This window comes from Pan troglodytes, chromosome 1 (assembly GCF_028858775.2).
Source record: "Pan troglodytes isolate AG18354 chromosome 1, NHGRI_mPanTro3-v2.0_pri, whole genome shotgun sequence".
Lineage (NCBI taxonomy): Eukaryota > Metazoa > Chordata > Mammalia > Primates > Hominidae > Pan > Pan troglodytes.
Window position 1 is genome coordinate 214333826 of NC_072398.2, and position 140518 is coordinate 214474343.

At 44.9% G+C, this 140518-nt stretch overlaps 2 protein-coding genes, 8 non-coding genes and 5 pseudogenes across 11 annotated transcripts; 2 read left to right on the forward strand and 13 right to left on the reverse strand.

Moving 5' to 3' along the window:
- Positions 1-1261: 1261 nt before the first annotated feature.
- Positions 1262-6282, reverse strand: LOC129138139 (uncharacterized; annotated as a pseudogene).
- TRNAN-GUU (transfer RNA asparagine (anticodon GUU)) lies at positions 1742-1815 on the reverse strand. The gene has a single exon. It is a non-coding gene; the product is annotated as a tRNA-Asn (tRNA).
- Positions 6283-15582: 9300 nt separating the features above from the next.
- LOC134809350 (uncharacterized) lies at positions 15583-17235 on the reverse strand (annotated as a pseudogene). Its single transcript, XR_010154848.1, has one exon. The product of XR_010154848.1 is annotated as an uncharacterized LOC134809350 (transcript).
- On the reverse strand, positions 16418-16489 carry TRNAE-UUC (transfer RNA glutamic acid (anticodon UUC)). The gene has a single exon. It is a non-coding gene; the product is annotated as a tRNA-Glu (tRNA).
- Positions 17236-20106: 2871 nt separating the features above from the next.
- On the forward strand, positions 20107-20795 carry LOC129143388 (putative protein FAM231BP). Its single transcript, XM_063804766.1, has one exon. It carries the CDS (start codon positions 20205-20207, stop codon positions 20712-20714), a length of 510 nt encoding a protein of 169 aa, XP_063660836.1. The 5' UTR covers positions 20107-20204; the 3' UTR covers positions 20715-20795.
- Positions 20796-27088: 6293 nt separating this feature from the next.
- Positions 27089-27159, reverse strand: TRNAG-CCC (transfer RNA glycine (anticodon CCC)). Its single transcript has one exon. It is a non-coding gene; the product is annotated as a tRNA-Gly (tRNA).
- Positions 27160-43481: 16322 nt separating this feature from the next.
- LOC129136527 (neuroblastoma breakpoint family member 15-like) lies at positions 43482-93070 on the reverse strand. Its single transcript, XM_063804772.1, has 10 exons — positions 90852-93070; positions 80323-80403; positions 79953-80244; positions 78439-78544; positions 64493-64573; positions 64123-64414; positions 58869-62714; positions 46632-46804; positions 45853-45917; positions 43482-45236 (listed from the first exon to the last, which is right to left on the reverse strand). Exons 7-10 carry the CDS (start codon positions 58961-58963, stop codon positions 45201-45203), a joined length of 369 nt encoding a protein of 122 aa, XP_063660842.1. The 5' UTR covers positions 58964-62714; positions 64123-64414; positions 64493-64573; positions 78439-78544; positions 79953-80244; positions 80323-80403; positions 90852-93070; the 3' UTR covers positions 43482-45200.
- Positions 58587-58750, reverse strand: LOC129138449 (U1 spliceosomal RNA). Its single transcript, XR_008541700.1, has one exon. It is a non-coding gene; the product is annotated as a U1 spliceosomal RNA (small nuclear RNA).
- LOC112207878 (U1 spliceosomal RNA) lies at positions 74417-74580 on the reverse strand. Its single transcript, XR_002942303.1, has one exon. It is a non-coding gene; the product is annotated as a U1 spliceosomal RNA (small nuclear RNA).
- LOC129138458 (U1 spliceosomal RNA) lies at positions 90597-90733 on the reverse strand (annotated as a pseudogene).
- Positions 93071-96347: 3277 nt separating the features above from the next.
- LOC129138136 (uncharacterized) lies at positions 96348-101566 on the reverse strand (annotated as a pseudogene).
- Positions 97035-97108, reverse strand: TRNAN-GUU (transfer RNA asparagine (anticodon GUU)). Its single transcript has one exon. It is a non-coding gene; the product is annotated as a tRNA-Asn (tRNA).
- A 12552-nt stretch (positions 101567-114118) lies between the features above and the next one.
- Positions 114119-114190, reverse strand: TRNAE-UUC (transfer RNA glutamic acid (anticodon UUC)). The gene has a single exon. It is a non-coding gene; the product is annotated as a tRNA-Glu (tRNA).
- Positions 114191-117357: 3167 nt separating this feature from the next.
- LOC129388404 (putative protein FAM231BP) lies at positions 117358-118913 on the forward strand (annotated as a pseudogene).
- Positions 118914-124773: 5860 nt separating this feature from the next.
- TRNAG-CCC (transfer RNA glycine (anticodon CCC)) lies at positions 124774-124844 on the reverse strand. Its single transcript has one exon. It is a non-coding gene; the product is annotated as a tRNA-Gly (tRNA).
- Positions 124845-140518: the final 15674 nt, after the last annotated feature.

Below are 140518 nucleotides of genomic sequence, written 5' to 3' on the forward strand. Positions count from 1 at the left end.
GAGCGAGACTCTGTCTTAAAAAAAAAAAAAAAGAAAAGCAAGCCAGGACCCCATGGCTGGCCAGATCCAAACCAGTAAAGGGGCAGCTCCTCAGAGATAGGCATGTGCATTAGAGAAAAAAAGTAACCTTAACATGACTCCATATGATAATCAGCTCATTAAAACTCATGCATATGGACTGCATATCATGCATGTACTTAAAATTATGGGATGGAGGCAATGTGCAAGCACACAAGGGCCAAAATAACTAAGCAACCCACCTATCAATCAAAAGGCAAACACTGGCTAACGATTAGGCATCCTTGTGAAGAGAAGAAAAAGAAACACACATAAAAAGACCCAACGTACACCAAACTAATACTGATCTCACATCCCAGAGATCAGCCCACTCTCCCCACTCTGAGACTGTTACTGTGCTTAATAAATTTTGCTTTGCTTTGCTGCTTTGTGTGTGTCATGTACAGTTCTTTGTTTGGGACACCAAGAGCCTGGAAATGCACGGCACCATCTGGCAAGAATTAGGATTTTTTTCCCTAAGGGTTAACAATCCAAGCCTTTAGAGAGACTTGCTTCCCTGCTGTTATCAACCAACAGCCTGATGCTTTCCCTCCCTTTTGTGGTTTTGACAAAACAAGCAAGCAGCATTCCCTCCTGATAAGAGACCACCGACCTAGGAATGATTCTGGCCAGACTACAGAGGATGTACAGTGAGGGTTTTCATGTCCATTGCCTCAGATTTTGACGTCAGAGGGCCACAAACTCCACTCTCAGATGATTGCTAACGCCACCATTTTATGAACATGAGCCCCATGGAGAGGCACGCAGCTCAACTGCACATCTGCACATTTTTCCTCTTATAAACATTCATATTGGAATATTATTTCGTACTGCTCCCGTGAAAGATACGTTTGCAGAATGGACTCAGATTAGAAGCATTATACAAGCACTATAATGTAGCAATGGCACATCCAGCTCTCTACACCATAGAAATGTCTGCAGGGTAAACATTTCCACAATGACCAAAGATATCTGTACAGGACTGGTGACTGCAGCATTCTTTGTAATCCTAAAACTATGAAACTAACGTCATCTCAAAAACATTTTGTTTTTTTGAGATGGAGTCTCGCTCTGATACCCAGGCTGGAGTGCAGCGGTGTGATCTCAGCTCACTGCAGCCTCCACCTCCCAAGTTCAAATGATTTTCCTGCCTCAGCCTCCCGAGTAGCTGGGATTACAGGTGCATGCCACCATACCTGGCTAACAAAAACATTTTGAAAAGGGTTAAATAAATCATGCATAAACTGAGGAAAAATACTATTTTCAAAAATGATGGAGAGAATCACTTTCATGATGAATGATTCCACTGGTGACATTATTGATAGAGCAATCGGGAAACCCAGGCACATCCTGGAGGTAATACTGGACTCCTATTACTAACATATGAAAAAATGGAGACACGTAAATACTCGTTTAAGCGTATAACGGACTGAATTAGAATTTTATCACATCAGAAGTGGGTTCCTAGGTCTCTGTTTCAGGATTCCTTAGTGACACAGGTGTAAACCCGGCATTTCAGGAGATAGCCGGTTAAGAATCTGGTCGGGGAGGTGGGCGGCCCTTGACAGGGATCAGTCATAAATTAGTGGCTCATAAATTAGTGGCTTGAGACTTCGGGAAGATAAAATCTTCCCCATTTATCCAGTGGTTGACATTGCGTGAATGCTTCAAAACGTCCAATAAGCGTTCCTGGGTGGGCTCGAACCACCAACCTTTCGGTTAACAGCCGAACGCGCTAACCGATTGCGCCACAGAGACAAGCGCTTCTAACTCTACTGGGCATATAGGAAGGGCGCACTCACTGAACGTCCTCCGTTCCGTCTATTCTCAGGGCCCACCGGGCAGGACCACCGAGCAAGGCCTTGGAAAACTAGAGAGATTAGAGCGGTGAGTCGCGCCGGTCACGTTGGACGCCTGCGCTTTAGGAGATTCCGGAGCCAGAAGAACAGCAGAATTGCCTTCGCTCGCCCTGCCCCTCGCCTGCTTCAGAAGCTTCCAGAAACTCCCTGGTGGGCGACCCAGCCCGAGCTGCCTGGGGCCCCAAAGGAAGCTGAACGCCCTGTGGGCTCCCGGTTGGTTCTTCCCGTTCTTTGCGCCGCCTTCACCCATTGAAGGAGCCTGTGCCCACCCTGCCCAGTCGCTTTCGGGGCCGCTGAGGAGCTTCCGCTGCCATCTTCGGATCCTGTGTTCCGCACGGGGGCTCCACCAGGGCAGGGATGGTGGTGAGGGTCGCTCGTGGGTCCCCTCGGGGGGAGCAGGGTCTGGTACTCACCAGGGCGCATGACTAGGACTTGTGGAATGAATTCATTGTCGCCTTTAGCTTTTAGTCCTTTGAAGAGCCCTGAGAGTGGAAATCAAGAGATTTTTTCCACGGGGAAGTTCTTTTTACAAAGCGTTGATTTCTCGGCACCCGGCAGGGAGGGCAACTGGCAGGGCCTCTGGCGCACCTTCTGCGCGGTGGAGCCGCGGGGGCTCAGCTGGGCGGTGGTCCGGCCGTGGGGTGGTAGGTCAAGAGCTGGGAAAGGAAAAACCAAAAGCTGGGAAAGAAGCCGGGGAGCGGTGGACCAGACATCCAGACCTCCTGAAAGGCTCATGAAGGGGCACAGGCGGGATCTTCTGGAAGTGAGAATTGTTTTTGTTTGTTTGTTTGTTTGTTTATTGTAGTAGAATGGGGAAATGGAGAGAGAACCTGAAAGAGCCCCAAACTCGAGGACCTATTGCTCCCCAAGAATAACATCTTCCAGAAGAACTAGACAGAAAACTAGGCGTCTGGGAACTCTGAAATCCTTGGAGGAGTAGCATCATCATGACCCTCTGTGTTCCTTTTGGCAAAGGACTTGCTCCCATTGTTTGCTTGTTCAATTGTCTGTCTGTTAAATAAATAAAACCCTTTTCCTATATCTTTAAAATTACGTTGGTTTTATTATTTTATGATTACAAGTAATGCTGCAGTCATCATTCTTGTACACTCTCATTGGCCACTGGTGTATTTCTGTAGGGTGGAGGCCTGGAGAGTAGTTGTTCCAGCATAGTGTTTACATAGCTTTTATTTCATTCCGTTTTCTTTCCTTTGTTGCTTTATTAGCTATAACCGTTTTCTTATTTCAGAGGCTGCTTTAGGGTTTCCGGGATACATCTTTAATTTATCATAGTCTGCTTTCTAGTGTCATTATGCCTCCCTTTCTGGCCTTTATCCTAATGTTATGTATTTTTACTTTATGCACTATAACCTTTGTGATTCATTATTATTACTTTTATTTATTACGTCAAATATTTTTTGAAAGATTTAAAGTATAAGAAAACGTGTAGTACATGCTTTCGAAATGCCATTTCCAATATTCGTTTCTTTGTGTAGGTCCACATTTTTATCTGGTATCCTTTCGCTTCTGCCTGGAGGACTCAAGATTTCTTGTAGCGTGGGTTGGTGAATTCTTTTAGCTTCCGTATGTTTTTCAATGTCCTTATTTCACTCACAGTTTTGAAATTTTATTTTTGCATAGAATTCTAGGTTAACTTTTTTTCTCTAGGTACTTTAAAAATGTTGCCATTCATGAAGCATTGTCATTTAAAATATCATCCTTCTTTCCTATGTTTGTAAATATGGCATAAAGCCAGTTTCTTGTGCTGGTTATACAATTTTCAGAATGTGTATTTAAATTTAAAATATTAAATTGTACTTAAAAACTAAAAATATTAATCATGAATGTCCTAGATTCATCTTAAGTTCCAACAGTGCACTTAAAATGTGCCCAACCTGAGGGTCAAACCTACCTGCTGATGTGGAATTTGTGTTTGTGAGACATTCTCAACAGCATTTGCTTTCCCCAGCCTAGTGATTTTCCTCACATCTGAATGTCTTCATTGCAAAAGGAAACGTTTTTCTTTGCAAAAATACTTTAAAATATTCTTACTTCAAGTAAGTGTACTAAAAACAAATTTCTCAGTTGCACCCCTGAAATCCATCGAAAGCCCGGGAGAGACAATCAAGTGCTTCAGAACCAAGAGCGAAACAGGAGAGGACAAAGCAGGGCTTCTTCACTAGGAGTCAAGCCAAAGTCAACTGATTTGGTCTCCAATGGAGAACGGAACTCGGTTCACCAGCAACGTGAGGACGCGGCCCAGAGGAGACGGAGTTTCCCTTCATGGTGCCTTCAGATAGGAAATCTAGGATTTTCTTTCTTTCCGTTTGATCTACTTCCAACTCTCCCTTTCTGTTTCTTCAAGATCTTTTTCGGATCCCTGGGTGCGAAGGACATAAGGGGCCAGTGCCCTTCCCTACCGGTCCCTCCTTGACTGGGTGTCTTTGGAGCCCAAGCTCACCCGGAACATTACTGCCCGCTGCAGACACTGAGAGGACAAAGGAGGGCGGTGGGTGCAGTGGGAACCACAGAGTCACCGTGCACCTGCGCCCGTGGGCTCCTAGCAAATTGAATAAATGCCCCCTGAAGCTTCTCTGCAGGTCAGAGGGAAGGGGAGGGTGGCTGCCGACCCGGCGGGAGAAGCTTCAAGAAGCATCGGGAGGACTTGGCCTTGCCCCTGGGCCTTGAAGACAGGCCTGGCCAGGCTGATTTTGATGGGTAGGCCCAAAGAAAAGGTTCGAGGGCAGCCCGAACCCCGACCCCGAGATTAAGGCTCTTGAGTGTCTGACGGTTTTGAGAATCGTCAGTAGAATCGATCCTGCCTGTATCAGGAGACTTCTTTGCCAAAATTCAGAGACCAAGAAAGAGAAAGATTGGGCAGATCAAAATCTGTAATTAACCAAACAGGAAACATAAGTTTTCTGACAAATTGAATATGTGCTGTGAGAAAAAGACTAGCCTCAAGGAGAACCTGGTTTTTTGGCTTGAGTGTAGGGAAGAATGGAGTTGCCACCAACAATGGTGCATTGAAACGGCAGGTGCATCAGGCTGTAGATGTGAAGGAATTAAAAATATTTGACCCCAAAATACATTTCTTTGACATATTTTGAGATGTCTGTTCAGAAAGCCAGCTGCAGAAGTAGCCCTGCAAAGTTGTCTTTTGTTGGGGAGATTTGCATCTGTAGGGAATCTGCATTGATACAGCCAAGTCTTTCCTTGTCCAGATCTAGGAAAGATGAACTGAGAGTCTGACACCTGTAAAGGTCTGAAAGAAACTTTTAGGGTTTATTCTCTCTGAGAGCTGCTAACTGTAGGGTTTCATTTACATATTAAGACCACCTTTGCTAGCCGAGCCTCATTTTCTCTCCCTGCCATCACTTATCTTGTCCACAATAAATGGATATACCTCTGACTCTGATTGCACCTGGTTTTGGCCATGCTTTGAGCCCTCATTCATTCTGTTATGTCGAGATGGTATATAAGCTTCTGCATCCCATTGTGGGTAGGGGAGGGTAATCACTCTGTGACTCTCCCCATGCACATGTTAGTACATTTTATGCCTTTTCTCCAATTAATCTGCCTTTTGTGACTTGATTTTTGAGTGAACCTTCAGAGAGTTAAGAGGGAGGGTTTCCATTGGCCCCTACAGTTTTGGAGCTGTAAGCAGGATAGGAAAGCTCTGCTCTTCTGGAAGTTGCAGTGAAGAACCCAGGATCTGATCAGCTATCATAAGGGTAAGAATTTTTTTACCAGCCAGGCTCCTGGCCTCCTTCTCTGTGTGGAATCTCATCAAGTGGATGGTAAAAATCACTGTTTCTTTCTTTTCCCTCTCCAAAATCTTGATCAATTGGAGAAAAGGATTTGTGTGACTAGTCTTGGGTGTAGTGACTCTGGTGTGCTTTTTGGTACTTTGTGGTACCAATTCCTACTGTTTAATCCCTTTCTTCCCAGAAATTGTCTGTTCCTTTGTCTTTGTCTCTATGTGTTATTCTGTCATAAAAGGGGGTACTGGTTGAGGTTCCTTCTCATCTCATTTTATGTCCTTGAGAGCTTGACTTGTGACCAAGTGGGAGCGCTTTCTCTTGGTTTCCACTATCTGGAAAGAGGCGGTAACTTTCAGGTCATACTAGGTGGCCTGTCTGAAAATGGCTGGGAACCCCAGCACACTTTTTGTTCTGACCATGTCAAGCTCTTGGGGTTTGTCTTAAGAAGTCCCATCCATTTGAGGCTTTTGTCATCTCAATTCTTGTTGCCTGGTTAGTTCTAGGAAAGCTCAATCCCAAGAGGGCCTACCTGGTATCATGGATTCACAGGTCTGTGACTGGAAGTCCCCATAAATTTGTGGGTTGCTGGAGGCAAACATCATCCTTATCCATCTGTGGTCTACTCTACTGAAAATACAAAAATTAGCCAGGCGTGATGGCATGCACCTATAGGCCCAGCTACTCGGGAGGCTGAGGCAGGAGAGTCATTTGAACCCAGGAGGCGGAGGTTGCAGTGAGCGAAGATTGTGCCACTGCACACTAGCCTGGGTGACAGAGCAAGACTCCATCTCAAAAAAAAAAAAAAAAAAAGAAAGAAAGAAAGAAAGAAAGAAAAGATTTAAGAGAACAATTATTTTAATTGAATACATTTTGTCAAGATTAACTCAATTTTCCCCTAGAGTACTGAAAGAATAAGCAATCATAATTTAGATTCTAAGTTACTGGTCTTTGAGAAAGTGTGAAAACCAAAAAGGTGCCATAAGTCAAAAAGAGCAAAAGTCCTAATTTTCAAACTGATGAACATAAAGTACTAAAAAATTGAAATCATCATAGTTCATCTTGGTCCTTGGCAAAATACAAATGTATTGATTCAAATTATAATATCTTAGCTACCCTATTGTGCGTAGCTCTTACCACTGAGGAGAAAAACCAAACCCAAACAAAAGTGTGTTCAAGTTGGCAACAATGTTTACAAACCTGCAAAATCTCTTCAACCTATCCCTTAAACTCCAGACTTGGTATTTACTAAGCTCTGCGGTGTACAATACCCACCTTAATATCCATTCTTGCACAAGTTCTGTTAGGTATAAGCCAAGATGACATGAGATTTTTTTTTTTTTTTTTTTTTTTTACCCTCTCATGCCTGTGTTTGCTTTTGCTTCCACAGAGCCTTCTGAGTAAGGACTATCCTCAGACTACTGGAGACACTTAGTCACAAGCTTGCCTGAGGCTCAGAGCTGGCAATACCTGGGAGTTTATGTCAATCCCACAGCACCCTGCAACCCTGCCTGCAAAATATTGACCCATGATTGACAGGTGCAGGTGTATGAAAGCCCAGCTCCTTGACTTGAGGGGCACCTTTGTGGTGAATTAGGTTTGGCAAAAGGGAATCCAGAGGCCAACTTTGTAAAAATGCAGATAGATAAATAGAAAGAAATCTTTGCCTTGGAAGTCCAGTTGAGAAAGAGGGTGATTTACTTGAGACTCTGGAAACAGAGACTAAAATCTGTACTTTTTCATGGGAAAGAAGCCTATGGTGAAAGAGAAACAAAGAGAAAGGTAGGAAATAGGGTGGGTCTACTCAGTAGCTTTAAACCACTCTGTCATATTATAAAGCCTGGTGAGGTTTTAACTAACACAAGTGCCTGGACTCTACACATAGAGATTCTGATTTAAACGCTTCCAGGTGGGTGGAAGCCACTAGTAGTCTTAAAACGCTCCCAAGTAATTTTACCATGTGGCTAGAGATGAAAAGGACAGTCTATCTACTAGAATCTCAAGTAACCAGTATTGAAGTGCCCCAAATGTGCAGCTACCTCATAGAAAAGGCTTAACACCACCCCTTGATGGAATTTCCCTTCCTCTCTCCATGGTCTTGTCTGCATAGCATGGAAAATAGAGAAGAGATAAAGAGGTAGATGGAGAGATTGAACCTGTAATTTGCCTATGTAGAGCAGTTTCTCAAACTTTTCTGACCACAAGATGCAGTGAGAAATATACAATTCTTTGTGATCAGTTTTTTTTTTTTTTTTTTTTGAGACGGAGTCTTGCTCCGTTGCCCAGGCTGGAGTGCATTGGCATGATCTCAGCTCACTGCAAGCCCCACCCTCCTGGGTTCACACCATTCTCCTGCCTTAGCGTCCTGAGTAGCTGGGACTACAGGCACCCACCACCATGCCCAGCTAATTTTTTTTTTTTTTTTGTATTTTTAGTAGAGACGGGGTTTCACCGTGTTAGCCAGGATGGTCTCAATCTCCTGACCCTGTGATCCACCCGCCTTGGCCTCCCAAAGTGCTGGGATTACAGGAATGAGCCACTGCGCCTGTCCTGTGATCAGTTTTTAAAAAATCTTTTACTATGTGTAATCCACCCTACCTATAATTTAAATAAAGCCTGCAGTAGTAAGCAGTCGACTATATTGATTTCACAACCCCTAAGTGGTTCAGAATTGCAATTAGAAAATTTTTCCTTTTGGCCAGGTGTGGTGGCTGGAGCCTGTAATCCCAGCACTTTGGGAGGATCACTTGAGGTCGGGAGTTTGAGACCAGCCTGACCAAGATGGAGGAACCCCGTCTCTACTAAAAAAAAAAAAAAAAAATTATCTGGGCGTGGTGGTGCATGCCTGTAATCACACCTACTTGGGAGGCTGAGGCAGGAGAATTGCTTGAACCCCAGGGGGTGGAGGTTGTGGTGAGCTGAGATTGCACCATTGCACTCCAGCCTGGGAAACAAGAGTGAAACTGTCTAAAAAAAAAAAAAAAGAAAAGAAATAAATTTTTACTTTTGCTCTGCCTTTTTATCAAGCAAAATCCCAAAAGAACATTTACTATAAACATCTTTCTGTGAATCCTTATTTCTGTCCCAGCTACCATGACCCAATAATCTCTAGAGCCTGTTAGTGTTCTCCAGATTGAAGCCTTCGCTCTAACTGCTCCTAAACTCTGTGATGTAGTGGAAACGTTTTGAGGCCTCAATTCTCATCCCAGGTTTTTCACCTACAGATCATACGGCCTTAGCCTCTTGATACCATTGTCTCCTTATGGCCAAAGATGGAACTGTACTTGGGTGGTATCTGAGCACCCTGTTGGCTTTGAGATTCTAGGGCTCTTCCCTTGGCACCACTCTCTTATTTAAAAGGAATAGGATGTGGACTTAGGAGGGTTATTTCTCTGCAAACTATCCTCTCCTTCTTATGACAAGCTATTTCTGAATGTGCACATTTGAGGCTAAGCAAATCCCTTCCTGGGAGGTTGAAAGACCCTTATTTCTCTCCAGAGGAGTATTATGGAGAGTCAATTGATGCTGAGGAGGTGGTAGAGACCTAGCGAACTCATCTGCAGTGGCTTTGAGCAAGGTTTTTAGAATCATAAGGTGGGTGGGGTCCTGTGTCCTACACCACAGGCCAGCTAGTTCATTTCAGGAGACTTTTTTTTCAATCTATTATTACTATCTTCTTCTAGACTGTAGTTCACTACTGGAGATTATCCACTTAGTCGCACTCAGTTTGCACCTGGCCTGTATCACCACACAGCTCTCACTTCACCCTCAGGTATCAGCAAGACCTCACCAAAGATTATTGTTTAATTGTATGTGTGTGTGTTTTTGTTTGTTTCGGGTAACAACTAATGTTGGAACTATGAAAAGCTCTTCTCTACTTTTAACAAAGCTTAGTCACAAACAGTTCCCCAGTTGATGAGAAAAACTAAAACAACAGAACAATTGAAAGTCCAAATCTGCAAGCTCATCTCTGAGAACCGAATTCTACAGCCACTCCAGATTTGTACTCCAAATGGATAGTTTGATTGTAGAAATCACATCCCTTCAGCCTGCAAATGTGATAACGGCCCAAGAGACAGTGATGCCTAGATTCATAGATAATCCCCTTTCCCCCATCCTATATATAACTGGAGTCAACAGCAGCTGGAGGAAAATGGCAAGAACTTGGAATCAAGATTAGGTTAGAATAACAGTGCTGTAGACAGTTTATCAGCTCTTCAGCATACGTCCGTTTTCCTTGAAGGATGAGCCTGTAGAAACCTCTGACAATAAAGTTTATTTTACACCCATTCCCTTGCCTATGATTTTTTCATACAAATCACAATTATAAAACTTTCTTGCTCCAGCTAAAAGCAGGAAACTCAATCATGAACGTGTTCACTAAATATATACCACAGAATGATAACAACCAGTCTGAATGCATCACTTGATTCCAAAATTAAATGTTAGCCCTCAGGGGTGCAACTACATGTATCTCCAACTCTGGAAGCCACAGGCAACATATTCCTGTTTCCTTGCAGGGAAACAGATCTATAAGCAGGGCGGCAGTCTCACACATGTACATTCCTGGGAAACCCAAGGAAACAATGATAGTGACGCAGGGCAGGCAAGCCCCCAAACTGAAAGAGTTTTGCTAATGTCGCGATTGGCTTTCTATGTTATTTGAAGACTGAGATCTCCATGAGGAGTGAAGATAGGTAATGCCTAAGGCTGAGGCATGACCTCACTGGGTCACCTTAGCTGTAAAGTGAGGTCAGTTGTCACCTTGCAAACCTTTTGGTAATCCAAATCTTGGAATGATTTCTTTAAGAATTTAGACACTTCCAATACTTTTCCTGTCCTTGTGGGGAAAGCTTCTATCCACCTGGTGAAAGTGTCTATAAATACTAGCAAATCTTGTAGTCCCCTGTAAGGTGGCATCTGGGTTAAGTCTGTCTGCCAGTCTTCACCATGGTATGTTCCTTGGTGTTGTACAGTTTTAAGCAGGGATCGGGGTATGGGGTGGTTTCCTGAGTGGTAACCCTTTTTATAGTTTGGAACAGTCCCTTCCGCAAGAATATTTAGGAAACTAATTTAATGGAAAATCCTGTCCCAAATGTGAGGAATCATGAAAATGTTTAATTATTTCCCATCTGTCAGCCTCAGGAATAGAGTTTGTTCTTTTCTAGCAACCATCCAGAGGGGTCTCCCTGGAAGCCTTTTACTCAGTCCCTTTAATTTCCTTAGGGGTATAGTATGGTGTCACTGACATGGATGCAGTACCTGGTAGTAGCGCAGCAGCCTGAAATACCAGGGTTTCCTTAGCTGTGGCCTTAGCTGCTCTTTCCACCAGGGAATTTCCTCTAATAATAAAAGTGTCTCCCTTCTGGTGTCCCCTGCAGTGAGTAATTGTTATTTCTTTGGGAGTTGGACAGCATCTAAAAGTTCCACGATCTGAGTAAAGTTGTATGGGGGATCCCTTGGCTCTTGATAGTCCCCTTTCCTTCCCTATGGCTGCATGAGCATGGAGCACCAGGAACCCATATTTAGAGTCAGTCAACACATTGACTCTTGAGGTTTTGGTTTTTTTTTTTTTTTTTGAAATGGAGTCTTGCTGTGTCACCCAGGCTGGAGTGCAGTGGCATGATCTCAGCTCACTGCAATCTCAGCTCATTGCAAACTCAGGGATTCTCATGCCCCAGCCTCCGAAGTAGCTGGGATTACAGGCACCCCCCACCACACCTGGCTAATTTTTGTATTTTTAGTAGAGACGGGGTTTCGCCATGTTGGCTAGGCTGGTCTCGAACTCCCAACCTCAGGTGATCCAACCACCTTGGCCTCCCAAAGTGCTGGGATTACAGGCGTGAGCCACCGTGTCCAGCTTAAGTCTTTTCATGGTTGGAAGGCCCTAATTAGAGCAGCTAATTCTGCTTTTTGAACAGAAGTCTGAGAAGGTAAACCCTTGGCCTCAATGACTTCTTGTTGGCTAAGCTTCCTTTCTTACTCCCTCATGAATATAGCTATTTCCATCTCTAAACCACTCAACATTTGGGTTAGACAAGAGCTTGTCTTCAAGGTTGGGCCTTCTAGAGTAGAGCTCTTCCGTGGTTTCCACACAGGAGTCAATGAGTTGGGGATCTGTTTCTTGAGACGTGAGGTGCAGCAACAGAGTAGCAGGGTTTAAAAATCAGGATACTTTCAGGGTAACATGTGGGGTGTCAAGCAGAAGGGTCTGATATTTAAGTAACTGGCCCCCTGTTAGCCATTGGTGTACTTTTGCCTCTAGGACCCTCTGTACTGTACTTCATGGGCTGGCAGGGGGTGGGGGAGGGGGTGGGGTGGTATGGCATGTAATTGTTGTCCCAAGGTAAACTTACTGGTTTCTTCTAATGATAGAGTGATGGTAGCCACAGATCTCAAGCTTCCTGGTCACCTAGCTGCCACCTGGTCTAGCTGTTTAGAGAAATAAGCCACTGGTCCAAAGCAATTCCTCAGCCTTTGAGTTAGAACATTCAAAGCTGTCCCTTGTTATTCATCTACATAGAGGGTGAAAGGTTTTTCTAAGTTCGAGAGTCCTGAGGCAAGGGATGTCCCTGGCTTTTCTTTTAAGGCTAAGAATGCCTTTTGACAGGTTCCAAGCTCCGCCTCCTGGGTTCACACCATTCTTCCGCCTCAGCCTCCTGAGTAGCTGGGACTACAGGCGCCCGCCACCACAGCCAGCTAATTATTTTTTTGTATTTTTAGTAGAGACGGGGTTTCACCGTGTTAGCCAGGATGGTCTCGATCTCCTGACCTCCTGATCTACCCACCTCGGCCTCCCAAAGTGCTGGGATTACAGGCGTGAGCCACCGCACCCGGCCAACAAGTTTTTTTTTTTTAAATGAACAGAGCATCAGTGAATGATAGTGCAAGTTTAAGACACCTAATAGACAAGTTAAAGGAGTCCTCCAGGCAGAAGGAAACTGACACCAGATGAAAATCTGGATGAAAAAAAAAAAGACACTAGAAATGACATCTACATAGGCAAATATATAATTTTAACATCTGACTGTTTAGCCGGGCACGATGGCTCACGCCTGGAATCCCGGCACTTTGGGAGGCCGAGGAAGGCGGATCACTTGAGGTAAGGAGTTCAAGACCAGCCTGGCCAATATGGTGAACCTTCCTCTCTACTAAAAAATCAAAAATTAGTCAGATATGGTGGCCCAAGCCTGTAATCTCCGCTACTGAGGAGTCTGAGTCAGGAGAATCGCTCGAACCCGGAAAGCAGAGGTTGCAGTGAGCCAAGACTGTGCCACTGCACTCCAGCCTGTCCGATAGAGTAAGACTCGTCTTAAAAACACCACCACCAGCAACAAAAAAGCAAAAACAAACAAACAAACAAAAACACATCTGACTCTTGAAAGAAAAGTAACAGAGATGGATTGTAAGGTTTATAACAGGTGTAAAGTAAAATGCATGACAATAGCATAAAGGCAGGGGGAGGAGTCATGTGAAGAGGTATGATGCCACTTGAAGGCAGACTGTGATGGGTTAATTTTTGTGGAAAGCAAGGCAGAATTTTTGAAGTTTGTTTCTTCAAATACTTTCCGTTTCCCGTACATACAAGCTAGTTTGTTCTGCGGAGATCTCATTTTCTAGGAGGCTCGGAGGGGGACCTTCTGCTGTCTGTCCTCATGGGATGCACAAGACACAAGGGAATAGTCTTTCACTTTTAAATACATTGATGGGTCTGAGGAGATAGATACAACTGCATTTTTTTTTTTTTAAATGAGGTGGGATTCTCATTGGTCTTGAAATTCTGAGCTTCGTGGAGGCTTCCCCTACTTCAGCCTATCAAAGCGTTGGGATTAATAGGCGTGAGGCACTGCGCCTGGTCACAACCAACATTTAAAATCACGTCCCTGGGTGGTCTCGAACCACCAACCTTATGGTTAACAGCCGAACGCACTAACCGATTGCACCACAGAGACAACCTCAATCGCTTGCTTTCATCTCTATATAGATTAAGCAATCACTAAACCCTAGGAGTTGCCATTCGCTTTCTGCGGGACAACTGTGCAGACTACAAAGCTTCAGAAAACCGGAGAGGCTGAGTCGACTAATCGTGTTGTTGCACGTTAGAAACGCGTGCATTGCGTGACTCTGAAGCCAGAAGGGCGGCCGAATGGCCTTCACCCTGCGTTCACCCTCGCCTGCTTCAGAAGCCAGTGCCTCTGGAAATACCTGGATCTGCGACCCCAGCCTGAGCCAAGTAGGGCCCAAGGGAAGCTGAACTCCCCGACGGCTCTCATGGTAGCTCTTTCTGTTCTTTTGCGCCGCCTTCAGGCAATCATCTGTTCCGCTTGCTCTCCCTTCACTCAACTCGGCTTCAGTAGATGGGGTCGGTGGGGCGGGAGCGGGAAAGAGGCAGGGGAGTCAAAAGGGAAAACGTGAAAAGGAGGAGGGAGAAGCAGGGGAGACCAGGACTAGACAATGGGACAGCTCAGGATGCCCGTGCAGAGGGCACCGGCTGGATGCAGAGAAGATGGGAGATGTATCAGAATGGAGAGGGGGAAATGGGGAGAAGATGTGAGAGAAAATCACAAGAACCTGTAGCTGCCCAAGAATAAAGAAGTAAAAATCGCATAATGTTTTTACATTAATAAAAAAAATCGGGGGACCAGGGGCAGTGGCTCACGCCTGTAATCCCAGCACTTTGGGAGGCCGAGGTGGGTGGATCACTCACTTGAAGTCAGGAGTTCGAGACCAGCCGGGCCAACATGGTGAAAGCTCGTCTCTACCACAAATACAAAAATTAGCTGGGCGTGGTGGTGCACGTTTGTAGTCTCAGCTACTTAGGAGGCTGAGGCAGGAGAATCGCTTGAACCTAAGAGGCGGAGGTAGCAGTGAGCCGAGATCGTGCCACTGCCCTCCAGCCTGGGCGACAAAGTGAAATTCTGTCTCTCAAAAAAATATATAAATAAATAATAGAGGGGTGGGGAAGCAAAACGACGGGCAGTAGGTGTGGGGCGCCTTGGGATTCTCTAGTGGTTAGTAGTCTGCATTGTGCCTGCAGCAACCTCTGTTCTAATCCGAATCCTGGTACAGTCAGACTCTATCTTGGACCCACTGGGGCGAACCCACGTGTCTTTTGGTTTGCTTTTGATTCCTGCACCAGCTGAGGCCTTTATCTGCAGCCAGAAAGCCGGAAAGCAGGGTTTACCCCTGGCCCCACAGCGCCATACTGTCTGGGGGAAAAGAAGGAAACCCAAGAGTACACAAACAGTGGCCCAAAGAGAAACCTTCCAAGTGCTCTATGCCTCACCGTTTAGCAGAAAATATCAAGCAACTCTCAATCTAGCTGGTCTGTACCTTCCACGAATGAAATAATGTATTTATTGCAGTCTTTCTGGTTGAGATATTTCAAATATTTGGTGGAGCTTTTAATGAGAGAGACACTCTCGAGTGTGGAAGAAAAAAAAGAGGGGATGTGAAGATGAGGCGACTTTAGGACAGAAAAAAAAAAGAGACAAGGAAGCCATGTAAACGTTTTCGGGTGGGCGTGAGGCGTTGTCAGTCTTGAACCCCGTTATGTCAGGTAAAGAGCGCAGCCTCTTCTACCACAAACACCGTTTCCCACATGGAGGAAATCACAGGGATCAGCAACTCTAGAGTGAGATGAAGAAGCTTCACTCTGGGAGAACCCCCTTCGTGACCACGGTCTCTCCCCTACCAGGTAAGTGGAAATGAGCACATGGCCTGCAGGGACAGCACAGCCTCCTCGCCCTGGCCGGTCGCTCAGGGTCACCACCCTCCCCACTGCCGCCCCTCGCCAGTCTTCCAAACCACTCTCCACCAAAGATTCCACCGACAGTCACCCCACAAGACAACCCAGGCCGACTCTCAGCAGCGGCTCCCGCCCCGCAGCCACCGGGCCCTCTCACCCCCCCGCGGTTCTGCACACCGCCTCTGCCGAGTCTGCGCACTTCACCTCCCTGGCTCCCGCTCTCCCCTGAGCTTACAGTGGACTCGGGGTTCTTCCGAACCCCTCTTGGGAGGGGTACTGAATGGAAAAGGGGGAGCGTGCGCAAGTGCTTGGTAGAGTGTAGACATCGTGGGATTTGACTGTGGTACCATCGCTTCGACGTCCTAGTGCTGATTTTTCCACCTGCCTTCTGCTTAGGGCACCGGCAGCAGTTTTCCATCTGTGCCTACTCCACCTGCTGTCCTTGTTGGGTCAGCGAACATCGCCTCCGTCTACCGCTCAATCAGCAAACGGGACCGCCCTCGAGGACCTCACCCGCCGCTTACCCCCCTAACAAATTCGCGGGCATCGCCTCCGGTCGCCTCTTCCTAAGGCCTAATGAGCGCCTTCGCTGGCAACGGAGGTGAGGAGGCTCCGCTGACTGGCTGGTGCCCGTGTCCGGGGCTGCCACAAACGCCACGACTTGGCTTGGCCTCTCTCTTAGTTATTCGCAGCTCAGCCCGATGGGCGTCTCCGGCGTGGCGACGGGAAAGAAGGTGGGCTTATTGGGTGCAGCTTCACAGGGGCTGGCATCTCTGAGCTAGCTCAGTCGCTCTCTAAAGCTGCTTCCGCGGATGACGGACACGGAGATAAATAGGAACGGTGTGTCGTGAGAGGTGGTCCACCAGCACTTGCCCTCCTTCGCCCGGCTTTAACCCCGCTGCGGAGACTGTTCTGCCTCTGGCCCTTGGAGCAGGCCGGCTGATAGCGTAGTGAAGGAAGATTCCTGCGGGAGGGCGGCCAGTGTAAAACAATTCCCTGACCGGGAATCGAACCCGGGCCGCGGCGGTGAAAGCGCCGAATCCTAGCCACTAGACCACCAGGGACACACAGGAGGGAGCTTTCTCTCCCTTCTTCTGTCAGAAGCGACAGCTTCCCTGAGTTCTGGGAGGACTTGGGCCTTGTGAGGGTCGCTCTTTGCTCTTGGAGTCTCTCACAAGGCCATTCCCTCCCTGCTTTCTTCAAAAAAAGAGCCTGCAAGCGACACACCGAGGGCTCCGCGAGGGACACCGAGGCCACAAGTCCCGAGTCCTGGAGCGAGTTGCAGCGACCCGGCCGCAGCTCACCACTGGACTAGAGATGCGCCTTTGCGAGGCGGCAGCAAGTGACCAGCCGGTCGTGGGTCGCCAGGTCCGGAGCCGCGCACCAGGTTGCCTGCCAGGAGGAGGCGGGAGCGCGGAGGCGCCCGGGGTGAGACGGGGGCACCCTCTGTATCATAAAGGACCCAGACGCCAGCACCCTCAACGTCATAAGGAATCCGACGGATGCGGAAACCGAGACCGGCTGGATGGGAAACTCCAGGAAGGCTCCGGGGCCCTCAGCTGGTCTCCGACCTTCCCCAGCAACCTGTGACACCTGCCATTTTCCCATCTTAGGCGATGGCAATGCCACCCTTCCGTTTGCTCCGGGCAAAACTTCGAGAGTTCCCTCTGACTCTGGAGTTTTTTCCTCAGATCCAAGAGCCAACTGGTCATCAATTCGTAATTTCCCATCGGCTAAGTGCGTGGGCATTGAGCTACACGCGAGTCTCCCCACCTCTGCGGAATGGCTACTTCGGGGTAGGGGAGGGGCCCTCCAGTGGATTGTAAGGTGTTTAGCAGCAGCCGTCGCCTCCGCTGACTAGATACATGCCAGGGGGTTAACATTCTCCCTCCCCGCTTCCCCCATTCGTGACCTAGTGTCCCAGCGTGGAGGTGAGAGGCGTGTAAGGGCGAAGTTGCCCCCTCTTGAGAACCACTGATGCGCGTTGTCCTGCTGTCTGAGCTTGTGCAGAGGACTCTCCAGATGAAGGCTCAGAGGTCAATCCAGCTTGAGACGCCCTCGCTCCCCCGCACAGTCAGACCTTAGGATTGGAGGCTTTTAACATCTCTACATCATGAGATTCGAAACCTTTAGGTCTTTTCTTCCGTCCTGTCCTCCAAATCAGCCTCTTCCGAGCCTGTTGACCAGGGCCAGCCAGGCAGAGGGCTGGGTTCGCTCAACGAGGCTCCTCTCGGCCCTCCTGGAGCTTCAGGCCTCTTTCGGTTGCAGAGAAGCTTTATGGGCCACTTCCTTCGGCATCCCCGGGGGCAGGTGCGCAGTGCCCGGGGAAGAAGAGGGTTTGACCGCGGTTCTCGACCCCCGGCGACCAACCTCCACCCCGGTGGGCGCGCTCTTCCAGGCTCCTGCTGGTCCCACTCGCCGGGAGTTAGGTCTCGGGTCAGCCTGAGCTCCAGAGATGCCCAGGCCCGGAAGGACACGTAGGGGAAACCAGCTGCTCACTTTGGTCTTGTCCGCAACGGACCTCTTTCTGCCAGGAAAGAAAGGCGGCGAGTCCTGTCCTGTTGGGTAGGCGGAGGAGAGATCAAAGAGAAGACAAGAAAAATCCTGGGAGGTTTCAGGATCTAAAGTTACCATGAAGTCGACCTAACCTCCTCTGGAGGTCCTCCCAGTCCTCCCGTGGCTGGCGATGGTGAATCGAGTTTCCGTCTCCAGTTTGCCAAGGCGGACAAAGCCGACACAATGGGCCTGTCCACTATCTTCTTTCATATACACAAAATGTCAGCTTTTCCTGTTTCTAACTGGCAACATCCCGCCTGATGACCAGCTTAGCAAATTAGAGACTCTCCATGGGATTCCATCTGTGTCTTAGTTCGGGCTTCTCTAACACTGTACCATACATAAACTGGGTGGCTGATTCACAACAGAAATTGATTTCTCACAGTTCCGGAGGTTGGAAGTCCGAGATCAAGGTGCCGACATGGTAGGTTTATGGTGAGGGCCTTTTGTTCTGGATGTAGACTGCCAACTCCTCATTGTATCCTCAGGGGGCAGAAAGAGGGCGAGAGAGCTCCCCGAGGTCCCTTTTATAAGGGCATTAGTCCCATTCAGACTAATGGGACTAAATCCAGACTCTGTGCTGAGTGTTGTGGATTTTTTGCATGTTCATCCTCCCCGCAGGCAACTGGAGATGTATTGTCCCCAGAGGGTACAATAGAGAATCTTCCGTCACAAGTCAGCAACCAGCATATGTGAGTGACAGCATGTGTCCCACTCAGAAATGAGAGTGTATTAGTCCGTTTTCACGCTGCTGACAAATACATAACATAGTCCGGGACGAAAAAGAGGTTTAATTGGACTTACATTTCCATATGACTGGGGAGGCCTCAGAATCATGGCGGGAGGCAAAAGGCGCTTCTTACAAGGCAGCAGCAAGAGAAAATGAGGAAGAAGCCAAAGCAGAAACCCCTGATAAACCCAGCAGATAGTGAGACTTATTCACTATCAGGAGAATAGCACAGGAAAGACCCACCCCCATGATTCAATTACCTCCTCCTAGGTCCCTCCCACAACACATGGGAATTCTGGGAGATACAATTCAAGTTGAGATTTGGGTGACGGCATGGCCAAACCATGTCAGAAAGGGATGAAGTGACAGCATATCCTGATGTGTGTGATGGTTTTATGAGTTATTACCTATTTCAAAAATTATTGCAATGTGTAAAAAAGAACAAGGACTTGTACTATCTGACTTTAAGGCTTACTATAAGCTATTACAGACAAGGCATCAGGAGTGACAAATAGATAAACAGACTGAGTTAAGAGACTTGAAACTGATCCACAGCGATACGGTCAATAAATGGGTTTTCAATAAAAGCAGTTCAATAAAAGGAAATAAATCATTTCAATTAATGGACTTTTATATGGATGTGGGGAGACCAACAATGTTATTCTCCCTCACACTACACACAAAAGTAATTTCAGGTGCATTACACACCAAAACTTAAAAGTTAAAGATATAAAGCATTTCAAGGATAGTTTGTGACTTGTTGGTAGGCAAAGATCACCCTACCAACAAGCAGGACACAAAAAATACGTATATAAGAAAGACATGATCAATGAGACTTCATCAACATTAGCCACACCTTCTCATCAAAAGATACCACTAAGAAAGTGAAAAGGCAAGCAAGTCACAGACAGAGAGAAAATAGCCACAAAACGTATCTGACCTCGACACCCTGCAGTTATAATTATAGTGGTCTGGTACACTGCACCCAGTTTCTGCTGGATGGAGTATTTTCTGGGTGTCTCTAATGAGTAAGAGAGGGCCCCATGGGATATTCCTTCAGTTCCCAGGTGAACAGTGGGAAAGACTCCACGTTGACCAACCTCGGGGGCCTAAAAATCCAGGTCCTATAGGAGGGTAGAGTATACCTGGACCCTGACCCAGACCCCTGGATGGGCTGTGCCAAGAGACCCAGCAAGGGAAGGGATTTCCTCCTGCCTCAGGTTCTCTGTCCTTCTGTGGTTAGACGACCTGAATCCAACTCCCTCCCCAAGCACTGGAGATGGGGCTTTTCCAAGGGCTGGGGATCTTGCTGTCCTGAGAACAGCTGAGCAAGGGGGTCAAGGAGGAGCTTGGGTGGTGGAGGAGAGGAAACCGGGTAAGATGCGTGAAGCCGTTGGCTATACCAGGCACAGAGAGGACCCACTGGGGCCCAACGGCCTGCATGTGAAGCCAGGCCTTGGGCCACCTCGTTCCTCAAAGGGGTGCTGACTTCCATGGGGTGTTCAAAGGGACTGTGGAAAGAGAGGCCTTCAGCCCACACCTCTGAATGCTTTTCCACCACAGCATGCCCTGTGGCCTTTATCCTGCTGGTGTGGAACAGTCAGAGCCCTGCAGGGCTGCAGAGCTTCTGTACTGGGCGGCATCCCAGCCTGAGTGTCAGAGCTCAGAGAGCAGGCACCGGAGCAGGTAGAGAGGAGGGCACCTTTTGGACAGAATGTGTGGGACAAGAGCGACGGCTCATCCATTCAGGTTCCTCACAAAATGAGAGTCAGGAAGATGAGGGCGCAGACCTGATTCCCTACACAGGGCTGAAAGCAGACAACCGGAGGAAGAGCAGCATCTGGGCCAACGAGGTAGAAGACAGAAGACCACAGTGTACTCCTGCCCTCAATCTCACCCCCTCCCACCCACATCCTCCACGCCCCCTGATCACCTTCCTCAGAAGTGTAATAGGAATCCAGATTCCCCCTGGCCTGGTTGCTGCGGGAGGCACAGTGGCCTGATGGAGCCTGAGGCAGGTGTGGGAAGATGTGGATTGTCTAACTGGAGGTTGGGAGTTCAGGGTGAGGAAGGAGAAGCTTGGAGTGCAGGATTTGGTGGTATGTATGTGGCTGTAGGCAAAAGAAAGAGACAACTAAGCCACTTGAAATACCATGAGAATTCAAATTTAGAAAATTCCCAGGGAAGTATGCATGCAGGCACTCATGAGATCCAAAAAACAGCTGCTGCATAACTGAGTGTTGCAAGCAAGCCCTAAATTGCTGATTTTGAAACAGCCTGATGGGTTCACAAAGACAATTTCTGAATAGTCTTAAGAGCAGAGGTGCACTAAAGCCACTGTGCCCCGCAGCTCAGGATCCCAGAAAGTTCTTTAAGGAGTAAGTCTTACTTCCATTTATGGAAGATTTTTGGAGTTGTCCTTAGTCACCCCCAAAAATGTTTTGGTTAGGAGTAGAATTTTAGATGTCATCAATTTAAAAATTAAAACTGAAACTCGGGAACTCATAGAGAGATAAAATTAAGAGAATCCATTCACATCCTGAGTAGAAAGATTTTTATAGAACATGACGGGCTTTAAAAATAAAGAAAAAATATGGCAAAATTTCATCAAATTAAATGCTTTCAGAACTAAAATTAAAATCTGAAGCCACCCAACTAGCTGGACAGACGGCTTCTTGGCCAAGGAGACCCCAGAGAAGTCTTAAATACTGAGTTCCTGGCCAGTACTTGGAAGCTCAGACACCTCTCCTTATACTCTCTTCCTTTGTGGTTTAGACACAACTGACCAGCATTATTGTTAAAATAGAGATCCTAAGACTGACAGAACAGAGTCCTTACAGTAGTAAGATACCATATTATAAACAAGACCTAAGGCCATGCCAGGCAAGGTTAAGTCATGCGCCCCTCAACTTAAAGAATAAACTATGTTCTAATTGCCACAGGTTTTTTTCTTCTTCCTTTTTTTCTCTAGCTAAACAAGCACTGGCCTTGAGATAAGCAATGCTGTAGCACCCATTACCATAAACTGACTGAGCCCTCCCTACACAAGCCGTAACTACAGCTTTGATTGGACAAGAGACTGATTTCAGTAACTTTCCCTTGATAAGAGACCACTGGCTGTGGACTGGTTCTGGACAGTTTACAGAGGCTGTGCACTTGATTGCCTTTGTGTCCCTGCTTCCCCTTTTGAAGCATAGGACCTAATTATAATGTATTTAAATGTTGTCTCCACCCCAAAGTGAACATGGGTTGCATGTAACAGGCTTGTTTACTCAGCATGCATGCAGCAGGATCCCTTCATGAATATTCAGAGCTCCTCCTATTCCCTGTTGAATATGCATATGTGGCCCACCAGATCAACATAAATCCCTGTTCCCCCCTCCCCTCCCTGGAAACCTACTTTTCGGTTTCAGCAGGAGGGTATGCCTCCCTGTCTGTGGGAAAGGCCACCTTGCAGGCTGTAACCATTTATAAAAAATAAAATCTCCCTTCTAAATTTATAAATGGTGTGATTTTTCAGTTGACAGCTTTCAGTCAGACTTTTCACTGAGTGGGAAAAGTCATTTGCAATATATTTATTTTAAAAATGACTCCTCAGGATACAAAATTCTTGTGCAAAGATCACAAGCATTCTTATACACCAATAACAGACAAACAGAGAGCCAAATCATGAGTGAACTCCCATTCACAATTGCTTCAAAGAGAATAAAATACCTAGGAATCCAACTTACAAGGGATGTGAAGGACCTCTTCAAGGAGAACTACAAAACACTGCTCAACAAAATAAAAGAGGATACAAACAAATGGAAGAACATTCCACGCTCATGGGTAGGAAGAATCAATATCGTGAAAATGGTCATAATGCCCAAGGTAATTTATAGATTCCATGCCATCCCCATCAAGCTACCAATGACTTTCTTCACAGAATTGGAAAAAACTACTTTAAAGTTCATATGGAACCAAAAGAGAGCCCGCATCGCCAAGTCAATCCTAAGCCAAAAGAACAAAGCTGGAGGCATCATGCTACCTGACTTCAAATGATACTACAAGGCTACAGTAACCAAAACAGCATGGTACTGGTACCAAAACAGAGATATAGACCAATGGAGGAGGACAGAGCCCGCAGAAATAATGCCACACATCTACAACTATCTGATCTTTGACAAACCTGACAAAAACAAGAAATGGGGAAAGGATTCCCTATTTAATAAATGGTGCTGGGAAAACTAGCTAGCCATATGTTGAAAGCTGAAACTGGATCCCTTCATTACACCTTATACAAAAATTAATTCAAGATGGATTAAAGACTTAAATGTCAGACCTAAAACCATAAAAACCCTAGAAGAAAACCTAGGCAATACCATTCAGGACATAGGCATGGGCAAGGACTTCATGTCTAAAACACCAAAAGCAATGGCAACAAAAGCCAAAATTGACAAATGGGATCTAATTAAACTTAAGAGCTTCTGTGCAGCAAAAGAAACTATCATCAGAGTGAACAGGCAACCTACAGAATGGGAGAAAATTTTTTGCAATCTACTCATCTGTAAATTCATCAGAATCTACAAAGAACACAAACAAATTTGCAAGAAAACAGCAAAGAACCCCATCAACAAGTGGGTGAAGGATATGAACAGACACTTCTCAGAAGACATTTATGCAGCCAAAAGACACATGAAAAAATCCTCATCATCAGTGGCCATCAGGGAAATGCAAATCAAAACCACAATGAGATACCATCTCACACCAGTTAGAATGGCGATCATTAAAAAGTCAGGAAGCAACAGGTGCTGGAGAGGATGTGGAGAAATAGGAACACTTTTACATTGTTCGTGGGACTGTAAACTAGTTCAACCGTTGTGGAAGTCAGTGTGGTGATTCCTCAGGGATCTAGAACTAGAAATACCATTTGACCCAGCCATCCCATTACTGGGTATATAAATCATGCTGCTAAAAGCCAAATGATTATAAATAAATTATATATTTATTTGATTTATATGATTATAAATAAATGATTATTATAAATGATTATAAATGCCAAAGGATTATAAATCATGCTGCTATAAAGACACATGCACACGTATGTTTATTGCGGCACTATTCACAATAGCATCGACTTGGAACCAACCCAGATGTCCAACAATGATAGACTAGATGAAGAAAATGTGGCACATATACACCATGGAATACTATGCAGCCATAAAAATTGATGAGTTCATGTCCTTTGTAGGGACATGGATCAAGCTGGAAACCATCGTTCTCAGCAAACTATCGCAAGGACAAAAAACCAAGAACTGCATGTTCTCACTCATAGGTGGGAATTGAACAATGAGAACACTTGGACACAGGAAGGGGAACATCACACACCAGGGCCTGTTGTGGGTTGGGGGGAGCGGGGAGGGATAGCATTAGGAGATATACCTAATGTAAATGACGAGTTAATGGGTGCAGCACATCAACATGGCACATGTATACATATGTAACAAACCTGCACGTTGTGCACATGTACCCTAAAACTTAAAGTATAATTTAAAAAGTCAAAAAAAAAGACTCAATTCTTGAATATATAAGAGAACTTTTGTAAATCAGTAATATAGAGCTAATCCAAATAAAATAGGGCAAAATATTCGAATAGGCCTTTGCAAAGGAGAGTTTCTTATATGCTGGAAGCCATAAGAAATTATGCTTCATAGGATTGCTCATTAGGCAAATACAAATTAATTCCACACTGAGATAGCACTAACCACTCACCAGTGTATGGCTACTTTTTTTTTTTTTTTTTTTTTTTTTTTTTTTTTTCTGAGACAGGGTCTCATTCTGTCACCCAAGCTGGAGTGCAATGGTGCGATCTTGACTCACTGCAACATCCCCCTCCGGAGTCGCTGGGACTACAGCTAAGTGCCCGGCTAATTTTTGTATTTTGAGTAGAGACAGGGTTTTGCCATGTTGGCCAGATTGGTCTGAGAGCATAGCTACATTTAACAAAGTTAGTACACCAAATGCTGACAAGAATTTGGTGCCACTTCAACTGTCATCGCTGGTGAAAAAACATTCTAGAAGACTGGCAATTTATACTGATGTTAAACTTATACTCAGGTCATGACCCAGCAATTGAAGGACTTCCATGAATCTCAAGTGCACACAAAGACTGTTATAAGAATATTCAGCACAAGAATTCAATAACCCCAAAACTGAGAAGTGATCTATGAAACTACGTGGATATATCTCAGGAGTATAATGAATGTAACTGCAGAAAAAAGGCCAGACACAAAAGATATGTGCATTCACTCATGTGAACTTTAAAAACAGGCAATTGTAACCTGTGGGAATAGACATCAGAATAGTGATTAACTAAGAGGACAAAGGGTGGGAATCACCTGGACAGGGGCTCTAACAGGCCTTTCTCAGATGATGGCAATTTTCTATAACTTGAGCTGGGTGGTGATAACATTGATCAAAACTAAACAAATTGCACTAAAGATTTGTGCACTTTATGTGAACTGTAGTTTCTTTACTGTTCTCATTGCTTGAACCTGGGAGACAGAGGTTGCAGTGAGCCGAGATTGAGCCATGACACTCCAGCCTAGGTGACAGAACAAGACTACGTCTCAAAAATAATGATAATAGTAATAATTTACTGTTCTCATAAAAATTAGCAGATGGGGAATGGAGGCAAGCCTGTGCAGACCATGACAACTAGTTTAGATTTTATTGTCAACTCATTAAAAACTCGTTCTCGTTTTGTGTTTTTAAAAAATTCCACTGATACAGCCGTTTTCTCTACCAGAAAAGACTATAACCGCATTATTTCATCAGTGGAAGCTACAGACAAAGGGCCCTTGAGAGGCGGCATCTTCACCTACGGGAATTTTTCCTGCTCAATTGTGAGACAAAGAGCATGTCCAAGTTTTCCTATTGGCCAGGCCGCCCCCTAGTTTCTGCGCTGTGGGCTAAACTCCAGAAGCTGGCGCCCTTCAGGGCCAGAGGTTTACTCTGCTCTCTGGAGGCTGCTAGGATTAAAGGCAAAGCAAACGACAGGTCTATTAGCCACAATCGCAGGCTAGAAAACACTACCGTGACTCAGATTAGAACCGAGGTTGTGGCAACCACAACTACAAGTATTAACCACTACACGACCACAAAGCCTGCTGACAAGCATTGCACTTCTTCTATTTTTTGAATGTAAAAACACTCACACTATTTTATCTGCTTTATTGTTGGACGTCCGCAGATTCTCGTGCTTTTCTGTCTTTCATGCGCTTCTCCCTTTCTCTCCCCATTCTGCTACATAATTAAAAATAAATCTCATCTCTCAGGATCCGGCCACTGCCTCTACAACAAGCCTCCTGGGAGGTCTCTTTGTCCCATTGACATCTCTGCCTTCTTTCGCTCCTTTTTTTTTTTTTCTTTTTTTTTTTTTTGACGGAGTCTCGCTCTGTCGCCCAGGCTAGAGTGCAGTAGCGCGATCTTGGCTCACTGCAACCTCCGCCTCCTGAGTTCAAGCGATTCTCCTGCCTCAGCCTCCCAAGTAGTCGGAATAGCAGGTGCATGCCACCACATTTGGCTAATTTTTGTATTTTTAGTAGAGACGGGATTTCTCCATGTTAGCCAGGCTGGTCTTGAACTCTTGACCTCAAGCGATCCATCCGCCTCGGCCTCACACAGTGCTGGGATTACAGGCGTGAGCCAACGTGCCCGGCCAAATTTCAGGCCAACACCTGTTGACACACATTGCCAGGCACACGGAATCTCTCGGGGAACACCGATGGGCCCACAAAACACGCGGAGGCCGCGGTCGCTGACGATGTGAGCAAATTCGGTTCACGGTGTCTGGGGTACAGCCCTGAGGGTCTACTGGCCACCTCTGCGCAAGGACCAGTCTCCGCCGCTCCCCTCATCTCCACGCAGATTCTTGCCCACACACCACCCCTTTCTTTGGGCCGCTGACGCCTCTTGGACCTCTGAGGTGACTGTCCTGCCCGCAGCTTCTCTCCTTCCCAGAGCGTCATTTCTTGATCCTCTCCATAGTGGCTCAACGGTAAGCCCAAGGTCCAGCACGCGAATCAGGAACCTGATGGTTCTTCGGGTTTGCAGGGATCCTTCCAGTGAATAGATGAAAGTCACAGGTACCAGTATCAAAACTGCAGTGACTCACTGGAAACACTTCATGCTTGTCAGCTTGCTAAGCTGTTTGAGTCCAACAACTGCATGGGGTCCTGAGTTAGTCTCCTGAATGTCTCCTGCCGCTACTTTCGTGAGTGTTGTCGTCACTTTACCTTCTGGTGGCCAAGCCCCTAAATGCACTATTAGGTTGTGCAGTATGATTTTCAGCGTAAAAGACAGATAAAGAGCAACAGCGGAGTGAAAAAGACCCTGTTGCATTGGCCGGGAATTGAACCCGGGTCTCCCGCGTGGGAGGCGAGAATTCTACCACTGAACCACCAATGCCTCTGCGTAACAACCACCTGGAGGATAATAGAAAAGAGTATCCACAAAGACTTAGAAACTGTTCCAAGCGGTTTTTTCAAGTGTCGACTAAAAGCTAACAAAGACATCCAAACCAAATGTGTTTTTACAGGAAACTTTTACTAGACAACGTTATAAATATCAAAATAGCTCATTTGTCGGATCAAACTCTTAACTCTGAAAAAGGTCTTTCTTTCTACCTGCATTACAAACCCCTATAATAAAACATCAGAAATTCATTCACGATTCTTTTTTCTAATCCTAAATCTTCCATCGTCAACCTCAAACTGCTGCCTTAGAGGTTCTAAGAAGGTAACCTAACTGGTAGTTTAGGTAAGTAAAGTTCAAATCCAGGGAGGAAATCAGTAGCAGAAGCAGAATTAGAAGAAAGAGGAAATAAAAGGACAGAACCAAGGTAGAGATAATGAAGAAACAAAGGTTGGTCCACTAAGTTAGTCTTTTGTCGCTGGTTTTTTTGGCAAAAGAGTAATGATCAGTCTCGTAATCATTATAATACTATTATTTGTCTGCTTGAAGATGTATAAAGCATTTGAAGGAAATGTGATATGAAAAGATGAAGAACGCTTGCCGTCAATGTTTCATTGTTTGGGAGAATCCCATTTCCTAAGTTAATATGCTTTGATGTATTAGCTATGTAAGGAGTAGACTAGTTTAAGGAAATATTGACGGTCAAATATTAGCATATTAGTCTTTTGATGAAGTTCAAATAGTAGAGAGATTTCTTTCCTCAATTTTCTCTGGAAACATTCAACTGAAGAGACAAATCCAGAGTTTTCTCCATATGTTGGGTCTGGGAGTCATTATGACTTTTTCAAAGACAGGAGCTGTGATATGGAATCATGCTTCTTCTCTAGCTGAGAAGCCAAGCTAGGTCCAGGCTGCGTCATACACTTGAGCCCACCAACGAAATCACCCTTCACATTGACCTCGCAGAGCTTTGGCTGTTCTCTGTTCTTTGCCCAACACCCAAGACACACACCAGCTCTGGCCAACAAACCTTAACATATGATCTATATCAACCAGAGCTATATTTATTCCCAAATCTCCTTCTAAAATACAAACCTGTACTTTCTACTCTCAACTTCTAAATTTACAAAGGCCTCATATGCATCTCAGAGTCACAGATGCTAAAACTTAACCGGTTTTCTGAGGATTATTTGGGGAAGGGGTATGCATGCAAATGTATATACATAATTCATGTGATTTAGGAATATTGACTCTATGACTTCCAGATGCAGATTTAGAACCTTTTTAAAAAATATTTTGTTTTTGTTGTCTTGCAAATCAGCCAGATCTGCAACTTACCAGAGTAAAGCGAAGCCAAGCGGGACCCTTAGGAAATGCGCTAAGATATCATCCACTTTCAGTGTCAGCCTGTGAAAATACAGGCGATAGAAGAGAATGAAGAGAACCTGAAGGAATTTCCGGAACCAAAGCTAATATTAAGCAGGCCTCTTGCTGGCAGACCAGTGGAAACCGTAGCCTGGTCAACGATCTGTCTAGATTGAGGAGGTCTAAAGTGTAGCCACAGTTTCAACTACTTTTCTGTTTGTTTCCCAACCTCGATTAAACTCACTAAATTTAGGGACAAAAAAACAAAACAAAACACGATGTTTCCACGCAGTCTCGAACCAGAGACCTTTCATACGTGAAGCGAACATAATAACCACTACACCACAGAAACTGCATATGCACCAAAAAAGGCAAAATATCATCATGAAAATCTTAGATCAGCCATTTCTATTATCGTTTCCAAAGTAAGAAATTCAACTGCATTTCGAAATTCGACTGAAAAAAGCCCAATAAGCACCAGCCATCAAGAAGACTATGGCTCCCAATAGGCCCAGGCTTAGCGTTCCGCGCCCACCCCCAACACGAAAACCATGGGGACCCACACCCGGGCTTCGGGGACCCATACCCGGGCTTCGGGCTCCCGCATCCTCCCCTGGGTATGCAGTTCCAGAACTAAGCGCCGTGTGCGGGATCCTCCCGGCTGACACTCTTCGGCTCCCAGAAGCTGCAGGAGCCGGCGGCCTTTGAGCGTCCGAGCCCTGGGCGCCCCGTGCCTCTCAGGAGGGTGGACGCTGCCCTTCCAGGGATGCGGACCCCGCCTCGGGGCCTTTTCCCCGGCGCCGGCCGTCGGGGCTCTTGGCTCTTCTCGTCCTCCCAGGAACCGTAGAACCCTCCTTGCCCTCCCTTCCGTAGGCCGAGGGGCGTGAGCCGCGCCTGTTTCCTCACGGACCCTTTGGCCTCAGCGCCTCGACGTCTTGCAATTCTTAGTTCACGGCTCTTCCTCCTGTAACAAGGCCGTTCCATCTCATGTCCCCTACTCCCTCTTAGCACCAGAGAGATGTCTCCCCCGCCCCACAGGTCACATTCCATGAGTGGTGAAGTTTCTAGAGTTGTAACCATGGCAGCTCCAGCCCTGTGTGTTCCTCTCCATGCTCCCCACTGAGCAGTCTTGATCCTGTATTAGCCCCAGGAAATGAAATAGAAACAGGACCCTACGTTAAAAAGTTGCAGTGGAGATGTGGTGGCCACCAGGGGCTGGAACTGTGGGGTGACTGAGAGTATTCCAAAGCCCTGTGGCCAACTTACTGGTGCTGAGTGTGCTGCTGAGCCTCTCTGTCAGCTGGCTTCCCTGGGCCAGTTGCTCCCGGAAGCTCTGTCCCAGGTAGTAGTCAATGTTATTGCTCCTTAGGAGATCCTCAAAAGATTTTACTGTATCTTTTGCATGCTGGGTGAGAAGATAACAAACACCTCTCCCTTCTCGTATTTTTTGCCGTAGGTAAGACAGTTCCCGGGCCTGATCCTGAATCAGGAAATCATATTTCCTAATGCAGGACAGAAGAGGAAAGAGTGGATGATAAGTTATGGGGCTTCTGTAGAGATTTCCATGAGAACATCTCTAAGGAACTCCCCCAAACTGAATTCTGGCACGTAAGCCATAGGAGGTATTTAAGAGTAAATTCTACCCTGATAAAGTATTGCACTGAAAAATTTAGTATGGGCCGGGCGTGGTGACTCACGCCTGTAATCCCAGCACTTTGGGAGGCTGAGGCAGGCAGATCACAAGGTCAGGAGTTCGAGACCAGCCTGGCCAATATGGTGAAACCCCTCCTCTACTAAAAACACACAAAAAAACTAGCTGGGCATGGTGGTGCATGCCTGTAATCCCAGCTACTTGGGAGGCTGAGGCAGGAGAATTGCTTGAACCTGGGAGGGAGAGGTTGCAGTGAGCCGAGATGGCACCACTGCACTCCAGCCTGGGTGACAGAGTGAGACTCTGTATCCAAACAAAACAAAACAAAAAATTTACCATGCCACTGTTCTTCAACTGTTCTATATATGTTAATTATATGTCCCTAGATAAATCGTAAGGTCTGTGAGAATGAAGTTAGTTCTGCGTTTCACATCCCTTACAGCACCAGCATCACAGAGATTCACAGCAGATACTCAATGAATAATTAGAATCATCTCATCCTAAGTCTAGATAGGACCTTTCATGTCTTCTGTTTTAACCACCACCTGATGCCTGAATTTCTTCTGTGTTGTGGTACTGTGACTGACTGTATTTTGCAATCATGGCCATCACATAAACTCTCATGCCATCAACTGATGAGACCCAAAACAAGAGACCCTAAGTGAGAGCCACCCAGCTGAGCCCAGTCAAACCACAGAACCATGAAGCATAATAAAGTACTGTTTGAAGTCACTAAGTTTTAGAGTGGTTCTTACTTAGCAGTAGAAAACCAGGACACATACCAAGATGAATGTCTGTGTTTTCAACACAAAGTGTCAATAACACTGATAACTATGGCAAATAGCATTGAGAGCTTAATGTATGCTGGGCACCATTCTAAGCACTTGTACTAATTTTTTTTTTTTTTAAGACAGAGTCTTGCTCTGTCACCCAGGCTGGGGTGCAGTGGTACCATCTCGGCTCACTGCATCCTCCACTTCCCAGGTTCAAGCGATTCTCCTGCCTCAGCCTCCTGAGTAGCTGGGATTACAGGGGTGCACCACCATGCCCACCTAATTTTTATATTTTTAGTAGAGACAGGGTTTCACCATGATGGGTAGCCTGGTCTCAAACTCCTGACCTCAGGTGTTCTGCCCACCTCAGCCTCCCAAAGTGTTGGGATTACAGGCATGAGCCACCACACCTGGCCAGCACTTGTATTAATTCATTTAAACCTAATATCCACCCTTTGAGATGGGTTCTGTTATCATCCTCATTTAATAGGTAATGACAAAGGCTCAGAAAGGTTAAGAAGGTTGCATGGGTAGTAAGCATCAGAGCTAGGCAGTCTGATTCCAGTATTACTACTATACTATACTATACTATACTATACTATACTATACTATACTATACTATACTATATTTACTATTACTTTACTAATATATCCCTAAGAGGAAATCCCTGAGATCTGGTATCTCCCAGATACTGGGACATCATCCTATGCCCTCCTGCTTGCCTACCTGTCTTTTCCACAGACCTATATCTACCATTTAAATCAGTGTCCTTGTGAATACCCAGACATGTTCTTTCTTCCAACTGCCTGAGCTACCCTACACCAAGCACAAACTTACACATTTTCAATCCAGAAAGTGCCCAAACAGTGCCATCCTTACCCAGGCCACGAGGCTGATCTCAGCTCCTCAGCCAGCTTCCCTTCTAGTCAATTTTTTGGGAGCTGGGCCTCCAGCTGGGATACTCTCTGGATGAGACTCTTCAGGTCCTTTTTGGCCTGAAGTCCTGGAGAGTAGAAAGCCCCAGTGCCATCAGACAGCCACACCTCATCCTCATCAGTGACACTATGAGGTGAAGACCCCTCCAGGGTGTCAAGAGCTCTCAGCTTCCAGGGTCTTTCCAGACTAGATGAATAATCACTTGTAACTGAGAGGGACTGGACCTGGCTCTTGAAGTTTTGAATGACCTTGTTGGCATTCTGCAGCTGGGCCTTCAGATCTTTGATGTCCTTTCATAGGACCCAGATGTTTTCTGACTTTCCATATACCCAGAACTCTTCCTGCTTCCCGAGCTCATTCTCCAAGGGCTTCCTCTCAGAGGAACTAGCCAGCGTTCAGCCCCGGCGCCCCTGCTCAGAGCACAGCCCCTCCATCAGGACCATTTCCTTGCGGCTGTTGTGCTCCTCACGCTCTGAAAAAAGACAAAGATGTCTTCCTAAATAAAAGTTGGATGTGCTGTTGTGGCCACTGCCTTTGAGAGGAGGCAGGTTTGGTCATGAAGACAATAATTACTAGGGAATAAGGTGAAGTAGTACTTTATTCAACCCTGACACTGTACTAGGCATTCAAATACAGTATTTCTTATCCTCCTTATACCCACAAGTTAGGTTTCACCACTTTCTATTTTACTGACTGGGGAAACCAAAACTTAAAGAGAGGTGGTAAACCAGCTTGTTCTAGATCACTCAAACTAGCACATGGCAGAGCCTGAATTCAAATCCTCCAATGTCCTGTGTTCATTCCACACACACTGATGTTTCTCAAGCCATTAACATGGCCTTATCTAGTTAGGATAGCCACAAGAATGCAGGACAAGCTATTTCTGCATGCTGCAAGTTTAATGCTCTCTAAAGTTTACTGTAATTTAAAAGTTTATTGGGTTACAACTGTGTGAAAAATAGGCAAAGGAAAATAAGACTTTGAATAAATATATCAGCATGTTAACATCAGTGTATTGGGGCAGTGGTAGTCAGAATGAGAACTAATCCACAGCATTTTACCTGATGCCAGACACTGTTCTAAAGCATTTTATAAGAATTTACTCATTTAATTGACATTAGTACCTGATGGGGTAGGTAGTTCCTTTATTACTATTTTAACATTTGAAGAAACTGGGGCATAGGAAAGTTTACAAATTGGGATTTGAAGCAACAAGTCTGGCCCCAGGATCTTTTCTCTTAACTGCCACACTACACTTCCTCAAGAATGAGACAGACTGTGTTTTTCTTCTCTTCTGGTTTTCAATGTGGTGGGTGGCCCTATAGTTGTAGTCCTTTTATAATGCAAACCAAAATTATTTTTAACTTATGGTTTGCATGTTTCCAAAACCTCATGTGGTCTCTAAGTAGGCCTTAGTATTTCTATAATAATCAGTTGGATAGAACTTTATATGATTATTATTATTATTAGCAGTATGCCACAAACTAATTGTAGAAATTCAAACTTATACTCAGCCTCATTTTGGGTAAGAGTTCTCCTATTAACCTCCTGTCCTCCTCTTCCCCACTACTTGTCAAGTGTGGAATTGGCCAACAGCACCCAAATGTGACAGCTGACTCCAGGGAGGGAAGGTGAGCCCCACACCCTGTGCTCTTACTGGGACTGGTGGATTCCTCCTGTTCAGCCTCATTCTTGCTTTGACCACAAGTCTCGTAGCCCAGGTCCTGGAGGTCCACCTGGACCTGCTTGCTGTCCTGCTTCAGCAAGGGTTCACCTGCGTGGGAAGAGACAGCAGGTGTTACAGAATGTCTGAATTTCCCACATATGCCCTCAGCCTCAATGGCACATGCCCTAACCTTGTGGGGCAGGGAGGGCAGATCCACAGTGCGAGAGAAGCTTCTTTGAACTGGTGGGAGAAGAGACCACCAGCTCCAGGAAGCAGAATTTCTTTCCACAGGAGGAGCCTGCATTTGCCATTGATAATCTCCCCTTCAGATAACCTAGGCTTCAGTTGGGACGAGACATGTGTAAGTCAGGGATTGTGTACTCTCATCTGTAGCAGCCCCATTGAAGCTGGCAAGTGCTTTATCAGCAGGGGTTCAATAAATGTTGAATGTAAAACATGGCTGATTACTTTTTATTTTCAATCCAACAAATCTCCATTTCTGGTGAGAAAATCTTGCCATAACCAACCAAGCAAATGCATAAAAGTATATGAAAAAGAAAATGAAAGCTTCCCTGCCTCCCAATCCCACTTGCTTGGTGTCAGCTATTATTTATTACATGGAGGAAGGGAGTGAGGCACCCAGGAAGTCCCAAGTCCTGTTCTGACAATCATCTGGCCTCCCTGGGCAAAGGGAAAAGAGGGAAGGCAAAAAGAATATAACATTACTGTTTGCAGAAATTTCCCCTTGGTACAGGAAACTCTGGTAAACTGAGAGAGTATGTTTTCCATGAGGGAGGCCTCAAGGGCTCTTCTCTGGCCCTAAGCCCAAACTGGATTTTGCCTCATTTTCTAAGATGCAAAGGAAATGGTAAAAGTTGATCAAAGGAGAGGGCAGAGAAAGAAAGAGGACGACTCCTCCCTCTCAGGTCCACCTTCCTCGGTGTTGCTTGAGGGATCAGAGGAAATGCATGAACACAGGTGCGTGGGAACTACGGCTGCTCTGTGAACTCAGTGCCCTCCAGTTACGAGCTATTGTGAGGTTCCATGATGTAATGGTGAGCGCTTTGGACTCTGAGTACGGTGATCAGCGTTCAAGTCTCAGTGGGACCTTTCTGTATAACGCCAATGATATTCCTATTGCTCCCTAAGCGGAATGGGGGAAATTGCCCCAGTCATGGTCACCCACCGTCCAGGCCACTGGCTGTGTGCAATTGGAGTCCTAGACCCAGCGACCCAGCAAGACCCCTCCCCTCTCAGGGAGACCCTGGGCCTCCAGGTGACAGGTCTCCTCCACTGAAAAGGCTGCCTCCCCTCAATCCTAGACCCTGAGTTTTCTTTTATTCATGTCATTGGGCCATTGCCCTGTGTCTCTTTGGAAGAAATGACCTATATGAAAAACTTTACTTCCGGGATTCCCTAATTCCTTCATCCCTTAGGACGGCGCAGTTTTTCAGCTCCTGGTCTTGGCTCCAGTTCTAATGCGCACGTTTCATTTTATTGTCATGGGATCCCCTCCAACGGGCTACCAGTGGATTCCTGTCCTTGGGGTCTCTGTGGACGGCAACCAGATGCTGCTCTTGTCCCAGATCCTGACACCTCTCTCCAGGGAATTGCCTCCCTTAGCCTTCTAAATCAGCCAATATTTAGATTTGGGCCTGGGATCGCAGCAACTGTGGAGAACAGAGGTTCCCGATCCCTGGCCAGCTCTCCCGCAGTGAAGGGGAGAGGAGCACAGCAGCTGGGAGGGGCAAGTCTGGGGCCCTGGGCAACCCCCTTCTTCCTGCCCAGACTCTGCTCCAAGGAGCAGTTGCCTTAGGACCAGATCAGATGGAAACTCTTTTGTTCTCTTCTCATCAGCAGAAAAATTTAGGCAAGAGCTCTGGAGGACGTTCCTAGCTCCTAAAAATGGTGTGGCCAAATCTCTCCAGTTTTGGAAATGCCCAAGGTTACCAAGTATTTTGAGGGCTCACTTTGGAGCCTCTGAAAAGGAGGGGTGAGGGCCCATGGAAGGTACCTGAGGGATGCAGGGGAGAGAGGGGAAAGAGCAGACAGGAGGGAGGAGAGAAGGAAGGAAGGGGAGAAAGGGCGTGTGAGGGCCAGGAGCCAGGATTCACCCTGACAGTTCAGTGACTGCTCCCTTCCAACAAGCTTCCCACTGTGGCACCTTCTAGCAGGTGGTTTCCATCTCTTATTGATGTCCTAAGACCTTGGCTCTATGGAACGGTTCTGTTCTATTTGTCTGGCATGAGTCCTGGCAAAGTTTCTTTTCATCATTTGGGGGATGAGAGGGGGGTATATAGGTTTGCAAGTGACTAGGAGCTAAGTCAGGAACTTGTGGAGCCACTCAGAGTCAACTGTCAAGTAGCCTCCTTCTCCCATTCCCTTGCAGGATGATTGCCTGCAAGACAGGGCCTGGAGAAGGCCAGGGCACCCCAGGCCACAGAAATGCCCAGGGATGAGTCCCGGCTGGAGATGCCTTGGCTGAACTCACTGTGTACTTCCAGGGCGCACAGGGCAGGGACTCTGGGGGTCTGGCCGGGAGACTGAGCAAGGGGACCAGGGAGGTTATGCAGAAGACTTCTGCACAGCAAGGCAGACATTCTTCTTGGAGCCCCCAACCCAAATCAGGTCTTCCACCTCCTCTTCCTAAAGACCCTTTACTGCAGTCATTCTTTTCCTAGAACTGCAAGTTTATAGAACATAGATTTCAGTGTGCTCATCTGGCCAACCATCTTCAGTGGCCAATGCCCAAGGTAACCTCCCTCCCTACCAAGACCTGAACTCAGAACCTTACCTAAGGAGAAGATGTCCTGTTCTTTCTTTCCCACCAGAACTGCCCTGGCCCAGACCCCATTTCTGTCTGGTGACCAGGACAGTCCCCTCACCAGTCTCCCAGTTTGGGGAAGGCAGATTCTCCTCAGCTCCCTGCCCCTGAGAGACCCCAACAGCCTTGCGTGGCTCCAGCCCACAGAGGGCTATCCATGGCCCATATCTCTCAAAACTCTCCCCTCCCACTCTGAATCCACCCTCTACTGCATGCTCCCCTCACAGAACAGACATGGTTTTTTTGTGTGTCCTCATTTTGCCTACCCATACCCCAGATTGACTTTTCTGTCTTAGAACTACCTATCCCTCTTTGGACAGTGTCTTCTTGGTACTACACATGAAGATGTCCTGCTCTCCCCTGCTCAAGGAGAGAGTGCCTGACCTGAGCTGGGCCCATCAGATCCAGTACTTACCCGGAATAGGAAAAAGATGGAGAGGGTGACCAAAGATTACAAAAATCTCTGAAGCTTATCCACTTGAGAGAGGGTCCCTGAAGATACTGGCCTTTCATTTCCTGCTATGTATATCCAGTGTGACTGAACTCTGAATAACATATACAAGTTATAATAATGTAGTAGTTGGCCCTCAAACTAGGACACAAACATGTTAGAGGGTAAGGTAGTGAGAGGCATGTTTGGGGGCGGTGGTGATGAGCAAGTATGTGAAGGAGAGATAGTGCCTACACTTGAAAATCAAAAAGGAATAATATCTATTTAGACATAAGGAGATAAATAACTAAATACTTGCTTCTACGTGATGAAACTCTGGGAGTACACAAGGGGACTGCTGTTTTACTAAACAAATTTTCCAGTCTATATAACTTTGATAAAGTATCCAAATAAAAAAATTCCTTTCCCATATATGTATGTGTGTATATATGTATTTGTATACACATATATGTTTGCATTTTTGTATTTTGAATATAAATTTTTATACAGTCATGTGAACCCCTCTTTTCAATTAAGGATTTGAGTTTGATGTCATGCATGCAATGTGATCCCACTGTGTGACTACAGAAATGTTGGCAAAAGTGAGTTCAGAGGAAATGGTAGGCAAGTACTTCCCAGTTTTGGCCAGAAGATGGAGAAAAAAAGAATTCTCATAAAGTATTAAAAGTATGACTTGTTACAGCTTCTTTTCATAGTAATTTGGATAGAAATTAGCAAAATCAGAAATGTATAAATACTTTGGTCTGACAATTCCATCTCCAGGTATCTACGGAGAAATAGACAAGCGATGCATGACAGATACATGTGTCAGTCTGGTCTCTGCAGTTGTATTTGTAATAATACACATTGGAACAATGTCATGGCCATTGGTTAGAGAATGTTTGAAGAATGACCCATTCATATCAGGAAGGACGTTTCAAAGATCAAAGCCTGATGGAAATGCTGGAGGCCGTGACGCTGATAGGAGCTCATGCGTGTTGACCAATTGCTACGTGACAGGCATTGGCTCCACGCTTTTCCTGCACTGCTCGTTTAAACATTGGACAAATTAAGTGTTCTGATTTAGCCCATTAGACAGATAGAAATGGAAGCACAGAAAATTAATGTGTTTATCTTTAAACGCGAGCAGATGAGGTTTTTCACCCAGGGCCTGTGGCTTCACCATAGGTGTGATTCAGGTTCTGTTGTTCTCCACTTTAGGAATTCCCAGTATTCCAAATATGAGAAGCTGAGAAAACAAACAAACTCAAAACCCTAAAAACCGGGATAAGTAAGGGTAGATGTTTGCTGGGTGTGGATTAATAATGAACTTTTTTTGCCTCAAGCAACAAAGAGGCACCGTGGAAAATAGACAAGAGACAAGAAGAGGAGAAGCTTGAAGATATATTTGGTCCAAGGAAGAGACTCTTCAGAGGGAAGGTCACATCAGCTAGAAACATTAATGCGACTGGATGGGCTCAAACCACCGACTTTTCAGTCAACTTCCGACAGCACTAACCTAGTGTTCCAGAGACCCTGCTTGTTAAACAGTGAAAGCTGTTGCTCAATTGTGTCATCCATAATTGTCAAATATTGTCATTTAGTAGCACAAGGAAGTATTCTCTGTTGCCAAGCTAGAGTACCCATAACTCTTCTGTTTTGTTGAACATTCTTCCCCACCACAAACCCTCTTTAGAAGACTGGGGGCTCCTAAAACATTGAGGCCAACAGTCCTGTCCTTGTGCATGTTTGGGCATTGACCCAGGGCCAAATCAGTGGGAGACTCCTCCACGCACATGCCAGGTCCCCAGGTGACAACTGCAGTCTCTGGATCTGAGATCATCCACTTTCCCATTCCTAGCTCACCTCACCCATCGTGAAGCCTGGTCAGGATTGCCAGAGACCTGAGTGGGCAGGTGCCCGCACCAAAGACAGAACCTGCTGTGTGCCCACCTTGCTGATCCCTCCATCTTTCTAGACAAGGCTTTGTGAGCCAAGGACTTTGGGTTTGCTCACAAGGCAGCCCCTCACCTAGTAGGCATTAGTTCATTATGTATAGTATACGTATATGTATATGTATATGTATGTGTATGTGTATGTATGTGTATGTGTATGTGTATATGTATATATAGTGCTCAGGTTGTATTCCTTAAATATATATAATATATGTAATTCCTTAAATATATAATTTTAATACAAAATTTTTAAAAGATTCCTTTCATAAACATTTACAATAACACCAAGAAATATAAACTACATAGCAAAGATGTGAAAGCCAGCCAGGCCCAGCTTCAAATCCTAGCGCTTAGGAAGGCCGTGGCAGGAGGGTCGCTTGAGCTCAGAAGCTTGAAACTAGCTTAGGCAACATAGTGAGACCTCATCTCTACTGAAAATCAGAAAAATTATCCGGCTGTGGTGGTGTGAGCCTGTAGTCCCAGGTACTCAGTGGATGAGGCCCTAGGATGTCATCGGCCTGAGAATTCCATGCTGCAGTGAGCTGTGATCTTGCCACTGTACTCCAGCCTGAGTGAAAGAGTGAGATCGTGTCTAGAAACAAAAGAAGAAGAAAAAAAAAAAGGTGTGAAAGCCTATATATTGAAGATTACCAAGTATTGCTGAGAGCAGTTAAAGACCTTTGGAATAGAGAACGTTCCTTCTTGCATTTCAAGATTGCTTTTGTTTTGGGGGGACACTTGCTATTTTTTAGGAACATGAAGTTCTTCTCAGGCATTCCTGTAAAAAAAGCCACTTTCTGATAGGATTGTATTGAGTCTGTGGATTGCTTTGAGTTGTATTTTTATCTTAACCATGTTACGACTTCCAACCCATGGACACAAGATGTCTGTCCATTGATTTAGGCCTTCCTTAGTCTCCTCGAGCAATGTTCTGTAGTTGTCTGTGTACAAGTACTGCACCTTCTTGAACAAATTTATTCCCAGGCATATTATCCTTACAGGTGCTATGATAAATGAAATCATTGCGTCAGTTTTCTTCTCAGATAGTTCATTGCCATCACAATGGATTGTTTGCTGAAAGTTTGCTGAATTCACTTATTAACTCTGATAGTGTGTGTGTGTGTGTGTGTGTGTCTGGTGTCTGTGTGCATGTATGTGTGTTTGCCTTTGTATGTATTATTTGGGATTTTCTATACATAGGATCACACCATCTGCAAATTGAGATCATTTTGTTTTCTGTTCAAAAATATTTTTTCTCATGTTTATTTTTGAAAGATCATTTGGCCAGGTGTAGAATTGTAGGTGACAGTTTTTCTTTTTTTAAGTACTTTATTGCAAACTTCTTGTTTGTAAAGTTTCCTATGAGAAATCTTATGCCATCCTTATATTTAGTGCTCTGTATGTAACATGTTCTTTTCCCTTTTATTACTTTTAGGATTTCCTTTTTATCACTGGTTTTGATGGATTTGATTAAGGTGTTCCTTGGTGAAGTTTTCTGCATGTTTCTTGTTCTTAGGATAATCATATTTCTGTAATATTTGAAGTTTATGGTTTCCATGGAGCTTCTAAATCTTTCATCCAGTATGTTTTAAATATCTTTGTCTCTCTTCTCCACTACCTGCCCTTCGGGGATTCCATTTAGCCCTATACTAGGGTGTTTAAAGTTTTTATGCTGATGGTCTTTATATGTTTTCAAGTCATTTGTTAATGTGTGTTTCATTTATGTTAGTTTCAACTTCTATTCCTTCTAGTTCAATAATCTTCTCTTCTGCAATATTTAATCCAGTGCCTTCTTCCATTTCACACTGTAAATCATAGTTTTTATGTACAGAATTTGATATTTAAAAAATCTTCAACCTCTCCATTTAATTAAAATACAATTATACTAATTGCTGTAATGTCCTTTTCTTCTATTTCCAACATGTGTGTCAATTTCAACCAGATTATTAGATTCTTCAGTATGTGTCATGTTTTCCTGCTTCTTTGACTGCTTGATATTCTTTTATTTTTATTTATTTGTTTTTGGGGGAATGGAGTTTCACTCTCGTTGCCCAGTCTGGAGTGCAATTGTGTGATCTCAGCTCACTGCAACCTCTGCCTCCCAGGTACTCAAGCGATTCTCCTGTCTCTGCCTCCCAAGTAGCTCAGATTACAGGCATGCACCACCATGCCCAGCTAAATTTTTTGTGTTTAGTAGAGACGGGGCTTCACCATGCTAGTCAGGCTGTTCGTGAACTCCTGACCTCAGGTGATCCACCCGGCTGCTTGATATTCTAAGATTTGATGCTGGAGCTTTGGGGTCAATGCTCAAAAGTGCCCAAAGACACCACTCAACCTCAGTGTCTATGCACACCCAAGCGTTTGCAACAGGAGAGGTAGAGACAGCAGAGATGAATGTGCTACAACATGCTGGTAGAAGGTACCCCAATTGTGCTTGGGGCTTCCTAGGCCTCATAGAAAAATGTGCCTTCCTTAATTTTTCCCATAAGAACCACCCTACTTCATGCCCTGTCTCTCTGTCCAAACACCAGGACAGCCCTCAGACCAGTCTCAACCACCCAATGGATTGACAAAGGTCCAAATATGATTCAGTGGAGAAGGCATTCTCTCGTCAACAAATTGTGTAGAAACAACTGGACATGCATATCCCCAAAGGAAAAAGATTCACCTGAACCTCAATACTGACCAAAAACTAACTCAAAATGGATTATGCAACTAAATATAAACTATAAAAGTAGAAAAAGTATAGCAGAAAATATAAGACAACATCTTCACGACACAGTTAGGCAAAGTGTTCTTTGTTATCAAGAAACACAAACCATTAAAGAAAACATTGATAAATTCAACTTTATAAAAATTAAAAGTTTTTGCTCAACACGAGACAGTATTAAGAGAACAAATATAAGCTGCAGATTGGGAGAAAAACAGGGGAAATGACAAATGTGACAAAGGGCAAGTGTGATAGTTACTTGCACGTGTCACTGTGACTGAGCACCGGGGTGCCGGGACATTCGGCCAAATGTGATTCTAGTTGTGTTCCAGAGAGTGTTTCACATATGATTAACATCGGGATGGGCAGACTAAGTGAAGCAGATTGCCCCCCTTAATGGGGGTGGGGCTCATGCAATCAATCAAAGGTCAGGAGAGAATTAAGAGGCCTAATGGGAAACAAATGCTTTCCTGGGTATCCAGCTTTCCTTCCATCTTGGGAATTTCAGCCTCCATAATCTCAGAAACAAATTCACATATGTATACACACACACATACATTTCATAGGTATGTGGCTAAGATTGTATTTTTCAAAGTTCAGCCATGAGATGATTGGTGAAGCCAGCCAATGAATAAGGGTGTGTTCTATTATATGACTCAGTCTTCTTTTGTACATGATTGAAGTTCTGCATTTGAAGTAGGAGGACAGGAGAGAGCAAGTCCACCTAGGATGATAACAGCTGAATTTCTCAACAGACACTTCAAAGCCCTAGGGGTTAACTTAGAGAGTCAAAAATCCCACCCATAACCCTGCCCCTAAACGCCAGGGCTAGGGAACACTGTGGCCCTCAGGTGATTTTCTTTCACTTGGTCTGGGAGCCACACAAGGGCAGAGGGAGCAGGAAACACTATGCAAATCGAGGCCAGGACAGCAGGGAGGGCCTGTTCATGACAGAACACAGGTAAAACTATCCTCAGAAAGAGCATGTGGAGAAACACAGATCATGCCTGAGACCTGGTGGATTAGAGCACTGGCTACTGGGGAATTGAAAGGAAGGGGCTTCACCATGCACAGGACCAGAGGTGCCAGTCTTGGAAACGCAGAATTGCTGGGAGATGGGGAGGCATGGACAAAGGAAGCATCCTCTGGAGACTCATGGTGAAGAGAACAAATGAAGTAACTGGCAGAAATTATAGGTCCTGGTAGAACAAAATAGAATGCCACAACGAGAACATACACCATGTATGTCCCGCAAGGAAGACAATAGCTCCTAAAAATGCAAGAAAAATATTTTGGGCAAACACCTTATATCCAGTAATGCGATCCATGTATCAAGACCACGAGGAAGATTATTAAACATGCTAAACTCAGCGAGACCTGATTCCCTCATGAGGACTCTGTTAAGGATGAGTATCACCACTCAGCAAGTGATGACTGTGACATTCACTTTTGAACAGCTCATGAGCATTAATATATTTAATTGTGGATCTAAACCAAAACCCAAGGTGTGGGCAAGATGACAACCACAGAATGTCACTGGTATATGTTTAGGTTCAAATACCATTATGAGAAGTGGCAGGTAAAGGAGGTAGGAAAAAGAAAACACATCATGTAACTGACTGTCATATGGAAATATCTGACGTTGAAAGTCATAATTTAAAATGTATAAACCAAATATTAGAAGTGTGTCTAGTTCAAAGCGGGGAAAACTATGAAACATTTTTAATCAATATCAAACATGAGCTACACAACCCTTCCTAAATGCCAGAGGCACACACAGACACACACACACACTCTCACAAAGAATATAAATATCTAGAACCAAGAAATGGAGTAAATGCATTCTGCTACATACGGTAAACATAGCCTACAAGGTGGAAGAGATTAGAAAATAAACAGGGAAATGGAAATGTTTTTATTAATTCACATCAGTACCCACCAAAACCAATCAGCATAACAAAAGATTATAACACTGAATGTAAAAAACAATCCAACAGTCCAGAGGGATAGGCAAAAGCTTTTAATTGTATAGATTAAAATAACTTTGGAGAAAAATTAAAACTCAGGCAGAGAATGTTTTTTTTTCAACAACACACACTAGCAAAAACAAAGGCACAGCAAACATTGAGGCAGAAAGTTTCCAGCGTAGAGATATGAATATAATAATAGACACAGGCAGGGATGATTAATAAATGATAAAATGTTTACAGGATGATCATCGGAATACAGGACATTTCTACTTTTGAAAACCGCCCTCCCAAATACTTCATTATAAGTAAGGTGTCTCTAAAAGGGACAGGTCTCCTAGACCCCTCCATAACCAAGTAACCAGTCCTGATATCATAATGGTGATGGACGAACTAGACCTTCTCTGCCCGCAGATGGGCTGAGGTTGGAAACTCACAGCATTGTCTCTGCCGTGTTCCCGGCAAAACGTTTAGGCTGAATTTAATCATGAAGACATTTTCAGACAACTTCAGAATGTAGATCATTGAGCCAGACAGCTGACCTGTCCTCTATAAACAAGTCCATGTCACCACCATCAATGACAACAACAAAAAGATGAGGAAATATTTGGGGTTCAAAATAACTAAAGAAATGCAGCTACATTATCTTTTTACTTTTTTTGAGCCCAAAATATCTCTTCTCCTTTTTGTTGTGTGATTCGTGGTGACGTGGACTATGTGAAGGAGACAGGTCAGTTGTCCTGCTCCGTGTTCTACATTCTGCAGTTGTCTGGTGATTACCTCCTATGAAACTCAGGCTAAGCGTTTTCTGCAAGAACATGGCATTGTTCATATTCTGCACCGGCAGAGTCCTGGGTGACATGCTGTCTCCTGCCAGCGGCTCCTGACTCCTGTTCTCTACAGGATGGAATCGAGAGGAGCAGGGCTAAGGCCTCCCAATGCTGTTTGTCCATCTAGCTGTGGTCTTCCTAAGTACTGACACCAATTGGAGGCTGAAGGACTGTGGCTTCTCTAACCAAAGGAGCCTAGCGGGTTAACAATTGTCAAGAGCAGTTGGTGGTTCTGAAATACAATCCTCAGCCAAGGATCCCTCCTGTGTTACAGATGGATCAGCTAAAACAATTCAACACTGAAGATACAAAGAATGAGGTTAGGTTCATTGAAACCAGGGTAACACCTTTGGATGAGCTAAACACAAAGATGACACTGATCTTGAGCAGGTATAGAAGCTCAGAGACATGCCTGCAAAATGAAATCCCTGAGGAACTTTGTAGCTACCCAGAGATACGTGGTTCAAATTAAAATGTCTGACTGATCACTCCCGGCATGTGCTGCACAGTTATGTGAACGTGTCACACCTAACTTGGGTCCATTGTCTTCAGACTGAGCACAGGTTGCCACTGGCATGGTCTGAGAATAGGAATAGAGCCATGCCCACTGACCCATCCTATGTCTGGGCTTCCAAATGGAACTATAGTTTCATTCAAATCTTCACGTGCCTATAGGTCCTGCCTGCAGGAATGACATCTCTCGGCTTAGTAAGGGCTGCTTATTGTGGGACTATGACTCCCATCTGGAAGACCAGGTGGAGACTTGTCACCATCAAAGTAAAAAACCGATTGTCCACGTCAAGGGCAAAGCTGATGTGCTGTTCCTCAAATGAGTAAAACACACTTCTGTAGTGCTGGAATGAGTCAGGTAGTTCAAAGTACATTGACGGAGTCGAATAACATCTATCCAGTGAGTCCTGTAAGACTTCAGGCTCTTCCACTTCCATCAGCACACCGCTGAGCCTGGAAAAGGAGACAAAACTAAAGAAGCAGCCAGGGAAAATCAGACACCACAGAGCCCCACTAGATTGCAGAAGTAACATAAGGAAGTGGTTAGAAAAGAAAAAGGATAGATCCATTAATGAGGTAAAAAAAAAAAAAATTATTGCCTTTATGTTGGGATAGAACAGGGCCAGGTAGAAAACAATGAAAGAGAAAGACAGAGAGAGAGAGAGACAGAGACAGAGACAGAGAGAAAGTGAGCTAGTGAATTGGCCAGGTGACGTACTAGTAAGGGAGTAAAAGGACACTCTGAGTTAGTGCCCTCATGACACACAGCAAACTGCGATCATGAAAAGAGTGAGCGCAATAGTTTTCCATAAAATATGCTCAAAATTCGATGCAGTGGCCATGAGAGTACAGCTTTTGAGGTATGGTCATCCTATGGTACGTTAGTAAATGATAAGGGGAGGAAGAAATGGAAACCTAAACATCTACTGCAATGAAAACCAACAGCAATGACAGTAGGAGTCATTCAGCCTTCGTTGAAAACATGAAATCAAACACACTCTGGCTTCCCTGAATCTCTTGCCTCCAGGTGTTAACACAGAATTAAGCATCCGCAATTGCTGAAAGTTACCTGGGGCATGGTGGGTTTTGATCTTCTTCCCCTTCTTTTCTTCCCCTTCCCCTTCTTTTCAATTTCTGCAATAAATTCAGACATGGACAGACACATTAAGCTGATTCCCCTACACACATAACAATCCACTGTCTAATCCTCACACAGGGACCTCAGGCTCCTCAGCATAAGAATAGGAGACTGTGAGAGATATATTTCAGGAGGCCTGAAGGCTGGTCATGATAGAAATTCCTCGGTTTTTCTCCCAGAAACTGTGGGTAAAATGTCCCTATTCTAGTAGATCGTTATCCCAATATCATTTGTCCCAAGTTTGTGCAAACAGTTATGCCATATTTTTCCAATCAATTTAAAGCAAATACCCTCAAATGATTTCTAGGAGAAAAACTGCAATATTTAGCCCTGTCTCATCAGATACTCAGATTGTTCATGGTTGTGAAGACTTTAGACACTGAAATTAGAGTGAAAAAGGAAATCTACAAACCCTTGAGTCAAAATCATAGTTCTCTGAATTTGTCACATCTGCCCAGGTCCAATGTCATGAGAGTAGAATCAGAGTGCCACAGGCATGGCCTGAGACTAGGAAGAGAGCCATGCTCACTGACCCATCCCATGTCTGGGCTTCCAGTTAGAACTAGAGTTTCATTCAACCTACATGTGCCTATAGGTCCTCACTGCAGCAATGACATCTCTCAGCTCAGTAATGGCCACTTGGAGCAGGAATATGATCTTTATATGGAAGACTCAGTGGATCCTTATCACCTTCATAGAAAGGTACTCACCTCCCACGTCAAGAGAAAAGCCAACATGTTTTTCCTCCAATGCATAAAAGGAACTTCCATAGGGCTGGCAGGAGTCAGGCTGTTCAAGACAACTGGAAGGAGTTGAATAACATCTATCCAGTGAGTCCTGCAAGACTTCAGGCTCTACTACCTCCAGCAGCTCCCTGCTGAGCCTGGAAAAGGAGGAAAAAGTAAGGAATAAGCCAGGGGAAATCAGACACAACAGAGCCCCAACTAGGTTTCATGGGTAGCATAAGGAAGTGGTTAAGAAAGTAAAAGGATAGATCCATTAATGAGGTAACAAATTATTGCCTTCATGTTGGGACAGAACAGGGCCAAATGGAAAAGAATGAAAGAGAAAGACAGACAGACACACACACACACACACACACACACACACACACACACACACAGAGAGAGAGAGAGAGAGAGAGAGAGAACGAGCTCGGTGAATTGTCCAGGTGACACACTGATGAGGGAGTAACAGGACACTCTGAGTTAGTGCCCTCAGGAAACACAGCATACAGTGATCATGAAAAGACTGTGCTCAATAATTTTCCATAAAATGTTCACTTCATAGTGAATATTATGGTGATTAGGGGAAAAATAAGCTTTCTTTTTTCTTTTGAGATGGAGTCTCACTCTGTCACCCAGGCTGGAGTGCAGTGGCGCCATCTTGGATCACTAAGCCATCTCGGCCTCCCCAGCTCAAGCGATTCTACTGCCTCAGCCTCCCAAGTAGCTGGAATTACAGGTGTCTGCCACCATGCCCAGCTAATTTTTGTATTTTTAGTGGAGATCACCATGTTGGCCAGGCTGGTCTCGAACTCCCCACCTCAAGTGATCCGCCTGTCTTGGCCTCCCAATGTGCTGCGATTACAGGCATGAGCCACCACGCCCAGCTAAAAGCAGCTTTTCTGATAGTAACTTTGTTTTCCCATTCTGGAGTTTATGGCAGTATGAAAAAGACTGAATTTATAAGCAGAAGATCTGTTTTTGAAATCCGGGGACCTGTATTTCACAATGGCTTTGATGTGTTTTGATTGTGCACCTTTAGACAACTTATCAGTTTCCTCATTTTTATACAACAATAAAATAGTAACAGCTACCCATTAAATTCTGTACAGAAGCTAGGGACAGACGCAGTAACACTTGCATATCTATAAAGTCTTTGTAAATGTGGGTATGATATCTAATGTTTATGCACATGCTGTTTGATTATTTTCATTTGGAATTCCACTCCATTAAAGGAAAAGTAACATACGAATTCAGATTCTTGTAAGTCTTCAGGCATAAGGCCTCCATTGACTAAGTACATTGCCTACATAATTTCTCCTAACCCAAATGAATCTCCGGTTAAACCAAGCTGGTGGTTATGTACTGTCTCCAGAGGATGCCAAGCATGAAGTCCTTGAGTATATTCATCTTGGATCCTCTGATTGGACAAGTGCGGTACTGAGACTTCAAGTTCCCCCTTGAAGGCCCCAGACGGTACCTGTAATTTTACTCAAGTTTTAAATGTACGCTCTTTGTTAAGAAAGAGTGACAATGATTTGATTTATTTTCCGTGACTGGGGTTAGGGATGGGGGAGACTCTAGGAATGTGACTTACCAGTGAGGTTCTAGTTTTGTAAATCACAGGACAAGTTTTGTTAGGCAAATGTTGGACTATAGGGCTGAGGTTGTTTTCCACCACAACATATAGACTTCTACTAGCCCTTGAAGGAAAAAACACGAGAATATCAGTTGGGTCAGCTGAGTATTCCTTTATGAGTATGGAACAGACTTACATAACAATTCTGCAGGTAATGGCTCTGGAAAGGTCAACCACTTAGTTTTGGACAACTCTTTTCTATTCTGTATAACCACTTTTTCACCAAAATGATACTAAATAAATATGCTATAGGAAGCTATATTTTGACATGACTGTTTTAGGCAAAGATACACTCACTAACTTACTCCACAAGAGTTTCTAATCAGAGAATATCATATGGATCTATTTGAATTGCTCCCATGCTTGGCTGAGCCCAAAATAATTTACTGTGCGTATGTACACCAAGTGAGAAGGTTGAGGAGGTGTCGCTTGTACATCTCTTTATTCTTTCTTTTTTTTAATGTGTGTGCTATTTTCATGTGTTTTCAAAGGCTCTCTTGCTTAGCTTTTATTTTGCCATTAAAGATTTTTTTCTGTGCTATAACTGTATTTTTAAGTCTGGTTTGAGTTCAAGAAATCCACAAATTCACAAAAGATTAAGAATAATTTGTGAATAAAATGATGCAGAAATAAAAAATGCATTTTCCAAATAACTCCCTTGCAGTCCTTCTCTCCCAACTACCACTTTCTATTAAGTTTCTTCTTCCTACTCTATGAAGTGCCATGAGCTTTCAATTCATTGTATTTTAAGTATAAGCTATACTTACTAACCTTCACATTATTCTTTGCTACTTAAATAAGCTTGCTTTCATAATTCAATTGATGTACGGTTTAACTGATATTTTTAATTGGTATATTTTGATATATATAGATAATTGATAGCTATATAATTCATTTGAGATATTTTGGGTATGGAGGGTTGGAAGGAATCCTTTCATAATTTTTCTACTTAAAAGAAATCTTTTTTCATTTAACAGCTTTTCCCATGGGGATAGAGTTTTCATGAATAAATCAAAGTCATTAAATGAGGTATATGATACATCTTTTAAGAGTCACAGAAAGAAGCAACAACAATTTACCCAGGCAGAGGGTATAAGTTTAGACCTTGGTTGCCTGATTTGTGGGACAAGTTCTTTAATTTTTTTTCTTTATATTTTGACTTTTTTTTGGACTCTCTCCTCCCCTTCCAGTCTCCAGGTCAAATACTTGACACCTGAATGATGTTCAATTATTTAAAAGATGGATTGGCCAGCTCAGCTCCTATCTCAGACAGACTGTCTTTAAATGTATTTTCAACATGTCTTCAGACAGTTATTTTTCCTCTGTTCAATTTTGTTCATCTTCTTACTTAACTGTTCAAGTGCTACTATTTCCTTTTTAAATGTAGTATTGAGAAGTGCAAACATTATTGGAAAAGAGAGTCTCACTAGCATAATTGTGCATTATCTTCCTCTTATATTGCTGGCCTCCCTGCACCCCCATGCCCACCTCCTCCTCGCGCCTCCATGCCGCTTCCCACCGATCCATGTCCTTGCAGCTGTGAGTCCAGTCACTGGTCACCTATTAGCCGGTGTGTGGTGGCATGCACCTGTAATCCCAGTTACTCAGGAGGCTGAGGCAGGAGAATCACTTGAACCTAGGAGGCAGAGGTTGAAGTGAGCCGAGATCGCACCACTGCACTCCACCCTGGGCGACAGAGCAAGACTCCATCTTTTATTTATTTATTTATTTATTTATTCATTTATTTGTCTCATGGGCTGAGCGAGGGGACCCCGGCTGGTGGAGGGACAGCTGCGCCCTGCAGGCCGCTGCATCCGGGCAGGCCCCGGCCTCTTGTCGTGCCCCCGGCCCGCGACAACCCGGGCAGGATGGGCAGCAGGACGCGGCGGGGCATCCGCGGAGCCCGTCGGGAACGCTCTCTTGGCCTCCGGTGCCGGGCAGTGGTGGGTGCGGCACCCACAGTGCCCACAGCGCCCCCAGCCCTGGGACGTGGCTCCAGCCCGCCCCCAGGCAGGCGGCCTCCGTCGCCGGGAGCACGTCGCCTGGGCAACATGGAGACACTTCAACTCTTCAAAAAACAAGACAACCACCACAACAACAAAAACAAGAACAGAAATTAGCCGGCTGCGGTGACTCGTGCCTCTGCTACTCCAGAGGCTGAGGTGGGAGGATCAATTCAACCAAGATGCCACCAGATACAGTGAGACTGTCTCTCAGAGAATAAGTCAAACAAACAAAAAAAGAGGCTGTGTAAGAGGTGACTCTGGGGACAGTGGAAAAACACTAAGGTTTTCAAGTGGTGTTAAAAGCCACTAGGCCTTGGGGACCATTGAGCAATCTACAAAGCACGGAAGCCTAGATCCCTGAGCTCTGCCTGCCAAGTACCACCACAGCTAACATGGGAGACCTCCCCCACAGACACTGAAATTTGCCTCCCGAGGAAACAAGTGACTACAGACATCTGTCCCAGGACAGTAAACAAGAAAACAAGGTCTCACAAAAACAAAAACAGCTGACCACAGCATACAATCACTGAGACCGAGCCTGCGACTATAGGCGAAAAAAAAATGCTGTCCATTATTCATACCATGAAAGACCAGGGGAAAGTGCGAACGCAGTCCCCTACTACTGTTGTGGGAATCAGGAGAACAGAGAGACCAATGGGTGAAATAGGAGGATTTATTGACTGCACTGAGGCCCAGCAGATTAAAATCCAAAGGCTGAGCCCCGAACAAAGACAGGGCTTGACTTTATAGACACTTCTGAAAGGGGGTTGGCTAGTTTGAATTGCGTGGCGGGAATTTGATGGCATGAAACTCGGGGGCAGGCAAGAGGGCTTATAGAAGCAGAACAAAGGCAGCTAATCAAACTGTCACAGGTCTTGCAATGCAAGTATGGCTGGTGACCTTGCAGTTGCACTGAAGGGAAATCAGGAACTTAACAAAACTTGAATAATTCGAAATGGAAAGGGGGAAAGAGAAGGTAGTAAAGGCATTTGTTGTTTTTTCCTCTTATCTTTGCTAGGGGCTGACTGTGTTGAGAGAGTCTCCGGAACTCATACTTCGGGGCTCTGACTTTTCAGATCGTGTTACCGAGGATCTGCTAGGGCTCTATGTATGGCAGGTCTTGGAGTCAGCCAAGTACAGGAAAGCTTGTCTTTTCCTTTTAACTTCTGCCTTATTACTACAACTTGTGCAGCACACCATGCCTGGTTTTCATCAGCAATGTTTCCTGAGGTTACAGAAAGATTTCTAATCCTGGGAGGAAACACTCCCTTGAAGCAAAAGTGTTCTCCCCTCAAAAATGCAAGGAGCTATCTTCTTGATAGCCAGGCAGATAATTCTCAGGTTTTGCCCCACAGAATCTCTATCTAAAGTAGAGCAATGGTCATGCCTAGTGAAAAGTTTGAGGGAACTCACCCAATATTGGGTTTCTTCAGAGCCATATATATAGATATAACCAAATATCCTAAAAGACACTGCCCTTCATCATTCCATGCTGTTAGACATTTACAGGACCATGGATGGTGATCTCCTCCAGACAAAAATAAATGCTGGTGCAGAACAGGTAAGTGTATTATAATTTGAGTACATCAGCTTTTGGGCATTTTAAACCATGGGTCAGACATGTTAGAGCAAGAGGCCAGGTTGATAGCAAGAGGGAGTGTTTTTCTTTTAATTTGCCAATAGCAAAGTGATGTTTGCCATTGTCATTTCAGAGTGAGGTGGCAATTTGTTGTTGTCTGGTTTTGTGGGTGTTTGTTTGTTTGTTTGTTTGTTTGTTTGTTTTTGAGACAAGGTCTCACTGTCACCCAGGCTGGAGTGCAGTGGCATGATCAGGGTTTACTCCTGCCTTGACCTCATGAATTCAAGCAAACCTCCTTACTAATCCTCCCGAGTAGCTGGGACTACAGGCACGTGACCCCACACCCTGGGGTGTGAACTGGGATTTGATGTTTTCAGTTGGCTCTCTAATGGAATAGGTTCCCTTACTCTTCTAGAATCAGATTGTCTTCATGATTATCATTCTTGTGTGCATTATATTTCTACTACCCTGCTGGGTTTTTTTCTATTTTTCTTTTTTCTTTTTATTTTTTTCTTTGTGAGACAGAGTCTCGCTCTGTCTCCCAGGCTGTATTGCAGTGGCAGGATCTCAGCTCACTGCAACCTCCACTTCCTGGGTTCAAGCAATTCTTTTGCTTCAGCCTCCTGAGTAGCCACCTGGCTAATTTTTGTATTTTTAGTGGAGACAGGGTTTCACCATGTTGGCAGGCTGGTCTCGAACTCCTGATCTCAAGTGATTCACCCGCTTCAGCCTCCCAAAGTGCTGGGATTACAGGCATGAACTACCACACCTGGCTCTCAAACCATTTTAGTTAAGCAAAGACAGATTTGTGTGGCTTTTTAGTACAATGCTGAATTATCCTCCAATCTATATTTTTAGGAAGGACCTGGGGAATGGCAACTTGGAGATATTTGGTGAAAATGTGAGCCTTTCATGTTCTGCTTCAGTCCCTTTTTGAAAATCCTTCCAATTTACCTTTTGCAACCAGTTAGTGGCCTTCCCTTCTTCACCAGCATGTGAATTAATTGATAAAGATCAGAATATTTGGGCTCAAAGGTTTCAACAGTTAAGTCAAATTTTCTGCCAAAGCCTACAGGATCTTGGAGCCTGCTTTAGAAACACAAGAGTGAAATGTATTTAAGTTTAGATCAGGGAAGTCCTTTATAATATTCTTAATTCACGTTTTGGTGAAGTGGTATACACAACGGTAGGCTCCCCTCTTCCTGTGGGTTTGGGTTTTACCTTGAAAGGGGCTGTCAGAACAGAAGTTTCAGGGAAGGGACCAGATCCCTGGGGACTTTCCTTAGGTGATGGTGATGGAAGAAGAGGCAAGGCAGGACAGGAAGGCTCAGGTAAGAAAGACTATGCAGGTGCAGGGGCAGGAGGAGAAGGAGCAGTTGGAGGTGAAAGAGACAAAGCCTCCTCAATATTTCTCAATTCAGAAAACATGACAGTTTACCTCCTTCAGCTTACTTCCTCAATGGAGGCAATTTTCTCAGTTCTTTTAGAAATTTTAGAAATTTAGACATTTCTAGGTCTCATTGCAATTAAGTCTCCTATTTAATTTGTCTGGTTCGAAAACCAAATTTCTCTCTCTTTTTTTTTTTTTTTTTTTTGAGACAGGGTCACCCAGACTGGAGTGCAGTGCTGTGATCTCGGCTTACTGCACTCACCGCTTGCTGCTTGACAGCCAATAAGTCGAGGGTTGAGGTGTAGGGGCAGGGAAGGTGACTTTATTCCAGAGAGCCACCAAACTGAACAGATGGTGAACTAATATCCTAAATAACCATCTTAAATTAATACGATTTTCAGGATCCTTGTACGTTAGGGAAGGGAGGAAGAAGGAGGCGCTTGAGGTGAAGAGGTCTGACAATGACAGACATGGGCTGCAGTGGGAGCCCAAGGGGATGGTGAAAATTCTTCGTCCTTTGTCAGGTCACACTGCTCTTATAAATCTTCAGCATAACACGGTTACTTGTGTATACAACCTCTCTATCTTCTCAGGAGTTAGTTTGGGGAAGGGATTATTATCATCTGTGCTTTAAAGTTGAACTGTAAGCTAAATCCCTCCCATAGATAGCTTGGCCTATGTGCAGAAATAAGAAAAAGCAGTTAGCCTGGAAGATGTCACCACAGGGTAGGAAGGGTTAGGAGCAAAATGCAGACAGTCATGCTAGGCCTCCTTTTCATTGCCATATGTTTAATGTATTTGAACACATAATTTTAATTTTTTATACTTTATTTTTATTTATTTATTAGTTTTTTGAGACAGAGTCTCACTCTGTTGCCCCCCCAGGCTGGAGTGCAATGGCGTGATCTTGGCTCACTGCGACCTCTGCCTCCTGAGTTCAAGCAATTCTCCTGCCTCAGCCTTCTGAGTAGCTGGGATTACAGGAGCCCCCAACCATGCCCGGCTAATTTTTGTATTTTTAGTAGAGACAGGGTTTCACCATGTTGGCCAGGCTGGTCTCAAACTCCTGACCTCGGGCTCCCAAAGTGCTGGGACTACAGGCATGAGCCACCATGCCCAGCCTAACCAAGATTATTAAACCATTCTAATTTGTCAAAAGAGTCACACTGATTTTTAAAAAATAATGTAATGGGCCAGGTGCAGTGGCTCATGCCTGTAACCCCAGCACTTTGGGAAGCCATAGCAGGAGGATCATGAGGTCAGGAGTTCAAGACCAGCCTGACAAACATGGTGAAACCCCGTGTCTACTAAAAATACAAAAATTAGCCAGGTGTGGTGGTGTGCGCCTGTAATCCCAGCTACTCAGGAGGCTGAGACAGGAGAATTGCTTGAACCCGGGAAGCAGAGGTTGCAGTGAGCTGAGATTGCACCACTGCACTCTAGCTTAGGCGACAGAGTGAGACTACATCTCAAAATAAATAAATAAATAAATAAATAAAATAATAATGAAATGAACTTTTTCAGGTCTTTATATAATAAATATTACATTATTTAAATTGTTCAAAAGCATCAAGGATTCCTCTCTGCTATCAACTTCATTTATTTTATTGTACCAAACTACCAGGACCATTAATTTAATCTACAGTTAAATCTATTACTTTTTCGTGTTAGAAATTCAACAAGAAAATTTTTCCCTAATGAAACCTCACATTTCAAGCATAAGCAGCCTGGGCGAGGTGGCTCACACCTGTAATCCCAGCACTTTGGGAGGCCGAGACAGCTGCATCACTTGAGGTCAGGGTTAGAGACTAGCCTGGCAAACATGATGAAACCCTGACTCTACTAAAAATATAAAAATTAGCTGGGTGTGGTGGCGTGCGCCTGTAATCCCAGCTACTCTGGAGGCTGAGGTAGGGAAATAGCTTCAACGTGGGAGGCAGAGCTTGCAGTGAGCTGAGATGGCACCACTGCACTCTAGCCTGGGCTACAGAGCAAGACTCTGTCTCAAAAATAAATAAATAGATAAATAAGCATAAGTAGTAAAAAAATAACATAAATTAAAAAATAAGGCACAGGGTCTTGCTCTGTTATCCAGGCTAGAGTGCAGTGGGGCAATCATAGCTGACCAACTTGGAACTTCTGGGCTCAGGCAATCCTCCTGGCTCAGCTTGCCTTGTATTTTTTTAGAGATGAGGTCTTGCCCTGTTCCCCAGGCTGGTCTCCAACCGCTGGCCTAAAGCAATCCTTCCGCCTCAGCCTGTTGAGTTGCTGGGAGTACAGGTGCAAGACATGCAGCCTAGCATTGTAGTAAAACAATTTTCAACAAATTCTTAATTTTCTTTTCTTTTTTTTTTTTTGAGTTGGGAGTCTCATTCTGTCACTCAGGCTGGAGGGCAGTGGCACAATCATAGTTCACTGCAGCCTGAGATTACAGTCATGCATTATCATGCCCGGCCAACTTTAAAAAATTAGCTAATACTTAAAAATTTGTAGAGACAGTGGTTTCACTATGTTGCCCAGGCTGGTCTCCAACTCTTAAAGTGCTGGGACTGTAGCTATGAGCCACCATACCTGGCTTAATTTTCTTATTTTAATTTTATATAAGTGATTATTATTGTTCCTAAGATAATTGGGGCAGTGACTCCTTTACAATTTTAGAGATCTAATATGTCTATTCACTTCACTGAAAGAGTATGCCAATTTGTTTCATGAGAAAATATCCTATATTTAAAAAGCAGGAAAATTCCTTCCACCAAACTAGGGTGCATTCTAAAGAAACGAATTGTGCTAAGTAACATCTCTTAAAGTGAAAACAGAGGCAATGGTATCTATTAACAATGTTTATCAGTGAAGGAAATAAACTGAAAAGATGAACATCATTTGATCTTTGGAGGGCCTTCATTGCTGAAAATCTCAGTAATATTGTGATACTCTTTTGAGTCCGGCACGGCATTCTCTTTCCAGGGCATGTAACAGTGGGTGAATAATTTCTTTTCATTCATTTCCATTAAGGGCTGAACTTCCTTAATGTTCTGGAGATTATTAAATTTGATTTGTAGAGTTGTGAAAAGTACTCATATTGCTGATTCCATTGCTTATATGTGATCATATAAATCTTTTCTCTTTTTGTAGTGTGGTTTAAACTTAATCCTTAAAGGACATGTATTTGAATTTTTCAGCTGGTTAGAAACCTGAATATACCAATCAAAGAAAACTGCTCCTTACATGCTACAGATTTAGTTTTCTTCCTGTACTAAGATGTCTTTTAGATACAGTAAATTCGTTAAAGCCAAGAGCCCCTAGGAAACGAAGTTGGGTGGGAGGGGGAACATTGAGTAGTAAGATCACTCTTGTAACAGAGATGCCACTCTTGCAGATATTGACAACAATTGGGCCTATAAAATTTTTACCAAACATTGGAAAGACAAGATCTGAACAACTTATCATTGCTGCAGTCTCAAATATCAGGAAATACCATTATTCTCAGGACAATAAATAGACAATAAAGAAGACTCACAGACCAGATTAGCTGTCATGTATCACCAAACAGGGACTGGATCCTTGTCAACACGACCCAACAGAGATTGTCCCCAGAAATTCACTTCATAACCTCAAAACCAAAAACCCACACTGATGGCAAAAAATAATGATGCAAAGAATGAGAGAGAAAGAGAGAGAGAGAGAGAGAGAGAGAGAGAGAGAGAGACCTGTCCTATAGCCATACTCAGTGGGTAAAAGCCAAAGAGCTCAATTTCTGCTCATGATACTTAATAGAACATAGGGAACATGAGCCAATAGCTCAATGGGTTCAGATCTGCACCAAGTGCCTGTTGGACGCAGGATTCTACTGTCTCCAATAATATGTCTCAGATGCACTAATTTTTTTTCTTTTTTTGAGACAGAGTCTTACTCTGTTGCCCAGGCTGCGGTGCAATGGCGTGATCTCGGCTCACAGTAACCTCCACCTCCCGGGTTCAAGTGATTCTCCTCCCTCAGCCTCCCGAGTAGTTGGGATTACAGACACACACCACTGCGCCTGGCAATAATAATAATAATAGTAACTATTATTATTATTATTATTATTATTATTGTGCGTGTGTATGTATTTTTAGTAGAGACGGAGTTTTGCCATGTTGGTCAGGCTGGTCTTGAACTCCTGACCTCAGTTGATCAAAAGTAGGTGAGGTCAGAAAACATACCCTGGGAGAGGCTGGCACAATGTCCAGAACCGCCATCTCTAGGCCTGGGGTTTTCCTCTGTAGTGGAATACTAGTATTCATGTAGTGCAGGGACAAAACCAATTAGATAGTTCTGGGAGTTAGAAAGAGATGATTTTCAGTGCTATTTGAGAAGGGGTATTAAGGAAGTTGCCAGGGCACTGACGCGTGTCAGGTGTAAACCTCAGGTTGAGAGAGAGCTAAGTATTTTCTGTCCATGAAGGTGATAAGCGAGGGCCTGAAGAAAGAGGGACTGGGGAGCACACTGGCCCCAGAAATAGGAAAGGGCTTCTTGGGGGTGGGAAGGATGGGTCAGGGTGCTATCTAGAAAGTTGCCTGGCAGTGGATGTAGGATGTGGGAGTGAGACATCGAACATGAAGCAGTCGCTTAAAGTCTGAAGAAAGACTAGATATATAAACGGCAGGAGATAGTAGGGAAACTGGACCGGCTCCTCATAAAACTTCCCGCCTTCTATCTCAGGGAGGATCGCAGGGCATTTCCGCCAAGACAGGTGAGACTGCGGTTCTGACCTGCGGGCCTCCATGAACATGCGCGAGGGCACCTGGGGGCCGGCAGAGCCGTTCCCCTACGCAAAGTAAGCGTGTTATGTCTACAACCCAACGGGGACACTGAGAGCCCCAAAGGCCCTGCTTTCTTCCCAGAGAACAGCGCCCATCTGCGTAGTTTCTACCTGGCTCTATGAGGTGAGAACACATTGCCCGCTAGCACAGAAATCCTACAAACTCCTGTGGGGGCTGCGCTTGGAAGCAGAGGCTGTGTAAGAAGTGACTGGGGGGTAGGGCAAAACACGAAGATTTTCACACAGGGTGAGAACCCAAGAGACTGGAGACCACGGACCAATCCCTGCAAAAAGCAGCCAGGGTAGAAAGGGAAGAGCTGAGCGGCCTTCACGATAGCTAATTTGTGTTACAAAGCCGATACGGCGGATGCTCGCTTTTTCTCCTATGGCGTGCAGGCGATATGTTACTTCCTATTCCCCAGCCCTCCACTGCAGGATTAACACCTAAGACGCCAACCAAGACACAAACCAATACAAAAAAAGGATATCATCCTTGGCGTACAGTCTATCTTTGAAACCACAGAAAGTCAGGGGAAAGCGCGAACGCAGTCCCCCACTACCACAAATTATGCAGTCGAGTTTCCCACATTTGGGGAAATCGCAGGGGTCAGCACATCCGGAGTGCAATGGATAAGCCTCGCCCTGGGAAAACCACCTTCGTGATCATGGTATCTCCCCTGCCAGGTAAGTATGAGATCCTCTGCCTCTGCCCCGACACAGCCTCATACGCCTCACTCTTTACACACACGGTCACTTGCCCCGCGCACTCCCGAGCCCTTTCCAGCCCTGACACACAGCTGGGATTCTCACTTCCGATCAGCGGTCCTGAACCCGCTCCCAGGGCACGGGAACTCCTTCGTGACGAAGCAGCAAGTGGCGAAGCAGCAGCCTCTGCGCTGCCTCATCTACATAGAAGTCGCCCTGTCCGTGATGTCACCGACAGTGCCTTGCCCAGTCCCCGTCTGCCTTTCTGCCACTCAACCGACCAATCTGCTGCCAGAGCCGCCAAGGGGAAGTGACGTCTGCCTCTCCCTTTTTCCCTCCCGCCCCTGCGTCTGTTCTCTCCCAAAGAAGCTGGTCCTTAGCCTGGTCTCAGCTATTCTGTTAGCTTGATCTCCTACCATCTGAGAGTGGGCTTCCTTCAAACAACCAAATTTCCAGGTATTTCTAAACTGCCCTTCCCCTACACCATTCTTTGGTTCAGTATTTCAAGACCCCTAAGAGAAATGGTACATTTACATGTAAGCACAGGATAGTGAAGTATTTACAACAAGTGCTTTGGAGCCAGCAAATATGAATCAGAATCCAGCTTTCCTTTCCTACATACATGACATTGGGCAGCTAATTTCTAAGATTTTACTTCTTTATCGGTGAAAGTGGAGTACTAGTACTTGCTCTGTGCAACTGTGATGGTTGTTACATGAGGTAGCATCTAGAAACAGCTTGCACATTGCCAGACACCCAGTGGAAGGTCAATGAATGACTATTTGAGGACTAACTATTACAGAAATGTTTACTCTTCTGAGTCCTGATTTCTAGTCTCCTGGACTAAATAGGTTCACTGTTTTCCTCCCGGTTCAGTTTCCAGACACATCACAGAATTATAAGAATATTAAAAACGCAGGCTTATACCTACACAGGATTTTCTATAACCCTCTTTCTGCTTTGAGCTCCTAAAGCTATTTCATAGAAAAATGACCTTATTTTTAAATAGAGGGGGCAGTTGAAAATCAGTGAACGGGCCTACCCCCTAATGATTTTTTTCTCAGACATAATTATAATAATTAGCATTATAAAGTGCTAATTATCTTTGGACACAGAGGACCTGCACACCAGAGACAGAGGTCCGCATTAAGTAAAGTGGATTTCACTTTCTTCAGTTGTGAGATTTCTCTTTTTTCTTCTTTGTAATGATGCAAAGATATATCCTCCACCAAGCCTCATTTAAAAACTTTTTCCAGTTAAGGAAACTATCTCTTGGCCATCCACAGCCAGACTCCATATTGAGATTATGGATATTCAAAGAAATTGTCTTTCCTTTGTATATTGTCATAACTTTTTGTGAAATGTTCGTTTTATAGTTCCAGGCCAGCACCTAGAACCTGGCTAGAATAAAAAACTGCAGAAATCATGAGTTTCTTGTTTGGATGAAAGAGCACACCTATTAACAAATGATAGACGGCTATCCTACTGTGAGTCCTGAAAACTGGTGGTGTGATTGTTGAATGGGTTAGGGGTATAGCAGAGAAACTCAGTGTGGGGTACATACAATTTCAGCTTGAATCACACTTAACAGATCCTCTGTTCCAACCATTTAAATTTACAAAGAAGAAACTAAGGCACAGAACTACTTGAGAAGAGAAGCAGAATTGAAAACTAGAGCTCCTGATTGTTCTCAAAATAATTTTTATCATACTGCATCGGGTTCTAAGTGAGAGGGCTTCTTATTTAGTAATGCCAAGGTCATGTGTTAACATGTAAAAAAAAAATTAGACGAGGAATGGGGCATTGGTGTAAGATTATACAGAGTGTAAAGTTGGGCTTTCTCTTATCATCTGTTGTCAACAACAGGATGATTGTTACTGTTACCCACTCCTTACCATCATTAACACAGAGACGTTGGATATTGAGGAGAGACTTTAAAACAGAATATTAGTAATGCAGAGCTATAAAGAGCCACGATCATATTAATACAATCCTCCATACACATAGTGACCTGTCTGCAGCTCCAGCCTAGAGAAACCCAGTTATTCACTTGTAGGGGGCAGCCCCATTATCAGAAAGCGCTGTTCAATTGGAAGTGCTCATCTGTGTTAGGTCAAAAACGACTTCCTCTAAATATCCATTCTGTGTATTGAAGTACAAATGAGTCCCACTTAAGAAAAAACAAAACAAACCAACTTCCAATGATTTAAAAATACTAACGTGACCCTCTTACGTTTACCTAAATCTAGTGTTTCTCAAACATCAGCTGTATCAGAATCCCTGAAGGACTTGTTAAAACAAACTGCTGGTCTCTACTCTGAGCTTCTGATTCATTAAATGTGGGATGGTACCTGAGAATCTGCATTTCTAACACGTTCCCAGGTGACGCTGATGCTGTTGCTCTGAGAACCACTTTGAGATCCACATCTCTAAGCTAATCAGTCTGACCATCACACCTTACAAGACATACTTTCCTAATCTGACACCCTTCTATTTGTCTTTTTTTTGAATGCTTTAGAAATTTAGCTGTTATCTTTTTTATGTATTTTACATTTGTTACAGCTTTCCTTGGTGGACATATATGACTTTTCTACTTGAAAATAAACACGTTTTTCTTTAAAATATCATTAAATAAGAGTGTAATTAGTGATATAAAGCAAGATGACTAAAAAGAATCTCTCATTATTATGTTTGCACAGCCTATATACAAATTATTTGAACTAGAAAGGATTTGCTAAGTAAATTATTTCTATTTCCATCACTTCATAGTGAATATTATGGTGATTAGGGGAAAAAATAAGCTTTCTTTTTTCTTTTGAGATGGAGTCTCACTCTGTCACCCAGGCTGGAGTGCAGTGGCGCGATGTCGGCTCACTCTGTCACCCAGGCTGGAGTGCAGTGGCGCCATCTCGGATCACTAAGCCATCTCGGCCTCCCCAGCTCAAGCGATTCTACTGCCTCAGCCTCCCAAGTAGCTGGAATTACAGGTGTCCGCCACCATGCCCAGCTAATTTTTGTATTTTTAGTGGAGATCACCATGTTGGCCAGGCTGGTCTCGAACTCCCCACCTCCAGTGATCCGCCTGTCTTGGCCTCCCAATGTGCTGCGATTACAGGCATGAGCCACCACGCCCAGCTGAAAGCAGCTTTTCTGATAGTAACTTTGTTTTCCCATTCTGGAGTTTATGGCAGTATGAAAAAGACTGAATTTATAAGCAGAAGATCTGTTTTTGAAATCCGGGGACCTGTATTTCACAATGGCTTTGATGTGTTTTGATTGTGCACCTTTAGACAACTTATCAGTTTCCTCATTTTTATACAACAATAAAATAGTAACAGCTACCCATTAAATTCTGTACAGAAGCTAGGGACAGACGCAGTAACACTTGCATATCTATAAAGGCTTTGTAAATGTGGGTATGATATCTAATGTTTATGCACATGCTGTTTGATTATTTTCATTTGGAATTCCACTCCATTAAAGGAAAAGTAACATACGAATTCAGATTCTTGTAAGTCTTCAGGCATAAGGCCTCCATTGACTAAGTACATTGCCTACATAATTTCTCCTAACCCAAATGAATCTCCGGTTAAACCAAGCTGGTGGTTATGTACTGTCTCCAGAGGATGCCAAGCATGAAGTCCTTGAGTATATTCATCTTGGATCCTCTGATTGGACAACTGCGGTATTGAGACTTCAAGTTCCCCCTTGAAGGCCGCAGACGGTACCTGTAATTTTACTCAAGTTTTAAATGTACGCTCTTTGTTAAGAAAGAGTGACAATGATTTGATTTATTTTCCGTGACTGGGGTTAGGCATGGGGGAGACTCTAGGAATGTGACTTACCAGTGAGGTTCTAGTTTTGTAAATCACAGGACAAGTTTTGTTAGGCAAATGTTGGACTATAGGGCTGAGGTTGTTTTCCACCACAACATATAGACTTCTACTAGCCCTTGAAGGAAAAAACACGAGAAAATCAGTTGGGTCAGCTGAGTATTCCTTTATGAGTATGGAACAGACTTACATAACAATTCTGCAGGTAATGGCTCTGGAAAGGTCAACCACTTAGTTTTGGACAACTCTTTTCTATTCTGTATAACCACTTTTTCACCAAAATGATACTAAATAAATATGCTATAGGAAGCTATATTTTGACATGACTGTTTTAGGCAAAGATACACTCACTAACTTACTCCACAAGAGTTTCTAATCAGAGAATATCATATGGATCTATTTGAATTGCTCCCATGCTTGGCTGAGCCCAAAATAATTTACTGTGCGTATGTACACCAAGTGAGAAGGTTGAGGAGGTGTCGCTTGTACATCTCTTTATTCTTTCTTTTTTTTAATGTGTGTGCTATTTTCATGTGTTTTCAAAGGCTCTCTTGCTTAGCTTTTATTTTGCCATTAAAGATTTTTTTCTGTGCTATAACTGTATTTTTAAGTCTGGTTTGAGTTCAAGAAATCCACAAATTCACAAAAGATTAAGAATAATTTGTGAATAAAATGATGCAGAAATAAAAAATGCATTTTCCAAATAACTCCCTTGCAGTCCTTCTCTCCCAACTACCACTTTCTATTAAGTTTCTTCTTCCTACTCTGTGAAGTGCCATGAGCTTTCAATTCATTGTATTTTAAGTATAAGCTATACTTACTAACCTTCACATTATTCTTTGCTACTTAAATAAGCTTGCTTTCATAATTCAATTGATGTATTGTTTAACTGATATTTTTAATTGGTATATTTTGATATATATAGATAATTGATAGCTATATTTTGAGTATGGAGGGTTGGAAGGAATCCTTTCATAATTTTTCTACTTAAAAGAAATCTTTTTTCATTTAACAGCTTTTCCCATGGGGATAGAGTTTTCATGAATAAATCAAAGTCATTAAATGAGGTATATGGTACATCTTTTAAGAGTCACAGAAAGAAGCAACAACAATTTACCCAGGCAGAGGGTATAAGTTTAGACCTTGGTTGCCTGATTTGTGGGACAAGTTCTTTAATTTTTTTTCTTTATATTTTGACTTTTTTTTGGACTCTCTCCTCCCCTTCCAGTCTCCAGGTCAAATACTTGACACCTGAATGATGTTCAATTATTTAAAAGATGGATTGGCCAGCTCAGCTCCTATCTCAGACAGACTGTCTTTAAATGTATTTTCAACATGTCTTCAGACAGTTATTTTTCCTCTGTTCAATTTTGTTCATCTTCTTACTTAACCGTTCAAGTGCTACTATTTCCTTTTTAAATGTAGTATTGAGAAGTGCAAACATTATTGGAAAAGAGAGTCTCACTAGCATAATTGTGCATTATCTTCCTCTTATATTGCTGGCCTCCCTGCACCCCCATGCCCACCTCCTCCTCGCGCCTCCATGCCGCTTCCCACCGCTCCAGCTCCTTGCAGCTGTGAGTCCAGTCACTGGTCACCTTTCGTATCTCCTCACTCAGAGCCTGGTTGGCCAAACCTGCCTGGTCCAGCTGTTCTCAGAGCATGGCATTCACCTGGGCCAGGCTGGCACTCCTGAATGGGGCACAGGGGATCAGTAGGCGCTCGCCCAGGGGGCCATGCCGCCAGCCCTGGCCCTCCCTGCTGCTCCTCCTCCAGCCAGATGAGGGCACTCTCCAGGTCTTGGCTGTGCTCTGTGTCCTGGGTGGGAGAGAAGTTAAAGCATCAGGCTGGGCAGGTGGAGGGCAGGGCCTGCCTCTTCCCCACCATGGCACCCACCCTCAGCTGCTGCTGCTCCAGCTCTCCGGATCTCTCCAACAGCTGCTCCAGCTCCGAGAACCTCTTCTTGTACTGGAGAATCTGGGGATTGGGAGCTGATGGTGAGCCCCAGGGGTGGGGGCAGAGCAAAGTGAACACGTGGGAGGGAAAGAGCAGGAATGGGTGGCCCTGACCTTGCCCTGCAGCCGCTGCACAAGCTGGGCCTGCCGCTGCTGGCCCTCCAGGTAGGCCTGCAGCTTGCGCCACTAGGAGGCCTGCTCCTCCTGCAGCTGCCTCCGCAACTCCACGCTCTGGGGTACCAGCCCCCTGGGCTCTTGCGTCTCCAGCTCACCAGATTCCAGCCACAGAGCCTGCTCCAGCTGCAGGGAAGGGCCCTGGGTGAGAGTCCTGGGCCTCCTGGGAAGGCAAGCTCAGGCCTCTGTAGGGGGTGGCAGGCTGGGCCCAGACCCACAATGCCTTGTAGGCTGATAGCCTGGCGCCCTGGGGAGCAGCACATGTGGGCAAGCCCAGGGGCAGTGCACGTGTGCATGGGGTGATGCAGCCATGCACGGGCACGCAGATGGGGCATGCATGGACACATGCAGGTGAGCCCACAAACCCAAACCATGCAGGCAAAGCTCAAAGGTGCACCTGGGGTCTACCTCAGGGGCCTCAGTACACTCTGTGCCTCTCCTCCAGAACACTTAGCCCTGTCGTGGTTTCTGTTTATTACATGGATGCCTGTGTCTTCCCACCATGCCCCCACCCCAGTGTGAGCTCAGAAAGCCTGGATTTTTTGTTCCTCATTCTACCTTAGTACTATAATGGTGGCTGTGGAATGGCATGGCTCACGCTCAGTAAATATTTCTTGTGATGGTGAATTAATGGCATGAGCTCATGGGAATACATTCAAACAGAGGTGTCAATCCGCCTATGCATATCTGAGCTTAAAGATATGCACACACATAACACATACAGGCAACCTCAAACATCCCCAGGGGGACACGAAGGAACCCCCTCATATACACAGCATTAAGATTTGTAAGAGGTGCACACAGATGTTGCCCTATAAGGCGCCTGCATATTAATGCCCGCTTCTGGCTGGGTGCAGTGGCTCATGCCTGTAATCCCAGCACTTTGGGAGGTCAAGGCGGGTGGATCACTTGAAGTCAGGGGTTCGAGACCAGCCTGGCCAACATGATGAAATCCCGTCTCTACTAAAAATCGAAAAATTAGCCGGGTGTGGTGGCATGCACCTGTAATCCCAGTTACTCAGGAGGCTGAGGCAGGAGAATCACTTGAACCTAGGAGGCAGAGGTTGAAGTGAGCCGAGATCGCACCACTGCACTCCACCCTGGGCGACAGAGCAAGACTCCATCTTTTATTTATTTATTTATTTATTTATTCATTTATTTGTCTCATGGGCTGAGCGAGGGGACCCCGGCTGGTGGAGGGACAGCTGCGCCCTGCAGGCCGCTGCATCCGGGCAGGCCCCGGCCTCTTGTCGTGCCCCCGGCCCGCGACAACCCGGGCAGGATGGGCAGCAGGACGCGGCGGGGCATCCGCGGAGCCCGTCGGGAACGCTCTCTTGGCCTCCGGTGCCGGGCAGTGGTGGGTGCGGCACCCACAGTGCCCACAGCGCCCCCAGCCCTGGGACGTGGCTCCAGCCCGCCCCCAGGCAGGCAGCCTCCGTCGCCGGGAGCACGTCGCCTGGGCAACATGGAGACACTTCAACTCTTCAAAAAACAAGACAACCACCACAACAACAAAAACAAGAACAGAAATTAGCCGGCTGTGGTGACTCGTGCCTCTGCTACTCCAGAGGCTGAGGTGGGAGGATCGATTCAACCAAGATGCCACCAGATACAGTGAGACTGTCTCTCAGAGAATAAGTCAAACAAACAAAAAAAGAGGCTGTGTAAGAGGTGACTCTGGGGACACTGGAAAAACACTAAGGTTTTCAAGTGGTGTTAAAAGCCACTAGGCCTTGGGGACCATTGAGCAATCTACAAAGCACGGAAGCCTAGATCCCTGAGCTCTGCCTGCCAAGTACCACCACAGCTAACATGGGAGACCTCCCCCACAGACACTGAAATTTGCCTCCCGAGGAAACAAGTGACTACAGACATCTGTCCCAGGACAGTAAACAAGAAAACAAGGTCTCACAAAAACAAAAACAGCTGACCACAGCATACAATCACTGAGACCGAGCCTGCGACTATAGGCGAAAAAAAAATGCTGTCCATTATTCATACCATGAAAGACCAGGGGAAAGTGCGAACGCAGTCCCCTACTACTGTTGTGGGAATCAGGAGAACAGAGAGACCAATGGGTGGAACAGGAGGATTTATTGACTGCACTGAGGCCCAGCAGATTAAAATCCAAAGGCTGAGCCCCGAACAAAGACAGGGCTTGACTTTATAGATACTTCTGAAAGCGGGTTGGCTAGTTTGAATGGCGTGGCGGGAATTTGATGGCATGAAACTCGGGGGCGGGCAAGAGGGCTTATAGAAGCAGAACAAAGGCAGCTAATCAAACTGTCACAGGTCTTGCAATGCAAGTATAGCTGGTGACCTTGCAGCTGCACTGAAGGGAAATCAGGAACTTAACAAAACTTGAATAATTCGAAATGGAAAGGGGGAAAGAGAAGGTAGTAAAGGCATTTGTTGTTTTTTCCTCTTATCTTTGCTAGGGGCTGACTGTGTTGAGAGAGTCTCCGGAACTCATACTTCGGGGCTCTGACTTTTCAGATCGTGTTACCGAGGATCTGCTAGGGCTCTATCTATGGCAGGTCTTGGAGTCAGCCAAGTACAGGAAAACGTGTCTTTTCCTTTTAACTTCTGCCTTATTACTACAAGTTGTGCAGCACACCATGCCTGGTTTTCATCAGCAATGTTTCCTGAGCTTACAGAAAGATTTCTAATCCTGGGAGGAAACACTCCCTTGAAGCAAAAGTGTTCTCCCCTCAAAAATGCAAGGAGCTATCTTCTTGATAGCCAGGCAGATAATTCTCAGGTTTTGCCCCACAGAATCTCTATCTAAAGTAGAGCAATGGTCATGCCTAGTGAAAAGTTTGAGGGAACTCACCCAATGTTGGGTTTCTTCAGAACCATATATATAGATATAACCAAATATCCTAAAAGACACTGCCCTTCATCATTCCATGCTGTTAGACATTTACAGGACCATGGATGGTGATCTCCTCCAGACAAAAATAAATGCTGGTGCAGAATAGGTAAGTGCATTATAATTTGAGTACATCAGCTTTTGGGCATTTTAAACCATGGGTCAGACATGTTAGAGCAAGAGGCCAGGTTGATAGCAAGAGGGAGTGTTTTTCTTTTAATTTGCCAATAGCAAAGTGATGTTTGCCACTGTCATTTCAGAGTGAGGTGGCAATTTGTTGTTGTTTGGTTTTGTGGGTTTTTGTTTGTTTGTTTGTTTGTTTTTGAGACAAGGTCTCACTGTCACCCAGGCTGGAGTGCAGTGGCATGATCAGGGTTTACTCCTGCCTTGACCTCATGAATTCAAGCAAACCTCCTTACTAATCCTCCCGAGTAGCTGGGACTACAGGCACGTGACCCTACACCCTGGGGTGTGAACTGGGATTTGATGTTTTCAGTTGGCTCTCTAATGGAATAGGTTCCCTTACTCTTCTAGAATCAGATTGTCTTCATGATTATCATTCTTGTGTGCATTATATTTCTACTACCCTGCTATTTTTTTTTCTCTTTTTCTTTTTTCTTTTTATTTTTTTCTTTGTGAGACAGAGTCTCGCTCTGTCTCCCAGGCTGTATTGCAGTGGCAGGATCTCAGCTCACTGCAACCTCCACCTCCTGGGTTCAAGCAATTCTTTTGCTTCAGCCTCCTGAGTAGCCACCTGGCTAATTTTTGTATTTTTAGTGGAGACGGGGTTTCACCATGTTGGCAGGCTGGTCTCGATCTCCTGACCTCAAGTGATTCACCCGCCTCAGCCTCCCAAAGTGCTGGGATTACAGGCATGAACTACCACACCTGGCTCTCAAACCATTTTAGTTAAGCAAAGACAGATTTGTGTGGCTTTTTAGTACAATGCTGAATTATCCTCCAATCTATATTTTTAGGAAGGACCTGGGGAATGGCAACTTGGAGATATTTGGTGAAAATGTGAGCCTTTCATGTTCTGCTTCAGTCCCTTTTTGAAAATCCTTCCAATTTACCTTTTGCAACCAGTTAGTGGCCTTCCCTTCTTCACCAGCATGTGAATTAATTGATAAAGATCAGAATATTTGGGCTCAAAGCTTTCAACAGTTAAGTCAAATTTTCTGCCAAAGCCTACAGGATCTTGGAGCCTGCTTTAGAAACACAAGAGTGAAATGTATTTAAGTTTAGATCAGGGAAGTCCTTTATAATATTCTTAATTCACGTTTTGGTGAAGTGGTATACACAACGGTAGGCTCCCCTCTTCCTGTGGGTTTGGGTCTTACCTTGAAAGGGGCTGTCAGAACAGAAGTTTCAGGAAAGGGACCAGATCCCTGGGGACTTTCCTTAGGTGATGGTGATGGAAGAAGAGGCAAGGCAGGACAGGAAGGCTCAGGTAAGAAAGACTATGCAGGTGCAGGGGCAGGAGGAGAAGGAGCAGTTGGAGGTGAAAGAGACAAAGTCTCCTCAATATTTCTCAAATCAGAAAACATGGCAGTTTACCTCCTTCAGCTTACTTCCTCAATGGAGGCAATTTTCTCAGTTCTTTTAGAAATTTTAGAAATTTAGACATTTCTAGGTCTCATTGGAATTCAGTCTCCTATTTAATTTGTCTGGTTCGAAAACCAAATTTCTCTCTCTCTCTCTCTTTTTTTTTTTTTTTTTTTTTGTTGAGACAGGGTCACCCAGACTGGAGTGCAGTGCTGTGATCTCTGCTTACTGCACTCACCGCTTGCTGCATGACAGCCAGTAAGTCGAGGGTTGAGGTGTAGGGGCAGGGAAGGTGACTTTATTCCAGAGAGCCACCAAACTGAACAGATGGTGAACTAATATCCTAAAGAACCATCTTAAATTAATACGATTTTCAGGCTCCTTGTACGTTAGGGAAGGGAGGAAGAAGGAGGCGGTTGAGGTGAAGAGGTCTGACAATGACAGACATGGGCTGCAGTGGGAGCCCAAGGGGATGGTGAAAATCCTTCATCCTTTGTCAGGTCACACTGCTCTTATAAATCTTCAGCATAACACTGTTACTTGTGTATACAACCTCTCTATCTTCTCAGGAGTTAGTTTGGGGAAGGGATTATTATCATCTGTGCTTTAAAGTTAAACTGTAAGCTAAATCCCTCCCATAGATAGCTTGGCCTATGTGCAGAAATAAGAAAAAGCAGTTAGCCTGGAAGATGTCACCACAGGGTAGGAAGGGTTAGGAGCAAAATGCAGACAGTCATGCTAGGCCTCCTTTTCATTGCCATATATTTAATGTATTTGAACACATAATTTTAATTTTTTATACTTTATTTTTATTTATTTATTAGTTTTTTGAGACAGAGTCTCACTCTGTTGCCCCCCCAGGCTGGAGTGCAATGGCATGATCTTGGCTCACTGCGACCTCTGCCTCCTGAGTTCAAGCAATTCTCCTGCCTCAGCCTTCTGAGAAGCTGGGATTACAGTAGCCCCCCACCATGCCCGGCTAATTTTTGTATTTTTAGTAGAGATAGGGTTTCACCATGTTGGCCAGGCTGGTCTCAAACTCCTGACCTCGGGCTCCCAAAGTGCTGGGACTACAGGCATGAGCCACCATGCCCAGCCTAACCAAGATTATTAAACCATTCTAATTTGTCAAAAGAGTCACACTGATTTTTAAAAAATAATATAATGGGCCAGGTGCAGTGGCTCATGCCTGTAACCCCAGCACTTTGGGAAGCCATAGCAGGAGGATCATAAGGTCAGGAGTTCAAGACAGCCTGACCAACATGGTGAAACCCCGTGTCTACTAAAAATACAAAAATCAGCCAGGTGTGGTGGTGTGTGCCTGTAATCCCAGCTACTCAGGAGGCTGAGACAGGAGAATTGCTTGAACCCGGGAAGCAGAGGTTGCAGTGAGCCGAGATTGCACCACTGCACTCTAGCTTAGGTGACAGAGTGAGACTACATCTCAAAATAAATAAATAAATAAATAAATAAATAAATAAATATAATAATAATGTAATGAACTTTTTCATGTCTTTATATAATAAATATTACATTATTTAAATTGTTGAAAAGCATCAAAGATTCCTCTCTGCTATCAATTTCATTTCATTTATTTTATTGTACCAAACTACCAGGACCATTAATTTAATCTACAGCTAAATCTATTATTTTTTCATGTTAGAAATTCAACAAGAAAATTTTTCCCTAATGAAACCTCACATTTCAAGCATAAGGAGCCTGGGCGAGTTGGCTCACACCTGTAATCCCAGCACTTTGGGAGGCCGAGACAGCTGCATCACTTGAGGTCAGGAGTCTGAGACTAGCCTGGCAAACATGATGAAACCCTGTCTCTACTAAAAATATAAAAATTAGCTGGGCGTGGTGGCGTGTGCCGGTAATCCCAGCTACTCTGGAGGCTGAGGCAGGGAAATAGCTTCAACGTGGGAGGCAGAGCTTGCAGTGAGCTGAGATGGCACCACTGCACTCTAGCCTGGGCTACAGAGCAAGACTCTGTCTCAAAAATAAATAAATAGATAAATAAGCATAAGTAGTAAAAAAATAACATAAATTAAAAAATAAGGCACAGGGTCTTGCTCTGTTATCCAGGCTAGAGTGCAGCGGGGCAATCATAGCTGACCAACTTGGAACTTCTGGGCTCAGGCAATCCTCCTGGCTCAGCTTGCCTTGTATTTTTTTAGAGATGATGTCTTGCCCTGTTCCCCAGGCTGGTCTCCAACCGCTGGCCTAAAGCAATCCTTCCGCCTCAGCCTGTTGAGTTGCTGGGAGTACAGGTGCAAGACAAATTCTTAATTTTCTTTCGTTTTTTTTTTTTTTTGAGTTGGGAGTCTCATTCTGTCACTCAGGCTGGAGGGCAGTGGCACAATCATAGTTCACTGCAGCCTGAGATTACAGTCATGCATTATCATGCCCGGCCAACGTTGAAAAATTAGCTAATACTTAAAAATTTGTAGAGACGGGGGTTTCACTATGTTGCCCAGGCTGGTCTCCAACTCTTAAAGTGCTGGGACTGTAGCTATGAGCCACCATACCTGGCTTAATTTTCTTATTTTAATTTTATATAAGTGATTATTATTGTTCCTAAGATAATTGGGGCAGTGACTCCTTTACAATTTTAGAGATCTAATATGTCTATTCACTTCACTGAAAGAGTATGCCAATTTGTTTCATGAGAAAATATCCTATATTTAAAAAGCAGGAAAATTCCTTCCACCAAACTAGGGTGCATTCTAAAGAAACGAATTGTGCTAAGTAACATCTCTTAAAGTGAAAACAGAGGCAATGGTATCTATTAACAATGTTTATCAGTGAAGGAAATAAACTGAAAAGATGAACATCATTAGATCCTTGGAGGGCCTTCATTGCTGAAAATCTCAGTAATATTGTGATACCCTTTTGAGTCCGGCACGGCATTCTCTTTCCAGGGCATGTAACAGTGGGTGAATAATTTCTTTTCATTCATTTCCATTAAGGGCTGAACTTCCTTAATGTTCTGGAGATTATTAAATTTGATTTGTAGAGTTGTGAAAAGTACTCATATTGCTGATTCCATTGCTTATATGTGATCATATAAATCTTTTCTCTTTTTGTAGTGTGGTTTAAACTTAATCCTTAAAGGACATGTATTTGAATTTTTCAGCTGGTTAGAAACCTGAATATACCAATCAAAGAAAACTGCTCCTTACATGCTACAGATTTAGTTTTCTTCCTGTACTAAGATGTCTTTTAGATACAGTAAATTCGTTAAAGCCAAGAGCCCCTAGGAAACGAAGTTGGGTGGGAGGGGGAACATTGAGTAGTAAGATCACTCTTGTAACAGAGATGCCACTCTTGCAGATATTGACAACAATTGGGCCTATAAAATTTTTACCAAACATTGGAAAGACAAGATCTGAACAACTTATCATTGCTGCAGTCTCAAATATCAGGAAATACCATTATTCTCAGGACAATAAATAGACAATAAAGAAGACTCACAGACCAGATTAGCTGTCATGTATCACCAAACAGGGACTGGATCCTTGTCAACACGACCCAACAGAGATTGTCCCCAGAAATTCACTTCATAACCTCAAAACCAAAAACCCACACTGATGGCAAAAAATAATGATGCAAAGAATGAGAGAGAAAGAGAGAGAGAGAGAGAGAGAGAGACCTGTCCTATAGCCATACTCAGTGGGTAAAAGCCAAAGAGCTCAATTTCTGCTCATGATACTTAATAGAACATAGGGAACATGAGCCAATAGCTCAATGGGTTCAGATCTGCACCAAGTGCCTGTTGGACGCAGGATTCTACTGTCTCCAATAATATGTCTCAGATGCACTAATTTTTTTTCTTTTTTTGAGACAGAGTCTTACTCTGTTGCCCAGGCTGCGGTGCAATGGCGTGATCTCGGCTCACAGTAACCTCCACCTCCCGGGTTCAAGTGATTCTCCTCCCTCAGCCTCCCGAGTAGTTGGGATTACAGACACACACCACTGCGCCTGGCAATAATAATAATAATAGTAACTATTATTATTATTATTATTATTATTATTGTGCGTGTGTATGTATTTTTAGTAGAGACGGAGTTTTGCCATGTTGGTCAGGCTGGTCTTGAACTCCTGACCTCAGTTGATCAAAAGTAGGTGAGGTCAGAAAACATACCCTGGGAGAGGCTGGCACAATGTCCAGAACCGCCATCTCTAGGCCTGGGGTTTTCCTCTGTAGTGGAATACTAGTATTCATGTAGTGCAGGGACAAAACCAATTAGATAGTTCTGGGAGTTAGAAAGAGATGATTTTCAGTGCTATTTGAGAAGGGGTATTAAGGAAGTTGCCAGGGCACTGACGCGTGTCAGGTGTAAACCTCAGGTTGAGAGAGAGCTAAGTATTTTCTGTCCATGAAGGTGATAAGCGAGGGCCTGAAGAAAGAGGGACTGGGGAGCACACTGGCCCCAGAAATAGGAAAGGGCTTCTTGGGGGTGGGAAGGATGGGTCAGGGTGCTATCTAGAAAGTTGCCTGGCAGTGGATGTAGGATGTGGGAGTGAGACATCGAACATGAAGCAGTCGCTTAAAGTCTGAAGAAAGACTAGATATATAAACGGCAGGAGATAGTAGGGAAACTGGACCGGCTCCTCATAAAACTTCCCGCCTTCTATCTCAGGGAGGATCGCAGGGCATTTCCGCCAAGACAGGTGAGACTGCGGTTCTGACCTGCGGGCCTCCATGAACATGCGCGAGGGCACCTGGGGGCCGGCAGAGCCGTTCCCCTACGCAAAGTAAGCGTGTTATGTCTACAACCCAACGGGGACACTGAGAGCCCCAAAGGCCCTGCTTTCTTCCCAGAGAACAGCGCCCATCTGCGTAGTTTCTACCTGGCTCTATGAGGTGAGAACACATTGCCCGCTAGCACAGAAATCCTACAAACTCCTGTGGGGGCTGCGCTTGGAAGCAGAGGCTGTGTAAGAAGTGACTGGGGGGTAGGGCAAAACACGAAGATTTTCACACAGGGTGAGAACCCAAGAGACTGGAGACCACGGACCAATCCCTGCAAAAAGCAGCCAGGGTAGAAAGGGAAGAGCTGAGCGGCCTTCACGATAGCTAATTTGTGTTACAAAGCCGATACGGCGGATGCTCGCTTTTTCTCCTATGGCGTGCAGGCGATATGTTACTTCCTATTCCCCAGCCCTCCACTGCAGGATTAACACCTAAGACGCCAACCAAGACACAAACCAATACAAAAAAAGGATATCATCCTTGGCGTACAGTCTATCTTTGAAACCACAGAAAGTCAGGGGAAAGCGCGAACGCAGTCCCCCACTACCACAAATTATGCAGTCGAGTTTCCCACATTTGGGGAAATCGCAGGGGTCAGCACATCCGGAGTGCAATGGATAAGCCTCGCCCTGGGAAAACCACCTTCGTGATCATGGTATCTCCCCTGCCAGGTAAGTATGAGATCCTCTGCCTCTGCCCCGACACAGCCTCATACGCCTCACTCTTTACACACACGGTCACTTGCCCCGCGCACTCCCGAGCCCTTTCCAGCCCTGACACACAGCTGGGATTCTCACTTCCGATCAGCGGTCCTGAACCCGCTCCCAGGGCACGGGAACTCCTTCGTGACGAAGCAGCAAGTGGCGAAGCAGCAGCCTCTGCGCTGCCTCATCTACATAGAAGTCGCCCTGTCCGTGATGTCACCGACAGTGCCTTGCCCAGTCCCCGTCTGCCTTTCTGCCACTCAACCGACCAATCTGCTGCCAGAGCCGCCAAGGGGAAGTGACGTCTGCCTCTCCCTTTTTCCCTCCCGCCCCTGCGTCTGTTCTCTCCCAAAGAAGCTGGTCCTTAGCCTGGTCTCAGCTATTCTGTTAGCTTGATCTCCTACCATCTGAGAGTGGGCTTCCTTCAAACAACCAAATTTCCAGGTATTTCTAAACTGCCCTTCCCCTACACCATTCTTTGGTTCAGTATTTCAAGACCCCTAAGAGAAATGGTACATTTACATGTAAGCACAGGATAGTGAAGTATTTACAACAAGTGCTTTGGAGCCAGCAAATATGAATCAGAATCCAGCTTTCCTTTCCTACATACATGACATTGGGCAGCTAATTTCTAAGATTTTACTTCTTTATCGGTGAAAGTGGAGTACTAGTACTTGCTCTGTGCAACTGTGATGGTTGTTACATGAGGTAGCATCTAGAAACAGCTTGCACATTGCCAGACACCCAGTGGAAGGTCAATGAATGACTATTTGAGGACTAACTATTACAGAAATGTTTACTCTTCTGAGTCCTGATTTCTAGTCTCCTGGACTAAATAGGTTCACTGTTTTCCTCCCGGTTCAGTTTCCAGACACATCACAGAATTATAAGAATATTAAAAACGCAGGCTTATACCTACACAGGATTTTCTATAACCCTCTTTCTGCTTTGAGCTCCTAAAGCTATTTCATAGAAAAATGACCTTATTTTTAAATAGAGGGGGCAGTTGAAAATCAGTGAACGGGCCTACCCCCTAATGATTTTTTTCTCAGACATAATTATAATAATTAGCATTATAAAGTGCTAATTATCTTTGGACACAGAGGACCTGCACACCAGAGACAGAGGTCCGCATTAAGTAAAGTGGATTTCACTTTCTTCAGTTGTGAGATTTCTCTTTTTTCTTCTTTGTAATGATGCAAAGATATATCCTCCACCAAGCCTCATTTAAAAACTTTTTCCAGTTAAGGAAACTATCTCTTGGCCATCCACAGCCAGACTCCATATTGAGATTATGGATATTCAAAGAAATTGTCTTTCCTTTGTATATTGTCATAACTTTTTGTGAAATGTTCGTTTTATAGTTCCAGGCCAGCACCTAGAACCTGGCTAGAATAAAAAACTGCAGAAATCATGAGTTTCTTGTTTGGATGAAAGAGCACACCTATTAACAAATGATAGACGGCTATCCTACTGTGAGTCCTGAAAACTGGTGGTGTGATTGTTGAATGGGTTAGGGGTATAGCAGAGAAACTCAGTGTGGGGTACATACAATTTCAGCTTGAATCACACTTAACAGATCCTCTGTTCCAACCATTTAAATTTACAAAGAAGAAACTAAGGCACAGAACTACTTGAGAAGAGAAGCAGAATTGAAAACTAGAGCTCCTGATTGTTCTCAAAATAATTTTTATCATACTGCATCGGGTTCTAAGTGAGAGGGCTTCTTATTTAGTAATGCCAAGGTCATGTGTTAACATGTAAAAAAAAAATTAGACGAGGAATGGGGCATTGGTGTAAGATTATACAGAGTGTAAAGTTGGGCTTTCTCTTATCATCTGTTGTCAACAACAGGATGATTGTTACTGTTACCCACTCCTTACCATCATTAACACAGAGACGTTGGATATTGAGGAGAGACTTTAAAACAGAATATTAGTAATGCAGAGCTATAAAGAGCCACGATCATATTAATACAATCCTCCATACACATAGTGACCTGTCTGCAGCTCCAGCCTAGAGAAACCCAGTTATTCACTTGTAGGGGGCAGCCCCATTATCAGAAAGCGCTGTTCAATTGGAAGTGCTCATCTGTGTTAGGTCAAAAACGACTTCCTCTAAATATCCATTCTGTGTATTGAAGTACAAATGAGTCCCACTTAAGAAAAAACAAAACAAACCAACTTCCAATGATTTAAAAATACTAACGTGACCCTCTTACGTTTACCTAAATCTAGTGTTTCTCAAACATCAGCTGTATCAGAATCCCTGAAGGACTTGTTAAAACAAACTGCTGGTCTCTACTCTGAGCTTCTGATTCATTAAATGTGGGATGGTACCTGAGAATCTGCATTTCTAACACGTTCCCAGGTGACGCTGATGCTGTTGCTCTGAGAACCACTTTGAGATCCACATCTCTAAGCTAATCAGTCTGACCATCACACCTTACAAGACATACTTTCCTAATCTGACACCCTTCTATTTGTCTTTTTTTTGAATGCTTTAGAAATTTAGCTGTTATCTTTTTTATGTATTTTACATTTGTTACAGCTTTCCTTGGTGGACATATATGACTTTTCTACTTGAAAATAAACACGTTTTTCTTTAAAATATCATTAAATAAGAGTGTAATTAGTGATATAAAGCAAGATGACTAAAAAGAATCTCTCATTATTATGTTTGCACAGCCTATATACAAATTATTTGAACTAGAAAGGATTTGCTAAGTAAATTATTTCTATTTCCATCACTTCATAGTGAATATTATGGTGATTAGGGGAAAAAATAAGCTTTCTTTTTTCTTTTGAGATGGAGTCTCACTCTGTCACCCAGGCTGGAGTGCAGTGGCGCGATGTCGGCTCACTCTGTCACCCAGGCTGGAGTGCAGTGGCGCCATCTCGGATCACTAAGCCATCTCGGCCTCCCCAGCTCAAGCGATTCTACTGCCTCAGCCTCCCAAGTAGCTGGAATTACAGGTGTCCGCCACCATGCCCAGCTAATTTTTGTATTTTTAGTGGAGATCACCATGTTGGCCAGGCTGGTCTCGAACTCCCCACCTCCAGTGATCCGCCTGTCTTGGCCTCCCAATGTGCTGCGATTACAGGCATGAGCCACCACGCCCAGCTGAAAGCAGCTTTTCTGATAGTAACTTTGTTTTCCCATTCTGGAGTTTATGGCAGTATGAAAAAGACTGAATTTATAAGCAGAAGATCTGTTTTTGAAATCCGGGGACCTGTATTTCACAATGGCTTTGATGTGTTTTGATTGTGCACCTTTAGACAACTTATCAGTTTCCTCATTTTTATACAACAATAAAATAGTAACAGCTACCCATTAAATTCTGTACAGAAGCTAGGGACAGACGCAGTAACACTTGCATATCTATAAAGGCTTTGTAAATGTGGGTATGATATCTAATGTTTATGCACATGCTGTTTGATTATTTTCATTTGGAATTCCACTCCATTAAAGGAAAAGTAACATACGAATTCAGATTCTTGTAAGTCTTCAGGCATAAGGCCTCCATTGACTAAGTACATTGCCTACATAATTTCTCCTAACCCAAATGAATCTCCGGTTAAACCAAGCTGGTGGTTATGTACTGTCTCCAGAGGATGCCAAGCATGAAGTCCTTGAGTATATTCATCTTGGATCCTCTGATTGGACAACTGCGGTATTGAGACTTCAAGTTCCCCCTTGAAGGCCGCAGACGGTACCTGTAATTTTACTCAAGTTTTAAATGTACGCTCTTTGTTAAGAAAGAGTGACAATGATTTGATTTATTTTCCGTGACTGGGGTTAGGCATGGGGGAGACTCTAGGAATGTGACTTACCAGTGAGGTTCTAGTTTTGTAAATCACAGGACAAGTTTTGTTAGGCAAATGTTGGACTATAGGGCTGAGGTTGTTTTCCACCACAACATATAGACTTCTACTAGCCCTTGAAGGAAAAAACACGAGAAAATCAGTTGGGTCAGCTGAGTATTCCTTTATGAGTATGGAACAGACTTACATAACAATTCTGCAGGTAATGGCTCTGGAAAGGTCAACCACTTAGTTTTGGACAACTCTTTTCTATTCTGTATAACCACTTTTTCACCAAAATGATACTAAATAAATATGCTATAGGAAGCTATATTTTGACATGACTGTTTTAGGCAAAGATACACTCACTAACTTACTCCACAAGAGTTTCTAATCAGAGAATATCATATGGATCTATTTGAATTGCTCCCATGCTTGGCTGAGCCCAAAATAATTTACTGTGCGTATGTACACCAAGTGAGAAGGTTGAGGAGGTGTCGCTTGTACATCTCTTTATTCTTTCTTTTTTTTAATGTGTGTGCTATTTTCATGTGTTTTCAAAGGCTCTCTTGCTTAGCTTTTATTTTGCCATTAAAGATTTTTTTCTGTGCTATAACTGTATTTTTAAGTCTGGTTTGAGTTCAAGAAATCCACAAATTCACAAAAGATTAAGAATAATTTGTGAATAAAATGATGCAGAAATAAAAAATGCATTTTCCAAATAACTCCCTTGCAGTCCTTCTCTCCCAACTACCACTTTCTATTAAGTTTCTTCTTCCTACTCTGTGAAGTGCCATGAGCTTTCAATTCATTGTATTTTAAGTATAAGCTATACTTACTAACCTTCACATTATTCTTTGCTACTTAAATAAGCTTGCTTTCATAATTCAATTGATGTATTGTTTAACTGATATTTTTAATTGGTATATTTTGATATATATAGATAATTGATAGCTATATTTTGAGTATGGAGGGTTGGAAGGAATCCTTTCATAATTTTTCTACTTAAAAGAAATCTTTTTTCATTTAACAGCTTTTCCCATGGGGATAGAGTTTTCATGAATAAATCAAAGTCATTAAATGAGGTATATGGTACATCTTTTAAGAGTCACAGAAAGAAGCAACAACAATTTACCCAGGCAGAGGGTATAAGTTTAGACCTTGGTTGCCTGATTTGTGGGACAAGTTCTTTAATTTTTTTTCTTTATATTTTGACTTTTTTTTGGACTCTCTCCTCCCCTTCCAGTCTCCAGGTCAAATACTTGACACCTGAATGATGTTCAATTATTTAAAAGATGGATTGGCCAGCTCAGCTCCTATCTCAGACAGACTGTCTTTAAATGTATTTTCAACATGTCTTCAGACAGTTATTTTTCCTCTGTTCAATTTTGTTCATCTTCTTACTTAACCGTTCAAGTGCTACTATTTCCTTTTTAAATGTAGTATTGAGAAGTGCAAACATTATTGGAAAAGAGAGTCTCACTAGCATAATTGTGCATTATCTTCCTCTTATATTGCTGGCCTCCCTGCACCCCCATGCCCACCTCCTCCTCGCGCCTCCATGCCGCTTCCCACCGCTCCAGCTCCTTGCAGCTGTGAGTCCAGTCACTGGTCACCTTTCGTATCTCCTCACTCAGAGCCTGGTTGGCCAAACCTGCCTGGTCCAGCTGTTCTCAGAGCATGGCATTCACCTGGGCCAGGCTGGCACTCCTGAATGGGGCACAGGGGATCAGTAGGCGCTCGCCCAGGGGGCCATGCCGCCAGCCCTGGCCCTCCCTGCTGCTCCTCCTCCAGCCAGATGAGGGCACTCTCCAGGTCTTGGCTGTGCTCTGTGTCCTGGGTGGGAGAGAAGTTAAAGCATCAGGCTGGGCAGGTGGAGGGCAGGGCCTGCCTCTTCCCCACCATGGCACCCACCCTCAGCTGCTGCTGCTCCAGCTCTCCGGATCTCTCCAACAGCTGCTCCAGCTCCGAGAACCTCTTCTTGTACTGGAGAATCTGGGGATTGGGAGCTGATGGTGAGCCCCAGGGGTGGGGGCAGAGCAAAGTGAACACGTGGGAGGGAAAGAGCAGGAATGGGTGGCCCTGACCTTGCCCTGCAGCCGCTGCACAAGCTGGGCCTGCCGCTGCTGGCCCTCCAGGTAGGCCTGCAGCTTGCGCCACTAGGAGGCCTGCTCCTCCTGCAGCTGCCTCCGCAACTCCACGCTCTGGGGTACCAGCCCCCTGGGCTCTTGCGTCTCCAGCTCACCAGATTCCAGCCACAGAGCCTGCTCCAGCTGCAGGGAAGGGCCCTGGGTGAGAGTCCTGGGCCTCCTGGGAAGGCAAGCTCAGGCCTCTGTAGGGGGTGGCAGGCTGGGCCCAGACCCACAATGCCTTGTAGGCTGATAGCCTGGCGCCCTGGGGAGCAGCACATGTGGGCAAGCCCAGGGGCAGTGCACGTGTGCATGGGGTGATGCAGCCATGCACGGGCACGCAGATGGGGCATGCATGGACACATGCAGGTGAGCCCACAAACCCAAACCATGCAGGCAAAGCTCAAAGGTGCACCTGGGGTCTACCTCAGGGGCCTCAGTACACTATGTGCCTCTCCTCCAGAACACTTAGCCCTGTCGTGGTTTCTGTTTATTACATGGATGCCTGTGTCTTCCCACCATGCCCCCACCCCAGTGTGAGCTCAGAAAGCCTGGATTTTTTGTTCCTCATTCTACCTTAGTACTATAATGGTGGCTGTGGAATGGCATGGCTCACGCTCAGTAAATATTTCTTGTGATGGTGAATTAATGGCATGAGCTCATGGGAATACATTCAAACAGAGGTGTCAATCCGCCTATGCATATCTGAGCTTAAAGATATGCACACACATAACACATACAGGCAACCTCAAACATCCCCAGGGGGACACGAAGGAACCCCCTCATATACACAGCATTAAGATTTGTAAGAGGTGCACACAGATGTTGCCCTATAAGGCGCCTGCATATTAATGCCCGCTTCTGGCTGGGTGCAGTGGCTCATGCCTGTAATCCCAGCACTTTGGGAGGTCAAGGCGGGTGGATCACTTGAAGTCAGGGGTTCGAGACCAGCCTGGCCAACATGATGAAATCCCGTCTCTACTAAAAATCGAAAAATTAGCCGGGTGTGGTGGCATGCACCTGTAATCCCAGTTACTCAGGAGGCTGAGGCAGGAGAATCACTTGAACCTAGGAGGCAGAGGTTGAAGTGAGCCGAGATCGCACCACTGCACTCCACCCTGGGCGACAGAGCAAGACTCCATCTTTTATTTATTTATTTATTTATTCATTTATTTGTCTCATGGGCTGAGCGAGGGGACCCCGGCTGGTGGAGGGACAGCTGCGCCCTGCAGGCCGCTGCATCCGGGCAGGCCCCGGCCTCTTGTCGTGCCCCCGGCCCGCGACAACCCGGGCAGGATGGGCAGCAGGACGCGGCGGGGCATCCGCGGAGCCCGTCGGGAACGCTCTCTTGGCCTCCGGTGCCGGGCAGTGGTGGGTGCGGCACCCACAGTGCCCACAGCGCCCCCAGCCCTGGGACGTGGCTCCAGCCCGCCCCCAGGCAGGCAGCCTCCGTCGCCGGGAGCACGTCGCCTGGGCAACATGGAGACACTTCAACTCTTCAAAAAACAAGACAACCACCACAACAACAAAAACAAGAACAGAAATTAGCCGGCTGCGGTGACTCGTGCCTCTGCTACTCCAGAGGCTGAGGTGGGAGGATCGATTCAACCAAGATGCCACCAGATACAGTGAGACTGTCTCTCAGAGAATAAGTCAAACAAACAAAAAAAGAGGCTGTGTAAGAGGTGACTCTGGGGACACTGGAAAAACACTAAGGTTTTCAAGTGGTGTTAAAAGCCACTAGGCCTTGGGGACCATTGAGCAATCTACAAAGCACGGAAGCCTAGATCCCTGAGCTCTGCCTGCCAAGTACCACCACAGCTAACATGGGAGACCTCCCCCACAGACACTGAAATTTGCCTCCCGAGGAAACAAGTGACTACAGACATCTGTCCCAGGACAGTAAACAAGAAAACAAGGTCTCACAAAAACAAAAACAGCTGACCACAGCATACAATCACTGAGACCGAGCCTGCGACTATAGGCGAAAAAAAAATGCTGTCCATTATTCATACCATGAAAGACCAGGGGAAAGTGCGAACGCAGTCCCCTACTACTGTTGTGGGAATCAGGAGAACAGAGAGACCAATGGGTGAAATAGGAGGATTTATTGACTGCACTGAGGCCCAGCAGATTAAAATCCAAAGGCTGAGCCCCGAACAAAGACAGGGCTTGACTTTATAGACACTTCTGAAAGGGGGTTGGCTAGTTTGAATTGCGTGGCGGGAATTTGATGGCATGAAACTCGGGGGCAGGCAAGAGGGCTTATAGAAGCAGAACAAAGGCAGCTAATCAAACTGTCACAGGTCTTGCAATGCAAGTATGGCTGGTGACCTTGCAGCTGCACTGAAGGGAAATCAGGAACTTAACAAAACTTGAATAATTCGAAATGGAAAGGGGGAAAGAGAAGGTAGTAAAGGCATTTGTTGTTTTTTCCTCTTATCTTTGCTAGGGGCTGACTGTGTTGAGAGAGTCTCCGGAACTCATACTTCGGGGCTCTGACTTTTCAGATCGTGTTACCGAGGATCTGCTAGGGCTCTATGTATGGCAGGTCTTGGAGTCAGCCAAGTACAGGAAAGCTTGTCTTTTCCTTTTAACTTCTGCCTTATTACTACAACTTGTGCAGCACACCATGCCTGGTTTTCATCAGCAATGTTTCCTGAGGTTACAGAAAGATTTCTAATCCTGGGAGGAAACACTCCCTTGAAGCAAAAGTGTTCTCCCCTCAAAAATGCAAGGAGCTATCTTCTTGATAGCCAGGCAGATAATTCTCAGGTTTTGCCCCACAGAATCTCTATCTAAAGTAGAGCAGCAGTCATGCCTAGTGAAAAGTTTGAGGGAACTCACCCAATGTTGGGTTTCTTCAGAGCCATATATATAGATATAACCAAATATCCTAAAAGACACTGCCCTTCATCATTCCATGCTGTTAGACATTTACAGGACCATGGATGGTGATCTCCTCCAGACAAAAATAAATGCTGGTGCAGAACAGGTAAGTGTATTATAATTTGAGTACATCAGCTTTTGGGCATTTTAAACCATGGGTCAGACATGTTAGAGCAAGAGGCCAGGTTGATAGCAAGAGGGAGTGTTTTTCTTTTAATTTGCCAATAGCAAAGTGATGTTTGCCATTGTCATTTCAGAGTGAGGTGGCAATTTGTTGTTGTCTGGTTTTGTGGGTTTTTGTTTGTTTGTTTGTTTGTTTGTTTGTTTGTTTTTGAGACAAGGTCTCACTGTCACCCAGGCTGGAGTGCAGTGGCATGATCAGGGTTTACTCCTGCCTTGACCTCATGAATTCAAGCAAACCTCCTTACTAATCCTCCCGAGTAGCTGGGACTACAGGCACGTGACCCCACACCCTGGGGTGTGAACTGGGATTTGATGTTTTCAGTTGGCTCTCTAATGGAATAGGTTCCCTTACTCTTCTAGAATCAGATTGTCTTCATGATTATCATTCTTGTGTGCATTATATTTCTACTACCCTGCTGGGTTTTTTTCTATTTTTCTTTTTTCTTTTTATTTTTTTCTTTGTGAGACAGAGTCTCGCTCTGTCTCCCAGGCTGTATTGCAGTGGCAGGATCTCAGCTCACTGCAACCTCCACTTCCTGGGTTCAAGCAATTCTTTTGCTTCAGCCTCCTGAGTAGCCACCTGGCTAATTTTTGTATTTTTAGTGGAGACAGGGTTTCACCATGTTGGCAGGCTGGTCTCGAACTCCTGATCTCAAGTGATTCACCCGCCTCAGCCTCCCAAAGTGCTGGGATTACAGGCATGAACTACCACACCTGGCTCTCAAACCATTTTAGTTAAGCAAAGACAGATTTGTGTGGCTTTTTAGTACAATGCTGAATTATCCTCCAATCTATATTTTTAGGAAGGACCTGGGGAATGGCAACTTGGAGATATTTGGTGAAAATGTGAGCCTTTCATGTTCTGCTTCAGTCCCTTTTTGAAAATCCTTCCAATTTACCTTTTGCAACCAGTTAGTGGCCTTCCCTTCTTCACCAGCATGTGAATTAATTGATAAAGATCAGAATATTTGGGCTCAAAGCTTTCAACAGTTAAGTCAAATTTTCTGCCAAAGCCTACAGGATCTTGGAGCCTGCTTTAGAAACACAAGAGTGAAATGTATTTAAGTTTAGATCAGGGAAGTCCTTTATAATATTCTTAATTCACGTTTTGGTGAAGTGGTATACACAACGGTAGGCTCCCCTCTTCCTGTGGGTTTGGGTCTTACCTTGAAAGGGGCTGTCAGAACAGAAGTTTCAGGAAAGGGACCAGATCCCTGGGGACTTTCCTTAGGTGATGGTGATGGAAGAAGAGGCAAGGCAGGACAGGAAGGCTCAGGTAAGAAAGACTATGCAGGTGCAGGGGCAGGAGGAGAAGGAGCAGTTGGAGGTGAAAGAGACAAAGTCTCCTCAATATTTCTCAAATCAGAAAACATGGCAGTTTACCTCCTTCAGCTTACTTCCTCAATGGAGGCAATTTTCTCAGTTCTTTTAGAAATTTTAGAAATTTAGACATTTCTAGGTCTCATTGGAATTCAGTCTCCTATTTAATTTGTCTGGTTCGAAAACCAAATTTCTCTCTCTCTCTCTCTTTTTTTTTTTTTTTTTTTTTGTTGAGACAGGGTCACCCAGACTGGAGTGCAGTGCTGTGATCTCGGCTTACTGCACTCACCGCTTGCTGCATGACAGCCAGTAAGTCGAGGGTTGAGGTGTAGGGGCAGGGAAGGTGACTTTATTCCAGAGAGCCACCAAACTGAACAGATGGTGAACTAATATCCTAAAGAACCATCTTAAATTAATACGATTTTCAGGCTCCTTGTACGTTAGGGAAGGGAGGAAGAAGGAGGCGGTTGAGGTGAAGAGGTCTGACAATGACAGACATGGGCTGCAGTGGGAGCCCAAGGGGATGGTGAAAATCCTTCATCCTTTGTCAGGTCACACTGCTCTTATAAATCTTCAGCATAACACTGTTACTTGTGTATACAACCTCTCTATCTTCTCAGGAGTTAGTTTGGGGAAGGGATTATTATCATCTGTGCTTTAAAGTTAAACTGTAAGCTAAATCCCTCCCATAGATAGCTTGGCCTATGTGCAGAAATAAGAAAAAGCAGTTAGCCTGGAAGATGTCACCACAGGGTAGGAAGGGTTAGGAGCAAAATGCAGACAGTCATGCTAGGCCTCCTTTTCATTGCCATATATTTAATGTATTTGAACACATAATTTTAATTTTTTATACTTTATTTTTATTTATTTATTAGTTTTTTGAGACAGAGTCTCACTCTGTTGCCCCCCCAGGCTGGAGTGCAATGGCGTGATCTTGGCTCACTGCGACCTCTGCCTCCTGAGTTCAAGCGATTCTTCTGCCTCAGCCTTCTGAGAAGCTGGGATTACAGTAGCCCCCCACCATGCCCGGCTAATTTTTGTATTTTTAGTAGAGATAGGGTTTCACCATGTTGGCCAGGCTGGTCTCAAACTCCTGACCTCGGGCTCCCAAAGTGCTGGGACTACAGGCATGAGCCACCATGCCCAGCCTAACCAAGATTATTAAACCATTCTAATTTGTCAAAAGAGTCACACTGATTTTTAAAAAATAATATAATGGGCCAGGTGCAGTGGCTCATGCCTGTAACCCCAGCACTTTGGGAAGCCATAGCAGGAGGATCATAAGGTCAGGAGTTCAAGACAGCCTGACCAACATGGTGAAACCCCGTGTCTACTAAAAATACAAAAATCAGCCAGGTGTGGTGGTGTGTGCCTGTAATCCCAGCTACTCAGGAGGCTGAGACAGGAGAATTGCTTGAACCCGGGAAGCAGAGGTTGCAGTGAGCCGAGATTGCACCACTGCACTCTAGCTTAGGTGACAGAGTGAGACTACATCTCAAAATAAATAAATAAATAAATAAATAAATAAATAAATAAATAAAATAATAATGTAATGAACTTTTTCATGTCTTTATATAATAAATATTACATTATTTAAATTGTTGAAAAGCATCAAAGATTCCTCTCTGCTATCAATTTCATTTCATTTATTTTATTGTACCAAACTACCAGGACCATTAATTTAATCTACAGCTAAATCTATTATTTTTTCATGTTAGAAATTCAACAAGAAAATTTTTCCCTAATGAAACCTCACATTTCAAGCATAAGGAGCCTGGGCGAGTTGGCTCACACCTGTAATCCCAGCACTTTGGGAGGCCGAGACAGCTGCATCACTTGAGGTCAGGAGTCTGAGACTAGCCTGGCAAACATGATGAAACCCTGTCTCTACTAAAAATATAAAAATTAGCTGGGCGTGGTGGCGTGTGCCGGTAATCCCAGCTACTCTGGAGGCTGAGGCAGGGAAATAGCTTCAACGTGGGAGGCAGAGCTTGCAGTGAGCTGAGATGGCACCACTGCACTCTAGCCTGGGCTACAGAGCAAGACTCTGTCTCAAAAATAAATAAATAGATAAATAAGCATAAGTAGTAAAAAAATAACATAAATTAAAAAATAAGGCACAGGGTCTTGCTCTGTTATCCAGGCTAGAGTGCAGCGGGGCAATCATAGCTGACCAACTTGGAACTTCTGGGCTCAGGCAATCCTCCTGGCTCAGCTTGCCTTGTATTTTTTTAGAGATGATGTCTTGCCCTGTTCCCCAGGCTGGTCTCCAACCGCTGGGCTAAAGCAATCCTTCCGCCTCAGCCTGTTGAGTTGCTGGGAGTACAGGTGCAAGACATGCAGCCTAGCATTGTAGTAAAACAATTTTCAACAAATTCTTAATTTTCTTTCGTTTTTTTTTTTTTTTTGAGTTGGGAGTCTCATTCTGTCACTCAGGCTGGAGGGCAGTGGCACAATCATAGTTCCCTGCAGCCTGAGATTACAGTCATGCATTATCATGCCCGGCCAACGTTGAAAAATTAGCTAATACTTAAAAATTTGTAGAGACAACGCCTGTAATCCCAGCACTTTGGGAGGCCGAGGCGGGCGGATGACGAGGTCAGGAGATCGAGACCATCCTGGCTAACACGGTGAAACCCCGTCTCTACTAAAAATACAAAAAATTAGCCAGGCGTGGTAGCGGGCGCCTGTAGTCCCAGCTACTCGGGAGGCTGAGGCAGGAGAATGGCGTGAACCCGGGAGGCGGAGCTTGCAGTGAGCCGAGATCGCGCCACTGCACTCCAGCCTGGGCGACAGAGCGAGACTCCGTCTTAAAAAAAAAAAAAAAAAAAAAAAAAAAAAAAAAAAAAAAAAATTTGTAGAGACAGGGTTTTCACTGTGTTGCCCAGGCTGGTCTCCAACTCTTAAAGTGCTGGGACTGTAGCTATGAGCCACCATACCTGGCTTAATTTTCTTATTTTAATTTTATATAAGTGATTATTATTGTTCCTAAGATAATTGGGGCAGTGACTTCTTTACAATTGTAGAGATCTAATTTGTCTATTCACTTCACTGAAAGAGTATGCCAATTTGTTTCATGAGAAAATATCCTATATTTATAAAGCAGGAAAATTCCTTCCACCAAACTAGGGTGCATTCTAAAGAAACGAATTGTGCTAAGTAACATCACTTAAAGTGAAAACAGAGGCAATGGTATCTATTAACAATGTTTATCAGTGAAGGAAATAAACTGAAAAGATGAACATCATTAGATCCTTGGAGGGCCTTCATTGCTGAAAATCTCAGTAATATTGTGATACTCTTTTGAGTCTGGCAGGACATTCTCTTTCCAGGGCATGTAACAGTGGGTGAATAATTTCTTTTCATTCATTTCCATTAAGGGCTGAACTTCCTTAATGTTCTGGAGATTATTAAATTTGATTTGTAAATTGTGAAAAGGACTCATATTGCTGATTCCATTGCTTATATGTGATCATATAAATCTTTTCTCTTTTTGTAGTGTGGTTTAAACTTAATCCTTAAAGGGCATGTATTTGAATTTTTCAGCTGGTTAGAAACCTGAATATACCAATCAAAGAAAACTGCTCCTTACATGCTACAGATTCAGTTTTCTTCCTGTACTAAGATGTCTTTTAGATACAGTAAATTCGTTAAAGCCAAGAGCCCCTAGGAAACGAAGTTGGGTGGGAGGGGGGACATTGAGTAGTAAGATCACTCTTGTAACAGAGATGCCACTCTTGCAGATATTGACAACAATTGGGCCTATAAAATTTTTACCAAACATTGGAAAGACAAGATCTGAACAACTTATCATTGCTGCAGTCTCAAATATCAGGAAATACCATTATTCTCAGGACAATAAATAGACAATAAAGAAGACTCACAGACCAGATTAGCTGTCATGTATCACCAAACAGGGACTGGATCCTTGTCAACACGACCCAACAGAGATTGTCCCCAGAAATTCACTTCATAACCTCAAAACCAAAAACCCACACTGATGGCAAAAAATAATGATGCAAAGAATGAGAGAGAAAGAGAGAGAGAGAGAGAGAGAGAGAGAGACCTGTCCTATAGCCATACTCAGTGGGTAAAAGCCAAAGAGCTCAATTTCTGCTCATGATACTTAATAGAACATAGGGAACATGAGCCAATAGCTCAATGGGTTCAGATCTGCACCAAGTGCCTGTTGGACGCAGGATTCTACTGTCTCCAATAATATGTCTCAGATGCACTAATTTTTTTTCTTTTTTTGAGACAGAGTCTTACTCTGTTGCCCAGGCTGCGGTGCAATGGCGTGATCTCGGCTCACAGTAACCTCCACCTCCCGGGTTCAAGTGATTCTCCTCCCTCAGCCTCCCGAGTAGTTGGGATTACAGACACACACCACTGCGCCCGGCAATTATTATTATTATTATTATTATTATTATTGTGCGTGTGTATGTATTTTTAGTAGAGACGGAGTTTTGCCATGTTGGTCAGGCTGGTCTTGAACTCCTGACCTCAGTTGATCAAAAGTAGGTGAGGTCAGAAAACATACCCTGGGAGAGGCTGGCACAATGCCCAGAACCGCCATCTCTAGGCCTGGGGTTTTCCTCTGTAGTGGAATACTAGTATTCATGTAGTGCAGGGACAAAACCAATTAGATAGTTCTGGGAGTTAGAAAGAGATGATTTTCAGTGCTATTTGAGAAGGGGTATTAAGGAAGTTGCCAGGGCACTGACGCGTGTCAGGTGTAAACCTCAGGTTGAGAGAGAGCTAAGTATTTTCTGTCCATGAAGGTGATAAGCGAGGGCCTGAAGAAAGAGGGACTGGGGAGCACACTGGCCCCAGAAATAGGAAAGGGCTTCTTGGGGGTGGGAAGGATGGGTCAGGGTGCTATCTAGAAAGTTGCCTGGCAGTGGATGTAGGATGTGGGAGTGAGACATCAAACATGAAGCAGTCGCTTAAAGTCTGAAGAAAGACTAGATATATAAACGGCAGGAGATAGTAGGGAAACTGGACCGGCTCCTCACAAAACTTCCCGCCTTCTGTCTCAGGGAGGATCGCAGGGCATTTCCGCCAAGACAGGTGAGACTGCGGTTCTGACCTGCGGGCCTCCATGAATATGCGCGAGGGCACCTGGGGGCCGGCAGAGCCGTTCCCCTACGCAAAGTAAGCGTGTTATGTCTACAACCCAACGGGGACACTGAGAGCCCCAAAGGCCCTGCTTTCTTCCCAGAGAACAGCGCCCATCTGCGTAGTTTCTACCTGGCTCTATGAGGTGAGAACACATTCCCCGCTAGCACAGAAATCCTACAAACTCCTGTGGGGGCTGCGCTTGGAAGCAGAGGCTGTGTAAGAAGTGACTGGGGGGTAGGGCAAAACACGAAGATTTTCACACAGGGTGAGAACCCAAGAGACTGGAGACCACGGACCAATCCCTGCAAAAAGCAGCCAGGGTAGAAAGGGAAGAGCTGAGCGGCCTTCACGATAGCTAATTTGTGTTACAAAGCCGATACGGCGGATGCTCGCTTTTTCTCCTATGGCGTGCAGGTGATATGTTACTTCCTATTCCCCAGCCCTCCACTGCAGGATTAACACCTAAGACGCCAACCAAGACACAAACCAATACAAAAAAAGGATATCATCCTTGGCGTACAGTCTATCTTTGAAACCACAGAAAGTCAGGGGAAAGCGCGAACGCAGTCCCCCACTACCACAAATTATGCAGTCGAGTTTCCCACATCCGGAGTGCAATGGATAAGCCCCGCCCTGGGAAAACCACCTTCGTGATCATAGTATCTCCCCTGCCAGGTAAGTATGAGATCCTCTGCCTCTGCCCCGACACAGCCTCATACGCCTCACTCTTTACACACACGGTCACTTGCCCCGCGCACTCCCGAGCCCTTTCCAGCCCTGACACACAGCTGGGATTCTCACTTCCGATCAGCGGTCCTGAACCCGCTCCCAGGGCACGGGAACTCCTTCGTGACGAAGCAGCAAGTGGCGAAGCAGCAGCCTCTGCGCTGCCTCATCTACATAGAAGTCGCCCTGTCCGTGATGTCACCGACAGTGCCTTGCCCAGTCCCCGTCTGCCTTTCTGCCACTCAACCGACCAATCTGCTGCCAGAGCCGCCAAGGGGAAGTGACGTCTGCCTCTCCCTTTTTCCCTCCCGCCCCTGCGTCTGTTCTCTCCTAAAGAAGCTGGTCCTTAGCCTGTGTTAAGGAGCAACCTTTCGGTGGCCAGATGGAGCCGGGGCATCCTTCTTCAAATAATGGCTTTTAATTCGCAGACTAGAATGTTTCGGATTACAAAAGAAACCGGTTCTCTTCACATCCTTATCCTTGTGATGCAGCATTCCGCTTGCAATTGGAAGCCGTTTAATATCAGAGAGAAACCATATTTATGAAAGTAAAGAGGCTGCTCAGATGACTGCAAACCAGCCTTCCTTACTGGTTTTATCACTGGTAATGTTATAAAGACAGTTGTCCAGTTTCATGAATCTTGTAGGTTTTTTTTTGATGTTTTTTTTTTCAAAAATCCGTATTGTAGAAAACTATGCTGCCCCAGAAGAGATGATTGGACACTCTCAAGTGTGGTGCTGGACTTTGTCATCTCTTGCACAGCCATCTCCACACCTTAGTGCTTACCTCATGTTAGTTTTTTATATTCTGCAAAGACGAAACCAAAATAATCCAAATTTGACACAAATACCTGGGCTACATCTTATTTGAGATGTTTAACAAATGTCTGGATCATCTTTTCTTATATATTACGCAGGAAACACTGTGAAGTAAGCAAAGTTGGAATGCCCAAGTCAAAGACCATTTGAATATTTACAAGTAGATTTCAGACAGGAATACTACAGGGTGGTCACAGGATAACAAATTCTAGGCAGCAGATTTACATGACTTGAGGCTGTGGGCTGTTAAGACGCTGAAAAACCAGGGTGTGGACCAAGCTGGCTAAGACTGAGTGGACCCAACGTGGTACTGGATTTGATGGAGGTTTTACCTAGGCCCTCATTATATGCTCATTAACATACTAAATCACACACCCGCCAGTGCCATGACAGTTCTGAGACCAGTGTTTGATGTAAAAATGGCACCACAGTTCCAAGAAATCTCCACCTTTACCCAGGAATTTTCGTGAATATTCCAATTCTTGGTTAAAGAAACCCATCAAGATGAAACCCCAGAACCCATTATTCTCTCTCAGGTATGCCCAAGCTCCCCTTTCTTGAGTGTGTACTTTTTGCTTTGCAATAAAGCTCTTCTTTCACTATTTGCTGACTCATCTTTGACTTTGTTCTCACGATGGTGTCAACAGCCTGGACACCACGGCTGGGGTCGAGATCCCACCAGTGTCCAGGGACCTCCCCCAGCCCACCAGTATCAGATTCTATTCCATTGCTCAAATCACAAAACATCGAGTGGAGAGTTCTCCTTGGAGACCATAAAGTAAAGATTCTGTGGCATGGTGGCCAGTTAGGCCACTGGAAGGCATGGCAAAATATTGAAAATGAGGGATTAGGTGACAGTGTAGTAACTGCTGAATACTAAATACTTGATCCAGGCCCCATTCCCTGGAGATTGACAGGGAGACACATTGTCCAGGTAGTAGTGGAGAAATGTTTTCTGGGTATCTGACCAGCCTTTGTGGAAAGGACTGGCACCATCCTGCAGATGTAACCGCCTGATGGGTTCTTCCTGACCAATGTACACAAAAACTCAATTCATGGAGACCATGGCACTGCAGGAAAGAGTTTCATTGACACAGGCCAGCCACGACATGTGGGAGACAGAGTTATTACTCAAACCAATCTCACTGAAGGCTTGGAGGTAAGGGGTTTTTCAAAGATAGTTTGTTGGGGAGGGGGCTAGGGCTTGCGCGGTGCTGATTGTTGGGGATGAAATCACAGGGGCATGGAAAATGGCCCTCCTGCATGGAGTCAGCTTCTGGGTGGGGGCTAAGGAACTGGTTGATTTTTGGGCCAGATGGTGCCATCCAGCAGTCAGAAATGCCAAAGCCTGAAAAGACATCTCAAGAGGCCAATCTTAGGTTCTACAATAGTGATGTTCTTCACAGCAGTAATTGGGGAAGCTCCCAATCTTGTGACTTCTGGAATAATGGCTGGTAATTATTTAACGAGGCATACATCTTAGTAGAAATCAGGCCCCTTTCATCCTTCTAACTTGGTGGCCTTTCATTCATTTTACAGGGGTAATTTAGTTTTGGGGAAGGTTATCATTTAAAGCAGCCTTTTTGGCTGTCCTCAACCTTTTTGTCACCAGGGACTGGTTTCATGGAAGACAGTTTTTCCATGGAAGGGGGTGGTGGATGGTTTCCAGATGAAACTGTTCCACCTCAGGTCATCAGGCATCAGTTACAGTCTCATAAGGAGTGCGCAATCTGGATCACTCACATGAGCAGTTCCCAATAGGGTCCGAGCTCCGACGAGCAGCTAATGCTCATGCTGATCTGACAAGAGGCAGAGCTCAGGCGGTAATGCTCGAAAGCCTGCAGCTCACCTCCTGCTGTTCAGCTGGGTTCCTAACAGGCCATGGACCAGTACCTGTCTTATGGCCCTGGGGATTGGGGAGCCCTGATTTAAACTATAAACTCAATTTTTCCCAAAGATAGCTTGGGAGAAATTGCACAGGAATGAGCAAAGACAGCAAGCCTGTGAGGCTAGAACCAAGATGGAGTCAGCCATGTCAGCTTTCTCTTGTTGTCCTAATTTTGCAAAGGTAGTTTCTGAGGGGCTGCACTGGACACTTCTTAAAAACATGAGACAGATGTTATTGTATGTACTACAGTAGGCAAGAGAGACCAGCAGAGAACTGGGCTCAACCTCGAATACAGCAGGAGGAGTTGAAGATTATAGCCAATTGGCAAGATAAGAAAGTCAGTGGATGGAAAATTACTAAGAGGAACTTGATTAGCTATCAAAGGTGGTTGCGAGGACTCTTGCTAAACTAGACTCAACAGTATTCTTTCCTAAAACTGGACTTGGCAGGGAAAGAAATAACAGAGAAAAGGGCTCAGAGGAAACTACTAAGGTTTGGTCAAAGACTGGAGTCCTTGTCAACTCTACATTGAAGCTTCTGCAAATAAACAAAGACCAACCAAATGAAAAAAAGCAAAAGCTATTTATTCTGAGCTTGCTATAGCAGGGAGTCAGTCACTGTTATTTGTGTTTTGGCAGAGACTTGAAGGCAGTCATAAAGGTGGGAAAGCTTTTTAAAAAGAAAGGCTTCAGGGGCCGGGCACGGTGGCTCACACATGTAATCTCAGCACTTCGGGAGGCCCAGGTGGGTGGTCACGAGGTCAGGAGATCAAGACCATCCTGACTAACATGGTGAAACCCCATCTCTACTAAAAAATTTACAAACAATTAGCCAGGTGTGGTGGCAGGCACCTGTAGTCCCAGCTACTCTGGAGGCTGAGGCAGGAGAATGGCGTGAACCTGGGAGGCGAATCTTGCAGTGAGCCGAGATTACGCCACTGCACTCTAGCCTGGGTGACAGAGCGAGACTGTGTCTCAAACAAACAAACAAACAAACAAAGAAAAGCTTCAGGTATGCTTGGATTGGAGGCTGTCAGCATGGTGAAGCTGTTGATAGATGAAGAAAATCAAAGTATTTTACCCCAGAATATATTTCTTTGGCATATTTTAAGATGGCTGTCAGAGAGCCAGCAAACAGAAGGAACTCTGCAAAACTGTCATTTGTAGGGGAAATTTACACCTGCAGAGAATCTGCATTAATCCAGCTTTATCTTGTCAGGTTTGAGAAATAAAAATAAGCCCTAGGCCCTACAACCAACTGAATGGACTCCCTCTTGGCTGACAGGACCACAGAGAAACCTCGAAAGCGGTTTCTGGATGTGGCAGGCTAGGAGGTTGGACATGCCACCTCAAAACCCTCCCCTCACTAACTGCCATTATGATGCAGGAGAACAGCAGAGGGAATTGGAAGTTGGATAAAAGGCAGAGTGAGTGAAAGCAGAGAAAGAAGCAAGGTGATGGGGTGGGAGAGCAAGAAGCAAGATATAAGGCAGAAGTTGAGCAGCCAAAACAAAAAGTAAGATTTAAAAAAGCAAGCAAGGCTGGGCACGGTGGCTCATGCCTGTAATCCCAGCACTTTGGGAGGCCAAGGCAGGCAGATCACCTGAGGTCAGGAGTTTGAGACCAGCCTGGCCAACATGGCAAAACCCCATCTCTACTAAAAATACAAAAAATTAGCTGGGCGTGGTGGTGCACTCCTGTACTCCCAGCTACTTGGGAGGCTGAGACAGAAGCATCACTTGAACCCGGGAGGCGGAGTTTGCAGTGAGCCGAGATTGCACCACTACACTCCAGACTGGGCAACAGAGCGAGACTCTGTCTCAAAAAAAAAGAAAAAAAAAAAAGAAAAGCAAGCCAGGACCCCATGGCTGGCCAGATCCAAACCAGTAAAGGGGCAGCTCCTCAGAGATAGGCATGTGCATTAGAGAAAAAAAGTATCCTTAACATGACTCCATATGATAATCAGCTCATTAAAACTCATGCATATGGACTGCATATCATGCATGTACTTAAAATTATGGGATGGAGGCAATGTGCAAGCACACAAGGGCCAAAATAACTAAGCAACCCACCTATCAATCAAAAGGCAAACACTGGCTAACGATTAGGCATCCTTGTGAAGAGAAGAAAAAAAAACACACATAAAAAGACCCAAAGTACACCAAACTAATACTGATCTCACATCCCAGAGGTCAGTCCACTCTCCCCACTCTGAGACTGTTACTGTGCTTAATAAATTTTGCTTTGCTTTGCTGCTTTGTGTGTGTCATGTACAGTTCTTTGTTTGGGACACCAAGAGCCTGGAAGTGCATGGCACCATCTGGCAAGAATTAGGATTGTTTTTCCTAAGGGTTAACAATCCAAGCCTTTAGAGAGACTTGCTTCACTGCTGTTATCAACCAACAGCCTGATGCTTTCCCTCCCTTTTGTGGTTTTGACAAAACAAGCAAGCAGCATTCCCTCCTGATAAGAGACCACCGACCTAGGAATGATTCTGGCCAGACTACAGAGGATGTACAGTGAGGGTTTTCATGTCCATTGCCTCAGATTTTGACGTCAGAGGGCCACAAACTCCACTCTCAGATGATTGCTAACGCCACCATTTTATGAACATGAGCCCCATGGAGAGGCACGCAGCTCAACTGCACATCTGCACATTTTTCCTCTTATAAACATTCATATTGGAATATTATTTCGTACTGCTCCCGTGAAAGATACGTTTGCAGAATTGACTCAGATTAGAAGCATTATACAAGCACTATAATGTAGCAATGGCACATCCAGCTCTCTACACCATAGAAATGTCTGCAGGGTAAACGTTTCCACAATGACCAAAGATATCTGCACAGGACTGGTGACTGCAGCATTCTTTGTAATCCTAAAACTATGAAACTAACGTCATCTCAAAAACATTTTTTTTTTTTGAGATGAAGTCTCGCTCTGATGCTCAGGCTGGAGTGCAGCGGTGTGATCTCAGCTCACTGCAGCCTCCACCTCCCAAGTTCAAACGATTCTCCTGCCTCAGCCTCCGGAGTAGCTGGGATTACAGGTGCATGCCACCATGCCTGGCTAACAAAAACATTTTGAAAAGGGTTAAATAAATCATGCATAAACTGAGGAAAAATACTATTTTCAAAAATGATGGAGAGAATCACTTTCATGATGAATGATTCCACTGGTGACATTATTGATAGAGCAATCGGGAAACCCAGGCACATCCTGGAGGTAATACTGGACTCCTATTACTAACATATGAAAAAATGGAGACACGTAAATACTCGTTTAAGCGTATAACGGACTGAATTAGAATTTTATCACATCAGAAGTGGGTTCCTAGGTCTCTGTTTCAGGATTCCTTAGTGACACAGGTGTAAACCCGGCATTTCAGGAGATAGCCGGTTAAGAATCTGGTCGGGGAGGTGGGCGGCCCTTGACAGGGATCAGTCATAAATTAGTGGCTCATAAATTAGTGGCTTGAGACTTCGGGAAGATAAAATCTTCCCCATTTATCCAGTGGTTGACATTGCGTGAATGCTTCAAAACGTCCAATAAGCGTCCCTGGGTGGGCTCGAACCACCAACCTTTCGGTTAACAGCCGAACGCGCTAACCGATTGCGCCACAGAGACAAGCGCTTCTAACTCTACTGGGCATATAGGAAGGGCGCACTCACTGAACGTCCTCCGTTCCGTCTATTCTCAGGGCCCACCGGGCAGGACCACCGAGCAAGGCCTTGGAAAACTAGAGAGATTAGAGCGGTGAGTCGCGCCGGTCACGTTGGACGCCTGCGCTTTAGGAGATTCCGGAGCCAGAAGAACAGCAGAATTGCCTTCGCTCGCCCTGCCCCTCGCCTGCTTCAGAAGCTTCCAGAAACTCCCTGGTGGGCGACCCAGCCCGAGCTGCCTGGGGCCCCAAAGGAAGCTGAACGCCCTGTGGGCTCCCGGTTGGTTCTTCCCGTTCTTTGCGCCGCCTTCACCCATTGAAGGAGCCTGTGCCCACCCTGCCCAGTCGCTTTCGGGGCCGCTGAGGAGCTTCCGCTGCCATCTTCGGATCCTGTGTTCCGCACGGGGGCTCCACCAGGGCAGGGATGGTGGTGAGGGTCGCTCGTGGGTCCCCTCGGGGGGAGCAGGGTCTGGTACTCACCAGGGCGCATGACTAGGACTTGTGGAATGAATTCATTGTCGCCTTTAGCTTTTAGTCCTTTGAAGAGCCCTGAGAGTGGAAATCAAGAGATTTTTTCCACGGGGAAGTTCTTTTTACAAAGCGTTGATTTCTCGGCACCCGGCAGGGAGGGCAACTGGCAGGGCCTCTGGGGCACCTTCTGCGCGGTGGAGCCGCGGGGGCTCAGCTGGGCGGTGGTCCGGCCGTGGGGTGGTAGGTCAAGAGCTGGGAAAGGAAAAAGCAAAAGCTGGGAAAGAAGCCGGGGAGCGGTGGACCAGACATCCAGACCTCCTGAAAGGCTCATGAAGGGGCACAGGCGGGATCTTCTGGAAGTGAGAATTGTTTTTGTTTGTTTGTTTATTGTAGTAGAATGGGGAAATGGAGAGAGAACCTGAAAGAGCCCCAAACTCGAGGACCTATTGCTCCCCAAGAATAACATCTTCCAGAAGAACTAGACAGAAAACTAGGCGTCTGGGAACTCTGAAATCCTTGGAGGAGTAGCATCATCATGACCCTCTGTGTTCCTTTTGGCAAAGGACTTGCTCCCATTGTTTGCTTGTTCAATTGTCTGTCTGTTAAATAAATAAAACCCTTTTCCTATATCTTTAAAATTACGTTGGTTTTATTATTTTATGATTACAAGTAATGCTGCAGTCATCACTCTTGTACACTCTCATTGGCCACTGGTGTATTTCTGTAGGGTGGAGGCCTGGAGAGGAGTTGTTCCAGCATAGTGTTTACATAGCTTTTATTTCATTCCGTTTTCTTTCCTTTGTTGCTTTATTAGCTATAACCGTTTTCTTATTTCAGAGGCTGCTTTAGGGTTTCCGGGATACATCTTTAATTTATCATAGTCTGCTTTCTAGTGTCATTATGCCTCCCTTTCTGGCCTTTATCCTAATGTTATGTATTTTTACTTTATGCACTATAACCTTTGTGATTCATTATTATTACTTTTATTTATTACGTCAAATATTTTTTGAAAGATTTAAAGTATAAGAAAACGTGTAGTACATGCTTTCGAAATGCCATTTCCAATATTCGTTTCTTTGTGTAGGACCACATTTTTATCTGGTATCCTTTCGCTTCTGCCTGGAGGACTCAAGATTTCTTGTAGCGTGGGTTGGTGAATTGTTTTAGCTTCCGTATGTTTTTCAATGTCCTTATTTCACTCACAGTTTTGAAATTTTATTTTTGCATAGAATTCTAGGTTAACTTTTTTTCTCTAGGTACTTTAAAAATGTTGCCATTTATGAAGCATTGTCATTTAAAATATCATCTTTCTTTCCTATGTTTGTAAATAGGGCGTAAAGCCGGTTTCTTGTGCTGGTTATACAATTTTCAGAATGTGTATTTAAATTTAAAATATTAAATTGTACTGAAACACTAAAAATATTAATCATGAATGTCCTAGATTCATCTTAAGTTCCAACAGTGCACTTAAAATGTGCCCAACCTGAGGGTCAAACCTACCTGCTGATGTGGAATTTGTGTTTGTGAGACATTCTCAACAGCATTTGCTTTCCCCAGCCTAGTGATTTTCCTCACATCTGAATGTCTTCATTGCAAAAGGAAACGTTTTTCCTTGCAAAAATACTTTAAAATATTCTTACTTCAAGTAGGTGTACTAAAAACAAATTTCTCAGTTGCACCCCTGAAATCCATCGAAAGCCCGGGAGAGACAATCAAGTGCTTCAGGACCAAGAGCTAAACAGGGGAGGACAAAGCGGGGCTTCTTCACTAGGAGTCAAGCCAAAGTCAACTGATTTGGTCTCCAATGGAGAACGGAACTCGGTTCACCAGCAACGTGAGGACGCGGCCCAGAGGAGACGGAGTTTCTCTTCATGGTGCCTTCAGATAGGAAATCTAGGATTTTCTTTCTTTCCCTTTGATCTACTTCCAACTCTCCCTTTCTGTTTCTTCAAGACCTTTTTCGGATCCCTGGGTGCGAAGGACCTAAGGGGCCAGTGCCCTTCCTTACCGGTCCCTCCTTGACTGGGTGTCTTCGGAGCCCAAGCTCACCCAGAACATTACTGCCCGCTGCAGACACTGAGAGGACCAAGGAGGGCGGTGGGTGCAGTGGGAACCACAGAGTCACCGTGCACCTGCGCCCATGGGCTCCTAGCAAATTGAATAAATGCCCCCTGAAGCTTCTCTGCAGGTCAGAGGGAAGGGGAGGGTGGCTGCCGACCCGGCGGGAGAAGCTTCAAGAAGCGTCGGGACGACCTGGCCCTGCCCCTGGGCCTTGAAGACAGGCCTGGCCAGGCTGATTTTGATGGGTAGGCCCAAAGAAAAGGTTCGAGGGCGGCCCAAACCCCGACCCCGAGATTAAGGCTCTTAAGTGTCTGACGGTTTTGAGAATCGTCAGTAGAATCGATCCTGCCTGTATCAGGAGACTCCTTTGCCAAAATTCAGAGACCAAGAAAGAGAAAGATTGGGCAGATCAAAATCTGTAATTAACCAAACAGGAAACATAAGTTTTCTGACAAATTGAATATGTGCTGTGAGAAAAAGACTAGCCTCAAGGAGAACTTGGTTTTTTGGCTTGAGTGTAGGGAAGAATGGAGTTGCCACCAACAATGGTGCGTTGAAACGGCAGGTGCATCAGGCTGTAGATGTGAAGGAATTAAAAATATTTGACCCCAAACTACATTTCTTTGACATATTTTGAGATGTCTGTTCAGAAAGCCAGCTGCAGAAGTAGCCCTGCAAAGTTGTCTTTTGTTGGGGAGATTTGCATCTGTAGGGAATCTGCATTGATACAGCCAAGTCTTTCCTTGTCCAGATCTAGGAAAGATGAACTGAGAGTCTGACACCTGTAAAGGTCTGAAAGAAACTTTTAGGGTTTATTCTCTCTGAGAGCTGCTACCTGTAAGGTTTCATTTACATATTAAGACCACCTTTGCTAGCCGAGCCTCATTTTCTCTCCCTGCCATCACTTATCTTGTCCACAATAAATGGATATACCTCTGACTCTGATTGCACCTGGTTTTGGCCATGCTTTGAGCCCTCATTCATTCTGTTACCTCAAGATGGTATATAAGCTTCTGCATCCCATTGTGGGTAGGGGAGGGTAATCACTCTGTGACTCTCCCCATGCACATGTTAGTACATTTTATGCCTTTTCTCCAATTAATCTGCCTTTTGTGACTTGATTTTTGAGTGAAACTTCAGAGAGTTAAGAGGGAGGGTTTCCATTGGCCCCTACAGTTTTGGAGCTGTAAGCAGGATAGGAAAGCTCTGCTCTTCTGGAAGCTGCAGTGAAGAACCCAGGATCTGATCAGCTGTCATAAGGGTAAGAATTTTTTTTACCAGCCAGGCTCCTGGCCTCCTTCTCTGTGAGGAATCTCATCAAGTGGATGGTAAAAATCACTGTTTGTTTCTTTTCCCTCTCCAAAATCTTGCTTAATTGGAGAAAAGGATTTGTGTGACTAGTCTTGGGTGTAGTGACTCTGGTGTGCTTTTTGGTACTTTGTGGTACCAATTCCTACTGTTTAATCCCTTTCTTCCCAGAAATTGTCTGTTCCTTTGTCTTTGTCTCTATGTGTTATTCTGTCATAAAAGGGGGTACTGGTTGAGGTTCCTTCTCATCTTATTTTATGTCCTTGAGAGCTTGACTTGTGACCAAGTGGGAGCGCTTTCTCTTGGTTTCCACTATCTGGAAAGAGGCGGTAACTTTCAGATCATACTAGGTGGCCTCTGAAAATGGCTGGGAACCCCAGCACACTTTTTGTTCTGACCATGTCAAGCTCTTGGGGTTTGTCTTAAGAAGTCCCATCCATTTGAGGCTTTTGTCATCTCAATTCTTGTTGCCTGGTTAGTTCTAGGAAAGCTCAATCCCAAGAGGGCCTACCTGGTATCATGGATTCACAGGTCTGTGACTGGAAGTCCCCATAAATTTGTGAGTTGCTGGAGGCAAACATCATCCTTACCCATCTGTGGTCTACTCCTTGCATTGAACTTTTTTCTTGTAGGGGAATCTTTGGGATTGCCTCTTCTTTGCCCTTCCCAGAAGGTTAACCTGGAAAATGACATCCTGGGTTTTCCAGAAAGGGGCTATTTGGTTGAATTGCTATTGCAATAATTACACCATTGGAAATTCTAATTGCCAATGGCCTGAAGATGGATCCCTTAAATTAGACACCTGAATTAAAAAAAAAAGATTTTAGAGATCTCTTATTTTAACAGTTCATAGGAAGATCAAATTAAAACAAACACACATAGTAGTGTCATGGCTACCCTTAAAAATTCTCTTGACAATATTATGTGTGTTGTGTAGGGAAAAAAATTCTCTTGACTAAATTAAAGAGCAAAATTTGACCCAAAACAAAGTTAAAATTCTTCATAAGCTCAAACTGCCTGCTCTGGATCCCTTCCAGGATGCACAATAAAGTCTGCTCTACCTTGCAGTTCAGTGCCTAAAGTTCTGTGTTTTGCTGCCATAGCCTGGGTTCAATTTCCAGTCAGGAAACCAGTTTATTTTGGCTTGATATTTGTGTGACTTTTGACTTTTTGGAATGCCCATTTATTGATCCTTTTCCCCTTCACGGGCAGCTTTTGTTTGTTTGTTTATTAATACAGAGTCTCACTCTATCACCCAGGCTGGAGTGCAGTGGCGAGATCTTGGCTTACTGCAACCTCCGCCTCCCAGGTTCAAGTGATTCTCCCACCTTGGTCTCTCAAGTAGCTGGGATTACAGTCACCCACCACCACGCCTGGTTAATTTTTGTATTTTTAATAGAGACAGGGTTTTGCCATGTTGGCCAGGCTGGTCTTGAGTTCCTGACCTCAAGTGATCTGCCTGTCTCAGCCACCCAAAGTGTTGGGATTATAGGTATGAGCCATCCCTCCTGGTTGTTGGCAGCTTTTGATTTCCTGTCCTTCCTGCTTCCAAAGTTTCTGATGAGAAATCTGTTGATAATCTTATTAAAGATTTCTTGCATGTGACCAGTTGCTTTTCTCTTACCAATTTAAAGATTCTCTGTCTTTGACTTTTGAAAGTTTGATTATAATGTGTTTTGGTGTAGGTCTCTTTAAGTTTATCTTACTTGGAGTTTGTTATGCTACTGTGGTTGTATTCATGTCTTTCATGAAATCTGGGAAGCTTTCAGCCATGATTTCTTCAAATATTCTCTCTTGCCCTTCTCTCCCTCTTCTTTAGAAATTCCACAATGCAAGGCTGGGAGCGGTAGCTCATGCCTGTAATCCCAGCATTTTGGGAGGCCGAGGCGGGAGGATCACCTGAGGTCAGGAGTTTGAGACCAGCCTGACCAACATGGAGAAATGCCGTCTCTACTAAAAATACAAAATTAGCCAGGCATGGTGGTGCATGCCTGCAATCCCAGCTACTCGGGAGGCTGAGGTGGGAGAATTGCTTGAAACCAGGAGGCAGAGGTTGCGGTGAGCTGAGATAGCGCCATTGCATTCCAGTCTGGGCAGCAAAAATGAAACTCCTTCCCCCCTCCCACCCCCCAAAACAACAACAACAAAAAAGAAATTCCACAATGTACATGGTGGTCCACTTGATGGTCACTTAGGCTCTGTTCACTTTTCTTCAGTGTTATTTTATTTCTGTTCCTCAACCTGGATGATTTCCATTGCCTTATCTTCAGGTTCGCTGATTGTTTCTTCTGCCTGCTCAGCTTTCTTCAAATTTGACTTTGAATCCATCTAGTTAATTTTTTACCAAAGCAGCAACTATTTTGGAAAAGCCTCCTTCATATTGCAGCCATTGGACATGATAATACATGGGATGTGCTGCCATTTGTTGAGAACCATGTGAAAATTAAGCTTCTGCCCCATCACACTAAAGTTCCAGCCCTGAGTCCCCACGGTTTTCTCCCTAGGCTAAGATAGAAAGGAAGAACAGGAAATGTGCAGAAAGCATTCTCTTAAGCAAACATGTATAACTTGCCTAAATTGTAATTATTTCCTGGAACAGGATGCACCTCTAACCTCTACAGGCAGATCATAGATTCCATTGTCCAGCTGTATAATGAATTCTTCTTCTCAGAGAAGAATACCAGAGATTCTCCCTGGCTTGCCTGAATCAAATTTCCAGAAGTAAGCGGTGAAAGGCTACAATATGAAGTCTCTCTCAGACGAGTTCCTTCTCTTGTCACACCCCACAGTAGAAACAAAAGAGGACGGGGAGGCCAGAGCTGCTCAAAGCCTTATAACCCACAATTCTCATAGTTATTCTCAACTTAGAGAGGGCTGCTTTCTAGATGCTCCCCCTCCAGGCCTGCAGACTGCCAGGCTCCAGGAATAAGTAGCTCTGAGAAGTCTACTATTTAGCTGCGAGCCACACTCCACTATTGCAAATTGGAGAAAGGAAGGACAAACTTAAAAGGTGAAAAGATTTAAGAGAACAACATGGTGAAACCCCATCTCTACTAAAAATACAAAAATTAGCCGGGCGTGATGGCATGCGCCTATAGGCCCAGCTACTCAGGAGGCCGAGGCAGGAGAGTCATTTGAACCCAGGAGGCGGAGGTTGCAGTGAGCCAAGATTGTGCCACTGCACACTAGCCTGGGTGACAGAGCAAGACTCCATCTCCAAAAAAAGAAAAAAGAAAGAAAGAAAGAAAGATTTAAGAGAACAATTATTTTAATTGAATACATTTTGTCAAGATTAACTCAACTTTCCCCTAGAGTACTGAAAGAATAAGCAATCATAATTTAGATTCTAAGTTACTGGTCTTTGAGAAAGTGTGAAAACCAAAAAGGTGCCACAAGCCAAAAAAGGAGCAAAAGTCCTAATTTTCAAACTGATGAAAATAAAGTACTAAAAAATGGAAATCATCATAGTTCATCTTGGTCCTCGGCAAAATACAAATGTATCGATTCAAATTATAATATCTTAGCTACCCTATTGTGCGTAGCTCTTACCACTGAGAAGAAAAACCAAACCCAAACAAAAGTGTGTTCAAGTTGGCAAAAATGTTTACAAACCTGCAAAATCTCTTCAGCCTATCCCTTAAACTCCAGACTTGGTATTTATTAAGTTCTGCTGTGTACAATACCCACCTTAATATCCATTCTTGCACAAGTTCTGTTAGGTATAAGCCAAGATGACATGAGATTGTTTTTTTTTTTTACCCTCTCATGACTATGTTTGCTTTTGCTTCCAAAGACCCTTCTGAGTAAGGACTATCCTCAGACTACTGGAGTCATTTAGTCACAAGCTTGCCTGAGGCTCAGAGCTGGCAATACCTGGGAGTTTATGTCAATCCCACAGCACCCAGCAACCCTGCCTGCAAAATATTGACCCATGATTGACAGGTGCAGGTGTATGAAAGCCCAGCTCCTTGACTTGAGGGGCACCTTTGTGGTGAATTAGGTTTGGGAAAAGGGAATCCAGAGGCCAACTTTGTAAAAATGCAGATAGATAAATAGAAAGAAATCTTTGCCTTGGAAGTCCAGTTGAGAAAGAGAGTGATTTACTTGAGACTCTGAAAACAGAGACTAAAATCTTTACCTTCTCATGGGAAAGAAGCCTATGGTGAAAGAGAAACAAAGAGAAAGGTAGGAAATAGGGTGGGTCTACTCAGTAGCTTTAAACCACTCTGTCATATTATAAAGCCTGGTGAGGTTTTAACTAACACAAGTGCCTGGACTCTACACATAGAGATTCTGATTTAAATGCTTCCAGGTGGGTGGAAGCCACTAGTAGTCTTAAAACGCTCCCAAGTAATTTTACCATGTAGCTAGAGATGAAAAGGGCAATCTATCTACTAGAATCTCAAGTAACCAGTATTGAAGTGCCCCAAATGTGCAGCTACCTCATAGAAAAGGCTTAACACCACCCATTGATGGAATTTGCCTTCATCTCTCCGTGGTCTTGTCTGCATAGCGTGGAAATAGAGAAGAGATAAAGAGGTAGATGGAGAGATTGGACCTGTAATTTGCCTATGTAGAGCAGTTTCTCAAACTTTTCTGACCACAGGATGCAGTGAGAAATATACAATTCTTTGTGATCAGTTTTTCTTTTCTTTTTTTGAGACGGAGTCTTGCCCTGTTGCCCAGATTGGAGTGCATTGGTGTGATCTTGGCTCACTGCAAGCCCCGTCCTCCCGGGTTCACACCATTCTCCTGCCTTAGCGTCCTGAGTAGCTGGGACTACAGGCACCCACCACCATGCCCAGCTAATTTTTTTTTTTTGTATTTTTAGTAGAGACGGGGTTTCACCGTGGTAGCCAGGATGGTCTCAATCTCCTGACCGCATGATCTGCCTGCCTCGGCCTCCCAAAGTGCTGGGATTACAGGAATGAGCCACTGCGCCTCTCCTGTGATCAGTTTTTAGAAAATCTTTTACTATGTGTAATCCACCCTACCTAGAATTTAAATAAAGCCTGTAGTAATAAGCAGTCCACTATATTGATTTCACAATCCCTAAGTGGTTCAGAATTGCAATTAGAAAATTTTTACTTTTGGCCAGGTGTGGTGGCTGGAGCCTGTAATCCCAGCACTTTGGGAAGATCACTTGAGGTTGGGAGTTTGAGACCAGCCTGACCAACATGGAGGAACCCCGTCTCTACTAAAAAAAAAAAAAAAAATTATCTGGGCGTGGTGGTGCATGCCTGTAATCACACCTACTTGGGAGGCTGAGGCAGGAGAATTGCTTGAACCCCAGGGGGTGGAGGTTGTGGTGAGCTGAGGTTGCACCATTGCACTCCAGCCTGGGAAACAAGAGTGAAACTGTCTAAAAAAAAAAAAAAGAAAGAAAAGAAATAAATTTTTACTTTTGCTCAGCCTTTTTATCAAGCAAAATCCCAGAAGAACATTTAGTATAAACATCTTTCTGTGAATCCTTATTTCTGTCCCAGCCACCATGACCCAATAATCTCTAGAGCCTGTTAGCGTTCTCCAGATTGAAGCCTTCCCTCTAGCTGCTCCTAAACTCTCTGATGTAGGGGAAAAGGTTTGAGGCCTCAATTCTCATCCCAGGTTTTTCACCTACAGATCATATGGCCTCAGCCTCTTGACACCATTGTCTCCTTACGGCCAAAGATGGAACTGTACTTGGGTGGTATCTGAGCACCCTGTTGGCTTTGACATTCTAGGGCTCTTCCCTTGGCACCACTCTCTTATTTAAAAGGAATAGGATGTGGACTTAGGAGGGTTATTTCTCTGCAAACTATCCTCTCTTTCTTATGACAAGCTATTTCTGAATGTGCACATTTGAGGCTAAGCAAATCCCTTCCTGGGAGGTTGAAAGACCCTTATTTCTCTCCAGAGGAGTATTATGGAGAGTCAATTGATGCTGAGGAGGTGGTAGAGACCTAGCGAACTCATCTGCAGTGGCTTTGAGCAAGGCTTTTAGAATCATAAGGTGGATGGGGTCCTGTGTCCTACACCACAGGCCAGCTAGTTCATTTCAGGAGACTTTTTTTTCAATCTATTATTACTATCTTCTTCTAGACTGTAGTTCACTACTGGAGATTATCCACTTAGTTGCACTCAGTTTGCACCTGGCCTGTATCACCACTCAGCTCTCACTCCAGCCTCAGGTATCAGCAAGACCTCACCAAAGATTATTGTTTAATTGTATGTGTGTGTGTTTTTGTTTGTTTCGGGTAACAACTAATGTTGGAACTATGAAAAGCTCTTCTCTACTTTTAACAAAGCTTAGTCACAAACAGTTCCCCAGTTGATGAGAAAAACTAAAACAACAGAACAATTGAAAGTCTGAATCTGCAAGTTCATCTCTGAGAACCGAATTTTACAGCCACTCCAGATTTGTACTCCAAATGGATAGTTTGATTGTAGAAATCACATCCCTTCAGTGATAACTGCCCAAGAGACAGTGATGCCTACATTCATAGATAATCCCCTTTCCCCCATCCTATATATAACTGGAGTCAACAGCAGCTGGAGGAAAATGGCAAGAACTTGGAATCAAGATTAGGTTAGAATAACACTGCTGTAGACAGTTTATCAGCTCTTCAGCATATGTCCATTTTCCTTGAAGGATGAGCCTTTAGAAACCTCTGACAATAAAGTTTATTTTACACCCATTCCATTGCCTATGATTTTTTCATACAAATCACAATTATAAAACTTTCTTGCTCCAGCTAAAAGCAGGAAACTCAATCATGAATGTGTTCACTAAATATATACCACAGAATGATAGCAACCAGTCTGGATGCATCACTTGATTCCAAAATTAAATGTTAGCCCTCAGGGGTGCAACTACACGTATCTCCAACTCTGGAAGCCACAGGCAACATATTCCTGTTTCCTTGCAGGGAAACAGATCTATAAGCAGGGCGGCAGTCTCACACATGTACATTCCTGGGAAACCCAAGGAAACAATGATAGTGACGCAGGGCAGGCAAGCCCCCAAACTGAAAGAGTTTTGCTAATGTCGCGATTGGCTTTCTATGTTATTTGAAGACTGAGGTCTCCATGAGGAGTGAAGATAGGTAATGCCTAAGGCTGAGGCATGACCTCACTGGGTCACCTTAGCTGTGAAGTGAGGTCAGTTGTCACCTTGCAAACCTTTTGGTAATCCAAATCTTGGAATGATTTAAGAATTTAGACACTTCCAGTACTTTTCCTGTCCTTGTGGGGAAAGCTTCTATCCACCTGTCGAAAGTGTCTATAAATACTAGCAAAACTTGTAGTTCCCTGTAAGGTGGCATCTGGGTTAAGTCTGTCTGCCAGTCTTCACCATGGTATGTTCCTTGGTGTTGTACAGGTTTAAGCAGGGATCGGGGTATGGGGTGGCTTCCTGAGTGGTAACCCTTTTTATAGTTTGGAACAGTCCCTTCCCCAAGAATATTTAGGAAACTAATTTGAATGGAAAATCCCATCCCAAATGTGAGGAATCATGAAAATGTTTAATTATTTCCCATCTGTCAGCCTCAGGAATAGAGTTTGTTCTTTTCTACCAACCATCCAGAGGGTCTCCCTGGAAGCCTTTTACTCAGTTCCTTTAATTTCCTTAGGGGTATAGTATGGTGTCACTGACACGGATGGAGTACCTGGTAGTAGTGCAGCAGCTTGAAATACCAGGGTTTCCTTAGCTGTGGCCTTAGCTGCTCTTTCCACCAGGGAATTTCCTCTAATAATAAAAGTGTCTCCCTTCTGGTGTCCCCTGCAGTGAGTAATTGTTATTTCTTTGGGAGTTGGACAGCATCGAAAAGTTCCAAGATCTGAGTAAAGTTGTATGGGGCATCCCTTGGCTTTTGATAGTCCCCTTTCCTTCCCTATGGCTGCATGAGCATGGAGCACCAGGAACCCACATTTAGAGTCAGTCAACACATTGACTCTTGAGGGTTTTGGTTTTCTTCTTCTTTTTTTGAAACGGAGTCTTGCTGTGTCGCCCAGGCTGGAGTGCAGTGGCATGATCTCAGCTCACTGCAATCTCAGCTCACTGCAAACTCGGGGATTCTCATGTCCCAGCCTCCCAAGTAGCTGGGATTACAGGTGCCCCCCACCACACCCGGCTAATTTTTGTATTTTTAGTAGAGACGGGGTTTCGCCATGTTGGCTAGGCCGGTCTCAAACTCCCAACCTCAGGTGATCCACCCACCTTGGCCTCCCAAAGTGCTGGGATTACAGGGGTGAGCCACCGTGCCCAGCTTAAGTCTTTTCATGGTTGGAAGGCCCTAATTAGAGCAGCTAATTCTGCTTTTTGAGCAGAAGTCTGAGAAGGTAAACCCTTGGCCTCAATGATTTCTTGTTGGCTAAGCTTCCTTTCTTACTCCCTCATGAATATAGCTATTTCCATCTCTAAACCACTCAACATTTGGGTTAGACAAGAGCTTGTCTTCAAGGTTGGGCCTTCTAGAGTAGAGCTCTTCCGTGGTTTCCACACAGGAGTCAATGAATTGGGGATCTGTTTCTTGAGACGTGAGGTGCAGCAACAGAGTAGCAGGGTTTAAAAATCAGCATACTTTCAGGGTAACATCTGGGGTGTCAAGCAGAAGGGTCTGATATTTAAGTAACTGGCCCCCTGTTAGCCATTGGTGTACTTTTGCCTCTAGGACCCTCTGTACTGTACTTCCTGGGGTGGCAGGGGGTGGGGGTGGGGTGGTATGGCATCTAATTGTTGTCCCAAGGTAAACTTAGTGGTTTCTTCTAACAATAGAGTGATGGTAGCCACAGATCTCAAGCTTCCTGGTCACCCAGCTGCCACCTGGTCTAGCTGTTTAGAGAAATAAGCCACTGGTCCAAAGTAATTCCTCAGTCTTTGAGTTAGAAAATCCAAAGCTGTCCCTTGTTATTCATCCACATAGAGGGTGAAAAGTTTTTCTAAGTTCGAGGGTCCTGAGGCAAGGGATGTCCCTGGCTTTTCTTTTAAGGCTAAGAATGCCTTTTGACAGGTTCCAAGCTCCGACTCCTGGGTTCACACCATTCTCCTACCTCAGCCTCCTGAGTAGCTGGGACTACAGGTGCCCACCACCACAGCCAGCTAATTTTTTGTATTCTTAGTAGAGACGGGGTTTCACTGTGTTAGCCAGGATGGTCTGGATCTCCTGACCTCCTGATCCACCCGCCTCGTCCTCCCAAATTGCTGGGATTACAGACGTGAGCCACCGCACCCGGCCAACAATTTTTTTTTTCTTTAATGAACAGAGCATCAGTGAATGATAGTGCAAGTTTAAGACCCCTAATAGACAAGTTAAAGGAGTCCTCCAGGCAGAAGGAAACTGACACGGGATGAAAATCTGGATGAAAAAAAAAAAAGACACTAGAAATGACATCTACAAAGGCAAATATATAATTTTAACATCTGACTGTTTAGCCGGGCACGATGGCTCACGCCTGGAATCTCGGCACTTTGGGAGGCCGAGGAAGGCGGATCACTTGAGGTCAGGAGTTGGAGACCAGCCTGGCCAATATGGTGAACCTTCCTCTCTACGAAAAATTCAAAAATTAGTCAGATGTGGTGGCCCAAGCCTGTAATCTCTGCTACTCAGGAGTCTGAGTCAGAAGAATGACTCGAATCCAGAAAGCAGAGGTTGCGGTAAGCCAAGACTGTGCCACTGCACTCCAGCCTGTCCGATAGAGTAAGACTCGTCTTAAAAACACCACCACCAACAACAAAACAAAAACAAAAACAAACAAACAAAAACACATCTGACTCTTGAAACAAAAGTAATAGAGATGGATTGTAAGGTTTATAACAGGTGTAAAGTAAAATGCATGACACTAGCATAAAGGCAGGGAGAGGAGTCATGTGAAGAGGTATGATGCCACTTGAAGGCAGACTGTGATGGGTTAATTTTTGTGGAAAGCAAGGCAGAATTTTTGAAGTTTGTTTCTTCAAATACTTTGTTTCCCGTACATACAAGCTAGTTTGTTCTGCAGAGATCTTATTTTCTAGGAGGCTCGGAGGGGGACCTTCTGCTGTCTGTCCTCATGGGATGCACAAGACACAAGGGAACAGTCTTTCACTTTTAAATACAGTGATAGGTCTGAGGAGATAGATACAGCTGCAATTTTTTTTTTTAAATGAGATGGGATTCTCACTGGTCTTGAACTTCTGAACTCAGTGGAGGCTTCCCCTACGTCGGCCTATCAAAGTGTTGGGATTACTAGGCGTGAGGCACTGCACCCGGCCACAACCACCAACATTTAAAATCACGTCCTTGGGTGGTCTCCAACCACCAACCTTACGGTTAACAGCCGAACGCGCTAACCGACTGCGCCACAGAGACAACGCCGATTGTCTACTTTCATCTCTATATACATTAAGCAATCACAAAACCCTAGGGGTTGCCATTCGCTTTCTGCGGGACAACTGTGCAGACTACAAAGCTTCGGAAAACCGGAGACGCTGAGTCGACTAATCGTCTTGCTGCACGTTAGAAACGCGTGCATTGCGTGACTCTGAAGCCAGAAGGGCGGCCGAATGGCCTTCACCCTGCGTTCACCCTCGCCTGCTTCAGAAGCCAGTGCCTCTGGAAATGCCTGGATCTGCGACCCCAGCCTGAGCCAAGTAGGGCCCAAGGGAAGCTGAACTCCCCGACGGCTCTCACGGTAGCTCTTTCTGTTTTTTTGCGCCGCCTTCAGGCAGTCATCTGCTCCGCTTGCTCTCCCTTCACTCAACTCGGCTTCAGTAGATGGGGTCGGTGGGGCGGGAGCGGGAAAGAGGCAGGGGAGTCAAAAGGGAAAACGTGAAAAGGAGGAGGGAGAAGCAGGGGAGACCAGGACTAGACAATGGGACAGCTCAGGATGCCCGTGCAGAGGGCACCGGCTGGATGCAGAGAAGATGGGAGATGTATCAGAATGGAGAGGGGGAAATGGGGAGAAGATGTGAGAGAAAATCACAAGAACCTGTAGCTGCCCAAGAATAAAGAAGTAAAAATCGCATAATGTTTTTACATTAATAAAAATAAAATCGGGGGACCAGGGGCAGTGGCTCACGCCTGTAATCCCAGCACTTGGGGAGGCCGAGGTGGGTGGATCACTCACTTGAAGTCAGGAGTTCGAGACCAGCCGGGCCAACATGGTGAAAGCCCGTCTCTACTACAAATAGAAAAATTAGCTGGGCGTGGTGGCGCACGCTTGTAGTCTCAGCTACTCAGGGGGCTGAGACAGGAGAATCGCTTGAACCTAAGAGGCGGAGGTAGCAGTGAGCCGAGATTGTGCCACTGCCCTCCAGCCTGGGCGACAAAGCGAAATTCTGTCTCTAAAAAAATATATAAATAAATAATAGAGGGGTAGGGAAGCAAAACGATGGGCAGTAGGTGTGGGGCGCCTTGGGATTCTCTAGTGGTTAGTAGTCTGCATTGTGCCTGCAGCAACCTCTGTTCTAATCCGAATCCTGGTACAGTCAGACTCTATCTTGGACCCACTGGGGCGAACCCACGTGTCTTTTGGTTTGCTTTTGATTCCTGCAGCAGCTGCGGCCTTTATGTGCAGCCAGAAAGCCGGAAAGCAGGGTTTACCGCTGGCCCCACAGCGCCATACTGTCTGGGGAAAAGAAGGAAACCCAAGAGTACACAAACAGTGGCCCAAAGAGAAACGTTCCAAGTGCTCTATGCCTCACCGTTTAGCAGAAAATATCAAGCAACTCTCAACCTAGCTGGTCTGTAGCTTCCACGAATGAAATAATGTATTTATTGCAGTCTTTCTGGTTGAGATATTTCAAATATTTGGTGGAGCTTTTAATGAGAGAGAGAGACACTCTCGAGTGTGGAAGAAAAAATGAGGGGATGTGAAGATGAGGCGACTTTAGGACAGAAAAAAAAAAGAGACAAGGAAGCCATGTAAACGTTTTCGGGTGGGCGTGAGGCGATGTCAGTCTTGAACCCCGTTATGTCAGGTAAAGAGCGCAGCCTCTTCTAGCACAAACACCGTTTCCCACATGGAGGAAATCACAGGGATCAGCAACTCTAGAGTGAGATGAAGAAGCTTCACTCTGGGAGAACCCCCTTCGTGACCACGGTCTCTCCCCTGCCAGGTAAGTGGAAATGAGCACATGGCCTGCAGGGACAGCACACCCTCCTCGCCCTGGCCGGTCGCTCAGGGTCACCACCCTCCCCACTGCCGCCCCTCGCCAGTCTTCCAAACCACTCTCCACCAAAGATTCCAACGACAGTCACCCCACAAGACAACCCAGGCCGCCTCTCAGCAGCGGCTCCCGCCCCGCAGACACTGCGCCCTCTCACCCCCGCGGTTCTGCCCGCCGCCTCTGCCGAGTCTGTGCACTTCACCTCCCTGGCTCCCGCTCTCCCCTGAGCTTACAGTGGACTCGGGGTTCTTCCGAACCCCTCTTGCGAGTACTGAATGGAAAAGGGGGAGCGTGCGCAAGTGCTTGGTAGAGTGTAGACATCGTGGGATTTGACTGTGGTACCATCGCTTCGACGTCCTAGTGCTGATTTTTCCACCTGCCTTCTGCTTAGGGCACCGGCAGCAGTTTTCCATCTGTGCCTACTCCACCTGCTGTCCTTGTTGGGTCAGCGAACATCGCCTCCCTCTACCGCTCAATCAGCAAACGGGACCGCCCTCGAGGACCTCACCCGCCGCTTACCCCCCTAACAAATTCACGGGCATCGCCTCCGGTCGCCTCTTCCCAAGGCCTAACGAGCGCCTTCGCTGGCAACGGAGGTGAGGAGGCTCCGCTGACTGGCTGGTGCCCGTGTCCGGGGCTGCCACAAACGCCACGACTTGGCTTGGCCTCTCTCTTAGTTATTCGCAGCTCAGCCCGATAGGCGCCTCCGGGGTGGCGACGGGAAAGAGTGTGGGCTTATTGGGTGCAGCTCCATGGGGTCTGGCATCTCTGCCCGGCTGTGTACACCGGAGCGAGACGCTCCGTCGCTCTCTAAAGCTGCTCCCGCGGATGACGGACACGGAGATAAATAGGAGCGGTGTGTCGTGAGAGGTGGTCCACTAGGACTTGCCCTCCTTCGCCCGGCTTTGCCCCTCGCTGCGGAGACTGTTCTGCTTCTGGCCCTTGGAGCAGGCCAGCTGACAGCGTAGTGAAGGAAGATTCCTGCGGGAGGGCGGCCAGTGTAAAACAATTCCCTGACCGGGAATCGAACCCGGGCCGCGGCGGTGAAAGCGCCGAATCCTAGCCACTAGACCACCAGGGACACACAGGAGGGAGCTTTCTCTCCCTTCTTCCGTCAGAAGGGACAGCTTCCCTGAGCTCTGGGAGGACTTGGGCCTTGTGAGGGTCGCTCTTTGCTCCTGGAGTCTCTCACAAGGCCATTCCCTCCCTGCTTTCTTCAAAAAAAGAGCCTGCAGGCGGCACACCGAGGGCTCCGCTAGGGACACCAAGGCCACGAGTCCCGAGTCCTGGAGCGAGTTGCAGCGACCCGGCCGCAGCTCACCACTGGACTAGAGATGCGCCTTTGCGAGGCGGCAGCAAGTGACCAGCCGGTCGTGGGTCGCCAGGTCCGGAGCCGCGCACCAGGTTGCCAGGAGGAGGCGGGAGCCCGGAGGCGCCCGGGGTGAGACGGGGGCCCCCTCTGCATCATAAAGGACCCAGACGCCAGCACCCTCAACGTCATAAGGAATCCGACGGATGCGGAAACCGAGACGGGCTGGATGGGAAACTCTTTCCAGGAAGGCTCCGGGGCCCTCAGCTGGTCTCCGACCTTCCCCTGCAACCTGTGACACCTGCCATTTTCCCATCTTAGGCGATGGCAATGCCACCCTTCCGTTTGCTCCGGGCAAAACTTCGAGAGTTCCCTCTGACTCTGGAGTTTTTTCCTCAGATCCAGGAGCCAAGTGGTCATCAATTCGTAATTTCCCATCGGCTAAGTGCGTGGGCATTGAGCTACACGCGAGTCTCCCCACCTCTGCGGAATGGCTACTTCGGGGTAGGGGAGGGGCCCTCCAGTGGATTGTAAGGTGTTTAGCAGCAGCCGTCGCCTCCGCTGACTAGATACATGCCAGGGGGTTAATATTCTCCCTCCCCGCTTCCCCCATTCGTGACCTAGTGTCCCAGCGTGGAGGTGAGAGGCGTGTAAGGGCAAAGTTGCCCCCTCTTGAGAACCACTGATGCGCGTTGTCCTGCTGTCTGAGCTTGTGCAGAGGACTCTCCAGATGAAGGCTCAGGGGTCAATCCAGCTTGAGACGCCCTCGCTCCCCCGCACAGTCAGACCTTAGGATTGGAGGCTTTTAACATCTCTACATCATGAGATTCGAAACCTTTAGGTCTTTTCTTCCATTCTGTCCTCCAAATCAGCCTCTTCCGAGCCTGTTGACCAGGGCCAGCCAGGCAGAGGGCTGGGTTCGCTCAACGAGGCTCCTCTCGGCCCTCCTGGAGCTTCAGGCCTCTTTCGGTTGCAGAGAAGCTTTATGGGCCACTTCCTTCGGCATCCCCGGGGGCAGGTGCGCAGTGCCCGGGGAAGAAGAGGGTTTGACTGCGGTTCTCGACCCCCGGCGACCAACCTCCACCCCGGTGGGCGCGCTCTTCCAGGCTCCTGCTGGTCCCACTCGCCGGGAGTTAGGTCTCGGGTCAGCCTGAGCTCCAGAGATGCCCAGGCCCGGAAGGACACGTAGGGGAAACCAGCTGCTCACTTTGGTCTTGTCCGCAACGGACCTCTTTCTGCCAGGAAAGAAAGGCGGCGAGTCCTGTCCTGTTGGGTAGGCGGAGGAGAGATCAAAGAGAAGACAAGAAAAATCCTGGGAGGTTTCAGGATCTAAAGTTACCATGAAGTCGACCTAACCTCCTCTGGAGGTCCTCCCAGTCCTCCCGTGGCTGGCGATGGTGAATCGAGTTTCCGTCTCCAGTTTGCCAAGGCGGACAAAGCCGACACAATGGGCCTGTCCACTATCTTCTTTCATATACACAAAATGTCAGCTTTTCCTGTTTCTAACTGGCAACATCCCGCCTGATGACCAGCTTAGCAAATTAGAGACTCTCCATGGGATTCCATCTGTGTCTTAGTTCGGGCTTCTCTAACACTGTACCATACATAAACTGGGTGGCTGATTCACAACAGAAATTGATTTCTCACAGTTCCGGAGGTTGGAAGTCCGAGATCAAGGTGCCGACATGGTAGGTTTATGGTGAGGGCCTTTTGTTCTGGATGTAGACTGCCAACTCCTCATTGTATCCTCAGGGGGCAGAAAGAGGGCGAGAGAGCTCCCCGAGGTCCCTTTTATAAGGGCATTAGTCCCATTCAGACTAATGGGACTAAATCCAGACTCTGTGCTGAGTGTTGTGGATTTTTTGCATGTTCATCCTCCCCGCAGGCAACTGGAGATGTATTGTCCCCAGAGGGTACAATAGAGAATCTTCCGTCACAAGTCAGCAACCAGCATATGTGAGTGACAGCATGTGTCCCACTCAGAAATGAGAGTGTATTAGTCCATTTTCACGCTGCTGACAAATACATAACATAGTCCGGGACGAAAAAGAGGTTTAATTGGACTTACATTTCCATATGACTGGGGAGGCCTCAGAATCATGGCGGGAGGCAAAAGGCGCTTCTTACAAGGCAGCAGCAAGAGAAAATGAGGAAGAAGCCAAAGCAGAAACCCCTGATAAACCCAGCAGATAGTGAGACTTATTCACTATCAGGAGAATAGCACAGGAAAGACCCACCCCCATGATTCAATTACCTCCTCCTAGGTCCCTCCCACAACACATGGGAATTCTGGGAGATACAATTCAAGTTGAGATTTGGGTGACGGCATGGCCAAACCATGTCAGAAAGGGATGAAGTGACAGCATATCCTGATGTGTGTGATGGTTTTATGAGTTATTACCTATTTCAAAAATTATTGCAATGTGTAAAAAAGAACAAGGACTTGTACTATCTGACTTTAAGGCTTACTATAAGCTATTACAGACAAGGCATCAGGAGTGACAAATAGATAAACAGACTGAGTTAAGAGACTTGAAACTGATCCACAGCTATACGGTCAATAAGTGGGTTTTCAATAAAAGCAGTTCAATAAAAGGAAATAAATCATTTCAATTAATGGACTTTTATATGGATGTGGGGAGACCAACAATGTTATTCTCCCTCACACTACACACAAAAGTAATTTCAGGTGCATTACACACCAAAACTTAAAAGTTAAAGATATAAAGCATTTCAAGGATAGTTTGTGACTTGTTGGTAGGCAAAGATCACCCTACCAACAATCAGGACACAAAAAATACGTATATAAGAAAGACATGATCAATGAGACTTCATCAACATTAGCCACACCTTCTCATCAAAAGATACCACTAAGAAAGTGAAAAGGCAAGCAAGTCACAGACAGAGAGAAAATAGCCACAAAACGTATCTGACCTCCACACCCTGCAGTTATAATTATAGTGGTCTGGTACACTGCACCCAGTTTCTGCTGGATGGAGTATTTTCTGGGTGTCTCTAATGAGTAAGAGAGGGCCCCATGGGATATTCCTTCAGTTCCCAGGTGAACAGTGGGAAAGACTCCACGTTGACCAACCTCGGGGGCCTAAAAATCCAGGTCCTATAGGAGGGTAGAGTATACCTGGACCCTGACCCAGACCCCTGGATGGGCTGTGCCAAGAGACCCAGCAAGGGAAGGGATTTCCTCCTGCCTCAGGTTCTCTGTCCTTCTGTGGTTAGACGACCTGAATCCAACTCCCTCCCCAAGCACTGGAGATGGGGCTTTTCCAAGGGCTGGGGATCTTGCTGTCCTGAGAACAGCTGAGCAAGGGGGTCAAGGAGGAGCTTGGGTTGTGGAGGAGAGGAAACCGGGTAAGATGCGTGAAGCCGTTGGCTATACCAGGCACAGAGAGGACCCACTGGGACCCAACGGCCTGCATGTTAAGCCAGGCCTTGGGCCACCTCATTCCTCAAAGGGGTGCTGACTTCCATGGGGTGTTCAAAGGGACTGTGGAAAGAGAGGCCTTCAGCCCACACCTCTGAATGCTTTTCCACCACAGCATGCCCTGTGGCCTTTATCCTGCTGGTGTGGAACAGTCAGAGCCCTGCAGGGCTGCAGAGCTTCTGTACTGGGCGGCATCCCAGCCTGAGTGTCAGAGCTCAGAGAGCAGGCACCGGAGCAGGTAGAGAGGAGGGCACTTTTGGACAGAATGTGTGGGACAAGAGCGACGGCTCATCCATTCAGGTTCCTCACAAAATGAGAGTCAGGAAGATGAGGGCGCAGACCTGATTCCCTACACAGGGCTGAAAGCAGACAACCGGAGGAAGAGCAGCATCTGGGCCAACGAGGTAGAAGACAGAAGACCACAGTGTACTCCTGCCCTCAATCTCACCCCCTCCCACCCACATCCTCCACGCCCCCTGATCACCTTCCTCAGAAGTGTAATAGGAATCCAGATTCCCCCTGGCCTGGTTGCTGCGGGAGGCACAGTGGCCTGATGGAGCCTGAGGCAGGTGTGGGAAGATGTGGATTGTCTAACTGGAGGTTGGGAGTTCAGGGTGAGGAAGGAGAAGCTTGGAGTGCAGGATTTGGTGGTATGTATGTGGCTGTAGGCAAAAGAAAGAGACAACTAAGCCACTTGAAATACCATGAGAATTCAAATTTAGAAAATTCCCAGGGAAGTATGCATGCAGGCACTCATGAGATCCAAAAAACAGCTGCTGCATAACTGAGTGTTGCAAGCAAGCCCTAAATTGCTGATTTTGAAACAGCCTGATGGGTTCACAAAGACAATTTCTGAATAGTCTTAAGAGCAGAGGTGCACTAAAGCCACTGTGCCCCGCAGCTCAGGATCCCAGAAAGTTCTTTAAGGAGTAAGTCTTACTTCCATTTATGGAAGATTTTTGGAGTTGTCCTTAGTCACCCCCAAAAATGTTTTGGTTAGGAGTAGAATTTTAGATGTCATCAATTTAAAAATTAAAACTGAAACTCTGGAACTCATAGAGAGATAAAATTAAGAGAATCCATTCACATCCTGAGTAGAAAGATTTTTATAGAACATGACGGGCTTTAAAAATAAAGAAAAAATATGGCAAAATTTCATCAAATTAAATGCTTTCAGAACTAAAATTAAAATCTGAAGCCACCCAACTAGCTGGACAGACGGCTTCTTGGCCAAGGAGACCCCAGAGAAGTCTTAAATACTGAGTTCCTGGCCAGTACTTGGAAGCTCAGACACCTCTCCTTATACTCTCTTCCTTTGTGGTTTAGACACAACTGACCAGCATTATTGTTAAAATAGAGATCCTAAGACTGACAGAACAGAGTCCTTACAGTAGTAAGATACCATGTTATAAACAAGACCTAAGGCCACGCCAGGCAAGGTTAAGTCATGCACCCCTCAACTTAAAGAATAAACTATGTTCTAATTGCCACAGGTTTTTTTCTTCTTCCTTTTTTTCTCTAGCTAAACAAGCACTGGCCTTGAGATAAGCAATGCTGTAGCACCCATTACCATAAACTGACTGAGCCCTCCCTACACAAGCCGTAACTACAGCTTTGATTGGACAAGAGACTGATTTCAGTAACTTTCCCTTGATAAGAGACCACTGGCTGTGGACTGGTTCTGGACAGTTTACAGAGGCTGTGCACTTGATTGCCTTTGTGTCCCTGCTTCCCCTTTTGAAGCATAGGACCTAATTATAATGTATTTAAATGTTGTCTCCACCCCAAAGTGAACATGGGTTGCATGTAACAGGCTTGTTTACTCAGCATGCATGCAGCAGGATCCCTTCATGAATATTCAGAGCTCCTCCTATTCCCTGTTGAATATGCATATGTGGCCCACCAGATCAACATAAATCCCTGTTCCCCCCTCCCCTCCCTGGAAACCTACTTTTCGGTTTCAGCAGGAGGGTATGCCTCCCAGTCTGTGGGAATGGCCACCTTGCAGGCTGTAACCATTTATAAAAAATAAAATCTCCCTTCTAAATTTATAAATGGTGTGATTTTTCAGTTGACAGCTTTCAGTCAGACTTTTCACTGAGTGGGAAAAGTCATTTGCAATATATTTATTTTAAAAATGACTCCTCAGGATACAAAATTCTTGTGCAAAGATCACAAGCATTCTTATACACCAATAACAGACAAACAGAGAGCCAAATCATGAGTGAACTCCCATTCACAATTGCTTCAAAGAGAATAAAATACCTAGGAATCCAACTTACAAGGGATGTGAAGGACCTCTTCAAGGAGAACTACAAAACACTGCTCAACAAAATAAAAGAGGATACAAACAAATGGAAGAACATTCCACGCTCATGGGTAGGAAGAATCAATATCGTGAAAATGGTCATACTGCCCAAGGTAATTTATAGATTCCATGCCATCCCCATCAAGCTACCAATGACTTTCTTCACAGAATTGGAAAAAACTACTTTAAAGTTCATATGGAACCAAAAGAGAGCCCGCATCGCCAAGTCAATCCTAAGCCAAAAGAACAAAGCTGGAGGCATCACGCTACCTGACTTCAAATGATACTACAAGGCTACAGTAACCAAAACAGCATGGTACTGGTACCAAAACAGAGATATAGACCAATGGAGGAGAACAGAGCCCTCAGAAATAATGCCACACATCTACAACTATCTGATCTTTGACAAACCTGACAAAAACAAGAAATGGGGAAAGGATTCCCTATTTAATAAATGGTGCTGGGAAAACTAGCTAGCCATATGTTGAAAGCTGAAACTGGATCCCTTCGTTACACCTTATACAAAAATTAATTCAAGATGGATTAAAGACTTAAATGTCAGACCTAAAACCATAAAAACCCTAGAAGAAAACCTAGGCAATACCATTCAGGACATAGGCATGGGCAAGGACTTCATGTCTAAAACACCAAAAGCAATGGCAACAAAAGCCAAAATTGACAAATGGGATCTAATTAAACTTAAGAGCTTCTGTGCAGCAAAAGAAACTATCATCAGAGTGAACAGGCAACCTACAGAATGGGAGAAAATTTTTTGCAATCTACTCATCTGTAAATTCATCAGAATCTACAAAGAACACAAACAAATTTGCAAGAAAACAGCAAAGAACCCCATCAACAAGTGGGTGAAGGATATGAACAGACACTTCTCAGAAGACATTTATGCAGCCAAAAGACACATGAAAAAATCCTCATCATCAGTGGCCATCAGGGAAATGCAAATCAAAACCACAATGAGATACCATCTCACACCAGTTAGAATGGCGATCATTAAAAAGTCAGGAAGCAACAGGTGCTGGAGAGGATGTGGAGAAATAGGAACACTTTTACATTGTTGGTGGGACTGTAAACTAGTTCAACCGTTGTGGAAGTCAGTGTGGTGATTCCTCAGGGATCTAGAACTAGAAATACCATTTGACCCAGCCATCCCATTACTGGGTATATAAATCATGCTGCTAAAAGCCAAATGATTATAAATAAATTATATATTTATTTGATTTATATGATTATAAATAAATGATTATTATAAATGATTATAAATGCCAAAGGATTATAAATCATGCTGCTATAAAGACACATGCACACGTATGTTTATTGCGGCACTATTCACAATAGCATCGACTTGGAACCAACCCAGATGTCCAACAATGATAGACTAGATGAAGAAAATGTGGCACATATACACCATGGAATACTATGCAGCCATAAAAATTGATGAGTTCATGTCCTTTGTAGGGACATGGATCAAGCTGGAAACCATCGTTCTCAGCAAACTATCGCAAGGACAAAAAACCAAGAACTGCATGTTCTCACTCATAGGTGGGAATTGAACAATGAGAACACTTGGACACAGGAAGGGGAACATCACACACCAGGGCCTGTTGTGGGTTGGGGGGAGCGGGGAGGGATAGCATTAGGAGATATACCTAATGTAAATGACGAGTTAATGGGTGCAGCACATCAACATGGCACATGTATACATATGTAACAAACCTGCACGTTGTGCACATGTACCCTAAAACTTAAAGTATAATTTAAAAAGTCAAAAAAAAAGACTCAATTCTTGAATATATAAGAGAACTTTTGTAAATCAGTAATATAGAGCTAATCCAAATAAAATAGGGCAAAATATTCGAATAGGCCTTTGCAAAGGAGAGTTTCTTATATGCTGGAAGCCATAAGAAATTATGCTTCATAGGATTGCTCATTAGGCAAATACAAATTAATTCCACACTGAGATAGCACTAACCACTCACCAGTGTATGGCTACTTTTTTTTTTTTTTTTTTTTTTTTTTCTGAGACAGGGTCTCATTCTGTCACCCAAGCTGGAGTGCAATGGTGCGATCTTGACTCACTGCAACATCCCCCTCCGGAGTCGCTGGGACTACAGCTAAGTGCCCGGCTAATTTTTGTATTTTGAGTAGAGACAGGGTTTCGCCATGTTGGCCAGATTGGTCTGAGAGCATAGCTACATTTAACAAAGTTAGTACACCAAATGCTGACAAGAATTTGGTGCCACTTCAACTGTCATCGCTGGTGAAAAAACATTCTAGAAGACTGGCAATTTATACTGATGTTAAACTTATACTCAGGTCATGACCCAGCAATTGAAGGACTTCCATGAATCTCAAGTGCACACAAAGACTGTTATAAGAATATTCAGCACAAGAATTCAATAACCCCAAAACTGAGAAGTGATCTATGAAACTACGTGGATATATCTCAGGAGTATAATGAATGTAACTGCAGAAAAAAGGCCAGACACAAAAGATATGTGCATTCACTCATGTGAACTTTAAAAACAGGCAATTGTAACCTGTGGGAATAGACATCAGAATAGTGATTAACTAAGAGGACAAAGGGTGGGAATCACCTGGACAGGGGCTCTAACAGGCCTTTCTCAGATGATGGCAATTTTCTATAACTTGAGCTGGGTGGTGATAACATTGATCAAAACTAAACAAATTGCACTAAAGATTTGTGCACTTTATGTGAACTGTAGTTTCTTTACTGTTCTCATTGCTTGAACCTGGGAGACAGAGGTTGCAGTGAGCCGAGATTGAGCCATGACACTCCAGCCTAGGTGACAGAACAAGACTACGTCTCAAAAATAATGATAATAGTAATAATTTACTGTTCTCATAAAAATTAGCAGATGGGGAATGGAGGCAAGCCTGTGCAGACCATGACAACTAGTTTAGATTTTATTGTCAACTCATTAAAAACTCGTTCTCGTTTTGTGTTTTTAAAAAATTCCACTGATACAGCCGTTTTCTCTACCAGAAAAGACTATAACCGCATTATTTCATCAGTGGAAGCTACAGACAAAGGGCCCTTGAGAGGCGGCATCTTCACCTACGGGAATTTTTCCTGCTCAATTGTGAGACAAAGAGCATGTCCAAGTTTTCCTATTGGCCAGGCCGCCCCCTAGTTTCTGCGCTGTGGGCTAAACTCCAGAAGCTGGCGCCCTTCAGGGCCAGAGGTTTACTCTGCTCTCTGGAGGCTGCTAGGATTAAAGGCAAAGCAAACGACAGGTCTATTAGCCACAATCGCAGGCTAGAAAACACTGCCGTGACTCAGATTAGAACCGAGGTTGTGGCAACCACAACTACAAGTATTAACCACTACACGACCACAAAGCCTGCTGACAAGCATTGCACTTCTTCTATTTTTTGAATGTAAAAACACTCACACTATTTTATCTGCTTTATTGTTGGACGTCCGCAGATTTTCGTGCTTTTCTGTCTTTCATGTGCTTCTCCCTTTCTCTCCCCATTCTGCTACATAATTAAAAATAAATCTCATCTCTCAGGATCCGGCCACTGCCTCTACAACAAGCCTCCTGGGAGGTCTCTTTGTCCCATTGACATCTCTGCCTTCTTTCGCTCCTTTTTTTTTTTCTTTTTTTTTTTTGACGGAGTCTCGCTCTGTCGCCCAGGCTAGAGTGCAGTAGCGCGATCTTGGCTCACTGCAACCTCCGCCTCCTGAGTTCAAGCGATTCTCCTGCCTCAGCCTCCCAAGTAGTCGGAATAGCAGGTGCATGCCACCACATTTGGCTAATTTTTGTATTTTTAGTAGAGACGGGATTTCTCCATGTTAGCCAGGCTGGTCTTGAACTCTTGACCTCAAGCGATCCATCCGCCTCGGCCTCACACAGTGCTGGGATTACAGGCGTGAGCCACCGTGCCCGGCCAAATTTCAGGCCAACACCTGTTGACACACATTGCCAGGCACACGGAATCTCTCGGGGAACACCGATGGGCCCACAAAACACGCGGAGGCCGCGGTCGCTGACGATGTGAGCAAATTCGGTTCACGGTGTCTGGGGTACAGCCCTGAGGGTCTACTGGCCACCTCTGCGCAAGGACCAGTCTCCGCCACTCCCCTCATCTCCACGCAGATTCTTGCCCACACACCACCCCTTTCTTTGGGCCGCTGACTCTTGGACCTCTGAGGTGACTGTCCTGCCCGCAGCTTCTCTCCTTCCCAGAGCGTCATTTCTTGATCCTCTCCATAGTGGCTCAACGGTAAGCCCAAGGTCCAGCACGCGAATCAGGAACCTGATGGTTCTTCGGGTTTGCAGGGATCCTTCCAGTGAATAGATGAAAGTCACAGGTACCAGTATCAAAACTGCAGTGACTCACTGGAAACACTTCATGCTTGTCAGCTTGCTAAGCTGTTTGAGTCCAACAACTGCATGGGGTCCTGAGTTAGTCTCCTGAATGTCTCCTGCCGCTACTTTCGTGAGTGTTGTCGTCACTTTACCTTGTGGTGGCCAAGCCCCTAAATGCACTATTAGGTTGTGCAGTATGATTTTCAGCGTAAAAGACAGATAAACAGCAACAGCGGAGTGAAAAAGACCCTGTTGTATTGGCCGGGAATTGAACCCGGGTCTCCCGCGTGGGAGGCGAGAATTCTACCACTGAACCACCAATACCTCTGCATAGCAACCACCTGGAGGATAACAGAAAAGAGTATCCACAAAGACTTAGAAACTGTTCCAAGCGGTTTTTTCAAGTGTCGACTAAAAGCTAACAAAGACATCCAAACCAAATGTGTTTTTACAGGAAACTTTTACTAGACAACGTTATAAATATCAAAATAGCTCATTTGTCGGATCAAACTCTTAACTCTGAAAAAGGTCTTTCTTTCTACCTGCATTACAAACCCCTATAATAAAACATCAGAAATTCATTCAGGTTTCTTTTTTCTAATCCTAAATCTTCCATCGTCAACCTCAAACTGCTGCCTTACAGGTTCTGAGAAGGTAACCTAACTGGTAGTTTAGGTAAGTAAAGTTCAAATCCAGGGAGGAAATCAGTAGCAGAAGCAGAATTAGAAGAAAGAGGAAATAAAAGGACAGAACCAAGGTAGAGATAATGAAGAAACAAAGGTTGGTCCACTAAGTTAGTCTTTTGTCGCTGGTTTTTTTTGGCAAAAGAGTAATGATCAGTCTCGTAATCATTATAATACTATTATTTGTCTGCTTGAAGATGTATAAAGCATTTGAAGGAAATGTGATATGAAAAGATGAAGAACGCTTGCCGTCAATGTTTCATTGTTTGGGAGAATCCCATTTCCTAAGTTAATATGCTTTGATGTATTAGCTATGTAAGGAGTAGACTAGTTTAAGGAAATATTGACGGTCAAATATTAGCATATTAGTCTTTTGATGAAGTTCAAATAGTAGAGAGATTTCTTTCCTCAATTTTCTCTGGAAACATTCAACTGAAGAGACAAATCCAGAGTTTTCTCCATATGTTGGGTCTGGGAGTCATTATGACTTTTTCAAAGACAGGAGCTGTGACATGGAATCATGCTTCTTCTCTAGCTGAGAAGCCAAGCTAGGTCCAGGCTGCGTCATACACTTGAGCCCACCAACGAAATCACCCTTCACATTGACCTCGCAGAGCTTTGGCTGTTCTCTGTTCTTTGCCCAACACCCAAGACACACACCAGCTCTGGCCAACAAACCTTAACATATGATCTATATCAACCAGAGCTATATTTATTCCCAAATCTCCTTCTAAAATACAAACCTGTACTTTCTACTCTCAACTTCTAAATTTACAAAGGCCTCATATGCATCTCAGAGTCACAGATGCTAAAACTTAACCGGTTTTCTGAGGATTATTTGGGGAAGGGGTATGCATGCAAATGTATATACATAATTCATGTGATTTAGGAATATTGACTCTATGACTTCCAGATGCAGATTTAGAACCTTTTTAAAAAATATTTTGTTTTTGTTGTCTTGCAAATCAGCCAGATCTGCAACTTACCAGAGTAAAGCGAAGCCAAGCGGGACCCTTAGGAAATGCGCTAAGATATCATCCACTTTCAGTGTCAGCCTGTGAAAATACAGGCGATAGAAGAGAATGAAGAGAACCTGAAGGAATTTCTGGAACCAAAGCTAATATTAAGCAGGCCTCTTGCTGGCAGACCAGTGGAAACTGTAGCCTGGTCAACGATCTGTCTAGATTGAGGAGGTCTAAAGTGTAGCCACAGGTTCAACTACTTTTCTGTTTGTTTCCCAACCTCGATTAAACTCACTAAATTTAGGGACAAAAAACAAAACAAAACACGATGTTCCCACGCAGTCTCGAACCAGAGACCTTTCATATATGAAACGAACATAACAACCACTACACCACAGAAACTGCATATGCACCAAAAAAGGCAAAATATCATCATGAAAATCTTAGATCAGCCATTTCTATTATCGTTTCCAAAGTAAGAAATTCAACTGCATTTCGAAATTCGACTGAAAAAAGCCCAATAAGCACCAGCCATCAAGAAGACTATGGCTCCCAATAGGCCCAGGCTTAGCGTTCCGCGCCCACCCCCAACACGAAAACCATGGGGACCCACAGCCGGGCTTCGGGGACACATACCCGGGCTTCGGGCTCCCGCATCCTCCCCTGGGTATGCAGTTCCAGAACTAAGCGCCGTGTGCGGGATCCTCCCGGCTGACACTCTTCGGCTCCCAGAAGCTGCAGGAGCCGGCGGGCTTTGAGCGTCCGAGCCCTGGGCGCCCCGTGCCTCTCAGGAGTGTGGACCCCGCCCTTCCAGGGATGCGGACCCCGCCTCGGGGCCTTTTCCCCGGCGCCGGCCGTCGGGGCTCTTGGCTCTTCGCGTCCTCCCAGGAACCGTAGAACCCTCCTTGCCCTCCCTTCCGTAGGCCGAGGGGCGTGAGCTGCGCCTGTTTCCTCACGGACCCTTTGGCCTCAGCGCCTCGACGTCTTGCAATTCTTAGTTCACGGCTCTTCCTTCTATAACAAGGCCGTTCCATCTCATGTCCCCTACTCCCTCTTAGCACCAGAGAGATGTCTCCCCTGCCCCACAGGTCACATTCCATGAGTGGTGAAGTTTCTAGAGTTGTAACCATGGCAGCTCCAGCCCTGTGTGTTCCTCTCCATGCTCCCCATTGAGCAGTCTTGATCCTGTATTAGCCCCAGGAAATGAAATAGAAACAGGACCCTACGTTAAAAAGTTGCAGTGGAGATGTGGTGGCCACCAGGGGCTGGAACTGTGGGGTGACTGAGAGTATTCCAAAGCCCTGTGGCCAACTTACTGGTGCTGAGTGTGCTGCTGAGCCTCTCTGTCAGCTGGCTTCCCTGGGCCAGTTGCTCCCGGAAGCTCTGTCCCAGGTAGTAGTCAATGTCATTGCTCCTTAGGAGATCCTCAAAAGATTTTACTGTATCTTTTGCATGCTGGGTGAGAAGATAACAAACACCTCTCCCTTCTCGTATTTTTTGCCGTAGGTAAGACAGTTCCCGGGCCTGATCCTGAATCAGGAAATCGTATTTCCTAATGCAGGACAGAAGAGGAAAGAGTGGATGATAAGTTATGGGGCTTCTGTAGAGATTTCCATGAGAACATCTCTAAGGAACTCCCCCAAACTGAATTCTGGCACGTAAGCCATAGGAGGTATTTAAGAGTAAATTCTACCCTGATAAAGTATTGCACTGAAAAATTTAGTATGGGCCGGGCGTGGTGACTCACGCCTGTAATCCCAGCACTTTGGGAGGCTGAGGCAGGCAGATCACAAGGTCAGGAGTTCGAGACCAGCCTGGCCAATATGGTGAAACCCCTCCTCTACTAAAAACACACAAAGAAACTAGCTGGGCATGGTGGTGCATGCCTGTAATCCCAGCTACTTGGGAGGCTGAGGCAGGAGAATTGCTTGAACCTGGGAGGGAGAGGTTGCAGTGAGCCGAGATGGCACCACTGCACTCCAGCCTGGGTGACAGAGTGAGACTCTGTATCCAAACAAAACAAAACAAAAAATTTACCATGCCACTGTTCTTCAACTGTTCTATATATGTTAATTATATGTCCCTAGATAAATCGTAAGGTCTGTGAGAATGAAGATAGTTCTGCGTTTCACATCCCTTACAGCACCAGCATCACAGAGATTCACAGCAGATACTCAATGAATAATTAGAATCATCTCATCCTAAGTCTAGATAGGACCTTTCATGTCTTCTGTTTTAACCACCACCTGATGCCTGAATTTCGTCTGTGTTGTGGTACTGTGACTGACTGTATTTTGCAATCATGGCCATCACATAAACTCTCATGCCATCAACTGATGAGACCCAAAACAAGAGACCCTAAGTGAGAGCCACCCAGCTGAGCCCAGTCAAACCACAGAACCATGAAGCATAATAAAGTACTGTTTGAAGTCACTAAGTTTTAGAGTGGTTCTTACTTAGCAGTAGATAACCAGGACACATACCAAGATGAATGTCTGTGTTTTCAACACAAAGTGTCAATAACACTGATAACTATGGCAAATAGCATTGAGAGCTTAATGTATGCTGGGCACCATTCTAAGCACTTGTACTAATTTTTTTTTTTTTTTAAGACAGAGTCTTGCTCTGTCACCCAGGCTGGGGTGCAGTGGTACCATCTCGGCTCACTGCATCCTCCACTTCCCAGGTTCAAGCGATTCTCCTGCCTCAGCCTCCTGAGTAGCTGGGATTACAGGGGTGCACCACCATGCCCACCTAATTTTTATATTTTTAGTAGAGACAGGGTTTCACCATGATGGGTAGCCTGGTCTCGAACTCCTGACCTCAGGTGTTCTGCCCACCTCAGCCTCCCAAAGTGTTGGGATTACAGGCATGAGCCACCACACCTGGCCAGCACTTATATTAATTCATTTAAACCTAATATCCACCCTTTGAGATGGGTTCTGTTATCATCCTCATTTAATAGGTAATGACAAAGGCTCAGAAAGTTTAAGAAGTTTGCATGGGTAGTAAGCATCAGAGCTAGGCAGTCTGATTCCAGTATTACTACTATACTATACTATACTATACTATACTATACTATACTATACTATACTGTACTATACTATACTATACCATATTTACTATTACTTTACTAATATATCCCTAAGAGGAAATCCCTGAGATCTGGTATCTCCCAGATACTGGGACATCATCCTATGCCCTCCTGCTTGCCTACCTGTCTTTTCCACAGACCTATATCTACTATTTAAATCAGTGTCCTTGTGAATACCCAGACATGTTCTTTCTTCCAACTGCCTGAGCTACCCTACACCAAGCACAAACTTACACATTTTCAATCCAGAAAGTGCCCAAACAGTGCCATCCTTACCCAGGCCACGAGGCTGATCTCAGCTCCTCAGCCAGCTTCCCTTCTAGTCAATTTCTTGGGAGCTGGGCCTCCAGCTGGGATACTCTCTGGATGAGACTCTTCAGGTCCTTTTTGGCCTGAAGTCCTGGAGAGTAGAAAGCCCCAGTGCCATCAGACAGCCACACCTCATCCTCATCAGTGACACTATGAGGTGAAGACCCCTCCAGGGTGTCAAGAGCTCTCAGCTTCCAGGGTCTTTCCAGACTAGATGAATAATCACTTGTAACTGAGAGGGACTGGACCTGGCTCTTGAAGTTTTGAATGACCTTGTTGGCATTCTGCAGCTGGGCCTTCAGATCTTTGATGTCCTTTCATAGGACCCAGATGTTTTCTGACTTTCCATATACCCAGAACTCTTCCTGCTTCCCGAGCTCATTCTCCAAGGGCTTCCTCTCAGAGGAACTAGCCAGCGTTCAGCCCCGGCGCCCCTGCTCAGAGCACAGCCCCTCCATCAGGACCATTTCCTTGCGGCTGTTGTGCTCCTCACGCTCTGAAAAAAGACAAAGATGTCTTCCTAAATAAAAGTTGGATGTGCTGTTGTGGCCACTGCCTTTGAGAGGAGGCAGGTTTGGTCATGAAGACAATAATTACTAGGGAATAAGGTGAAGTAGTACTTTATTCAACCCTGACACTGTACTAGGCATTCAAATACAGTATTTCTTATCCTCCTTATACCCACAAGTTAGGTTTCACCACTTTCTATTTTACTGACTGGGGAAACCAAAACTTAAAGAGAGGTGGTAAACCAGCTTGTTCTAGATCACTCAAACTAGCACATGGCAGAGCCTGAATTCAAATCCTCCAATGTCCTGTGTTCATTCCACACACACTGATGTTTCTCAAGCCATTAACATGGCCTTATCTAGTTAGGATAGCCACAAGAATGCAGGACAAGCTATTTCTGCATGCTGCAAGTTTAATGCTCTCTAAAGTTTACTGTAATTTAAAAGTTTATTGGGTTACAACTGTGTGAAAAATAGGCAAAGGAAAATAAGACTTTGAATAAATATATCAGCATGTTAACATCAGTGTATTGGGGCAGTGGTAGTCAGAATGAGAACTAATCCACAGCATTTTACCTGATGCCAGACACTGTTCTAAAGCATTTTATAAGAATTTACTCATTTAATTGACATTAGTACCTGATGGGGTAGGTAGTTCCTTTATTACTATTTTAACATTTGAAGAAACTGGGGCATAGGAAAGTTTACAAATTGGGATTTGAAGCAACAAGTCTGGCCCCAGGATCTTTTCTCTTAACTGCCACACTACACTTCCTCAAGAATGAGACAGACTGTGTTTTTCTTCTCTTCTGGTTTTCAATGTGGTGGGTGGCCCTATAGTTGTAGTCCTTTTATAATGCAAACCAAAATTATTTTTAACTTATGGTTTGCATGTTTCCAAAACCTCATGTGGTCTCTAAGTAGGCCTTAGTATTTCTATAATAATCAGTTGGATAGAACTTTATATGATTATTATTATTATTAGCAGTATGCCACAAACTAATTGTAGAAATTCAAACTTATACTCAGCCTCATTTTGGGTAAGAGTTCTCCTATTAACCTCCTGTCCTCCTCTTCCCCACTACTTGTCAGGTGTGGAATTGGCCAACAGCACCCAAATGTGACAGCTGACTCCAGGGAGGGAAGGTGAGCCCCACACCCTGTGCTCTTACTGGGACTGGTGGATTCCTCCTGTTCAGCCTCATTCTTGCTTTGACCACAAGTCTCGTAGCCCAGGTCCTGGAGGTCCACCTGGACCTGCTTGCTGTCCTGCTTCAGCAAGGGTTCACCTGCGTGGGAAGAGACAGCAGGTGTTACAGAATGTCTGAATTTCCCACATATGCCCTCAGCCTCAATGGCACATGCCCTAACCTTGTGGGGCAGGGAGGGCAGATCCACAGTGCGAGAGAAGCTTCTTTGAACTGGTGGGAGAAGAGACCACCAGCTCCAGGAAGCAGAATTTCTTTCCACAGGAGGAGCCTGCATTTGCCATTGATAATCTCCCCTTCAGATAACCTAGGCTTCAGTTGGGACGAGACATGTGTAAGTCAGGGATTGTGTACTCTCATCTCTAGCAGCCCCATTGAAGCTGGCAAGTGCTTTATCAGCAGGGGTTCAATAAATGTTGAATGTAAAACATGGCTGATTACTTTTTATTTTCAATCCAACAAATCTCCATTTCTGGTGAGAAAATCTTGCCATAACCAACCAAGCAAATGCATAAAAGTATATGAAAAAGAAAATGAAAGCTTCCCTGCCTCCCAATCCCACTTGCTTGGTGTCAGCTATTATTTATTACATGGAGGAAGGGAGTGAGGCACCCAGGAAGTCCCAAGTCCTGTTCTGACAATCATCTGGCCTCCCTGGGCAAAGGGAAAAGAGGGAAGGCAAAAAGAATATAACATTACTGTTTGCAGAAATTTCCCCTTGGTACAGGAAACTCTGGTAAACTGAGAGAGTATGTTTTCCATGAGGGAGGCCTCAAGGGCTCTTCTCTGGCCCTAAGCCCAAACTGGATTTTGCCTCATTTTCTAAGATGCAAAGGAAATGGTAAAAGTTGATCAAAGGAGAGGGCAGAGAAAGAAAGAGGACGACTCCTCCCTCTCAGGTCCACCTTCCTCGGTGTTGCTTGAGGGATCAGAGGAAATGCATGAACACAGGTGCGTGGGAACTACGGCTGCTCTGTGAACTCAGTGCCCTCCAGTTACGAGCTATTGTGAGGTTCCATGATGTAATGGTGAGCGCTTTGGACTCTGAGTACGGTGATCAGCGTTCAAGTCTCAGTGGGACCTTTCTGTATAACGCCAATGATATTCCTATTGCTCCCTAAGCGGAATGGGGGAAATTGCCCCAGTCATGGTCACCCACCGTCCAGGCCACTGGCTGTGTGCAATTGGAGTCCTAGACCCAGCGACCCAGCAAGACCCCTCCCCTCTCAGGGAGACCCTGGGCCTCCAGGTGACAGGTCTCCTCCACTGAAAAGGCTGCCTCCCCTCAATCCTAGACCCTGAGTTTTCTTTTATTCATGTCATTGGGCCATTGCCCTGTGTCTCTTTGGAAGAAATGACCTATATGAAAAACTTTACTTCCGGGATTCCCTAATTCCTTCATCCCTTAGGACGGCGCAGTTTTTCAGCTCCTGGTCTTGGCTCCAGTTCTAATGCGCACGTTTCATTTTATTGTCATGGGATCCCCTCCAACGGGCTACCAGTGGATTCCTGTCCTTGGGGTCTCTGTGGACGGCAACCAGATGCTGCTCTTGTCCCAGATCCTGACACCTCTCTCCAGGGAATTGCCTCCCTTAGCCTTCTAAATCAGCCAATATTTAGATTTGGGCCTGGGATCGCAGCAACTGTGGAGAACAGAGGTTCCCGATCCCTGGCCAGCTCTCCCGCAGTGAAGGGGAGAGGAGCACAGCAGCTGGGAGGGGCAAGTCTGGGGCCCTGGGCAACCCCCTTCTTCCTGCCCAGACTCTGCTCCAAGGAGCAGTTGCCTTAGGACCAGATCAGATGGAAACTCTTTTGTTCTCTTCTCATCAGCAGAAAAATTTAGGCAAGAGCTCTGGAGGACGTTCCTAGCTCCTAAAAATGGTGTGGCCAAATCTCTCCAGTTTTGGAAATGCCCAAGGTTACCAAGTATTTTGAGGGCTCACTTTGGAGCCTCTGAAAAGGAGGGGTGAGGGCCCATGGAAGGTACCTGAGGGATGCAGGGGAGAGAGGGGAAAGAGCAGACAGGAGGGAGGAGAGAAGGAAGGAAGGGGAGAAAGGGCGTGTGAGGGCCAGGAGCCAGGATTCACCCTGACAGTTCAGTGACTGCTCCCTTCCAACAAGCTTCCCACTGTGGCACCTTCTAGCAGGTGGTTTCCATCTCTTATTGATGTCCTAAGACCTTGGCTCTATGGAACGGTTCTGTTCTATTTGTCTGGCATGAGTCCTGGCAAAGTTTCTTTTCATCATTTGGGGGATGAGAGGGGGGTATATAGGTTTGCAAGTGACTAGGAGCTAAGTCAGGAACTTGTGGAGCCACTCAGAGTCAACTGTCAAGTAGCCTCCTTCTCCCATTCCCTTGCAGGATGATTGCCTGCAAGACAGGGCCTGGAGAAGGCCAGGGCACCCCAGGCCACAGAAATGCCCAGGGATGAGTCCCGGCTGGAGATGCCTTGGCTGAACTCACTGTGTACTTCCAGGGCGCACAGGGCAGGGACTCTGGGGGTCTGGCCGGGAGACTGAGCAAGGGGACCAGGGAGGTTATGCAGAAGACTTCTGCACAGCAAGGCAGACATTCTTCTTGGAGCCCCCAACCCAAATCAGGTCTTCCACCTCCTCTTCCTAAAGACCCTTTACTGCAGTCATTCTTTTCCTAGAACTGCAAGTTTATAGAACATAGATTTCAGTGTGCTCATCTGGCCAACCATCTTCAGTGGCCAATGCCCAAGGTAACCTCCCTCCCTACCAAGACCTGAACTCAGAACCTTACCTAAGGAGAAGATGTCCTGTTCTTTCTTTCCCACCAGAACTGCCCTGGCCCAGACCCCATTTCTGTCTGGTGACCAGGACAGTCCCCTCACCAGTCTCCCAGGTTGGGGAAGGCAGATTCTCCTCAGCTCCCTGCCCCTGAGAGACCCCAACAGCCTTGCGTGGCTCCAGCCCACAGAGGGCTATCCATGGCCCATATCTCTCAAAACTCTCCCCTCCCACTCTGAATCCACCCTCTACTGCATGCTCCCCTCACAGAACAGACATGGTTTTTTTGTGTGTCCTCGTTTTGCCTACCCATACCCCAGATTGACTTTTCTGTCTTAGAACTACCTGTCCCTCTTTGGACAGTGTCTTCTTGATACTACACATGAAGATGTCCTGCTCTCCCCTGCTCAAGGAGAGAGTGCCTGACCTGAGCTGGGCCCATCAGATCCAGTACTCACCCGGAATAGGAAAAAGATGGAGAGGGTGACCAAAGATTACAAAAATCTCTGAAGCTTATCCACTTGAGAGAGGGTCCCTGAAGATACTGGCCTTTCATTTCCTGCTATGTATATCCAGTGTGACTGAACTCTGAATAACATATACAAGTTATAATAATGTAGTAGTTGGCCCTCAAACTAGGACACAAACATGTTAGAGGGTAAGGTAGTGAGAGGCATGTTTGGGGGCGGTGGTGATGAGCAAGTATGTGAAGGAGAGATAGTGCCTACACTTGAAAATCAAAAAGGAATAATATCTATTTAGACATAAGGAGATAAATAACTACTTGCTTCTACGTGATGAAACTCTGGGAGTACACAAGGGGACTGCTGTTTTACTAAACACATTTTCCAGTCTATATAACTTTGATAAAGTATCCAAATAAAAAAATTCCTTTCCCATATATGTATGTGTGTATATATGTATTTGTATACACATATATGTTTGCATTTTTGTATTTTGAATATAAATTTTTATACAGTCATGTGAAGCCCTCTTTTCAATTAAGGATTTGAGTTTGATGTCATGCATGCAATGTGATCCCACTGTGTGACTACAGAAATGTTGGCAAAAGTGAGTTCAGAGGAAATGGTAGGCAAGTACTTCCCAGTTTTGGCCAGAAGATGGAGAAAAAAAGAATTCTCATAAAGTATTACAAGTATGACTTGTTACAGCTTCTTTTCATAGTAATTTGGATAGAAATTAGCAAAATCAGAAATGTATAAATACTTTGGTCTGACAATTCCATCTCCAGGTATCTACGGAGAAATAGACAAGCGATGCATGACAGATACATGTGTCAGTCTGGTCTCTGCAGTTGTATTTGTAATAATACACATTGGAACAATGTCATGGCCATCGGTTAGAGAATGTTTGAAGAATGACCCATTCATATCAGGAAGGACGTTTCAAAGATCAAAGCCTGATGGAAATGCTGGAGGCCGTGACGCTGATAGGAGCTCATGCGTGTTGACCAATTGCTACGTGACAGGCATTGGCTCCACGCTTTTCCTGCACTGCTCGTTTAAACATTGGACAAATTAAGTGTTCTGATTTAGCCCATTAGACAGATAGAAATGGAAGCACAGAAAATTAATGTGTTTATCTTTAAACGCGAGCAGATGAGGTTTTTCACCCAGGGCCTGTGGCTTCACCATAGGTGTGATTCAGGTTCTGTTGTTCTCCACTTTAGGAATTCCCAGTATTCCAAATATGAGAAGCTGAGAAAACAAACAAACTCAAAACCCTAAAAACCGGGATAAGTAAGGGTAGATGTTTGCTGGGTGTGGATTAATAATGAACTTTTTTTGCCTCAAGCAACAAAGAGGCACCGTGGAAAACAGACAAGAGACAAGAAGAGGAGAAGCTTGAAGATATATTTGGTCCAAGGAAGAGACTCTTCAGAGGGAAGGTCACATCAGCTAGAAACATGAATGCGACTGGATGGGCTCAAACCACCGACTTTTCAGTCAACTTCCGACAGCACTAACCTAGTGTTCCAGAGACCCTGCTTGTTAAACAGTGAAAGCTGTTGCTCAATTGTGTCATCCATAATTGTCAAATATTGTCATTTAGTAGCACAAGGAAGTATTCTCTGTTGCCAAGCTAGAGTACCCATAACTCTTCTGTTTTGTTGAACATTCTTCCCCACCACAAACCCTCTTTAGAAGACTGGGGGCTCCTAAAACATTGAGGCCAACAGTCCTGTCCTTGTGCATGTTTGGGCATTGACCCAGGGCCAAATCAGTGGGAGACTCCTCCACGCACATGCCAGGTCCCCAGGTGACAACTGCAGTCTCTGGATCTGAGGTCATCCACTTTCCCATTCCTAGCTCACCTCACCCATCGTGAAGCCTGGTCAGGATTGCCAGAGACCTGAGTGGGCAGGTGCCCGCACTAAAGGCAGAACCTGCTGTGTGCCCACCTTGCTGATCCCTCCATCTTTCTAGACAAAGCTTTGTGAGCCAAGGACTTTGGGTTTGCTCACAAGGCAGCCCCTCACCTAGTAGGCATTAGTTCATTATGTATAGTATACGTATATGTATATGTATATGTATGTGTATGTGTATGTGTATGTGTATGTATGTGTATGTGTATATGTATATGTAGTGCTCAGGTTGTATTCCTTAAATATATATAATATATGTAATTCCTTAAATATATAATTTTAATACAAAATTTTTAAAAGATTCCTTTCATAAACATTTACAATAACACCAAGAAATATAAACTACATAGCAAAGATGTGAAAGCCAGCCAGGCCCAGCTTCAAATCCTAGCGCTTAGGAAGGCCGTGGCAGGAGGGTCGCTTGAGCTCAGAAGCTTGAAACTAGCTTAGGCAACATAGTGAGACCTCATCTCTACTGAAAATCAGAAAAATTATCCGGCTGTGGTGGTGTGAGCCTGTAGTCCCAGGTGCTCAGTGGATGAGGCCCTAGGATGTCATCGGCCTGAGAATTCCATGCTGCAGTGAGCTGTGATCTTGCCACTGTACTCCAGCCTGAGTGAAAGAGTGAGATCGTGTCTAGAAACAAAAGAAGAAAAAAAAAAGGTGTGAAAGCCTATATATTGAAGATTACCAAGTATTGCTGAGAGCAGTTAAAGACCTTTGGAATAGAGAACGTTCCTTCTTGCATTTCAAGATTGCTTTTGTTTTGGGGGGACACTTGCTATTTTTTAGGAACATGAAGTTCTTCTCAGGCATTCCTGTAAAAAAAGCCACTTTTTGATAGGATTGTATTGAGTCTGTGGATTGCTTTGAGTTGTATTTTTATCTTAACCATGTTACGACTTCCAACCCATGGACACAAGATGTCTTTCCATTGATTTAGGCCTTCCTTAGTCTCCTCGAGCAATGTTCTGTAGTTGTCTGTGTACAAGTACTGCACCTTCTTGAACAAATTTATTCCCAGGCATATTATCCTTACAGGTGCTATGATAAATGAAATCATTGCGTCAGTTTTCTTCTCAGATAGTTCATTGCCATCACAATGGATTGTTTGCTGAAAGTTTGCTGAATTCACTTATTAACTCTGATAGTGTGTGTGTGTGTGTGTGTGTGTGTCTGGTGTCTGTGTGCATGTATGTGTGTTTGCCTTTGTATGTATTATTTGGGATTTTCTATACATAGGATCACACCATCTGCAAATTGAGATCATTTTGTTTTCTGTTCAAAAATATTTTTTCTCATGTTTATTTTTGAAAGATCATTTGGCCAGGTGTAGAATTGTAGGTGACAGTTTTTCTTTTTTTAAGTACTTTATTGCAAACTTCTTGTTTGTAAAGTTTCCTATGAGAAATCTTATGCCATCCTTATATTTAGTGCTCTGTATGTAACATGTTCTTTTCCCTTTTATTACTTTTAGGATTTCCTTTTTATCACTGGTTTTGATGGATTTGATTAAGGTGTTCCTTGGTGAAGTTTTCTGCATGTTTCTTGTTCTTAGGATAATCATATTTCTGTAATATTTGAAGTTTATGGTTTCCATGGAGCTTCTAAATCTTTCATCCAGTATGTTTTAAATATCTTTGTCTCTCTTCTCCACTACCTGCCCTTCGGGGATTCCATTTAGCCCTATACTAGGGTGTTTAAAGTTTTTATGCTGATGGTCTTTATATGTTTTCAAGTCATTTGTTAATGTGTGTTTCATTTATGTTAGTTTCAACTTCTATTCCTTCTAGTTCAATAATCTTCTCTTCTGCAATATTTAATCCAGTGCCTTCTTCCATTTCACACTGTAAATCATAGTTTTTATGTACAGAATTTGATATTTAAAAAATCTTCAACCTCTCCATTTAATTAAAATACAATTATACTAATTGCTGTAATGTCCTTTTCTTCTATTTCCAACATGTGTGTCAATTTCAACCAGATTATTAGATTCTTCAGTATGTGTCATGTTTTCCTGCTTCTTTGACTGCTTGATATTCTTTTATTTTTATTTATTTGTTTTTGGGGGAATGGAGTTTCACTCTCGTTGCCCAGTCTGGAGTGCAATTGTGTGATCTCAGCTCACTGCAACCTCTGCCTCCCAGGTACTCAAGCGATTCTCCTGTCTCTGCCTCCCAAGTAGCTCAGATTACAGGCATGCACCACCATGCCCAGCTAAATTTTTTGTGTTTAGTAGAGACGGGGCTTCACCATGCTAGTCAGGCTGTTCGTGAACTCCTGACCTCAGGTGATCCACCCGGCTGCTTGATATTCTAAGATTTGATGCTGGAGCTTTGGGGTCAATGCTCAAAAGTGCCCAAAGACACCACTCAACCTCAGTGTCTATGCACACCCAAGCGTTTGCAACAGGAGAGGTAGAGACAGCAGAGATGAATGTGCTACAACATGCTGGTAGAAGGTACCCCAATTGTGCTTGGGGCTTCCTAGGCCTCATAGAAAAATGTGCCTTCCTTAATTTTTCCCATAAGAACCACCCTACTTCATGCCCTGTCTCTCTGTCCAAACACCAGGACAGCCCTCAGACCAGTCTCAACCACCCAATGGATTGACAAAGGTCCAAATATGATTCAGTGGAGAAGGCATTCTCTCGTCAACAAATTGTGTAGAAACAACTGGACATGCATATCCCCAAAGGAAAAAGATTCACCTGAACCTCAATACTGACCAAAAACTAACTCAAAATGGATTATGCAACTAAATATAAACTATAAAAGTAGAAAAAGTATAGCAGAAAATATAAGACAACATCTTCACGACACAGTTAGGCAAAGTGTTCTTTGTTATCAAGAAACACAAACCATTAAAGAAAACATTGATAAATTCAACTTTATAAAAATTTAAAGTTTTTGCTCAACACGAGACAGTATTAAGAGAACAAATATAAGCTGCAGATTGGGAGAAAAACAGGGGAAATGACAAATGTGACAAAGGGCAAGTGTGATAGTTACTTGCACGTGTCACTGTGACTGAGCACCGGGGTGCCGGGACATTCGGCCAAATGTGATTCTAGTTGTGTTCCAGAGAGTGTTTCACATATGATTAACATTGGGATGGGCAGACTAAGTGAAGCAGATTGCCCCCCTTAATGGGGGTGGGGCTCATGCAATCAATCAAAGGTCAGGAGAGAATTAAGAGGCCTAATGGGAAACAAATGCTTTCCTGGGTATCCAGCTTTCCTTCCATCTTGGGAATTTCAGCCTCCATAATCTCAGAAACAAATTCACATATGTATACACACACACATACATTTCATAGGTATGTGGCTAAGATTGTATTTTTCAAAGTTCAGCCATGAGATGATTGGTGAAGCCAGCCAATGAATAAGGGTGTGTTCTATTATATGACTCAGTCTTCTTTTGTACACGATTGAAGTTCTGCATTTGAAGTAGGAGGACAGGAGACAGCAAGTCCACCTAGGATGATAACAGCTGAATTTCTCAACAGACACTTCAAAGCCCTAGGGGTTAACTTAGAGAGTCAAAAATCCCACCCATAACCCTGCCCCTAAACGCCAGGGCTAGGGAACACTGTGGCCCTCAGGTGATTTTCTTTCACTTGGTCTGGGAGCCACACAAGGGCAGAGGGAGCAGGAAACACTATGCAAATCGAGGCCAGGACAGCAGGGAGGGCCTGTTCATGACAGAACACAGGTAAAACTATCCTCAGAAAGAGCATGTGGAGAAACACAGATCATGCCTGAGACCTGGTGGATTAGAGCACTGGCTACTGGGGAATTGAAAGGAAGGGGCTTCACCATGCACAGGACCAGAGGTGCCAGTCTTGGAAACGCAGAATTGCTGGGAGATGGGGAGGCATGGACAAAGGAAGCATCCTCTGGAGACTCATGGTGAAGAGAACAAATGAAGTAACTGGCAGAAATTATAGGTCCTGGTAGAACAAAATAGAATGCCACAACGAGAACATACACCATGTATGTCCCGCAAGGAAGACAATAGCTCCTAAAAATGCAAGAAAAATATTTTGGGCAAACACCTTATATCCAGTAATGCGATCCATGTATCAAGACCAC

Excerpts from the sequence above, each read along its gene's own strand:
- LOC129143388 (XM_063804766.1), top strand. The coding sequence starts at position 20,205 with ATGGGGTGTTCAAAGGGACTGTGGAAAGAGAGGCCTTCAGCCCACACC.
- LOC129136527 (XM_063804772.1), bottom strand. The coding sequence starts at position 58,963 with ATGAGGCAGCGCAGAGGCTGCTGCTTCGCCACTTGCTGCTTCGTCACG. Across the intron at positions 46,805-58,868 it reads TTCAGGACCGCTGATCGGAA|GCTCAGCAGGGAGCTGCTGG; the intron begins GTGAGAATCCCA and ends CTCCTTTTCCAG. Across the intron at positions 45,918-46,631 it reads CTTTTCTCTTGACGTGGGAG|AAATTGAAAAGAAGGGGAAG; the intron begins GTGAGTACCTTT and ends AATTTATTGCAG.